Source organism: Ptiloglossa arizonensis, chromosome 1, assembly GCF_051014685.1.
Source record: "Ptiloglossa arizonensis isolate GNS036 chromosome 1, iyPtiAriz1_principal, whole genome shotgun sequence".
NCBI lineage: Eukaryota > Metazoa > Arthropoda > Insecta > Hymenoptera > Colletidae > Ptiloglossa > Ptiloglossa arizonensis.
In genome coordinates this window covers 17,969,290-18,085,042 of record NC_135048.1, presented here as the reverse complement: position 1 = coordinate 18,085,042, position 115,753 = coordinate 17,969,290, and the positions used below count along the sequence as shown (strand labels likewise).

Below are 115,753 nucleotides of genomic sequence, written 5' to 3'. Positions count from 1 at the left end.
TTAACGTTGATAAAATTTCCATTAAGACTGTCGAACCGACCGAGAACTACTCCCGTTGGAATATCACGGTAACTCTGTATCGAAAATTGTATCGAATCGAGCTACCCCCGTCTCTTAGCCGAGAGTAAAAAAAGAAAATCCATCTAAGCGCGCACGAGAGAAGGTAAGGCCGTGATCGAACACGCGGCTCGGACAGAGGTGGAGCAATTTGCGCTCATCGTCGATCGGTTCGCCTCCGAGCGGCCGAGCGGAGTGGAGCGGAGCGGCCCACTGCACCGCACGTGTCCCGATTCGCTTCCAAGGTGAACGCGACGACCGACGAGTTATCGGACTCGAAGCTCGAGCGTTTTTTCGCTTCGTTGGACGCTTTTCGCCGACGTATCAGCCGCGCGAGCTCGTTCCGCGAACCGCGGACACCACGTTATCGTGGCTCGCGCGTACGCGAAAACGATCGAGTCGACGAGGCGAGTACGCGCGACTTGGGGGGAAAAATAAAAGAGAAGAAAAAACACGCTCGCTCGCGCTTATCGCTGAACGTACTCGTTCCACGATCCAGAAATCGAGGAGCATACGTAAACAGTTCGTGTTTATTTATTCGTTTGTATATTTATTTATTTATTTTTGTATTTATTAACGGATCAAAGTTTTCGGTTAGGAAAATTCCAGGAAAATTGTACGTTTTTCTTTGGATTTCGATTTTTCAGGTTCGAGACACGATCGTGTTCGGGAATTGGGAAGAAAACTCGTGGAATGTTCATCGAAGTTTTTACTCGTGGAAAATTCAGCTTTGGTGTGGAAAATTCCAGGAAAATTGTACGTTTCTCTTTGGATTTCGATCTTTCGGCTTCGAGAAACGATCGTGTTTGGAAATCGGGAAGAAAACTCGTCGAACGTTGTTCAAAGTTTTTACTCGTGGAAAATTCAGCTTCGGTGTGGAAAATTCCTCTTTGGATTTCGATCTTTCGGCTTCGAGGAATGATCGTGTTTAGAAATTGGGAAGAAAACTCGTCGAACGTTCTTCGAAGTTTTTACTCGTGGAAAATTCAGCTTCGATGTGGAAAATTCCAGGAAAATTGTACGTTTTTTCTTGGATTTCGATCTTTCAGCTTCGTGAAACGATCGTGTTTGGAAATCGGGAAGAAAACTCGTCGAACGTTGTTCGAAGTTTTTACTCGTGGAAAATTCAGCTTCGGTGTGGAAAATTTCAGGAAAATTGAACGTTTCTCTTTGGATTTCGATTTTTCAGCTTCGAGAAACAATCGTGTTCGGGAATCGGAAAGAAAACTCGTGGAATGTTCATCGAAGTTTTTACTAGTGGAAAATTCAGCTTCGATGTGGAAAATTCCAGGAAAATTGTACGTTTTTTCTTGGATTTCGATCTTTCAGCTTCGTGAAACGATCGTGTTCGAGAATCGGGAAGAAAACTCGTCGAACCTTCTTCGGAGCTTCTACTCGTGGAAAATTCAGCTTCGGTGAGGAAAATTCCTCTTTGGATTTCGATCTTTCAGCTTCGAGAAACGATCGTGTTCAGGAATCGGAAAGAAAACTCGACAAACCTTCCTCAAAGCTTCTACTCGTGGAAAAGTCAGCTTCGGTGAGGAAAATTCCAGGAAAATTGTACGTTTCTCTTTGAATTTCGATCTTTCGGTTTCGAGATACGATCGTGTTTCGAAATCGGGAAGAAAACTCGTCGAACGTTCTTCGAAGCTTCTACTCGTGGAAAATTCAGCTTCGTGTCCAGGGAGACGCGAGGTAGACGTAAGAAATTATCGACCCGTTTCCGTGTTTCGCGCGTAACCCGATTCGTAACACGGTTTTGGTACAGGAAGGAACGACGTCCTGTAATTTCGTTTCGTCCCTCGACGATGGTCGGCGAGCAACGTTCGCGAGCTTGGAGAACCGTTGTTTCTCGAATCTGGTACCACGAAATCCAACGAGGAACGTGTAATCTTTCCTTACTTTTTCTTACCGAAGGAAACTTGGAAAATAAACAAACAAGTAAACCGCGATCGAAGAAACTCTTCCAAGATTTTACGAAAATTTTACTGAAATTTTACGGAAATTTTTTGCGAACGACTCGACTTCATTCATCGAAATGTAAGTTAAGTCACATGACCGATGTATCTTGCAGTACCAAATGGTGCAATTTCGAATATTGTATCTCGTTTTACCTTGAAGCATCGCGGGTAGGCACCGCCCTCTTTTACACCGAGAAAGCCATAGAACGCTTCGTAGGCAATCTTTATTCCTCGAACTGTGTTCTCGACAATGTTAACAAGTAAGATTCTCTCGTCCTCTTGGGGAAAATTCGAGCGAAATCTCGTTTATACGTCACAGTCCAACTAGGTCTTAAGTAACAAATTCTAACCGCATTGCATACCAAGGGTCTCGTCCGTTAATCGTTATTATTATTGTTACTTTATTTACAGAGGTCTTAAGTAACAAATTGTAACCGCATTGTATACCAAGAGCCTCGCTCGTTAATCATTATTATTGCTACTTTATTTACAGAGGTCTTGAGTAACCAATTGTAACCACATTGTATACCAAGAGCCCCGCCCCTTAATCATTATTATTGCTACTTTATTTACAGAGGTCTTGAGTAACAAATTGTAACCACATTGTATACCAAGAGCCTCGTCCGTTAATTATTATTATTACTTTATTTACAGAGGTCTTGAGTAACAAATTGTAACCACATTGTATACCAAGAGCCTCGTCCGTTAATTATTATTATTACTTTATTTACAGAGGTCTTGAGTAACAAATTGTAACCACATTGTATACCAAGAGCCTCGCTCATTAATAATTATTATTGTTACTTTATTTACAGAGGTCTTGAGTAATATACCGTAACCGCATTGTACACCAGGGGTCTCGTCCGTTAATTATTATTATTGTTACTTTATTTACAGAAAGGCGAGCCCCTCGAAGTCTCACAAGAACAATACACAACACATAAGGAAAATTAGAGAAACCGTTTACATTTTTTTCTCTACCACTTGCACCGACTGTTGACTCCATTCAAAAAACCAAATATATATATATACATTATTATTATCAAATCGTATATATATACAACAAAATTCCCTTTTCTTAGAACCTTCAAATTTCACGATTCTCTGCACGGTACACCTATCTCGTCCCGATACGCGCAAATTTGTAAACGAAGCGTCGATAAAGAAACGATCCTCGTTAGAAATGTTCACCGACGAAAAGAGAGCAAAGCGCGACCGGAGTTTACGCGAGAGAACCATCGTCGTGTGCAAATTCGCGAAACTCCGACCGTGGACCGGGGAAAATTCGTATCATCGCGTAAAGGACGATCGAAAAATAAACAACCGTCCGTTTGGCCGCGAAAAGCTTTCGACTCGGTCGCGAAACTCCGTTCGAACGAACGTGCACGTATAGAGGGTCTCGAGTTTCCAAAATTTTCATCAACGACCTCGACCCGTTCGCCACAACGCGGACGATCTTTCGTTTATTTTTTCAAACGAACCGTGTCGTGCGAGCTAATACGCTCCGAACTGGTCTCGATAGACTTTCGAGGTGGCGTGTAACAAGGTCGACGAGAGCTATCGCTTCCCGACACGTTAATACTTACATATTATATTACCGAGTAATCTCTCCGACAAACGCTCTACGTTTTATTGTACGTTCTATTTTCCTACACGCGACGGGGTTAATCCCGTAAATCGAATTCGACGAATCGATGGGAACGCACGCGCGCAGCTCGGGCGATTTGCGCGACGTTCGCTCGTAACCCTTTTTGCCGATTTCGCGCGATTCCGCGCACGACCTTCAATTTCCTCGCGAGATATCGGCGATCGTTCGCGGACTTATCGCGCGGCTTCGCGTTAATTCTTTTCTTCGAGGAAAGAACGCGTTTGGAAGTAAATTAGAGTCCGAAAATGACGTTGAAACAATGTCGAGTTGTCGTGGAACCGGTTCTTTTTCGAACGATCGACGATGGATCGATCGTCGAAACTTCGAATTCCTTCTTTCGGGGATAGAATGCGTTTGGTAGTAAATTATTTACAGAGATCTTGAGTAACGAATTGTAACCACATTGTATACCGTGTTACAACGACTCCACGTTAATTCCTTCCTTCGAGAAAAGGAAAATTACAGAATTGTTTGGAAGTAAATTAGAGTCCGAAAATGACGTTGAAATAATGTCGAGTTGACGTGGAACCGCTTCTTTTTCGAACGATCGACGATGGATCGATCATCGAAACCTTGAACGGATTCGAAATTTGTGTATTTGTGCGAACTGATACGAAATTTGTATTTTTGTGCGAACTGATACGAAATTTGTATATTTGTGCGAACAGATACGAAAGATAATGTATAAGTGCATACAGAAGTATTTGAAAAGAAGCTTTTCTAATCGATCGATTCTACTTTATTTTTACGAGCTTGAGAATCAATTTTTGTGAACAGATGCGAAAAAAAATATGTACAAGTGTATTCAGAAGTATTTAAAAAGATGCTTTTCTAATCAATTGATTCTAGTTTGCCTTCACGAGCTTGAGAGCCCATTATTTGAGAACAGATACGAAAAAGAAAATATACAAGTGCATATAGAAGTATTTGAAAAGATACTTTTCTAATCGATCCATTCTACTTTACTTTTACGAGCTTGAGAACCAATTTTTTTGAACAGATAGGAAAAAAAATATATACAAGTGGTTTCAAAAGTATTTAAAAAGACACTTTTCTAATCGATCCATTCTACTTTACTTTTACGAGCTTGAGAACCAATTTTTTTGAACAGATAGGAAAAAAAATATATATAAGTTCATTTAGAAGTATTTAAAAAGATACTTTTTTAATCGATCGATTCTAGTTTACTTTTACGAGCTTGAGAACCAATTTGTGAACCAATTGTTGTGAACAGACACGAGAAAAAAAATCCAAGTATATACGAAAAGATTCAAAAGAAACGATTTTACATAAAAAAAGGGACACAAGAGGAATGTTGTCTACTTATTGAATACTTCAATAAACATTTCAGAGCGGTACAATTACGAAAAAAATTATCCCTAATTTTGATAAATCAGAACGCAAACGAATCGTGGAAACGTGTTTCGAACAACTTTCAAGCATTATTGAAAAATATCGAAATCATCGATAAGATTCCGATTATACAATTTCGAGCTTCAAGGTTAGTCCTAAGTAGATACGGAACAACTCCGAATTTCACGACTATGTAGAAGGAACATTGCTCGAACGAGACTCGAGAGATCTGTAAACTGGTTCGAGACTTTAAACGATAGATTGCTCGATAAGTTTCGTCGTTCGATAAGAAACAAAGCTATTAGATTCGTCTGTAATCGATTATTTTTTATTTCTCCAAAAATAGTACTACCGTTTAATTAACAGCCTAAAGTTTCGAATCTACAGCCCAAAGTTTCGAATCTACATGCCTAAAGTTTCGAATCTACATGCCTAAAGTTTCATATAGATCCATCGAACAACTATTTACAGTTGTTCAAACGTTCAAATATCATAGTATTTTTCTTAAATAGAAAAAACTGACAAAACTGATCGAACAACCTAATAAAGACCCAATACGATTCTTCTTCGTTGTATTCGCAGTCGTTTTACGATAAAGTTTCTAATAAGTGTATTTAATCGTTCGTGGACGTCGCGCAACGAAACGCGTGCCGGAAGTAACGAGCTCGAAAACGACACGCTCGAAATCGTATTTCAGCTACGTCGACTGCGTCGAATGAACCGTTTGTTTTCCGACTAATTGCTCGTCCACGTAGCGCGATCGATTCGACGTTAAGGTTGGCGACGTCGATAAACCCGCCTAGCGTTCGAAACGTCTTCGCGAAACTTCTGGACGCGCACGCGCGAGCGAGTGAACGAGCTAGCGAACACGCAGCGATAAAGACGATCGAGCAAAAACATATATATATATATATATCGCGCTTTGCATCTACGAATCGATAACTCTGCTTTCCCGTATCGGCTTTCGAGGAACGAGGTATCCCGACGATAAATTTTCCATCGTTGACGAACAAATTCGTCGCGAAACGTTCGATACTTTCTCATCCTTTAATGGCATCGAGCGTCGATCGAAACGCTTTGTCCAACCGTGGTTGAATTTTGTAAAAAGTGTATAAAAAATTCCCCGCGATGAAGATTCTCCCGATATACCGAACAATGAGAACGATGATAATAACAACGATAATAACAGTACTAAATCTAATAACGATTCTTTATTTATCCTCGTACACGTTCGTAAATTTTCAAAGACGACTCAATGGTGGTGTATAGACTCGTTTTGAGAATAAATAAAAGAAGAATCACGCGATCGATGCGAGTTCGACGATTCGATTTCCCTTGTATCGGGTAGAAAATTCCCCGAGCTGAGGTTCTCCAGAACGAGCAACGATAATACCGAACAATGAGTACGATGATAACAACAACGACGATAACAACGATAATAATAGTAGTAACTCTAGTAACGATTCTTATTTACCGGTTGAATCTTCGTACAAATTTGTAAGTTTTCAAAGACGACTCGACAGTGGTGTATCGATTCGTTTTGGGAATAAATGAAACAAGAATCTCGCGATCGATGCGAGTTCGACGATTCGATTCCCCTTGTATCGGTATCGGTGACAATCGCGCTCCTCGAGGACGATCGCGCGGAAAAAAACGAGGCGTCGATCACGCGGCGATCTCGTCGACGAGCTTGTGGCACGATAACGCGACGAATCCGTGGCCAATCGTTGTCGCGCGTTACTATTCCACGGTTAGAAAAATGGAAAATAAACGCGACGATTCCTGTTTGCACGCGCGATACGCCGTGTAACCGGTTGGAAGTGGATGCGCAAAGGGCGCGGAGCAACGCGGAGCAACGAAATCCGGCGTTTCTCTCGGACAGTATGCAGGTCTATTTTCGACAAGTGGTTAAAATAGCTGGGCTTAAACGTCCGCTAGACACTGTTAGAGCCGCGCGTAGGAAAGGAATTGGGTCAGACATCGGTGGCAAAATAAGTATCGGAAAAGCTCGCGACTCATCGCGATACGGAACCGAGGTGAGGCGAGTCTCCCGATCCTCGATCGATCTCCATTTTACATTGTCGTTTCGACGAAAAAATTCCAACAACGTTTCGATGCACCTCGTTGCAATTGTTTAGCGTAATCGTACTACGAGTGTATTTCGATGTACCTCGTTTTAATTATTTAGCGTTTTTACGAGTCGTATCGTAAAAATAAAGAAATAAATAAATATCCACAATAGTTTTCTACTTGATGCTAATTGTAAGTACAGCGATCGATCTTGATTTTCTGTCCTTTCGACGAAAAAATTCCACCAACGACTCGATGCACCTCGTTGCAACTATTTAGCGTAATCGTACTACGAGTGTATTTCAATTTACCTCGTTTTAATTATTTAGCGTAATTGTACAACGAGGCGTATCGTATAAATAAAGAAAGAAAGAAAGAAATATCCACGATAGTTTTATACTTGATGGTGATTGTAAATACCGCGATCGATCTCGATTTTTTGTTGTCCTTTCGACGAAAAAATTCCACCAACGACTCGATGCACCTCGTTGCAATTATTCAGCGTAATCGTACTACGAATGTATTTCGATGTACCTCGTTGACATTATTATTTAGCAGAATCGTGCTACGAGTCGTATCGTACAAATAAATAAATAAATAAATAAATATCTACGATAGTTTTATACTTGATCGTGATTTTAAGTACCGCGATCGATCTCGATTTTCTGTTGTCCTTTCGACGAAAAAATTCCACCAACGTCTCGATGCACCTCGTTGCAATCACGTTCGTGTAATTTTACAAAGATTTCTACCGTACGAATAAAAGACTAAATAAATATCCACGATAATTTCGTTTCTCGCTCCTACTTGTACGATCGATCTCGATTTCTCGCTATCATTCAACGAAAAAATTCCACGTCTCGATATCCCTGGTCGCGATAATTTTCGCGCAATTCTCCGACGAACCGTCCCGTACGATCAAATAAACATCAAATAGAGACTCTTTCCCGATCGTACTCGCGACTCGATCGTTCTTGATTTCTCGGTGTCGTGAAAAAAAATTCTCGGGGTGAAAAAAATTCCACGGACGTCTCGAGGACCACGATAACTCGTTTCACGATTCACGAGTCGCAAAACGCAACTACGAGCTTCCTCGTGGAACGGTAATCGCGGTCCCGTTGCGCGGCGCGAAGCGTACGCAGCGTTTACGTTTTCGGGCGGTGCGTTTCGGCGTTGAACTTATCGTGAAAAAGTCGAGAAACGATCCCAAAAACGGAGAACTCATGAGACGTGACAGTTCACGGATCGATCTTTATCCTGGATCGAATCTGTCCGAGTGCTCTGCCCTCTCGAGTTTCGACGTACCGTTTAAAAAGGCCCGTGTCGCGCCGTATAGCGGAGCGACTGTTGAAACAGCCGTTGTACCGTCTAAATTTAAATGCAAGTCTCGAAGCGGTTGCATAACCTGGCATCGAGTGCGTGCACCGTACGAAACTGCGGAAGTCGGTGGCTCTCTACCGGTGTGTAGAACTTTTTCGACCGCGCGATTAATCGTCGTGGCTTTTATTCCCCGCGCGTAAACGCGGCTGGTCGACCGATCGATAAACGGAGAACTGGCGCCGTTAGTAAAAACCGACGAAAACCGTGTCCCCCCTCCCTCCCTCCCACCCCCTAACCACTGATTTTCTCGAGAAAATGACGTCCGTGGCTCGTGTCTTCCCCCCACCGCACAAATTTCCTCGAGAAAACGACCTTGTTTTCCCCCCGCCCTGAATTTCCACGGGGAAACGACGACCCTGTTTCCACAAGGAAACGACAACTGCATTTCCCCCTCCCCCAAGCTCCTCCCAAATTTCCTCGAGCAAACGATGACTGCGTTTTCTTCCCTCTTCAAATTTCCGCAAGAAAACGCGTCTTCTTCTCATTGTAGAATTTTCACAAGAAAACGACGACCGTGTTTTCGATTCCAAATTTCCACAAGAAAACCACCATCGTGTTTTTCCCACTCCCCGAATTTCCACGAGAGAACGACGAGCGTGTTCTCTCTTTCCCTAAATTGACTTGAGAAAGCTACGGTTGTGTTTTCCCCGCTTGTATTTCCACGAGAAAATGACGACCGTGTTCTTCCTTTCCCCATATTTTCTCGAGGAAACGACAACCGTTTCCCTCTTTCTCGAATTTCTACGAGAAAACGATGACCGTGTCACCTTCCTCTATGTTTCCATAAGGAAACGACGACTGTGATTTTTCACCTTCTCAAATTTCAACAGGAAAATCACAATCGTCTTTTCCCTACTCACAAAATTTCCACAAGGAAATTACAACCTTGCTTTCGCCTTTTCCAAATTTTCTCGAGGAAACTATGTTTTCCCTCTTCTCCAAATTTTCTCGAGAAAACTACGACCGTGACTTTTCCCCTTCCCCAAATTTCCATAGGAAAATCACAATCGTCTTTTCCCCACTCACAAAATTTCCACAAGGAAATTATAACCTTGCTTTTGCCTTTTCCAAATTTTCTCGAGGAAACTATGTTTTCCCCCTTCTCCAAATTTTCTCGAGAAAACTACGACCGTGATTTTTCCCCCTCCTTAAATTTCCTCGTGAAAATTACAACCGTACGCTTCCCTTTTCTAAATTTCCTCGAGAAAACTACAACCGTGGATTTTCCCCGAGAAAATTACAACCGTGACTTTTCCCTCTCCCTAAAGTTCCTTGAGAAAACTACAACCGTGGATTTTCCTCTTCCAAATTTTCTCCTTACCCTAAATTTCCTCGAGAAAACTACAACAGCTTCTTCACCATTTCCGAATTTCCCCGAGAAAACCACAACCGTGGCTTTCCCCCTCTCCTAAAGTTCCTCGAGAAAACTGCAACGATGGTTTATCATTTTCCCCGAGAAAACTACAACCGTGACTTTTCCTCCGCCCTACATTTCCCCGAGAAAACTACAACTGTTTCTTCACAATTTCCGAATTTCCCCGATAAAACTACAACCGTGACTTTTCCCTCTCTTTAAAGTTCCTCCAGAAAACTACCACAGTGAATTTCCATTTTCCCCCAGAAAACTACAACAGTGACTTTTCCCCTGCCCTACATTTCCTCGAGAAAACTACAACAGCTTGTTCACCATTTCCGAATTTCCCCGAGAAAACTACAATCGTGGCTTTTCCCCTCTCTAAAGTTCCTCCAGAAAACTATCACAATGAATTTCCATTTTCCTCTCCCAAATTTTCCCCGAGAAAATTACAACCGCGACTTTTCCTCCTCTCTAAATTTCCTCGAGAAAACTACAACAGCTTCTTCACAATTTCCGAATTTCCCCGAGAAAACAACAACCGTGACTTTTTCCCCGGCCTGAATTTCCTCGCAAAAACTATTACACAACCGCGTGTTCACAATTTCCGAATTTCCTCGGTAGAACCCCGACCGAGTTTTCCCTCCCCAGAAATTTCCTCGAGAGAGCTGTGAGCGTGCCCCTCCCCGAGTTTCCACGCGAAAACGATGACCGAGTTTCCCCCTCCCGATATCCACAGGAAAACAACAACCGTTACTCTCCCTCCCGAAACGTCCCCAACAAGAACAAAAAAAAAAAAAAAAAAAGCCCCCCCCCCCACACACACACACACAAATCCACCCGGAGAACGATGAAAGGTTTACCTACCTGCTGAAACGGTGGCAACTGGAGCAAGTCCCTGTCCTCGGCGGCTGTGACCTCGAACGTGGGCGCGGGTTGGGGCGCGTATATGTTCCCCTTACCCGGATACGAGGTACTCCTACGAAACTTCACCGGACTGATGCAAGACGGATGAGCCGGTGGTCCCGGATGACCGGGAAACGTGGGACTCGGTTTCCTCCCTTGGAGGCCAGCAGCGACCGCCGCGGCGGTAGCCGCGTGCAACGACGAGTGCAGTGGCGGAAGATTCGGTACCGATCTGCCACGGCTCCACGGTGACAGACCCGGATTCGCGACAGCGGTCGCCTGGGGACCGGCAGCCCATTGTTGGGGCGCTTGGGGCCCGCCGGACCAGGCCGCGTAACCTTTCCCCGGTAAGTAAACACCGGGATGCGACGTCGCCGGTGGTTGTTGCTGCTGTTGCTGGTGTTGCTGTTGCTGTTGCTGTTGCTGCTGTTGCTGCTGTTGCTGTTGCTGCTGTTGCTGTTGCTGCTGTTGTTGGTGCTGTTGCTGTTGCTGCTGTTGCTGTTGCTGCTGTTGCTGAGTGGAGGCGACCTGGAGACCGTGTCTGTTGGTCGGCGCGCCGGCGTTCCCGTGCTGTTGCGGGAAATTATGGCTGGCCGTGATCGCGCGACGCGTGCCCGTCGATACGGTCGGCCCGGTACCGGCGAACAAACCGGCCGGGCCACCGCTCGGAAAGTTCTGAAACGCCGCGATGGATCCGTTTACCGGTAACGCGTGAAGCCCGGTGTCCTCGGGCGCCGACCAGAGACTCGGTACGCGCGACGGATCGGTGAACGCCTGTAGACCGGTACCGGCCGGGTTGCAACCGATCTCCTTCTCGACGACGGAGGGCGTCGTCGAGGCGATAGCGATACTCTCGACCTCGACCGCGTCCTTCTGCTTCTCTTGACCGGGTACCGTTTCCAGGGCGCCGCTCGGCGAGAGCGGCGCGGGTTTCCCGGCGGTTTGTTTCTCGATCAAGAGGTCGTCCTGCATCGTCGAGGTCGTCACGGTTACGGCGTTGTTGGCGCTGACGGCGGTCGGGTTACCACCGGCACCGATCGACGATTTCGTCGTCGTCGCGGACAACACGTTCGAGAAGAGGCTCGCCGCGGCGCTATAGTCACCCATAAATCGCCGGGCTCCTACTCGCCGATCGAACCGCCCAACCGTTCGTCGCTAACGCGATACAGAGATACGATACCCGTGCACGGCGTCCACGCTACGCGCGACGAACGCGAAACGTCTTCGACCAGCCGCGAACCGAGCTCGCGAGACACCTATCGATCCACGCCGTAACGCGTAAAAACACCCACGAATCCCGGAAGCTGCGGCGGTCGACTACTCCCGATGCGTTCGATCCTTCCCGACAGTTACGACGACGACGACGACGACGACGACGATGATGATGATGATGGTGCAGCGATCGCGATGCTGACGGTGCCTGTTCTATTTTCCTCTTCCCTTTCCTCCAGTCGTATTTCTTCTTCTTCTTCTTCTGCTTCTTCTTCTTGCTTCTCTTGTTCCGTTTGTTTCACCACCGATCGCTAGGTTCGGGATGGGACGGCTCGGTGACGATGCTCGGAATCGATTAAATTACGCTAACGACGCGTCGCCCCCGGGTAATTCGGCAGCGACTTTGTTCTTCCCGTAGCATTCTCCCCCGTTATCGGGTATTATCAACCGCTCCGTCGAGGACGTTCATCGCCCGGGGAGAACTCTGGTACGCGCGAGGCCTCCTTGCTTCCTCGGGTGTTCTCACTCGTGGAATACGACGAACATAATTTACCTTCCGGTCTCTTCTCTACTCCCGTTCCGGGTTCCTACGAGGTACGGTTACTCGCGGAAATTCTCCCGTGAAAGCGCTCTCTCACTCTCTCTCTCTCTCCCTTTCTCTCTCTCTCTCTTTCTCTCTCTTCGCTCGCTCCCTCTCTCTCTCTCTCTCTCTCCTCGGTGTGGTTCGCGCACTCCGCGAAAACTGGCTTCGAATCGACTCTCGAAACCCCCAACGGTGGTTCGTTCCTCGTCGCGACACTACGAGTACATCACTGGACACAGACTCCCGACGTAGAGGGCCGCGAACGTTTCGGGCACCATCGGATCTTACCGCGTACGTCGATCGCGACCGTTTCCCGGCCCCGGTGGTCGGCGACGATCGGTGGGCTGCTTTTCTCGCTCGATCACCGCGAAGCCGACGAAGCGCGTCGACGCGCACACACGGACCACCGTACGGACACTGCTGTGCGCGACGAACGCGCCAGTTGGGCTGGCACGGATTCTCCTGGCCGAGTCGCGAGACCCGTGCGACCGCGAGCCAAAAATTTCTTCACCGCCGAGAACCCTCGCGCGGCTCGAGCGATCGGAGTTCTCCTCGTCCACGGTGCTCGGTGACTACTACCGCCGCGTCTTATCGGCGGTCTCTCGCATATTTTACGCACTGGTTACGTCGCGTACTGGTCTGCTTCCGCGGCACTGCTCTACGCGTAACGACGTTCCGCGCGCCACGACTCCGTCGCGGACTACCCGTGACCGTGGGTGCTCGGACAGGCTCGCGAATCGGACGACCGGCTGGCGACGGCGGCTGCCCGCGTTCCCTGACTAAGCTCGATCGGTGACCACCGACGAGACGCGGCTTCGTGGCTCTGCGTCGCGGCGCGTAACGCGGTTCGTGCGTCGTGCCGACTTTTGGAACACTGTGCCCGTGCTGCGGCCCACACCATACCAGCCGAAGTCTCTCCGCGTAGCCGTGCACTCGGCGATCTTCGGCCCGCCGCTTCGTCCTCGTCCACGTCCTCGTCCTCGTCGCTAACGTCGCTGCTGCGTCGCGCGGCGACGTCGGTCACGCACGCGCGTCCGACACCACCGCCACCGCCACCGCCACCGCCACCACCGCCGCCGCCGCCACCGCCGCCACCGCCGCTGGCCGTCGGATACCAGCGAAAACCACCACCACCGCCCACCACCGCCCCCTCGAACGCCCAGCTACAGTTACGCCGAGCGCTAGCCGCGAGCGACGCAATTTTCAATCGCCGCGCTCACGCGGTAGCGTTACTCGCTAACGCCGCGAATTTAAACCGACACACCCCCCACCCCCCTCCCATTGGTTACCTACCGACGAACGCGCACTGGAAATAAGACGTAGCCGTCCGAGCACCGAAGAATCGAATACGAGAGAATGGATTGTTCTCGATACGGTGTCGCGCGATCTGAAGTACCGGCGCAACGACGTGTCGTCGACGAGAGACCTCCGCGTTCGAGAACGGGATTTTTCGAAACTGTGTTCGATCGAGGTGGCACGGTCGACAAAGGCGGAGCGGAGAACTCGTTCCCTCGAAGCTTTCGGTAGCGGAAAGTATTATCCGCGTTAAGTTTCGTTCGTTACGACGTCACGAGCGTTGGAACATTTCGACTGACCCGAAACTGAGAATATTTTCCACTCGGGAGTACCGACATCGTTGAAAAACTTACGAGCCGAGTCCAACGAGGGCGCCACCGTTCGTGGATACAGAGGCGAACTCTATCGAGTGTGCATTTTTTTAAGCACTCGTTTAGGAAATACAAACGACGAGAGAGACGATCGAACCGATTCGTCGCGTATCGACGAGTTTGATAAAAATGGAGAAAATATTGATTCGCGATACCACGCCCGTACGCAAGTATCGCGTTCCAGCGGTGAAACGTTACCGACCGTGCACGCACCATCGGTAACGTCGCTGATTACCGTAACGATTCCTGTTATTATTACCGTAATAGAGTTATCGTTGCCAACGCGTACATTATTACGGCGAACGTGGTCGGGATCGATGTGGCCAGATTTCATTCCCTAAATCGCCGACTGGGAAGAGTGGGAGAAGATAACACGGTGAGAACTACTTCTTGGCGCATCGTGCGTTGAAGACTGTGGAGTGGGAAAGCTCGCGCTCTACGGCGCGTACGAAATTAATCGATCGAAGTTAATTATTTGTAACGCGACTGAATTTCTAAATGTACAAAAAACACAACGAAAGACCAATTCGATTATTAACTCGCGTTATTTTGGTACTTTATTTCTCTTTTCATAAACCGTGTGTAATAATAATTGTTACTTGCAAAAGTATATTGAAAAATCAATTATTTATAAATCGTTATTTATTATTCATAAAAAATAGGTTTCCTTGTATACGTTTGTAAGTAACAATTTCCTATTCGTGCACAATTTGTAAATATTCTTCAATCTGACCACACTGCTCGTGATTTGTAACTCCGAATGAATATTTCATGGAAAATTTTGGGCATTCGGATAGACCGCAATACTAATTTAAAACGCGATCAATAACACTATCCAACAAATAGAAACTTCCTTTCTGCCTTCCAATAATCAAAAATATTATTTAATTTATTCATTCTTTTTTCTGCTAAATATTTATAAATTAACTAGGGATGATACAACAATTCAGCTTCCGAATTCTTGTTCGGGAGTATATATATATATATATTAATTTTTCAAACTATGGCCCTACGACAGTTAATAATTATCATACCTAAACATCAATATATTGCGGAAATCTGTGGTAATCGATGCTTTCCATGAATTTTTGCGAGGGAACTCGATTCTAATTAATATTTTCGCTTTTTCCCAATATTAATCTTTCAATATATTCTCATTGTTGTGTTGCGAATGATTAATTATCCTACAGCCAGTAATTTTGTCGAGATTAAAAGTAAAAGGACCCACGCAGTAGTTTTAGCAATGAAATAGGATCGAGTTCAGGTAATGGAAGTAAACAAAGAAAAAGACGATAACTTCTGGTGTTACTGCAAATGAATTCATCGAAATACATCGGTACATCGGAGATACAATCGCTTCGTTTCATTTCGTTAACATATTCAAACTACCATACACGTTAGAAAGTTGTTTTACTTTACAATTCTCTACTTACTCTAATATCTCAAAAAACTGGATACAGATTATCCTTTTGACTTCCCGGTGCAAATGGACGACATCTCGCGGTCCGCAACGTCAAGTATCCGAATCGGATTCTACCAGGAAGAATTAAACGTTATTAAAAACGTATCTCGATCAACATTCCAGACACGCTCCTCGATTATCAAAGATCACTTAGGTACAGAGTGCGTAGAATAAAAGCACAAAGATATCAGAACCACGGATATTTTACGATGTCGGTATTTCAGATCGTGTAACACTGACCCCCATAAAATAAAACGTCCAATCTATTCTGTAACTATTGTATTATATTTACTAAAACAAAACTAATCCTAGCTTCACACTTTCAATCCATAAATCAAATCAAAAATAAATACTTAAACTAAATTGAAATTACGCGTTAAATACATTAATGAGTCTTAAACATTTTGATTTGTTACTTTACTAACATACTAAGATAGTACATTTAAATATACTGGTACAAACGTTTTATACTTAACTTATAGATGTAACTAATTAATTAGGGAGAATTAAACAGAGATATTGCAGGTTTTTAAGAATTTCCTACCATCGTGTACCCAACGCTCAATGATACACATGTATCGTTGATGTACAGTCATCTAGCGGCCATTCGCGTGAATTAGGACAACTTCCGGAGTATACGGAGCAAGCGCAGAAACTGCTATATAATTGCATACAATATTATTGCTGAATATCGCTCACTGTGTCTCAAATCGCTTTGAATACGGTATTAAGAAATATTCCCATTCTTCTGCGAAAAAAGATTTAACATTGATCGATAACATTGAGGAGACAACAACCCATTGTGTGTCGTAGTTCTTTATTTTTAATGTAACAAGTTATGGGAGTGTCGCCACTGTGAAGTAATGAATCAGTACGTTTGACATTTTAAGCAAAAATAACAATTACAAGTATCGTATTCTGCATCATTATTTCCTGATTCAACAAAATGAATAGGCTTTTCGGACGGGCTAAGCCTAAAGAACCGCCTACAAGTATTACAGATTGTATTGCTGGGGTAAGAGTTATTTTCTACTATAATACCAAAGAGGTTACATTACGATTTATATCGTTTAAAGAGTACTTGATTATTATCGATGTTTCTTGAAGGTTGACAGTAGAGCGGATTCTGCGGAAAAGAAGATTGCAAAGTTGGATCTAGAATTAAAGAAATACAAAGATCAAATGGTTAAAATGAGAGAAGGTCCTGCGAAGAATGCCATTAAGGCTAAAGCGTTACGTGTTTTGAAACAACGGAAAATGTATGAAGCGCAAGTAGATAATTTGCGTCAGCAGGCATTTAACATGGAACAAGCAAACTATGCTACTCAAACATTAAAAGATACTCAGACAACTGTAATCACTATGAAAGAAGGAGTTAAACAAATGCAGAAGGAATTTAAAAACATTAATATAGATCAAATCGAGGTATCGACAGAGAAATTATTTTTTTTCTACAGTGTTTCTTTACTTTCGATTCTTTATCGATCGATAATACATTGTGTAGGATCTTCAAGATGATCTGGCAGACATGTTGGAACAAGCGGACGAAGTACAAGAAGCAATGGGTCGTAGTTACGGTATGCCAGATATAGATGAGGATGAATTGGCTGCTGAATTAGAAGCTCTTGGAGATGATTTAGGTATAGACGAGGATACAAGTTATTTGGATGATGCGATAAAAGCACCTAGTGCTCCTAATAAAGAACCCGGTGCTGCTTCTGTGAGAAATAAGGTTCGTACTTAAAAATATATTTCATCGATACGTGTAATTTTATTTCAAAGTTTATTTTTTTAATGACAATATGAAATTACATTTTTAAAATTTCTTTCAGGACGGTGTTTTAGTTGATGAATTTGGCTTACCGCAGATACCAGCCAGTTAAAATAATATTGAATAGAATTCTAAATGGAGACGAATTTAAGATATTTACAAATACGCCCAAAGATGTTAGGTCCTTAAAGGACTTTGGAATGCTTTTCACAAAATGCATAAATAACCAGTCTCTAAACTATTCAAAATGTTCAAATTTATTGGCAAGAACTTGCGCAAATTATAAATCTTTATGAATCGATACAATTATTTTATTGTCAATGGACAAACTATTTTTATCAAATTATGTTTTCCGTTGTAAATATATATAAATCGAATTAACAAAATAAATTTGTATTATTAACAGTTTAGTAATGCATCGCTAAAACATAATTAAATAATCTGCAGCCGAGAAATATCTATTTGCTTTCCTCTTTCTAGTTCTGCATACTGTGTAATTAAATTTGTAATCGTCTCCTTGCTGTCGGCAAAATATGCTTCGTCGAAACCATGAACTTGCGTGTAGTGATATACGTGTGCCTGTAATATATAATCCTATGATTTTGTCTTTAGAAAGTGTGGATATTATATACCTTTCTCCTATACAATGTAGTAAACTGCTTTATGATATTTTTAAATAATGACGACATCGCGGATGAATTCAAAAGACATAATAGAGAGGCTGAATGTCCAGCTGGAGGTACGGAACACAAGCCAACTTTCATAGCTTCTCTACTCCATTCTGTGAATTTAACTTTACCTTGAAACCTAATAATGTAAATGTTATTGTTTGCGCAACGGTGATGATTGAATTTACGACATAAAAGCAAATTGCTGTAACACAAATACCTTTTGATATTTCGTTGTAAATCGGTCATAGAACAATTCCCCCTTGCAATATGTGCAGCGCTTAAAATTATAGAACCCGACTGTTGTGGATCTACTTTGATCAACTGATTGTTTCGTGACCATGCATTGGTAAACAATTCATCTTGCAACCTTAAAATCATAAATATGGATATTTTTTATTAAATGTAATAAGATTTAAAGTTTACACATACTTTTTTCCTTGCATATTATATATTCTTGGCGCGGTTAAAGCCACTGGACTAACGCTGCTAAATATGTAGTGTAGTTTTGGATATACAACAAGATTTGTCGCTATTTCATTCATATCCATATTTAAAACACCAGGAAATCGAGATCCGCTAAAAAGAAATTTTATTATATACAATTACGAATTAATATTCTTCGAGTCATTAATTACCTAGTTAAATGAAGAAGCATATTTGCAACAATACTATTCATATCTTGAAACGGTTTGCACGATAAATTGTAATTTATCTGATCCATGTTCTCTTTCTTGTTCAATTGTGAGGCACATATATCTAAAAGTGATGTATTTTCAACAGGAAATACACATGTTGCATATTCTATAAGCTCTTGTGTTGCTAATAATGCATTGTATGGTGCCGTAACAACATCTTGTATAACTGTTGGATATATGCAAGATACAAATCTAAAAGAGTAACTACTAACATTGAATGTCTAATTGTAGAATCAAATTCTTGTAATTATAATTAATGTATTGTTAAAAAAAGCATGTACATTTTTATATTGCGAAAGTACCTGTCTATTCTAGGATACATATCAGCCAATAACTTCAAAGTGGCTGTTCCTAATCCAGAACCAGTACCTCCTCCAAGGGAATGCATAATTAAAAAACCATGTAGGTGACAACATTTTTCTACAGTATGCCTTATACTCTCTTCTAATTTATCATGATATTCACTACCATGAGTACAATAACCAACAGCCCTGAAAATTACATTTGTAATTATTTTTGTTTTTTCTTTCATTTAAAAGTTGCAAAAGTAAGGAAAAATTCTACAAAATTAAATCTAAACAAATAATTACCAGTTGTTTGCAGATCCTGGATAATTTGTCACCATACAAGTTTCATCGAATAAATTGTGTAAGGGACCATTTTTCAATCCTGCTATGACACTATCTTCCATATCTATTAAGACTGCCTAGATGACAAGAAATTTATGCAATCTATTAGTCTATACACCACAGATAATTTCCGTGTAATAGAATTATTGTAATTTAAATAATATACCCTAGCTTTAACTTTTGCTTTTCTTAAATCAGCTATAGTCTTGAAAGATATATCGTGTGAGTTATCAGGTATTGAAAAGAAACTATGAAATGCATCATATAGATCATTTGCATTCTTGGCATAATTATGTTGCGTTTTTAGTAAATTGACAGCAGTATTTGTTGTTTGTACACCATACTCGTGTAATGCCAAAGGCCAAAATGCCGAACCAATTTGATTTCCACATTGCCCAACTATAATTTATAGAAATAGATATAATTCGTATTAAAAATTCATATTCGTAACATAACATTTTTTTAATCGTAATTGTAATCGTATATAATAATAAATTAACTTAAAACTAATTTTTAAGGTAACTGGTTAAAAAATATTTATGCAATAAGATTATTCTAAATATGATACCAACATACCTTGTATTGTGATAAATTGACTCATAAGCAGAAGACTACAATATTACAGTTAACCCAACGAAACGAGACAAAAAATATAAACAAAATGTTCACGTGATAATCACTTAATTCACATTGAAGATGCATTGATCACCTACGTGCATTTGTTTGCATCTGCTGATTTTTTCGTTGAACGGACTATATACATATTTAATATTTTAAATAATGTTTTAATTTTTGGGACCTAAGCCCTAGGTGAATAAAATTTTTTTTGAACTAAAATTCAATGTAGTCTTAATTATATAAAATAATAAATTGTATAAAATATAATTTAAATTATCGCTTATGAATGGTCATATTGAATTTTAGTTCGCGACAAATTTTATTTACCTAGATGGCAGTTAAAACATTGTTTTAAAATTTAGGTGTAGAGTTGTAGTTCTCCCTCATAAGTATTTATAATCCGGGGTAAAACCTAGTTTTAAACCACTGTTAGGTTCCCGCTACTTTTAAGTTGTCTGAAGTTTGGAAATATCAAGTTCGACGAATATCGTATATTCTCTGACGTACTTGTATCTCGATACTCGAATTTCAAATAACGAAACGCTAAATTCACAATGTCCTAGTCGTGTACGTAAATTCTTAAATTAAATAGAAAATTAGAGTGATCGTAACTTATGTGACCAATAAAATGGATCGTAGAATAACTCATTCGTTAAGTGTAATTATATGTTTACTCATGTGTAATTATTTTTGTGCATCGACGGCATCAAGTAAGTAATACTAACCTATACACTTTGCATTCGTGAATTTACCGACTTTATTATTATCAGAAATTTTAGAACTAATAGGAAAAAAATCACTATTTATGTCATATCGTAATATTTCTAGATTCATAATATGATGTTTTTAAAACAATTAAGTTCAATGTATTTTCAGAAATACGAACGATTATTTCTACTTAATATTTTTTATTTTTATAGAATGCATTTATCCAATAATATATAAGTATTTATTATAAAATTTAATATAAAAATTGGTCCGATACAAATATTGTAAATACACGTATTTTTCATGTTCGTGCAATTCAATTATTTTTCTTGGCACTTTCCAGTACATTTTTTAAAACCGGAAGATGTTTTTGAAAACGACAAACCTGGATTACAAATATTTTGTCACAATGCCAACACAAAATATTTGATACACATGTGGAAAAGTTTAACCGTAAGAAGCAATGCTCTAGATTAATTCATAACACATAGATAAAATTCGTATAGTGTCGCAGTGATAGTATTTTGTTAAATTGTAGATACACTTAAATACAATTATAGATAATTATGATCTTTACGATGGAAAAACTCCACGAGAAGTTGTAGAAAAGCACGATGAAAATCAACGATCTTGGCGCTTTAATTTGTTTAATACAAAAAAGGATAATAGATTGAAAATCAATCCGTTCGAGGATATATGTATAGGCGTGTATGTATATCCTTCTAATGTGCACAAATATACGATAAATATAACGGAGACACGTGAGTGTAACGATAAACTAAATTATTACACATTTATTATAAAATTTTTAAACGGATTGCATTCCCACATTCATAGGTGTCGACGCATTCAAATTAATGTTAATGGTGCTAGGTGCTACGGTATATTGGAGCGCGCGCAAATTAAGTGGAAATCCATTATTTTACTACTTATGCGGTGTCGTGCTTGGTATTACTACCTCGATTATAATATTAGTATATTTTGCTAGCAAACTATTACCAAGGGTAAACTATCTTCTTAAACATTTTGTGGATACCTGGTTTGAAAAATTTATTTTCATAAGGTTAATACATGCATATAATTGAAGGGTAAAGTTATGTATTTGATGGTTGCCACTGGTTGGACAATGAGTTTTTATCTTCTACAAGCATTATGGGAAAACATGCACCTGATTGCGGTACAATACAAAGAATGCGTCTTGTGGTATATCTTAGGAACATCTGTTATCAGCTGCGCCGTTTGCTATCGTTTCGGTCCAGTCACAAATGCAAGAACTAAAAAGCTTATCGAATGGTTTTTACAGGTCTGTACAGCTTATATATCAGTTAAGGCTAACAATGCGATGTTTCCAAAATGTGATTTAATCTATGGCTAATTTTGTTTATTTAGATAGGGGGATTAATTACAATGTATTATAGCAGTTACTTTCGCGAAGCAACATTTTTCTGTTGTATCGTAATTATTCTCCTTCATAATTTTCCCGTTGGTTTACTTCTAAAAGGAAGGAATTATTGGTAAGTTTGGTTCGTCTGCAGTAATAACGTTGTTAAGTATCGAAAAACGTTTCATAAGAGAGTTAATAGCTAGTATAATGAAGTTTTGTACGAATAAAAGTAACACTGTATTACTTTTTATTTAAAGCTTGTAAAACTTATTAAATGTTACATACTTCGAACGGTTCGGTCGTTACTGCACAAAGGTGTCTTAAATATTATAATTTTGTTTAATTTATCAAGAATAACTGTAATTATATTTTATTTGTTTGAATAAACTACAATTCGATTATTTCTAGAAGCACTTTTTTATTTTATTGTAAATTCGATAGAAATATTATGTAAAATAAGTGTAACGTTGCCTTGTTTTTGTCCAAGTTTTGCATATATTTTATCGAAATGTCTTTGTTATGAGTGCAATATACGTATGTCTTTGATACTTGGTTTCATTTTCAAATGGTTTAATTTGTTTCGAATAGGATATCGATGGTTTTAATATTTAAACGAAAGTAGTAGTAATTGCGATAGTAATGATAATGATAGTAGCAGCAGCAGCAGTAGTAGTAGTAGTAGTAGTAGTAGTAATAGTAGTAGTAGTAGTAGTAAAAATTTAATTTAAAAACCCGAGCGCGTACGTTATATGTATACCTGTTTCAAATCAGGAAGAATATGTTTCCTGAAAGAAGAAAGTTATTAACCGAGGACGAATATCGTAAAGACGGTATAAGGGAAACTCATAAAGCGTTAAACGAGCTGAAAGGATACTGCGCTAGCCCCAAATGTAATTCGTGGAAGACAATACTAAAATTAAAGGATCCCATAAGGTTATTGTACAGAAACATTTTGGCGGTGTGAACGACAAGTATAAACGATTATGCCCGTTATACGTGTATCGTAATTGAAGTACACGTATTTTTAGGTTTGCCAAGTTTATGGAAGGTGATTCGCATTTGTCGGATGACGAATTACAAGAACACGACGACGAGATCACAAGAATTATAGAGGAAAGCGAGTATACGGACGATGAGGATGAGTTCTGACGAAATTTCCATAAAGCACGTTCGTTCGAAAAGTCTGTCCACAAGTACAAATCCATAAATGTTAACGTATCGCGCGTTTTCGTAATACGTGCATACGTATTTCGCGCGATGTTCGTTTCGAGTTTTTCGAGGAGGTGGTTTGTAACGATGTGTATCGTATTTTGAATTTTTTACTGTAAACAATGATTGTGTCTGTAATAAGTGTAATTTTTCCTATGTTATCACATTGGTGAGTGATTTTTGCAAAATAAAAGTGTTGAATATACGATTCTCGTTGAAAACGCTGTACAGCTACGTGAGCGTCCTGCGTTCGCGTTGATCTAAGACATATTTCGACGTACGAATTTCGATCGATAAATGGAAAGTAGAACAGACCGCGGAGCACCAAGTAGTCCTTAGTTTGGAATCTATGCCGTGACCTCGTAAAATTTGTCACACTCCTTCGCGATCTTGTTCTTATCGTGTTCGCGTGACTGCAGTTCCCCGCATGCGTTACACCCGTGCTCGCGAACACGTCTTTATTGTTCGCTCCAATTACATTACCAGGAGTAAGATTATTTTCCACCTCGATGGATCTACCATAGATAGGAAATGAACGAAGAAAAGGTGACTCGGTTCCCATTAATCGAATGCCTTTACGGAAACGCGAAACGTGGCAATTCACCGAATCGTCATTGTTCACGGATTGAAATACACCGCGTTCTCGTTCTCTTCTCGTTCGAGTATACACACACCGCGCACCCTAAACGACACGTTTTCGTGCCAACGAGTAGAAAAGCCACGAAGACGCGGTTTTTTCCCCTTCCTTTTCTTCTCTTTTCTTTCTTTCTTTTCTTTTTTTTTTTTCTCGCAAACTTTCCACCGCGAGATAACCGAGAAAAAGCGAAAGCATTGTTCAAGGAACAGGATGTGGGTCAGCAGTAATCATCGGAGTCCCTTTTACCCTTTTTCCCCCCACCTGATGGGTAGATGTACAGAATAGAAGCAGGACAGTGTTTGTCGCACGAGCAACGACCGTTCGTTTGTTTTCCTTCGAGCTTTCCGTTTCCCCGTTTTCCGCTTTCTTTCCATTTTTTGGTCGGGTTGCTTTGCGCGAGCACACCGTCAGGGTTATTACTTCCCTCGTGGAGAACTTGGTCGTTCTGAAAAATCACGGGACCGGGTTGCGATTCCACGCTTTGGTTCGCGCGTTGTACACACCACCATCGTTCGTTTCCCTCGTTCGTTTCGTTCCCTTCGCGTCCGTCTGTCCATTTCTCGAATTGTTCCGTTACGCGTTGCAACGGGAGAAACAATATCTTCGATGTTTGTCGCTCGTTACCGGAACGCGAATCGATGGAATCGCGCGGTTGATGAAAATGTAGAGGGGAACGGTTTCGGTCGGATACGTACCGCGTCGATGGGAGAAACTTTCGTAGGGACACGTGCACGTACACGTCGTTACGTGTAGGTACACGTCGGCTCGGTCCCTAGCGGATAAGCGGTTCGCATACCTGGCGTATCGTTACGCGAGTAGGCGCGCCTCGAATCGCTATTAACGGTCGCGCGCAGACTCTCGAGCCAGCCAGTGCGTGCGTACGGGTTTGCTTTCTCCGATGTTCGGCAAATTGTCATCAGCCGGCAAACAACACCGACAGGTGGTCCTCAATCGGACACCTTGCAAAAAGCTTCGAGTTCGGTATCGACGATCGACGCGTATGCACGCGGCGGCTTCGGTGCATTCGCTCGATTGATCATATTGGATTACAAATTGCCGAGGAACGCCCACGGATTACGAGCTACGATCACACGTAGCGAAAACTAACGAAAGATCTGGCTTTCCTTCGCGCAGCTGATGCAGCTTAACACGATCTCGTTCCTTCGTACGGAGTTTAATTTAACGTTACCGTGCGTTCAATTTAACTAGCGTTTCAACCTTCTCGAAAAACTATCGAACTCTGTGTACACGATCGATACTCTGGAACGATGGATGATCCTTTTTTACTTTCTGAAGACGAACGCTACAATCACGCGAGGTTGACACGCGCAGTTGATGCTACTTAACACAATCTCGTTCCTTCGTACGGAGTTTAATTTAACGTTACCGTGCGTTTAATTTATATAGCGTTTCAACCTTCTCGAAAGACTATCGAACTCTGTGTACACGATCGATACTCTGAAACGATGGATGATACTCTTTTTCTTTCAGAAGACGAACGCTCGTTACGACGAGGACAACCACGCAAGGTTGACACGCATAGTTGATGCTCTTTAACACGATCTCGTTCGTACGAAGTTTAATTTAACATTACTTTGCGTTCAATTTAGATAGCGTTTCAACCTTCTCGAAAAACTATCGAACTCTGTGTACACGATGGATGATCCTTTTTTACTTTCAGAAGACGAACGCTACAACCACGCAAGGTTGACACGCCTAGTTGATGCTACTTAACACGATCTCGTTCGTACGGAGTTTAATTTAACGTTGCTTTGCGTTCAATTTCACTAGCGTTTCAACCTTCTCGAAAAACTATCGAACTCTGTGTACACGATCGATACCCTGGAACGATGGATGATTCTCTTTTTCTTTCAGAAGACAAACGCTACAACTACGCGAGGTTGACGCGCGCAGTTGATGCTACTTAACACGATCTCGTTCGTTCGTACGGAGTTTAATTTAACTAGCGTTTCAACCTTCTCGAAAAACTATCGAACTCTGTGTACACGATCGATACCCCGGAACGATGGATGATCCTCTTTTACTTTCAGAAGACGAACCCTCGTTACGAAGCGAGGACAACCACGCGACGTTGACACGCGCTTTCATCGATGCACCGTTTAAACCGTGAAAGATCGATGGTACCTGTTGACGAATTTTAAACGGCGGTTGTTCCACGGGAACAAATTGTCCTCGTTTAGCAACCGGTAGAGCGCGTTCGAACGAAAACTTTTGATCGATTCGACGGATCGGACGCTACTTAAGAAAAGAGAGAGAGAGAGAAAAGAATCATCGAAGCTCACAGTCGATACTCTGTAATAATACACGCAGTCGATATCGACGAGATAATTTCGAACGAGTGTACAACCTACAGGAGAAACAATCGAAATTTCGTTCTCACGAGAAACAACTCGTTTGGATTTTCGGGATTCGACTGTGTACGAATGAAGATTCACGTGTGCCTGAGCGAACCAGGTACGCTATTTGCGTTTAGAAATACCCGCGTCCATAACGAATCTCTAGCCATTTCATTTTTTTCCAATTTTTTTTTTCTTCGCCGTCACGGCGACTTACCCGTCGAAAATTGTATAAGATGTTTTGTAAGAGCGTGGTATATCGAGAGGTAAATTGTGTGCTCGGCAGAGTGGCTCGAGGAAACCACGTGATCGGCAGGTGGGATTGGTGGCGGTCCAAAGGGCAGAAGCAAGATCAATAAGAAAAAGACTGGTTTTCCGTGATGCATGGCGCACCTGCTCTTCGAAGCGACAGAAGCGAGGAGAGTGGATCCGATCTCGTTCGCGATTCTTTGCCAGAAAATCTCCTCCTCCTCCTCCTCCTCCTCCGTGGTGGTGGTTCGCCGGCTCGACGAGGCCCGGGATTATTTTTCTACCGTGTACGAGGAACCGTCCGACATTTTATCTTTACGGCGGTAAAGTTTCCAACGTATATATATACATACATAGATATATATATATATATATATATATATATATATATATATATATATATATATATATATATATGTATCACGGTATGCAAAACCGATTACGTTTAACGTTGTTACCTTACCCGGTTATCGTGGGACCATTAACGTCGACGTTACTTTATACGCGAAATCTTCGCCTTTAATCTCGAGAGAAAGGGAAGACAGGAAGAACGAAGCCGGAGAGGTTGCCGTACGAACGAAGGGAAGAGTCGAAGCGCGTTCCTTTGCTGAAATGAAAAGACGGTGATTCACAGCCGACGAGAGAGAATAAGAAATGGAAAATTGGCTGACCAGCGGCGAAACGACCTAGGTACCTCTGCCCGAGTTTATTCTTCGCTTGGTACGCGTTTCGAACGAATTACCGCCGGCGTTGTGCATCCAATTACACGGACGAGCGCATCAACAGGCTCGGTGAACCGCCTTGTAGACCGAGCCACAACCTTCCTTTCTGATCGTTGTTGCTACGGTCAGTTGTCTCTCGGTTCCTTAATTGATAACGATTATTTTCTTCCGAGATTCTTTATCGAGTGGCTAACATTCTTTTCCATATTTTCGACACGCGTTCGTACCATTCCGATCGCCATGGTTGCAGACCGAGCCATAACCTTTCTTTCTGATCGTTGTTGTTACGGTCAGTTGTCTCTCGGTTCCTTAATTGATAACGATTATTTTCTTCCGAGATTCTTTATCGAGTGGCTAACATTCTTTTCCATATTTTCAACATGGAAAGCACGGTGTTCCAACATGGTGTTCCTACCACCACGATCGCCACAACTTTCGTTTCTGATCGTTGTTGCTAAGGTCAGTTGTCTCTCGGTTTCTTAATGAATAAAAATTATTTTCTTCCCAGATTCTCCATCGACCAGCTGGCATTCTTTTCCATATTTTCAACATGGAAAGTATGATGTTCCAACATGGTGTTCGTACCACCACAATCGCCGCAACCTTCGTTTCTGATCGTTGTTGCTACGGTCAGTTGTCTCTCGGTTCCTTAATATAGATATATATTATATATAATATAGATAACAGTTATTTTCTTCCAAGATTCTCCATCGAGCGGTTAATATTCTTTTCCATATTCTCAACACGCATTCGTACCACCACGATCGCCACAACCTTCGTTTCTGATCGTTGTTGCTACGGTCAGTTGTCTCTCGGTCCCTTAATTGATAACGATTATTTTCTTCCGAGATTCTCCATCGACCAGCTGGCATTCTTTTCCATATTTTCGACACGCGTTCGTACCACCCCGATCGCCACGGTTGCAGACCGAGCCACAACCTTCCTTTCTGATAGTTGTTGCTACGGTCATTTGCCTCGGTCCCTTAATCCATTTGCATCATCGGTCTGCTTAAGCTGCCGCGTTCAAATATCAGCGACGTTCAACCGACTGACCCGTATCACCGCGAGCGATTGATCGTACGTGCAGTAACGAGCATCAAAATTATTTATGAAGTTTATTAACAATATACCGTTTGAAACGATCAATACACAATATTATATAGCAAATATCGCATTTTACATTTTTCTTTTTTTTACAAAGAAGTAAGAACAAATATTTTTTTATACATAGAATAAATTTATTCAAATTGAAATGAATTAATTTTCGTGGAATTATTTAAAGTGGTCGATACATAATTATTCCACGCTTGGATGCAAATGGGTTAATTGACAACGATCATTCTTTTTCGAAATTTTTTATCGAGAGACTAACATTCTTTTCCATATTTTCGACACGCGTTCGTAACACCATGATCGTCACAACCTTCGTTTTTGATCGTTGTTGCTCCGGTCAGTTGTCTCTCGGTCCCTTAATTAATAACGATCATTCTCTTCCGAGATTCTTTATCGAGCGGTTAACATTCTTTTCCATATTTTCAACACACATTCGTACCACCACGATCGCCACAACCTTCGTTTTTGATCGTTGTTGCTACGGTCAGTTGTCTCTCGGTCCCTTAATTAATAACGATCATTCTCTTCCGAGATTCTTTATCGAGCGGTTAATATTCTTTTCCATATTTTCAACACACATTCGTACCACCACGATCGCCACAACCTTCGTTTCTGATCGTTGTAGCTACGGTCAGTTGTCTCTCGGTCCCTTAATCGATAACGATCATTCTCATCCGAGATTCTTCATCGAGCGGTTAACATTCTTTTCCATATTTTCCACTCGCGTTCGTACCACCCGTCTCGCCACGGTTCTCTCCGATTGGCGATCGAAGCGACCCACTCTCTCGTTTCGAGTCTTTGTACACCGTTCGTTTCGCGCGAGAGCTCTTCCAATTCCGTGTATAAATCAAGATTCACGCCTCGTTTACGTCCGTGGTTATCGTTTTTCATCGATGGATGGTGTCTTTCCGCTCGTATCTGGATCGAGTTATCCTCACCGTCGTCGTTCGCGGAACGATTCCCAATGCAAACGCCCCGAACCGCGAACGAGAATCGAGTTGCGAAAAATAGGATTTCACGGGACACGGGAAATAAACGCTCGAACGGTCTCGTGTTCCCGTAGTTTCACAGGGATCTCGATCAAGTCGGTGGTAGCGTGGCTTTACCGACGATAATCGCGCGCGACCCCCCGAAGAAAGAAGGCTGGGCCCTCGAGAGACCTCTCGAGGGACCGGAAGGGTCTGGTTCGAGGCCCCAGCGCGTGCCATCTGCCGACTATATAGTTCTTCGGGTACCTACCGGTCGCTCTTTGCTCTTTAGCTCCAAAACGCGCAAGAAATAGCCACCGGCAGCCTTTTAAATCGACTACTTCGCCGATCTCGTTGTCAGTCAGCTGCGTAGCAGTCGGCGTCCTTTTTCCAGGACGAACTTCTCTCTTTCTCTCTCTCTCTTTCTCTTTCTCTCTTACTTACCTTTTCCTTTTTTCGTTTCCTCCGTACAGGGTGATTCGTAAATGCGCGTAGGGGTGAATTGTTCAAGGGTGGCAAGACAAGCTTCTACGTACGAGGTGTTCCAGAAATACGTGTTCATACTTCGTGGGAGAAATTTGCATTGTGTGCAAAAAATGTTGCAGTGGTGATGAGAAGCTTTTGCACGAGATGCTTTGGAAATACGTGTTCATACTTCGGGGGAGGAATTTGCGTCGTATGCAAAAAATGTTGCAGTGGTGATGAGAAGCTTTTGCACGAGATGCTTTGGAAATACGTGTTCATATTTTGGGGGAGAAATTTACCCTAAGATAAGTACACCATTTTTTATGAATTTTGTACGTTCTATGTGTTGGGTTGTTTGGAAAGTTATTTTGTTGTTTTTTTTTTTAGTTTTTTTTTGGTGAAAATGAAACACGATTTTTTTCGTACGCAAAATACAAAGTGTACCGATTAACTATCGAGTATTTTTCACGCTACATTTTGAACAAATATCGAGGTATCCTTAAATATCGAAAACCGACATGACGGTCAATTTTTAACTAACGTTACCAATGTGAGCAATGTTATAAAATACAAAGTGTACCGATAAACTATTGAGTATTTTTCACGCCGCAATTTGAACAAATATCGAGGTATTCTTAAATATCGAAAACTGATATAGTGGTCAACTTTTAACCAACATTACCAATGTGGGCGATGCTGCAAAATACAAAGTGTACCGATAAACTATCGAGTATTTTTCATGCTACAATTTGAACAAATATCAAGGTATCCTTAAATATCGAAAACCGATATAGTGGTCAATTTTTAACCAACGTTACCAATTTGAGCGATGCTACAAAATACAAAGTGTATTAATAAACTATCGAGTATTTTTCACGCCACAATTTGAACAAATATCGAAAACCGACATGATGGTCAACTTTTAACCAACGTTACCAATGTGAGCGATGCTGCAAAATACAAAGTGTACCGATAAACTATCGAGTATTTTTCATGCTACAATTTGAACAAATATCAAGGTATCCTTAAATATCGAAAACCGATATAGTGGTCAATTTTTAACCAACGTTACCAATGTGAGCGATGCTACAAAATACAAAGTGTATTAATAAACTATCGAGTATTTTTCACGCCACAATTTGAACAAATATCGAAAACCGACATGATGGTCAACTTTTAACCAACGTTACCAATGTGAGCGATGCTGCAAAATACAAAGTGTACCGATAAACTATCGAGTATTTTTAACGCCACAATTTGAACAAATATCGACGCGTCCTGAAATACGAGAAATCGACATGGTTAATTGTTTACCGACGAACTCGTCGCGCTGTTACCGCCCGTGGATTTCGCATTTATAGCGCCACTCGTAATAATTCGCGCAAGCGCGATCGACTCTACCCGGTCTATTGTTGCCCGGGAAGAAGAGAACTCTCGGCTCTCCGAATACATTTTCCATCGTGGAAATTCTATTAACGTCGCAGGAAGTCCTGGAAACGAGAATAACGAAGAAGACGGGACGGACGTAGTACCGTATTCGTGTAAATGTGTTTGCGTCCAAGTATTTCAGTTGCATTTCACCGTCCTCCCGCGTCAAGGCGAAACGTGTTTCGCGAAATACCCTCGAAATCTCATTGTCGTCGATTCGTTTCTCGATTTACCTTTCGCGAGTGATTTTAATCGTCGAAAAATAGACACGGAATCTCTCATCGGTAGACATCGGCCGTAAATAGCTTTGTACACGGTGAACGGGCTCGTGTTCGTCTATGTCAATTAGACACGCTCTAACCGTGGATCACACCCGCCATTGACATCGCTGGGAGACGGTTGGCACGGTATTACCATTAAAAAGGAGCTTTGCACCAAATGCGCCCGATTCGATTTAGCGCGGCGAGCGACGTACTTTGTGCCAATCAACTGACCGCCCTCCCTTCGGGACCAACGACGATTGCGCTGCACTATGAAACATTAATAGCCAGAAAAGTAAATAATCCAGCACTTTGACCGGGTGTGTCCCCCCTTTGCCGACTCTCGTCGTATTGCACACGGACGAAAATCTCTCTAGCGAAGGAACCAACGGTCGATGGGAATGTCTCGCAAATTTTTCGACCCTCCGAATCGAGAATCGTCGCTGAATAAAAGAAAAAAAAAATAATATCCACGCTTCGGGGGAAAACCCACCGACCAGTCACCGTTGGTTGACTTTTATTCTCGGTTCACGGTTATGCGGCGGAACGAGCGATTTCGAAAGTAAACAGACGCGCTCTTTCTTCGTTTTCCGGAGTTAACCGGGCAGAAGCGAGGGAAATCGACGAACGAAACACGATGCTTCGCCGGGACAACGTTATTGCCATCCGATTTGATGTATCCACGTTCCGTGTACACTTCCGAAACAAACGGAGGTCGTTGCACCCGAGTGTCGATAGAAAGGGCAGCTCCTCGTAGCCATCGTGTTAATATATTTTCTATGGCTCTCTCTCTCTCTCTCTCTCTCTCTCTCTCTCTCTCTCTCTCTCTCTCTCTCTCTCTCTTACTCTCTCTCTCTTACTCACTCACTCACTTAGTTTGTCTCTTTGCTTCTCTCTCTCACTCACTCACTCACTTAGTCTATCTCTCTGCTTCTCTCTCTCACTCACTCTTTTTCTTTCTCTTTCTCTCTCTCTCTCGGTATCACGAGGCAGCCAGGCAGCGTGAATAAGGATCACGCTTTCTCGGATCGTGACCCACGGAAATTCGATTCATGCAAATCCATATCGCGTCGGATAATCGCCGTTAGAGATAAAGCGGTCGGGGACCGATGCAATTTGTCATCGTGAGAGGAGTCGAGTTCGATCGAGGTCTCCTCGATCCGCTCGACTCGATACGATGGGAACGATCGGTTCGGAGCTACCGCATTTAGGGCAGCGTGAAAGCAAAAGGAGAGACGGTCGAAGAAGATGAATAAAGAGAGAGAGAGAGAGAGAGAGGAGAGGAGAGGGTAAAGGTCACCGATCTTGCCACGGACTCGCAACCAAGAGTCTCTCACGACTCTGACCCTCATTACCACACAATTACTTCCTTTCCTCCGAGTAATGGCGTTCGGCCGTGATCCTGGAATTTTCAGAGGTCCTCTGAAATTCCGAGTCAACAGACTGTGCCTTCGCTCCTCTTCCTTAGCTACGAGCTTCCCCTACCCGATCCGATTTTAGTCCTTTCTACCTTTTCACTTTGAGATACAACGTTTACAACGAGAATCAACCCGACTCTTTCGATAGTGTATTATCACGATACACGAATTATCGCAATACTTGTTACTTGTACTCTATTCGATTAATTAATTTATTCACTTTGAAGGGTATATTCCATTGGTACGATGCAATGAGATGATTAACCCTTTGAGCTCGAAGCTTCTCTGCTACTAGAAACCAACACCTCAATGAAATCCTTCGAATCGTGTAATTCATTTAAAATGGAATATTTTTATTTCAACGTTTCGTATACATATGTTTATTTATCTTACAAGAAAGGTGTAATTGAATTTTAATTTCAATTTCAAAACACAATGGGTTTCCCAATTGGAGAAAGTACACCGAATTAAGTGGCGATCGAGGATCGTCTCTCGAGTGGAAAGGGTTAAATACAATGTTTACGCAACAACTACCAAAGGGGTTACAATTTTTATTTTAAATTACTCGATTATTAACGGTGCCCTCAATATTCGGTGACAATTATCGAAGAAGTGGTGTAACTATATTCGTAGATCAATTCAAAGATACCTGGACCGGTACAAATGAGAATAGTCGAAGGAAATTATGTTTGATATTTACACTAAAAATTGAAGGGAGAAAGAAAGTACAACATAGCAACGAGAAGACGAGCATAAAGTAATTACAATAATTTGAAAATACGTGTGTTAGAAACAGTAGCCTGTACCGTTATAGAAATTCAAGTGCAGTATGCATCGGCTGTTTTACATAAACAAGCGATACGATCGGGAAACGTCGAATCTGAATATATAAATTACCGGATGGAAAATGCATAGATTTTTCATTTTATTTATTTCAAGTAGCTACAGAACCCTCGATCGCGACGTTAATCAAACAGGAACGTATACAACGTTCCGTGATATCCGAAGAGCAAGAGTGGTTCGAGCGTGGACGATTTTACAACGATTTTACAACGATTTTACAACGAATCCCGTGTAACGACTCATCCGAGTCTCTTTTTACGATCGGGGTGGCTCGTCGACCTTTCGCGAGACCAGAGAGTTTCTGCGAAATTTGCACGTTTACTTACAATTTCTCACGCTTTGGGTAGAATTCTACTTTCGTTTATTTTCACGAAACGTTACCCTCGATATTGGCCAAGATTTCGCGAAAGAACGAACGGAACGCAATACCGTACCGTGGAAACATTTCCATTGGTGAAAATTCGTCCCGAAACGTTCGAGACTGTCGGTGAAAGGAAATGGGGCTGGTTGGCAAAGTAAGCCAGAGTAAACGTTATTAGAAATAGATACCCTAGGGGTGAATGCGCGCTTTCGGGGTGATTTAATAACAGGTTGGTCGAACCACCGTTGGAAAGCTTCCATGGTAGTGGAAAAGGGTGTAGTGTTTCCAAGAATTTAATCGATTCTCGATAGTTAAATCCTGGAACACACGTCCGCGTGGTACCGTTTCGTATCTTTGATAAGGTTCGACGAATAATTGGATTTTTCGTTTGGAAAACGTTTCAAGTGGGAATCTCCACGCGGAGTCGATTTTTCCGCAACGCGAACGACAGAGTCGCACAGAGGGACGAATATTCACGAGGAACGGTTAACTTTGTATCGCGTGGCAAAGTTATCGCTTCGAGTGTCGTCAACCCCGAATAGAAATTCCAAATGTCGCGTCGAAACGATAAATGCGCGTATCCTGCATCCTGTTCAACGAGTACGCAAATTTCCTCGCTCGCGATACTCCTCGTGCATATTTCGCTACCGGTGCGACTCTACGTTCGTGTTAAAAACACACAGACACTCGCGTGGAAATAAGTCTATTACGATTTCCATAGAGATCGGTACATTTCCAATTCCACGTCCTGCCCGACGGTGCATGTATCTTATCGGATCGGGTATCTGACCTTGCTTCTCTCCTGTCTGGGTGTTAATGAACGAAATAGCTGGGTAGACGCGCGTTGCGCAGCAGAGCACACCGATGTAATTCCGTCCGATTTTGGACAGGAACGTGACTGCCGGGTACGGTTGTCCGTGCATTCGATTAACGAAAGATAACGAGCGGTTTCGTTGGTAGACGTTAACCGTAATAGAACGGTGGAATCATCGATAAACGTAAGGATAACGCGAAATAAAGCGACAACGATACCAAACGGTTCGAGAATTAAGGGTATAACCCGTTCCCCATTACCATCGAACGAGTGTATTTGCGGAACGAAACCTCTCCCGGACATTAGTCGGTGGCTGGGCGAATGTTAACAGGACCATCAAGAACCGTTGAATAGGGAAGAAGACAGCGGGAGAAACGGGCGCGCGCAAAAGGGAGGGAAACAGGAATAAAGAAGAGCACGAGAAGTCATTTATCCATCGACCACTACGGGCGTACCATTTTTCCTCTTGCCTCGTTCCACCAAGCGCAGCGAGTCTTGATGACAAGTGGCGGCACTTTATACCCAACCGCGTACTACTTGCGGGTTGCATCGTTCCGAGCAGCGACGACCGAGCGTAATTTCGCTAAAACGTTCGCAGAAAGTAACCGAGGTCGATGTATCCGCGACGAATCGGGTCACACCGTACGAGAGCTCGACACACCCGAAGAATAAATAACAAACGCGAACGGTTGGACGTTTACACGAATCAACGTCGCTGCGTTTACGTCCACGCGTTCACCGGTTTCCCTTATCGCTCGAAAGATTCGTTTAGGTTAAGGCGAACGAGATCTCGAGTACGCTGCATTCGAGAGAAAGAGGTGAACGCGTCGAACGAACCGAACGTACGTTTGTCTCGGTGCCACAATGTCAGAACTCGTAAATTGAAAAAGTTTAACGATGCTCCGCCGTCTAGTCGAGTGGTTCGCTGACGCGATTACGCCGTTTTCCAGCTGCGCGCGTACGCCGCTTATTTCCCGTTCCAACGGTATATTAAACGTTTACGTAGTTCGCGAACCGGCCCGTAAAGTCCACCAACGTTCCAAAGAAACCAATTTCCCGGCGGGAGGAATTTTCGAAACGAACCGCGACCGCGGCACAGTTCGCCTCGCCGTGACGCGCCGGAACCGTTTAACCGGAATGGCGGTTATCGACGAACACCGAGCGGTAACGACCGATTCCTTTTTCTCCCGGGCCGACTTCGATCCCACGAGGTGCGAAAGTTACAGCGTTAACGCAACAACGTATCCGACCGTTCGTTTTTATTCGCGGATACGGGATTACGGCAATATCCCACCTGTATCGCTCAATGAACGTAAACACTGTAAAACCGGCCCCATATCCATGGCAATTGTAGCTACGCGTTTATACGGTATACGGGCAACACTTTTCTACAGCCATTATGTAGTTGCTGAAATTGCTTCTCGGAACTTAATTGCTCGCGCTTTCGTGAAGTATATAATTGCCGCGAAAAGAATTTGTACTCACCGTCGGGATAAACGGAACAGGAACAGCTCGAGCTTTTCAAAAACAGATTCCTCCGTTTAATTCGATAACGGCTTAGTGCAGTCGCGCAACGAATGGACGAATCTCGTAAAATCGATATTTGAATTTTTTTCACGGGTGATGTGTTTCGGGTAAATCGAAACGGCGACAGGATACGTTTGTTCGGGAACTGTCGCTTCGAAATATCGTGACTCGTATCGCGCACCGTTCTGTATAATTGCTACGAGCGTGCACGTTCGTCGAAAGTTTGAGTCAGCATCGAGAATGGACCACGATCGAGAACGTCTCTCACGAATTCGCGTTAGGCGTAATCGAAGAATCGATTTCTTTCCACGACCGAGTAATCGCTGTGGCGCTCGGAACACTATTTAGTCACAGACGTAGAGCGTAATCGCAATTTCGCACAATTAGAGTTCCGACGCGTGGGTACTATTAGCGTTAACGTGGTACAACGAAAGGCGTCGCGAACGACTGGAACTCTAATAAATTGAAAACAGCCCGGAAACCAGCGACCGGAGGGATTCTAAGCAATTCGATTATACGTAGATCCCCTTGTTATCTGTGAAATAAAAACTAAAGAAAAGAAAGTCGATAAGATAGTTGCAGCGGTGGTTGTCAGGGCGCGAGGAGAACCCCTGTAGCTCGGCAAGTGGTGGTGGAGATGTAGCGGCGGCGGGCCAATGAGAGACGCGAGTGCGCGGCGCAGATGCGCGCTAGATTCGAGTCGCCGGGTTGCTCAGAGCGAGCGTGGACGTTTACAGCGTTGTGTCGCGTCGCGTCGTATTGCATCCTTCGGCCTTTTCGTTCGATTCCTCTTCCTTCTCGGTCCTTTTCGCTCGCAACGTGCTCGTCGGTCGCTCGATCCCCGCGATTGGTTCGTATCGTCGGGAGTGTACCGCGAATGCTTGCCTCGTAGAAACAGTTCCATTGTTGCGCGAATCTCGATCAAAGGCATCCAGGACACGTACCGTGTTGCACCGAATTGCGACAGCTTCCGGGATAGAACGCGATTGACAGTGCATGCCAGTGAAACGTGCAGCAATCGTTCTGGACGTTGAAAGGTTTGCCGGAATTTTTCGGCATTGTTCGTCAACAAGGTCGAACATGATAAATCACATCGCGCGTCAAGGACATAGGAAATCTGTGTCGCGTTTACCAGTCATTGGTGGTGCCGATGTACAAGTGCGAATTCGGGCAATGTAAATAGTTAGCGTTGTACCTCGTTGTGTACCTTCTAATTGTGTCATGTCGTGCCGTGCCGTGTCGAATCCAGTTGCTGGTAATTCGTTTCTGTAAATAGACTGAAACCAGCCGGCGAGAATGTAAAGCTCTTGTATAAGTTATTGAGAGTGTGTTAGCATGCTGTAGTTCCGCGAATTTGACTTTACTCAAGGCACCTATGCGCACTGGAAGCCGTCAACCCTGAGCACAGGATTGGGTGCAGAGAGGTGAGTGTGAATTTCAGTACGACGCTTTCATCGTGGCTGTTCTCGCGTACTTAATATTTAAATCTATATAGAGTTTATTAGAGACGAATTTATCGTTGTACCACCAAAGGTACTCGTAGAGTACCTTCTAATATCGTGGTAATTTCAATATCAAAGGATACACGAAAACGGAACAATCTTTCGCATCGAATTTCCAATATACGCGAATGGTAAGATACGCGCGTCGAATATCGAGATCGATGTGCACTCGAACCGAAAGAAATGCATCTAGAGAGTAGATGTATAATCGGTGAAGGGGCAAGGTTGGCGACAGCGGTTATAAACCGCTTTATTTTTCACGAAACAAAATGCCACGAGCGTGACTCTTGAACGCGGCTTAAGTAGGACTGGGTGCGTAATTAAGATCGATAGCTCGAGATTAGATCCCGTGGAAGGTTGCGGGTGTAAAGCGAGGAGGAGTCGATAAATGCTGCGTAAGAGGAACGTTTTGTTCGACGATGGATCGAATAGCGATCTCGCTTTCGTATCGAGCCGAGGTCGATCGGTAGTGTAGGGATAACGCGGAGTTTGGAAATCGTGAACCACAACATCCATTGTCCTCTTCTCCGAATTTAGGTTAGGTGTCGGCGATAGGACGAATATACGCTCGGCCCGGCCCGGCCCGTCGGTAAACAATTTAGCATAGCGTAACGAATCTACGACGACCGTTATCCACGAATAAGATAAACACTAAAGTAAAGGAAATTGCTCGAGTCTGGCTTCGGAGAATTATCGAGAAAAGATATATTAGAACAACACGATGAATCGGCACACGACCGTGGACGATTCAATCGTAATCCGTCAGCTCTAACTTCCCCGTCGTATTTGCAGTCTGTATTAGATTAAGGTATATTGTAAGTTCTCCTTGTAAAGTGGATTAGTTTGAGGTTACATACGAAAACCGTTTACTAAAATTCCGTATTACGTAACCGACACCTGCGTGCAGGAGAATCGAAAGCGCACGGTGTCGGTTCTCTCTTTCTCTCTCTCTCATTTTTTATGCGAATTCTTTCGTTCGAGGGTAAACAGATTTTCGTAGCCTCTATTAGCCATCGCGCGGCATTACACGATCAATTAGTTTCTCTCGAATCGCGTACGGTTTAGTCGGTTGACTTTACGCGTTAACGGACGACGTAACGCAGCACGCATCGAAGACTGATAATTACCGTCGTTTGCTCCCGTGAAAGTCACCATACCGTAAAGTCCTCTTCGTTCATTCATCGTTACCGGGTTGCGTAATAATTGCTGCTTCTGCTGGCACGTGCCACATGCGTATATTACCCGTTGCCGGTTCACAGAGAATTCGTTCGCGTTCGACCAAACGAGCAAGAATCGCGCGTCTACACGCGAACCGAACTGATTAACGACGGTTTGCCGTGACGCGTTCTCATAATGTCGCATTAATTTATCTACGTCGAGGAATTTCTTTTGTCCGGGCACCGTGGTTTCCGTGCACCGTGAACGACGCTGGAACGTACGATTTGTCCTCCGTTTTGACAATCACTTAACCGCTTAATAATACGGATTCAATTTGCCACGTAAGAATCGTTCCACTCTGCGGTTCTCGGACGGAAAAATCAAAAATTGTTTACGAAAGAAGCGTGAGAATTCGCGAAAGCGGATTACCAGAAGGTTGTTAACCGGACGGGAATGAACGAACGAACGATTTCCTAGCATGCGTGCTCACGTCCTGATATTGGAGGGTGGTATCGAGTTGAATGAAGGCTAGGCGATGGAAAGAGTGGAGTGTCGTCAACGCCTTCCCTCTTGAAGGAAATATTTACCACCCTTGCCCTATCTCGGAGAATACAGCTATGCAGGTCGCGTATATTAAAGAAACTCGTGGGAGAGGCTCGTTGATAGGTTACGCCGTTACTTACGAAAAGTCGCCTCTTGGTCTCCTTTCACGTTTCCCCTTGGCTTTCTTCGTGGGATACTGCCTCCTTGGCGTTGAAGATGATAAAACTTGTTCGTCGCGCGGGACGACGAAATCGAAACGCCGATAATTAAAATTGTGTACGTTTTTCCGAAAAGCCCCAATGGCCAATCGACGTCCAATTTGGAGGAGGGCGGCGGGAGGGGTAATAAATACTGAATATAAAATTTTAACTTGAAAATATTTAATAGTTTCCAAAATATTAATGACAAAATTCCGTTGGAATATTTAATAGTTTTCGAAATATTAATAATAGAATCCCGTACGATACATTGTATGTATTCTGCCTGTACGTTCGTTTCACAGGCGTCACCGAGTCAATTGTTCTCCGTATCCCTGTCGTGTCGTCAACTGTTTGGCAGTCGACTATACAGCAACAATCTAGGCCTCGGTATCTATACGGTGCTCGCGTAAATCTAGCCCAATTTTAACACGTTTCACGAAAATCGATACTGGATTACAAGAACAATAAACGACGATTATTTCTACAACGGAGGTGGTCGCATTAATAATGTTAGTGTAGACTGATGTCAATGTATCGCGCGTAAAGTTTTTTTTATTATTATCTCGGAAAGTGGTAAATATTCGAAGCTAAAATTTTATATTTAGAACCTAAAAGTTTTTTTTATTATTATCTCGGAAAGTAGTAAATATTCGAAGCTAGGATTTTATATTTAGGACCTAAAAGTTTTTTTTATTATTATCTCGGAAAGTAGTAAATATTCGAAGCTAAGATTTTATATTTAGGATCTACATCTCCTACCCTTCTTTTTCTCAAAATTTGACGCCGGTCACTTTCCGGAAGTATAGCCAAAATTATTGAGTTATTCGGAAAGTCATTTCGTTTTTTTTTTTATGAAAATGAAACACGATTTTTTCAGAGTGTATAAACATTTTATTAAATTATATATTCTCTTCGAACAACCCAATATTTCGTTCGATCCGCGTGACTTTGACCGTGCATCGTCAACGGATGCAGTTTTCGAAATTGTGCATTCATCCGGACAAGGGGTACGTACGGGCCATTGTGACCATTCGACGGTTCTGTGAAAAACTCGCGGTTATTTCTAATAACAAACGAGACAATTTGACCGTGTATATCGGTGACACGGTACAATATACAGATCCTTCTTCGAAGGAAGCTCGTTGTCGATAATTAATCCCATTACGAATTCACGGCGTCTGTCGCGTCGATTAACTCTCTCGAAATTGAACGTAATAGAATTTGTATCGGCTCGATAGTCTCTCGATGTATCTGTTGTGTTGCGTACACGGTTTGGCACGTTTGCTCTTTTCACCGGCAATCTACGATTCACCGTTTCGCTATTGAGCACGCGTGAAATTAATCGAACGCTCGAAAGCTCCCCTTCTTGTTGCAACGATTAACGTTGCTCTCTTTTTTTTTCCACCTTTGTTCTCAAAATCGATCGATCGCACTGTCGGGACAGAATACACCGGTAATGGAATCCAGAACGCGATCGATCGTATCTTGGCCGGTACGAGGATATCCAGAACTGTTATTTTTTTTCTTTTTCATTTCTTTTTTTTTCTTCGTTTTACCTCCGACGAGATTAACGAGAAAACGAATCATTCGCGAGACAGTCATCGAAAACGAACGAACTCCCTCTCCGCAGAATGAATTTCGAGAGTGTCCGATCACCTTGGACGTGACGCGAAATTAAATTTGATTTAGGGCCATTTCGAGCGGATGATTCCGCGGAAGCTTCCGCCTTTTGTTAACGCGTATCCTGTAGCGGATGTAGGTTACGACCTCGTAACTCTTTCACGATGTCTTCGGGCTCGCGAGGAATTCCGCTGCCCGGATCCTGGTAGCGCGATCACGATTCACCGATCCCGGATATTGGTTTTCGCGTCGATTCTCGATTCTCGAATTTATGCACGCGGATGTCTCGAACGGTAAGAAATTTCCTGAAACCGTATCGGTCGTTTCGTAATGGTAAAAAGTTGTTTGCTGAGCTATTAATTCGATAGAGCGGATGAATTACAAGCGGATCGTTCCTCGGTAGGCAGAAGGTGGGAACGATTCTTTTTCGTGGTTAAGTGCGCAGTCAGCCGGTCGCGAATCCGATATTAAATGGGTCGAGGATTCTTGAAGAAACACCGCGTTTTACGAGGCCTTTCGATAGATCATTCAACGGCCTCGCGGAAGCCACCGTGTCCGAATGCTTCCGCGTGCTAAGCTTGGTGAACGACGGTCGTACTTGTCGTTAAATTCTTCAAAGGTAACCTTATCGAATATCGAAGTATATATTGGGTTCTTCCGGAAAGTGATTTCGTTCTCCAAAATGGAGAATATATAATTTGGTAAAATGTTTGTACGCTCTGTTCATACGAATGTTCATATAATAGAAGGTTTACAAAGCGGAATGTTCATGTAGTAGAAGATTCGCAAAGTAGAAGGTTCATATAATAGAAGATTTACAAAGCAGAATGTTCATATAATATAAGGTTCACAAAGCAGAATGTTCATCTAATGGAACGTTCACAAAGCAGAATGTTCATCTAATTGCAACGTTCCCAAGGCAGAATGTTCATTTAACAGAACGTTTACAAAGCAGTGTTCATGTAGTAGAAGGTTCATATAATAGAAGGTTTACAAAGCAGAATGTTCATCTAATGGAACGTTCGCAAGGCAGAATGTTCATTTAACAGAACGTTTACAAAGCAGTGTCCATATAGTAGAAAGTTCGCAAAGCAGAATATTCATATAATAGAAGATTTACAAAGCAGAATGTTCTTCTGAAAAATCGTGTTTCATTTTCACCAAGAAAAACGAAATTACGTTCCGGACAACCTAATAGAAAAATAATGTCACGAATACGTTCTATTTAGATTCTTTAATTTTCGAGTTAAGAATTAAAGAAAATGTTCTACGCGTTGAAATTAAGTATTGGGTTGTTTTGGAAAGTGATTTTGTTTTCCAAAATGGAGAATATATAATTTGTCCGCGCGAGAGAATTTTTACACATGGAACAACAAGTGGTCGGCGCTGAATTTTATTCAACACTCGAGACAAAATAAAATAAAACTTTCGTTCGTAGATAATTTTTTACATGAAATATAAAATCGAAGAGAAACGATATTATTCGATAAAATTAAAAACAATTGTTTTGGCTTTTTTGACTCGTAGAAGTATTCGTTATTGGCATTTGCTCCAAATAGTTCTCTATAGCGAGTTTTTATTTTTTGCGTCGGCAGTGGTTGATTTTGCGATACGGTATTTTCGCGTTAAATTTGTTGCACGTTCCGTGTATTTAAATTTACTAATAAGTTTCATCCTGTAGGATAAAATAAATATTTTGTACGTTCATACATGGTATTTTAATAGGAGATATACTGGTCGTTTGATTGAATGTTTACAAAACGGAATATTCATCTAATGGAATGTTCGCAAAGTAAAATGTTTATTTAACGGAACATTTACGAAGCAGAATGTTCGCATAGTAAAATGTTCGCAAAGTAGAATGTTCGTGAAGTAGGAGCTTTACAAAGCAGAATATTCATGTAATAGAAGGTTCACTAAGCAGAATATTCATATAATAGAAGGTTTACAAAGCAGAATGTTCATATAACACAAGATTTACAAAGTACAATGTTCATCTAATGGAATGTTCGCAAAGCAGAATATTCATATAATAGAAAGTTCACAAAGCAGATGTTCATCTAATGGAAGGTTCACAAAGCAGAATATTAATATAATAGAAGGTTCACAAAGCAGAATGTTTATCCAATGGAATGTTCGCAAAGTAGAAGGTTTACAAAACAGAATGTTCATATAGTAGAAGGTTCGCAAAGCAGAATGTTCATATAGTAGAAAGTTTACAAAGCAGAATGTTCATATAATAGAAGGTTCACAAAGCAGAATGTTCATATAACACAAGATTTACAAAGTACAATGTTCATCTAATGGAATGTTCGCAAAGCAGAGTATTCATATAATAGAAAGTTCACAAAGCAGATGTTCATCTAATAGAAGGTTCACAAAGCAGAATATTCATATAATAGAAGGTTCACAAAGCAGAATGTTTATCCAATGGAATGTTCGCAAAGTAGAAGGTTTACAAAGCAGAATGTTCATATAGTAGAAGATTCGCAAAGTAGAATGTTCATATAACAGAAGATTTACAAAGTACAATGTTCATCTAATGGAATGTTCGCAAAGCAGAATATTCATATAATAGAAGGTTCACAAAGCAGAATATTCATATAATAGAAGGTTCACAAAGCAGAATGTTCATCAAATGTAACGTTCACAAAGCAGAATATTCATCCAATGTAACGTTCACAAAGCAGAACATTCATCCAATGGAATGTTCGCAAAGCCGAATGTTCATATAACGTAGGTTCTATGGTAGAAAGAATAATAAGAAACATTTTTTCAAAAAGCAAAGATTTGCTCTCGACGAGTGCATCGGCAGCGTTTCTATTTCGACGCAGTTGGTGCTCGGAGGAGTAGTCGCTTATCGGACGCTCCGCTCCGCGCCGCGCCGCATCGGTAAGGATTCCATCGGTGCAAACAGAGAAAGGAGTACGCTCGAGGTGTGAAGCGCGACGCAAAGATAGGAGAGACTCGGAGATGTGTGCGCGAATGCATCCAGCGCACAGTTCTCGTGCACCGACAATGATTCTCCACTCGATCGCAATGGTGCAGCGAGCGCCTGCACCACAATTGTCGTTCGGCGGCGTTGTTGCCCTCGGTACCCGATCCTCGATCCTCGCTCGTTCTTCCACGTACCCGGTACGATTTATCTCGATCCTTTTCAAATTTTTTTTACCGCGAGTCTTCTTCCCGTCTTTTCGCGAAATTACGAATTTTTTTCGGGACGAAGGGAGGGGAACAAATTTTGTCGTTAATTTCTCCTCTTTTATTTCTCATTTACAGAATTTGTTCCAGAATGAGAGAAGGGATCAAATTTTGTCGTTAAATTCTCCTTTTTGGTTTCTCATTTATAAAATTTGTTCCAGGATGAGAGACGGGATCAAATTTTGTCGTTAACTTCTTTTTTTTAGTTTCTCATTTATAGAATTTGTTCCAGGATGAGAAAAAGGAACAAATTTGTCGTTAAATTCTCCTATTTGGTTTCACATTTACAGAATTTGTTCCAGGATGAGAGTAGGGGTCGATTTTTAATTTATTAACGCTTCCACGAGATTTTCCTTTTTCTCTGGATTTTTTATTTACGGAATTTGTTTCGCGACGGGAAGGGGACGATTTTATTATTAACGCTACCGCGAGATTTTCTTTTTTCTCTGGATTTTTTATTTACGGAATTTGTTTCGCGACGAGAAGGGGACGATTTTTGTTATTAATAGTTCCGCGAGTTTTTCTCTTTTACAGAATTTTTTATTCGCGAATTTACTCCGCGAGAACAAGGGGGCGATTTTATTATTAATAGTTCCGCGAGTTTTTTTTTTTTCTTCTTTTTTTTTCTTTATTCTTCCGTCATTCATATTTACGAATTTGTTTCGCGACGAGAAGGGAACGGTTTTATTATTAACAGTTCCGCGAGTTTGTATTACTTTTTTCGTCCGTCATTCATATTTACGAATTTGTTTCGTAACGAGAACGGGACAGTTTTATTATTAACAGTTCCGCGAGTTTGTTTCTTTTCTCGTCCGTCGTTCGTATTTACTGAATTTGTTTCGCTACGAAAAGAGGACGATTATGTTATTAATAGTTTCAATTTACTTTTATTTTTCAAAGTCCATATTTACAAAATTTCCTTCGCGACGAGAAAGGGGGTAATTTCTTTATTAACAATTTTAATTTCCATTTGTTGTTCCTGAGTTCTTATTTACTGCATTTGTTTCGCTACGAGAAGAAGACAATTATGTTATTAATAGTTTCAATTTATTTTTTTTTCAAAGCCCATATTTACAAAATTTCCTTTTTCTCTTTTTTTGTAAAATTCTTATTCACGGAATATGTTTCGCTACGAATAGAGGACAATTTTTATTATTAATAGTTTCAACTTCCTTTCTTTCCAAAGTCCATATTTACAAAATTTCCTTTTTTTTTCTGTAAAATTCTTATTCACGAAATATGTTTTGCTACGAGAAGAAGACAATTATGATATTAATAGTTTCAATTTCCTTTTTTTTTTTCAAAGTCCATATTTACAAAATTTCCTTTTTCTTTTCTTTTTTTTTTGTAAAATTCATATTCACAGAATATATTCCGCTACAAGAAGGTGACGATTTCTATTATTAATAGTTTCTCGATCGAGATTGACCAGAACACCACGATAGTTCGTCCACATTGCGTACAATAAATTAAACGCTACGTAATTTACGTAGCCCCGGTCGGAACAAGTTTGCGTGGTTGGCCGGGAACAACCGGTATTTCGTCTTCCGGTTCTTCTTCGAGGGCGGTCGAAGGAATACGCGCGCTTTCGCCGAGCCACGGATTCGGCGGCATCGTCTTAAAATAATCGCGCGGCGTGGCGTACGCAATGTGGAACTTTCTTCGGTAGCGAACAATCGAAGAGCACCGCGCAGCATCTCTTCCGCGCTTGGAAAGCTCTCCACGCGATGGAACGCAGCACAGCCAACCAGCCGAGGTCTGTTGTGCGCGCACGGTGCGTTCGATTCGCCACGGCAACTAAGCGCCTTGTCTCGGTGGATGCAATTATTTCGCGGCCGCGATATAAGCTAACGCGAGACCGTGCTCTCGGTACACGACCGCGAGCACAATCTACGCGGAACGCGAAACAACGTTCGACGATACGTATCTTCGGTTCACGGGGAGAGTAGTTTCGCGAATTTATCGACATTGATCGTTCTCGCAACGCTCACCTCCGTATAAGTACAATTTCGACCCCGGTATCGCGTTCCCAACGAACGAAGACACCTCCTACGACCTTCGAACGAGTTCGTCTCTCTTTTTTCCATGGAATTTCAGGGACCGATAGCCTTGCAACGTTGCATTCCAGCTCGCGTGCCAACTCGTATTTCATTTTTTTTTTTTTTTTTTTTAATTTTTTTTTCTCTGCGTTTGCATCGAGAGCCACGATGCGCGTGTACGCGTCTCCCTTCTATCTTCGGGGACGTTGGTGTGTTCTGTTGGGAACATTTTTCGCACGAGTTTAGCTTTTCGCACGTTGGTAGTCGAATCGATGCGAGTAGTTTACATCGGAGGGCATAATTCTTTTGCGTTGGTTCGAACCGTGTAATTTTCACGCGACTTTCCCCTAAGAAGGGGTGGATCGAAACGACGATCGTTCGTCGTTGCATCGTTCCTCGTGGAACGAGCGTATATCCCACCCATGGTTATGCATTCGTTGGACTGGCGAAGAGAAACAACCTTCGGGGTTATTTTTGTCGTTTCGTCCACCCTCGTTGAAACGAGAAAGCGAGACAGGGAAAGGAAGGAAGGAAGGAAGGAGAGACCCTCCCGGATAAATTTATCGCTCGACGACTCGCTACCGTGGCCAATTCCAAGAAAGGCGAGACTTTGGCGGAAAAACGCGCGCTCCGCTCGCCGTCCATTCGGTTAGCGACGTTATCGCCGAACGAAACGAGACGATCGTTTCTCGGCTCGCGATCTCCGCGAATTCGCGCAATGAAACCCGCCTGTGCACGGGCCACTGTCTTCTACCACGCTCGGGACGTCTATTCGATGCTATCGAGTTTTCCGTTGCGTTCCAGAGTTGTTCGAGGGAAAGAAAAACCGAGCCGAGATATATCCGATTCGAACGACCGCATCGATCCGATCGCGGAACTCGAAACAACGGAACGGATGGGAAGAGTAGCTCGGACGCACCGAGAGGTTTGAATATCTTTTCAAGAGATCGAAACGTCCGAGATACTCGAACGTACCGAAAGGCTCGACTATCTTTTCAAAAGATCGAAACTTTTGAGATACTTGACTATCTTTTCAGAAGATTGAAACTTCTGAGATTGTTGACTATTTTTTTAAAAGATCGAAACGTCCGAGATACTCGAACGTACCGAGTGGTTCGACTATCTTTTCAAAAGATCGAGACTTCTGAGATACTTGACTATCTTTTCAGAAGATTGAATCTTCTGAGATTGTTGACTATTTTTTTAAAAGATCGAAACGTCCGAGATACTCGAACGTACCGAGTGACTCGACTATCTTTTCAAAAGATCGAAACGTCCGAGATACTTAACTATCTTTTTAAAAGATCGAAACATTCGAGATATTCGACTATCTTTTCAAGAGATCGAAACGTCCGAGATACTCGAACGTACCGAACGACTCCACCATCTTTTCAAAAGATCGAAACGTCCGAGATACTCGAACGTACCGAGCGACTCGACTATCTTTTCAAAACATCGAAATGTCCGAGATACTCGACCATCTTTCGAAGAGATCGAAACATCCGAGATACTCGATCGTATTGAGTACGATTACTTCAGGAGTTCTTACCGTAGCGCACCCGTATTGAAAAAAAGTACATTGAATATTTATCAATTTTGAAAATCGATTCAGAGGTAATTAAAACGAGAGAAAAACGAGATTTGCGCCAAGTTATAAATTACATAGATTTTTTATATATAGGTCGATAAAAGAGAAATTTGATCTTTTCAAACGATAAACAACTTCTTTCGGCTGTACGCTTTTACGTGATTGTAATTCCAAAAAAGTTTTATCATCCTGTTACTCTTCATTGAAATTAATTTTTCCGTAGGTTACCGATAAACAAACGTTAAAAAAAAAATAATTAAATGTCAAAATCAACGCGAGACATATTTTTTATTTACCAGAGTGTAAACAATTTCTTTTCAGTAGGTAATCAAAAATGCTGCAGAACATCGCGTTGGGTTAGTTGCGTTTCTAAAGTGCGGTGAAATCGTTAGATTTTATCGTAGCTCTGCTGTTACGTATTCGTACAGTTTAGAAGATACAATTAATCTCGTTTCTCCTCGTTTGTCTCTCGTATCTTTGAATCGATTTACGAAAATAATAAATATTTAATACACTTTTCTTTCGTTCGGTACGTTCGAGCTACTAAATTCTTTTGAGACGCGTGATACATTCGAATTACTCGATTATTTCTAACTACTCGATACATTCGAGTTACTGAATTCTGTCGAGAAATTCGGTACATTCGAATTACTCGATTCCTTCGAACTATTCAATACATTCGAGTTATTGAGTTCTTTCCAGATGCTCGGTACATTCGAATTACTCGATTCATTCGAACTACTCAATACATTTGAGTTACCGAGTTCTGTCGAGAGATTCGGATCATTCGAATTACTCGATTCTCCCAAACTATTCGGTACATTCGAGCTACTGAGTTCTTTTGAAACGCTCGGCACATTCGAGTTACTAAGTTCTTTAGAGGCGCTCGGTACATTCGAATTACTCGATTTTTTCGAACTATTCGGTACATTCGAGTTACTGAGCTCTGTCGAGAGATTCGATATATTCGAATTACTCGATTCTCCCAAACTATTCGTTACATTCGAGTTACTGAATTATTTTGAAACGCTCGGTACATTCGAGTTACTAAGTTCTTTAGAAGCGCTCGATACATTCGAATTACTCGATTCTTTCGAACTACTCAATACATTTGAGTTACTGAGTTCTGTCGAGAAGTTCGGTACATTCGAATTACTCGATTCTTTCGAACTACTCAATACATTTGAGTTACTGAATTCTGTCGAGAAATCGGTACATTCGAATTACTCGATTCTTTCGAACTACTCAATACATTCGAGTTACTGAGTTCTGTCGAGAGGTTCGGTACATTTGAATTACTCGATTCTTTCGAACTACTCAATACATTCGAGTTACTGAGTTCTGTCGAGAAGTTCGGTACATTCGAATTACTCGATTCTTTCGAACTACTCAATACATTTGAGTTACTGAGTTCTGTCGAGAAGTTCGGTACATTCGAATTACTCGATTCTTTCGAACTACTCAATACATTTGAGTTACTGAGTTCTGTCGAGAGGTTCGGTACATTTGAATTACTCGATTCTTTCGAACTACTCAAAACATTCGAGTTACTGAGTTCTGTTCAGAAGCTCTGTACATTCGAATTACTCGAATCTTCCGAATTATTCGGTACATTCGAGCTACCGAATTCTTTCGAAACTTACAGTACATTCGATCTGCTCGATCCATCGTTTCCCTCTTTCGAGTTCTTGTGTCGGATCTGAAATCGAGTCTCCCCTTAATTTAGATTTCAAATTTCTCGAATAATCGAGTATCGTGCCGATACTAGTTGCATCGTTGGTTCGGTCCGAAGAAAACGAGTGAGTGAAAAAGAGAGAGAGAGAGAGAGAGAGAGAGAGAGAGAGAGAGAGAGAGAGAGAGAGAGAGACCCGCTAGCAAACTGCGCTGTTCCACGCACGGTAACCGTGCGGCGGCTGTGCGTAACTGGAAATCGATTCTACTTAAATTTCACGGCAATTAATTGCGACGAGTAAGAGCGAATGCACTCGCGAGCTCCATTATCCGGAGCGAAAGCGGAATAGAACGGGTTCGGGCCGCGTAATTAAAACACGGTAAATTTTGGCGGGCATCGGGCCAAGCACGCTCGAACTCTCGTACGTATCGAACGAATCGCTCGAGAGAATCATCGACGGGGACTCTTCTCTTTCTCTCTTAGGGTCGATACCTGATTGCGCGCGGCGGGACCACCGTGTTCGTGTACGCGCGCCATTCGTGGGATTCAATCAGCGAATTCGTCACGCGCCTGCTTCTCTCGTTATTACAACGATCGAGGCCATTTTTGTCTTTCTTTTTTCTTCCTTTTTCATTTTTTTTTTTTTCCTCCACTTGGACGATCTCCCGCCGCCGTTAGAAGTGCGCGTCGATCTTGAACTTTGAATTTCTCGAAAGATTTCCTTCCACCGAAATATCAACCCAAATTTACAATATTTGTTACAATCATTTTTACGATATCATCCCGACAGATCAATTCATTCTTACATCGATCAGTTGACCAATCGATCTTGGTCTACGAAATCAATTCTATGGCACGAAATCAGCTCGCTTTCGAAACCAAAGGTACAATTATCTCTTTTACCAGAAACGTTCGTACTTGTAACAAGACGGGCCAAGTGTACCGATCATGATTCGATTTTTGTACGCTCGATTTTTCCAGCAAGTCGATCTTCCAACTTTCGATCCGATGTCTACTTTTTCAACGATAATCGGCGTATCCCTGGTTACCGCAGTCCTCTTGCCTCGTGTCGGTGCGAGCGTAACGGTGCAATTTTCGTCGTTTGTTATTTATTTGGTCGCACCGAATATCGAGAACCGAACACCATCGTAGCCGTGTGTAGTGTCGTACACTCTGTAAGAGATACGCGAGTCGAAAGGAGAGAAAGAGCATCGTAGCCGTGTTAAATCGTCGCGAGTCGTCTTATCGCGAGGTGAGCGCGAGTCGTGTACCGAGGTGACGAATCGAACAATTCTCCCATCTCGAAGCTCGCACGCGTTCCGCTCTCGCTACGGTTCGACGTATCCGGTACAACGGCGAGTCGAATCTGATTTTCCGGCGTTACGTACCGAGCGAACGTTTCTTCGCGCGTGGAACGACCAAGGGAGATCGTGCGCGCACGCGAGTCCGCGCATCTCGTCGCCGTTGAGAAAATCTGTATGCGAGAGTTGCGCTCGTAGGCAAATATACGAGCGGTGGGAGCGTGGCGCGAGGAGGTGTGCATCGTCGTCGGTAGGTGTAAGAGCGAAGGGAAAGAGAACGAACGAACGAAAAGCCGGTCTTGGATGGAACACCTGCTCCACAGGTATGCGATCCTTTCCACTCTTCTTCGCGCAAGGCTTCTCCGATGCTCGCTTGGATTTCTCCCCTGTGCGCGCTTTGTTATCGTTTGAAAATCGCGCCGCCGCGCACGCGGTACGCGTAACTCGCGCGAAAAAAGGATTTTTTTTTTTGTTTCTTTGTAACGTTCGTCGTTCACTTTTCGTTTGTCTTTTTTTTTTTTTGTTTCCTTTTTTTCTTTTATCTTCCGGCTCGTTCGATACAAAATGTCCCCGGTGGTTCATTGTCCGTAAAATTGCACGATTCGACGACGTCGAGTTTATTGGACTCCACTTTTAACGAACGCGAAAACGTTCTGCGACCTACATTCGCGAATCTACTCGTCTCCCCCCTCGTCCCTCCCCGGGGACATTTTCCGCGGACGCGACGCGTTAACAGCGCGCCATTTAAATCGGTGCACAATGGAGGAGAATGACATTACAAGAAGTCTGTTTGCCAGTGTGCCGCGTCCGTTCGTTCGGATTCAGTACGGTTCCATTCCGTTCCACTGGCTATACAATCCTCTCTATCGTTTTGCTCTTAATGCGAGAGCGGTGGCACAATCATCCGCGCGCGCGTATTTTCCGCTTCCATCCGGCATTGTGCATTTCGTCGAATCGTTTACCGAGCCTCCCATCCATTCCGGTCGTGTCTCCATCCGATGCCGGGCTTCGTAATTCTTGTTTGCTTTACACGTCGCGCCGTCCCATTCTCGCCCCCGAAGCGTCACAGATCGAGCAAACGTCGAACCACTCGAGCACGAAAGCTCCGGTTGTTTCGCTCTTGAGGCGCAAACTCCACGGTGAATCGATTCTACGGAGAAACGAAAAAATCTCTCGCGCGCGAGAGAGAGCACTTTCTTTTTAAAGGAGGGAGGGAGGGAGAGAGAGAAGGGAAGAGAGAGAGAGAGAGAAAGGGGAAGAGAGAGAGAATTTTTTTTAGAGGGTGAAAGAGAGGAAAACTCTTAAAAGAGAGAGGGGGAGAGAGAGAGATAGAGAGAAGGAAGGAAAAACTCTCTTGAAGGAAAAGGGATAGAGAGAAAATTCTTGAAAGAGAGAGGGGGGAGAGAAACTTGAGAAAAAGGGAGAGAGGAGAGAGAGAGAGAGAGAGAAGAAAAGAAAAGAATGAAAAACTCTCTTGAAAGAGAGGGGGGAGAGAAACTTGAGAAAAAGGGAGAGAGAAAAACTCTGGAGAGAGGAGAGAGAGAGAGAGAAAAGAAAAGACTGAAAAACTCTCTTGAAAGAGAGGGGGGAGAGAAACTTGAGAAAAAGGGAGAGAGGAGAGAGAGAGAGAAGAAAAGAAAAGAATGAAAAACTCTCTTGAAGGAAAGGGGAAAGAGAGAAAATTCTTGAAAGAGAGGGGGGAGAGAAACTTGAGAAAAAGGGAGAGAGAAAAACTCTGGAGAGAGGAGAGAGAGAGAGAGAAAAGAAAAGAATGAAAAACTCTCTTGAAAGAGAGGGGGGAGAGAAACTTGAGAAAAAGGGAGAGAAAAACTCTGGAAAGAGGAGAAAGAGAGAAAAAAATCTCTTGAGAGAGAGGGGGGGGAATGAAAAATTCTCTTCAAGGAAAGAGGAAAAAGAAAAACTCTTGAAAGAGATTGAAGAAAGAGAAAAAAGTCTCTCTCTCGAGAGGGAAAGAACAAAAAAATTCTCTTGAAGGAAAGGGGAGAGAGAAAAGCTCTTAAAAGAAAGAGAAGAAAGAGAGAAAAAGTCTCTCTCCGTCGAGAGAAGAGAGAAAAGAAAAGAGTTCGCCGATTTCTTGTTAACAATTATTTTTGTTCGATCCCGCTTAATACGAATCGGACGATAATCGTCGTAGTCTCGGACGGTCCTCGATCGCATCGCGGACCCAAACTCACCGACAAATGTAAATCCCCTTGTTCCGCTTTAACCGGCTGACCATTATTCCGCGGGCCCCGGTTGACTTTCACGGCACGGGCATATTCGAGGAATCGTCGAAACCAAGAGGCAAATCGTGAAACATCTGCTCGTTTCGATACCCGCCTCGAACGGGTTCGCGTATTTATCTGCCGACTTCTCTCCTCGTACGCTGCCCGTTCGATACGCTCCGCGTGCGAGCGAGCGCGCGCGAGCGAGCGCGCGCGTTAACGTAGCTATGTATCTCTCCCTTCGAATATTCATCGAACGCGCGCACCGCGAATTACACACACCTTGTTTTTCTTTTTCTTTTTTTTTTCGCCCGATAAAAGGCGTATCGCGATTAGCCAAATAGCGGTTCTATTTCCGCGAACGTCGACCGAGTGGGTTCATTTTTAACGAGAGGACGCGTATAACTGGTCGGCCGGTTGCTCGATGCCAGTTCGTTCGCGATGCATTCTTTATTTGCCTATAAATGGACCGCGCTGCTCTACCGATGACAAACGGCCCTCGTGCAAATAAAGTCGCGACGCCTCGACTCGATTTTCGCCCGGTCGTTGCTCAAACTGTGTGCACGTACCCGTAGATACATGGGGACGGTATCCTCGTGATTGTTACGAGCTAAAAAATGTTCGAATATTCGAGTAGTTCGAAATTCGAACCGAACCGCGACTCGAAAGGAACCGAATAATTCGGTAGAAATCGGACGGTTCGGGAGAATCGGGACCCAATGAATTTTGTATTTATTTTTGTATTTTTGTATTTATTTTTATATTTTTGTATTTATTTTTGTATTTATTTTTGTATTTTTGTATTTATTTTTGTATTTTTGTATTTATTTTTGTATTTTTGTATTTATTTTTGTATTTTTGTATTTATTTTTGTATTTTTGTATTTATTTATTTATTTTTTTCTTTGTTTATTAAATTTCAACGGGACGAACCCTTTACGCTGCGAAGAAAATAAAAATAACCTAACACTTATCTCAAAGTAAACAAGTGTCTCTCAAGAGTGGCCAAGCCCCTTGTTTGGTCTACATTCGCTTTCACAACAAATACTTGACAGAGGCAAGGTATCGTTGTGGACAAATAAAAATTATAAATCGCCAACGGTCTACTTTCTTGTTTAGACGATAATGTTAAGGTAAAGAATCGTATTTTCAAAAATTGGTATCTTAACCGCGAGTCTATATATAATAGAAAAATCCAAATTTTTAATCGCAATAATCATCGACTTTCGAGTCGAATGTACGCGCGATATGTAATCTACTCGGATCGTTCGAGACGCTCGATCGTTGGTTCGCTACGTTCGAACCGCTCGGCTTTCTCGAGTTCTCGGATCGATTCGGTTATTCGAACCAAGTTCTTGAATCGATTCGGTTATTCAAACCGAGTTCTCGAATCGATTTTGCTATTCGTACCGAGTTCTCGAATCGGTTTGACTATTCGAACCAAATACAACTTCATTTTTTTTTTTGTTTTTTTTTTTTAATACTTTTTCGACTAAGTACACGCAATCAATTATTCGTAATCAAGAGGTTCGAGCATCGGTTTTATCGAGTTCTCGAAACGGTTTGGCTATTCGAATTAAATACAACTTCGTTTCTCGACACTTTTTCGCCACCTCCGCTAAGTACGCGCGATCAATTATTCGTAATCAAGGGGTTCGAGCATCCCGGTGTAAGACCACAGGGGGACGAAGCAACGTACGAGCGACACGCTCTTCTCGGGTGGTCTTTGTTTCGGGTGCTCGACTCCGCGAGAAGATTCTATTGACACCGGATCGTACCGTACACCTCATGGTATTACACACCCTCGAGGTATCGTCGGGTTTGATCGAAAGGAGACACGCGCAACGTGTAATCCGATATGCAGATTAGCGGTAGCGTTTCTAGTTCGTTAGAATGCACATAAGGTAGAGAGCACTACGGAGCAGAGATTACATAGACGCGATCCGTTTCATCGCACCGTTCCGTCTCGACAACTCGCATTATCAGCGGATGACTTGCGCCTGGACAAGCGCCAGAATATCCTTCTTTCGGCCGGCTGCGACGTGAATCGTCGACGATGCTTACAAAATTTATCGACAACCGCGAATCGCGGTTACAGTTATCGTTTTACGTGTCGGTAATTTCCATTTAGTTCCCCCCTCCCAACCACCGTCACCCGCCTTCCGTTTTTGCGGGTTCGAGCTAACGAAGCGACGATCGTCTCCTTCGATATCGTATCGAGAACAATTCAACGGGAACGACCCCTTTCACCGTGTCGCGTTATTATTGCCTTCGTTAAAGTAAAATACCAACCTCGATTGTATTTTTTCCAATAACCTTCCTGAAGGTATCGTCCGAATAATAAAATTGAAAATGTGGCGATCTTTGTGTTTACGGTAGCTCGAAAGGTTATCAGCTTTTGCTCGTTATCAAGAACACACGGGTATCTATGTTTTTTATACTTTCGTATCTACATTTTCGTCCGAACTGTTTAAAGAGCACTCTTCGGAATCGAGTAAGTTTCTACTGCGAACCCTCGATCTCGTGCGAAATAAAATCGCGCGGGAAATCTTACCGGAATTCTTTCGACGCGAAATCGCTACTTTGTTTCCCATACGTTTCAGGCACGGTTTTATTCGCGCGAGCGGCGACGGCACGTTGATGGAAATCTACGATTTAGAGCCGTTATTGTCTCGAGCGAAAAGCTGTGTCTGCCGTGCGCGAACAAATCGTATTATCGCGAAAGCCAGCGGCGTATACTTACACACGGGCTACGCGCCGATAGGGTAGGTAGGTACGGTTCGCTTTGTATCGGACTTTCCGGCAGAAATTTACAACGGTGCGTGCGCACCGTTATCGATTATCGACTTTCGAAATCTACGATACACGTCGGATGGCACGATCGCGTGCGAAAGCAATCGTATCGCGGAAGCGATGCCGGTAAACGACGAACGAAACTTTTGAAGCGACACGCTAGCTTCGCGATACGCGTGCGTCCTATTGGTCCGTATTCTCGCGAGATACGTGAGTCGAATCGACCCGAAATCGATCGTTCGAAGTCCTTCCATTCCTAACCTTCCGTTCCGTAGAAAATTGTACGGGCGCGTACCATGAACGTCGAAAAGATCGACTCGTTCGATCGAATGAGAAAAAGTCGATACAAAAGATCGATCTAACGGTGTAAAGATACCTTTGACGAATCGTAGTCAAGACCTAAATCCCGAGTATCGTCGGTTAATCGTCGCGAGAACGCAGAAATGAAACACTTCCTATCTCTCGTCGGTGGCATTGTAAACGCGCGGTCGTAAATCGAAAGATGCGTCTCGGCGCTTGGTATCGTGTTTCACCCGACGTTCCCGAGATCGAGAGAAACGCGACGTTGGCACGAGATGAGCTTTACGCGTGCACGACTTAATTATTCCGTAGAAGGTCTGCACCGAGACCTCGGCTCGCGTAGACATACTCGGCACGAATCGTGGAACGGGCGATGCTCGAAGAATGCGGAGAATCTTGATGCGTGCGAAAGTTGCGCGCAGCACTACGTATTACACACTCTTTGTAACGAGCGTGTACGATCACTGTTCGATGGCTCTCGACGTTAGCGTATTTCCGTTGTATAATCTCGCCGCCGATGTCGCTTTTGTCGGCCGGTGTGGCGAGGCACGTAAAATACGTTACGCGCGAGTCCGAGCGATCCTCTCCTCCTCCTCTTTTTCCATCGGGTTCCCTTCGCCCTTCGTCCTTTCGTTTCTCCTCGTTTCTTCTCGCCAGCTCTCGACTCTCCTCGTCTCTTCTCGTTTCTCCTCGCCTCTCCTTGTCTCACCTCGTCTCTCCTTGTCTGGATTTCCTCGGAACGATCGTTTCTAGGGTGGTGCGCACGCTCGCGCGCGGAATACCACGCCTACGTTCTGTGTATCGTACGATCCACGGAAACGGCAATAAGCGTGGCGCGTCAAAACAAGCAAAACCATTCTGCTTCGGTCGAAATTGAACCGGCCAGTTGGCCAGCCGGTCGGTCGGCCGGCCGGCCGCCATGGGACTTTGTTCTTGGTCCTTCGGGCCGCCTTCTCGCTCCGTGACCGTCGTAACTCGGCCGGTATATGCCCGTAACCCGATAGTTGAAGCTCGGCTGCACAGTTTGGAGCACATTGCTCCGGCAAGCTCCATTGTTTCTAACCAGTTTATCGTAACCCAACACTTATTGTGCATCCTGCGCCACGCTGGGTTTGCACTCTTGGTAGCCGGACGGGACGACCTGTTCGCTCGCCTACCTGCCTGCCTACCGGTCCGCTTCGTCTATTATTTTGCGTCTCGTCTTAACTCGCGTTCGCGACCGAATTCGCCGAACAAATATCCACGGTTCGAGACAGACGGCCGGCCAGTCGTTCGTTGTCATTTTTTTTCTTTGCGTTCAAAATGTGTATCGCGCGGGTTCGAGAGTTCGAACGCGGAGAAAAATGGGTAGGCGTTGTTCACGAGTCGGTCACGATACGTAGTCGAACTTTCAACGCGGAGGGTCGATAGCGGTTAACGCGAAAAGTTGCGTGTTGACCTGCAAGGCTATTTCTAACCGGTCGATAGGTATACATACTGCGAGTCTCCTGTTCTACACCGCACGAGGCATAGTCGGTCGACGGTAGTGCTCGTGGGGGCCACTGACACGAATTATGCTCCTCTCGATTCGACACGGTCGCGGCGAACGAGCTCGAACTACTTTGTTCGAATTTTATTACGAAGCGGGCTACTCCTTTCTTTACGATCGCGGTTATCGTCGTTTTCGCGGCACCGTGCATGCACGCCACCTTTCCACGCTCGCGCGATTCGTTCCCTCGAACAGGGAACCGCGCCGGCAGCGTCGCACATCGTGCATTCGTGAATCGTAAATTGCATCCACGCTTGCGACGAGACGCCGTTCACTGTCGCGTAATCTCCGTCACTGTAACGCGATCTACGCGTAAAAATTCAACGACAGGAACTCGGTTGCGTCGTTCGGCACGTCGTCGAGATACGGTCCTCGGTCTCTTATCGCGCGAAGAGACCGGTTAATTTCGGTGAAACGACCGATCGGTGTCCGGTTCGCTTTCTCGGGTATCTAATAACGCCGCGGAGGATTGCAGAATACGAGGGGAGACCGGAATCGTCGGGAACTTGTCGCTTCCTAGCTCGCGCGAGATTTTACAAACACCGAACCCAGCAATCGGTAGCAAAGCGGGTTTCAGTCGCGTTCCTTCGTGCCCGTTCTCTGCGCGGAATTCGCATTCCGGCTCGTGAAACGAATCGAGCCTTCTTCGCACCGTGTGCAAACCGAAGGGTTGTCTCGTTACGGTCGTAGCCCGAGTCCGTAAAAAGTGCAACGCGAAGCGATCGCGACCGTATCCAGAGGGCGTTGTTCGCGCACCACGCGCGATAAAACGATCCTTCGGACGATTTTCTAATCGCGAAACAAGAGGAGTGGGGGGAAACGTTTCAGCTTCCGCGTGGTCGTGCAATTAACCCGGCGCGCTATAATCGCGCAAGAACTTGACAGTGACGTAAGAATGTGGGTCAAGGGGCGAGGTGCCCTCGATGTTTACCGTCGTCTCGCTCAAAGGAACTAATTTCCTGCAAATTACACGCCAATTCTCCCTGTCTCCTCTCGGTTTTCTGGAGACGCTCAACCGCGGAGAGCCTGTAATCTCTCTGTGACGTCGCAAGAACCACCTCTTCTACCCCTTTTGCTCTCTTTGGTGCTTGTTTTTTTTTTCTTTTTTCTCTTTCTTTCTACCCTCGTCGCCTTCACGGTTTCTCGCTGCCGCGATGTTTACACGTTCGATGCTTTTGCATACTCGGTGAACAACCACGCGAGTAACGATTATCGGTAAGCACGCGAGCCGCGTCGAAATTGTAACGAGACTGGTTTTGGGAAATTTTGTAACATTTCGCTCGTTAACACTTTCGCATTATACGACGGGTTTTGTCCCGTCGCGAGGTTCGGGGATCGAACCGGTTTATGACGAGCAACGTTGCGCGATTTTCGAGTTGTTTGCGTTGTAATTTTTATCCGCGCGTAATAAACGGTTCGTTGAATTTGAATCGAAGTAAAAAAAATGGAGCCATTTCGTTTTATTCGGGTACACGAATATTATTGTATCGTTCGGAAAGTGATTTTGTTTTCCAAAATGGAGGATATATAATTTAATAAAACGTTTTTACGCTCTAAAAAAATCGTGTTTCATTTTCACCAAAAAAAAAAAAACGAAATTACTTCCCAAACAACCTAATAGAAAAACAATGTTACGAATACATTTTATTTACATTCTTTAATTTTCGAGTTAAGAATTAAAGAAAATGTTCTACGCGTTGAAATTAAATATTGGGTTGTTTTGGAAAGTCATTTCGTTTTCCAAAATGGGGAATGTATAATTTAATAAATTCTTATGAAATCGTGTTTCATTTTCACCGAAAAAAAAACGAAATAACTTTCCGTGCAACCCAATGTAATTTTTCACGGGTACCCGGCTGTCGCAAACTTTCCGAACTCGACTCGAACCCGAGAAAATACCCGACCCGACTCGAACCCGAAACGTCAGCTATTCGCCCAACCGTAACGAAGCACAATAAAGTGTACCGAATTAGCTCGAATTTAAAATGCAAATTTCGGGATTCGATTAACCGGAACTCTATTCCCTGCGGAGATAGGTTACTCTCGGGATGGTGCAAAGGGGGGCTCGTCATTGGCCAAGTGTCGTCGGTTTCAGACACCCGTGTTAACTTTGTTCTCTTGCAATTTGGAAAATGAGGAACGCGTTTCGCGTATACCACATCGCGTCGCGCAAACTTTCCAAATAAAGCGCTTTAAGTAGCGCAAACACACTGAGTGATTCGCAAAGGCATCCAGTACTTTAGAGGGTGAGTCTACACGTTAAAGAGATAAAAAAACATTGTACGAACATATGTTTTATATATCGTAATTTTCGAGTTACAAATTATTAAAGAAAATTTCCAAAGTGTCCTCATTGTTCTTCGATACCTTTATTCCGGAACCAATCAAAGTCCATCGTGTGCTCGATCGAAACCAATAATGTACTGCGCCGGACCGAGAAGTTGACCTCTGGAAGAAATTCAGTCATCTTTCCAGCTGCCAACTGTACACGATCTATTATACGAGAATGGACGCAGTAAATAAATAGAACGTATTTGTAACATTGTTTTATTAGGTCGGGAAGTAATTTCGTTTTTCTTGGTGAAAATAAAACACGATTTTTTTAGAACGTATAAACATTTTATTAAATTAATTTCTTACTTAATTAATACTTAATTTCAACGCGTAGATTCGTCCCCTGAGGTGTACGAACATTTACAAATCACCCGCTGTATTATTATCTGGTTCGAAACCCTCGTTTCAATTCGGTGACACGTAACGTCGAAGTTCAACGAAGATCGAATCGATGTTCCGCGACTCTTTGAACTTTATTTATCACGCGTTTCGAACGCAGTATAGACCGAGCGAGAACCTATTCGAGTCTTCGTTACGCCAATTTTTTCCCGTCGACGTTTTATCGTCGCGGTCGCGATTCCGGTTTAATTGAATGGCTTTCCTCGTAATTTTTTTATCCAATCTCTCCGGCCGGTCGTGAGATTAATCGATGGATCATTTGTCTGCGCGCACTTTGGTCCGTTTCACGGACCGGTGGTGGTTGTTCGTTCGACGTTGACGCATAGCGGGCCGACGAAAATTTTCGCGCGAACAATGTCAGCTGTTGCGCGGTTACGTTTACACGGGACATTCTATTGGTCGATGAGAAACGATCTCGTCGAACGCGCATGCGCCGCGGCTCTACGTTAGCGCGCAGCGGAACGTTAACGACAACACGGTGTTCCGAGAATATTTCGTAGGTGTATAACCACGCTTTGGAAAAGTTTGCAACCGGGTCAGAAGTTGATCGAGACCGTGACACAAACCATACACACTCGCGACCAGTCGTTCGTCGATGGCTAGTGACTCAAAGTCACGCAGCTATCGGGTGTCACGGAATTGATTGTTCAGAGTGGGCTCGAATGTTTCGAGAGGCAAGCAGTTCGATATTGCATCGCGCCAAGTAACGAACATCGTTCCGAAGAATTTTGCCGAGTGGAATAAGGGAGTAGACGTCTTGATAATTATCCGTGTTCCTATAACTGCCAGTTAAATTATTTTATTGAGCAATGAAACGAAGAATCGCGAATAAAACAATTTTAATACTAAATTTTAACTTTGTTCTTACGTAACGATCTACAGACCATTATACTTAACAATGAATATTAGAATGTGCCGCTCGAATATAGAAAGAGCATTTCTTTTACGAGACTTTAAGATTATTGATATTTTTTAAAACGATACGGAATATACAGGGTATATATTGGTGTACGTATGCAAGTAACGGTCTTTCGTTTATGTAAAAGTAGGTTTTCAGAATATTAAAGTTTGTGAAATGTCCAGCTTAACCGAATTATTGAAATGTCGGGAATAAAATTAATAGAAAAACCATCCATAACGCTACATAAAAACTCCCCTCGCCATGGTCGTTTCTAAAAGAAGTAGTCTATGCGGCGTAGAATCTAAAAATGATATAAAACCATTAGTAATATCGTATCCAATCAACGATCGATATTTCTCTCTTCCGCGGGTAGAGCCGAATTCCTTCTGCGGTGACAAACCTTCTTGTCGTCGCGCTGCATCAGTCGCAGAAAAGTCGCAGCCGAAGACTTAGTAAATGCAAACGTCTGTCAGAGGGAAGCAGCGCGCAGAACACAGACCACGCGAAGCGATGAGAAATTTTCTTTAACCTTCCGACGGACAGTTGGACAGTTTCCTCCGTTTCTTATCCTCTTTTCTCGGTTCTGTGTCGACTAGTTTGCTCTTTGGCGGTCTTCGAGTAAATTCGAGACAAGTGTACGCGAACGACCAGTTAATAAACCACAATGCAGTCTACTAATCGAGTGTTGGCAGTTGAGAGGCCTCGACTAGCCTCAGTTTGTCGCGATACCTAACCTCTCCCGCCACTCGACGTTAATCGGGTCGGTACGGAATTCAACTCGCAAATCGTTTCGCTCGAAAGAACGGTTCGGAACACAGCTCTCTTTCCATCGATGTGAACCCGCGATCGAAGATCCACCGTTTACGAAATTAGTCAACTAGAAAATCGTCGTTAACGCGTAGGCGAAAATTAGGGGAGTTTCGCATGGGTAGACGATAACGCGTGCTCGCGATAGAACGAGTCACGCGTACGCTCGCAATCAGTGCTCTTTGCGCGTCTCTAATTGGAAGACGTGCTCGAACGTCGAAGTTTTGTTCCAAGTTAGCCGGAAGTTTCGCGAGTGGATTCCTCGTCCGAGGGCAGGTCGATCGATGCGTTTCGTCTGCGAACCCACAGAATTCCGGTTATCGAGAGCATCGTGGAATTTTCTCCTACGCTCGGATCGATTGTTCGTCCATTGACAAGTATTCCGGTTGGGGAGAAAACGGGGAATGGTATTGTCACGCGATGCTCCCATCCGTATTATCGTACACGGTTGTTGTACGCGCCAGATGGTGTAGAACGCTCCCATTTTTTTCGGTCACGCAGATCGTCGGTCGATTAATTTGTCGCGCTCGTACCGAAAGGAAAATGGGTTCTGTGGCTGGAAAGCGATACGCGTTTAATAACCTGTTGTCGCGTAACATTTCCCCGATTATCGTCGATCCGCCGGCTATCGTCGACGTTCGTTAAACCAGTAACCGATAAGGTGTGGTCTTTTGTTATTGTCAAACATTCTACTTATTCGTTTTTTCTTCGATAAATTAATAAGAGTAGTTTACGATATTAGATTTTTTCTTAAAAATGCCTGGAAATATTTTAACAATAATACGAGTCACTACAGACTCTCGACAGACGAAACAATCACCGTATTGGGCAATGGTTAAAGCGTGTTTCCACCTAAGCAACGTTTAGGTGCCACGTGGCACGCCACAGTGACTCACGAAACAAAGCACAATCCTACGCGTTGACGACGATTTTCTAGTCGATTAATTTCATAAACGATGGATCTTCGATCGAGCTGGAACGAGAGAACTGTGTTTCGAATCGTTCTTTCGAACGAAATGATTTGCGAGTTGAATTCCGTACCGACCCGACGAACGTCGAGTGGCGGGAGAGGTTAGGTATCGCGATAAACTGGGGACAGTCGAGGCCTCTCAACTGCCAACACTCGTTTAGTAGACTGCACTGTGATTTATTAACCGGTCTAATATTTAAACAACGTGTCTGAACACTTCTCCGCCGTGTTAGTTTTCTTTCTCTGTTTCTCTTATTATTCGAAGCTGTCGCCGAATATGCAGCCACCGTTATTGCTTCCAAAGGCACGATGCGCGCTACCGATGTTGCCACGGTGAAATTGGTTTCGTCGCAGACCGCGTGAAAACAAGATACGTGGAATATCACGAATCGTCCAAGTGGAAACCCATCTTTGCGCTCGTATCGCAAGCGCGAAATCGACGTTTCGGAAATTTCTTTCCAAGGTGTACCGTAATAGACGTCGGCTTAGCTTTTCCACCGAATTGTACTTCGCGATCAAGTTTTAATAGGATCGACTGTTACGTTTAACTGCTAATTAAGCAATCAAGCCCCGTCAGGGTGCGCCGGTGCCGACGCGAGCACCGGACGACCAACGTTTAATTATGACGGCAACTTGAATTTGATATTAAAGCCAACGCGGTAGAAATAATTGCGAAACTCTGAAGACATTCCGGCGTTCTGTTTCGATAATTAGCTCGGTGCATTTAATTTGTGCAACGTGGTGGTACTTGGTAGTCGGTTTTTCTATTTTGGAACGAGAAGTGGTTGCTCGCCGAGGGTCGAATAAACCAAACGGACACGTATCGCGGCATTCTGCGCGACGGAACATTGTTCATCGGGTTGATGAATATATAATAGAAACAACGATCCGCGCTCGCTTTAAAAAGGCTTTGAAAAATGTACGATACGAAAATTGGAAATAAAACAGCCGTTTAAGTGGTTGGCGATTTGCGTACAGTTCGCGACAAAAATATCATACGGTCGGTGTTCCGATTGATCGCGTTCCGTCTCGTGTCTTTACGAATAAATTTTTCCCTCTTCTCGTTTCGCTCTATCGCTTCAACGGCGTTTAATATCCCGAGGCACGTACAACCAAATGAGAAAACTCTCGAGGGCGTATACAGTTTCGTTCCAGAAACGATATTTCGGCCGTAGACCCAGTTACGTTCCACGGTTCGAATTCTTTTTTCTATTCTACTTTTCCAATAGTGATCATTCGAACATTTCCACGTTTCGATAACGGATTACGATCCACCGTTTGTAAAAAATACGAATTGGTTAATTTCACCCGTAGGTACATCGGCCTCGAGCGATCTCACGAGCCAGGTTAGGAAACTTTGACACCGATAGGGAAGATACTTGAACTTGATTCACGATGGTCGTAGACTCTTCGAAGAATGTCGATTAGATCTACTTTAATCGCTTATTCGATGTGCCGTGAAACGACGATCGACCCTCGCGAGGGTTCGATTAAACTTTCGGAGGTTCGGAGAGTTCCGAGATTCTCTCTCTCTCGATGAAGACTACTCGAAGTATACTATTGCCTCGTTATAGGTCGTCTAGTTGGGGGACAGGCACGACTTACAATCTTTAAGAATTTACTGTATCAATTTTTGTTATTAACTGTAACACGTCCCGTCAAATTTTTTGTATTATTCTTTCGTATTGGGTTGTTCGGAAAGTCATTTCGTTTTCCAAGATGGAGAATATATAATTTAATAAAATTATAAAATCTAAAAAAATCGTGTTTTATTTTCACCAAAAAAAAAACGAAATGACTTTTCGAACAACCCAATATATTTTTAATTAGTGTCTATGTACACTAATGGAACTTGTTCCCGTGTGTAATAAGTAAATAAATAAATATAAGATTAATTATCAACTAATAATTATAACTTTACGGTTTGTTGTCGTCGTGTGCCCTTTCGTTCCCTCGCCCTTGCAACTACGAAAGCAATGGAGGGAATAGAGAGACTACTTACAATGAAACAAGAGTAAAGATCTATAACGAGACAATAGGATAATTTCAATCGCCCTGTGTATACGCATCTATCGTAGTCGTGCATCCCCATACGCGCGAAGAACGCATCTCGTGTGCGATCGGTCGCCTCGAGTCGAAATCGAGAACCGAAGAGTACCGAGGAACACCGAGGAACACCGAGTACAATTTCCATAGAATGCACGAAAGACGAAGCCGCGCGAACCTTCGAGCGTAAAATTCCCGCGACGAGAAATTCCAGCTTGGGGCTGGACGTCGAAAACAGAAAACCGTGTCAACCCTCCTACACCGTGCCCCCCCCCCCACACACACACACACGTATACACACCGTGTTCGAAACATCCCCGATTTTCACGGGTATACGTTGCACGTGTACACGTGGACGCATTTTACTTGCGTGCGTTTACAGCCGACTTGCTCGCAACTCGATACACCCGTATTTGATTACTCGCAACTGACACATGCACCCACCCGTATATCGAGTGACTCATTATTATTGTTTGGCCCCGCAGAGGCTAGTCAAAGCATCCGGTGAGATGTACTCGGGCCGCTGACCGGCTGCCTCAAAGAGAATTTCCAACGACCGTGTCGTCGTTGCGGAAATGGAAACTTCGGAGTGGGATATCTGGGGAGTGGGGAGGGGGTTAAGATACGGAATTTCCTCGTGCATGTGCCCCCAACGGGAGGTATCCGAACCTATAACCACGGAATCGATACCCCGAAACTTTCACTCTGTTTGAGAAAATAATTATCGGCTCTTTCGACGATAGTTTCTCATCGTTCGACGACCGGTACCCGGTGGAAACTCGCGGCTGAATCGGGATAGGTTTTCTACTGAAAAATTGAAACGATGGAAACAATCGGAAAGCGAGAGAGGATATCGACGAGAGAACAGTAGCAGGTGTATATCAGTCTGAAAGTAGTAATCAACGGAGGAAAAGTTGGGAAACTATTGGCGAACGTCGATTCTATTTCCACCCATTGTTGTAACATCGTAGCGCGGCTTATGATGGTTTTGTTCTTTTTTTTTTATTTTTTCGGTCGCGATTGTTCCGATTACTTCGATGCGCTTGCAATTTTTCTGTTTGTTTCGATACGACGTTCCGCGAGACGAAACGTACGCCGGGAGTCTCATCGCGTGCGTCGTACGTCTATGTAACGAGGAAAACAATGACAACACGTACTATATCGCAACCACGTACGACGGACGGATACTTTGTCGATGCTCATAGTACGTACATTATCCGCGCGATTCTCGTTAGCCAGGGACCTTGTTCCTCGGGTAATACCGTATTCGGATTTATCGAACGTACATACGAATACGCTACCAAGCTGTCGACGTGTACACACAGGTACTTGTTGAGTTTACCTAATGAGATTTATCAGTATCCAATTACCTAAAGTGCTTTTCTGATGGTCGCTTCACCTCCTATCAATCAAATTTCCCTTCGACCAACGGCCCGCGCGCGCTACTGCTCGGTTTTGATGCTTTGCGTATTTAGTTTCGAGAATTAATTTACCGCGAATGCACGCAACCCGGGGTGCGGTGGTGGTGGCTCCACCGCTCGATGTATTGCGACAGCGTCAATCGAATCCCCACGTATACTTTTATCGCGTAAACGAATAATATCGTGGACGTTTTAGCGAAATTATTCACACTCGTCGCGATGGTCGATAGAGAAACGAGAAGATGTGCGCTGGTTTCGTGGAACAAACGAAAAAAGTTTGAATTTTTTGACAGAAATTTAAAATTCCGATTTGGTGGTCCTAAAAGTGTTGAATGTGAGAAAGTGAAGGTAAGAGAACGTTTTACAACCCGGGTTTGTTAAGTAGACTCATCGGTAAGGCATCCTAGCAGGCCCTGCTTTATACGTCGAGATATTGGGAGATCGGTAAGAGATCGTATATATACCGATCAGAGCAGGTACGGGAACTTGTGGGAAACGGTCGATGATCGGTTCCCCTCTGGTGGCGAGTATGGGAAGCGCCACCACATCTGAAAAGTCCTGCCTCAGCGCGTACAGAGTATTCGTAAAATTATAAATTTTGCACGTTCACCCGCAGACATTTTCGCAAGATTGCTCTCGGGGTTTGTCCGCGTGCATGTGATTCCACGAGGAACGAGAATAGTGTTTTACGATCGACGACACGGGTAGAAGAATTATGTATTCCGGAGATCGTCGTGTCCGCGGTTAATCTCATTTTCGATTCCATCCTCCGTGAAATAAGGTAATAAAGAAGTCACGCGATCTAAAATTTTCGAGCATTTTTTTTTTTCATCTCATTTGGTCCACTTCAACGAAGCTCGAAACTTTGCAATACGATGTACCTGCGATACTAAAGTCGATGAATTTAGGATTTCTTGTAATTTTTAAATATTTATTCGTTTATTTTATATACGAACGGGATATATACTTCCATCTTTCGATCGACGGTGGTATTCGCAAGGAAGATGTAATAATTTCTAGTCGGCGATTGATCAGAACGCCAATTTAAATTTAAGCTCATTTCGCGCATTTTTAATGGGATTGACGGTTGTCCGCTAGACGCCGTGACAATCGATCTGTTGCGTAAGAGATCCGCGTCTAATGGCCGTCGTGATGCGCCAATTATCTTGTTCCGCTCGTAATCGTGATTTTCTTTTGTTTCGTTCTTTTCCGTTTTCGTTGTTAGAAGGTTTACGCGCGAGGAGAATCGTGGTTAATTATCTGTTCGTAATAGCGTAATAGAGCAATTGTACGGGATTCATTTTTTTTCGTTTGGGACCACTTGTTCGTTGCGTAGGACCTCGTGTTCGTTCTCGTCCTGCGTGTGCCACGCCATCTTGGACGCGTGCTCGGTGATTCGTGTTTTCCGTACCGCGTCGTTCGTCGAACATCAATCGCGAGCGTTACACGTATTAATTACATATTTGTCACGGTGATTAAATTTTGAAGTTTTTCGATAAAGAGGCCCGCGATGCAGCCTGCTCGAACGTACGTTTGCCTTGTGTTCGCGTAAGACGCAGGGAAAGCCAAATCAACTTTATCGTCCGTAAAAATTGGCGTCGCACCGTTGATAACATCATGCATCGTTCATTGGCGAAAATTGTAGCTCAACGGTTAATGGACGCGACAAAATCGCCCGGACACGAAGACCAAACAAGGGACCCATGGGTACGTAATGTTCACGTGTCATTAAGTAAACGTTTTACACCATCTCGCTCGGAATAATTTCCTCAACGAGGCTATTTATACGGCATTACCCGCTTCTCTTTGACGAAATTTCACACGAATTTTTTTCCCCCATCGAATCGCACTCGAAACGAAACGCAAACGAATCCTATATAATAGTTGTATTCGTACAAAGTGCGAACACAATGAACATTATGCCGCTACGACGGACCGGGATTCGCATTTGCAATGCGTTTAACCGGAATATTACATATCTAAAAAGCGTGAAGATTGAAACGAAGGCCACGCAATGATAATGAAATTTCCGGTAGAATTGGTTAATGCCGTAAACGGTGCATTAAATACGCAGCGTAATTACGTGTCGGTTTCGTTAAACTTTAACAGCTAATAGACCGTTTCAATTACGTCGAGGTGATTTTTTAAAACGGGAAATACCTGTAATGGTTCGAGCGACGAGAAACACACGCCAATGGAGATTCGTGTACGCGGTTTGTGCATGCACACGATTAATGACGCGCTCGTGCATTACGTCTCCATCGATAACGTTACATTACCCCTGCATCGATAACGTTACGTTATCTCTTCCCGCATCGGTAACGCGGTTACACGTTCGGTTCGCTTTTTAAAATGCGAAAGATGTCGTAACGGCGTGGCACAATGGATTTGCAAACCTATTATGCCATTTAGACGCGCAGAGAAGATAGATGAAAGATATCTACGTGTAACGTTGTTAGTCTCTTCCGTTTTTCTTCTTCTTCTTCTTTTTCCTTTTTGTTTTCCTTAGCGCAAGCCTGTATTCGAAACGGGTGTTTCGCGGTTTTCATGCAGCAGCACGCTTTCAGTTTAATACGTGCGCTTTGTCGGGCGAGAGTAGACTAGATAAAGATCGATGCGAGACGATGCGTCTCCGAGTTCGTCGTTAATATTCCACGAACCTTTTCAACTGCGCCTTTTCAACCGCCGCTTCCACAGCCTTGCTGTGTACACCGTGCGAGAAATATATCGGCGAATGTAACAAAACTCGTGATTGCGAATCGAATTAAAGTCGACGAAAGGCGTCGAAAGTTGACTTCGTCGCTGGTGAGAAATACGCGAAAAGAAAAAAAAGAACGGGAAAAGAAGCGGACGAGCTTCGGTCGCTTTTATCCTTGCTTCTTCTTACTCGTTGCGAAAATGCACCGGCTGCGTTTACTATTCGAAAGAATACGAAGAATCCCTGGATGGCGAAAGTGCAATTTGCGCGGACGATAGAGTTTATCGAATAGAAGGATCGTGTCCAGCAACTCGACACGAACGGTCACTTGGACTGTTTTTCCCCGGTGCAGTCGTAATTAAATTCCGAGGATCGAAGCGGTCGAGGGCTACGCGTGATTGCACGCACTTCGCCGTCAGGCATCCAGGAATTTTCTCGTCCTTTCGTTAGCCCGCGGAGGACATTCGCCCCTCCGGGACCTTTATTCGACCCTACGGTACTACATACATCCCATCCCCGTGCGGACAATTCGGTGTCCCTCGACTCGCTTTTTCCACGCACGGGCAGATTCGATTTTCGCTCCCGTTAAATCGAACCTCGGAATTTTTGCTTCTTAATTTTTTATCTTTTTATTCTTGAAGATATTTATTCTATTTCTTTTTACGACGATTTTCGGAACGAATCGCGCGCTATACTTTCGTCGAACGCTCCCAAGGGTCGCTTTAACGAATACAAGTGATTAATATTTTTTTCGACGAACAGCAGCGTTCCCCCTTCGCGACTCGGACAATTCGCGTAATTTTTCTCGGGTAAATTCACGATTTCAATGGAAAATTCGAGCAAGTCGGCGTGTATATACTGAAAAAAGATAAGTTTCCGGAAGTATTGTACGGTTGCAACGCAGTCCGTCGAATGTACCGAGAGAAAGGAAGAACAATGGTCGGAAACGAAACGAACGAAAATTACAAAAGCGCTCGCATTTGGTGAGTTTCAATCTCTGGCGACGTAGAGAGGAACGACGCGATGCGTACACGACTCGTGCACAGTAATGCAACGTTTAGCGAAATTACTGTCTGTCCGCAATTTGATTGGCGATTTTCTAATCCGCCGCGCCATTTTGCTCTATTCCGTACCCCACCTCTTCGAGATCTATGCTCCCTGTGTGCATTAACTGATTACGAGTCCAGGGAAACGTGATCGATGAGAAACTCGTTGCTAAGCGTGCAAAGACTTTATTCGTCACGGACGAGGGGAGCAGCGAGTGTCGTTAATCAAACCTCGTCGTAACACGCGTGGGTCTCTTCGGACCCCGAGAGATTTACATCACTCGAATATTGTACACACTTTTTCTTGAAGAGTAAGAAAGATACGATCAATATAATTCTTACTCGTTGCCTCTTCAAGGCGTTGACCCTCGTCGTGCCACGCGTGGGTCTTTTCAGACCCGGAGAGACTTTTACATAGTTCGATCGTAACGTTGGCACAATTTTCCTTAGAGGTTAATCAAGGTACGTTAAAGTAACAAAATTTGTTTCACTGCCGGTTCGACGTGTGAACCCTCGTATCACGCGTGGGTCTTTTCAGACCCGGAGAGACATTTACATCGCTCGAATATTGCTGGTACACACATTTCCTTAAAGGATAAGAAAGATACAACCAAACAATATAATTCTTACTCGTTGCTTCTTCGACGTGTGAACCCTCGCCGTGTCAGGCGTGGGTCTTTTCAGACCCGAAGAGACATTTACATCACTCGAATATTGCTGGTACACACATTTCCTTAAAGGATAAGAAAGATACGATCAAACAATATAATTCGTACTCGTTGCTTCCTCGACGTGTGAACCCTCGCCGTATCACGCGTGGGTCTTTTCAGACCCGGCGAGACATTTACATCACTCGAATATTGCTGGTACACACTTTTCCTTAAAGGATAAGAAATATACGATCGAACAATATAATTCTCACTCGTTGCTTCCTCGCCGTATCCCGCGTGGGTCTTTTCGGACCCACAGAAACCTACACAGCTCAATGGTAACATCGGTACGACTTTCCTTAGAAACTAACAAACGTACCACCAGGTAATAGAATCTTGGTTCGAGGTGCGCGCGCAACGGGTCCGTTCGGACCCACGCGCGGCCTCCCCCTCGAGGAGCCCAGGCCGCCGTTACGCGAAACTTTCGCCTCGTAATTGCTCCGGTGTAAAAGCTCGTTGGGTAAATTATAATAAACTTATCGCGGGTCACACGTAAGCGTAGTAGGAACGTTCACGCGTTAAGGCGCGTATCGGAGGGCGGTGGTTCGTGTTTCCTCAATTAGGAGGGAAGCGTCGGACGCCAACCGCGGGCTAATTGAATTCTTCTCGTTATCCCTCGCGTAAGATGCCCGGTCCTGATTCTTCCTAGGGGTCTGAGCGTCCAACCGACACGGTCCGACGCGATTCTTCGTATTACACGCCCAAAGGGCACGAATACGAGGGCCCGATAACGATAATCGAAACCCATGAAACTTACTTGGTGAATTTTGAACGCCGACAAGATCTCGCACGGTCGATCGTACGCTCGACGATTTCCATCGGAACGATCGGGTCCTTAAACAAAATTGCACGCCGATCCGCATAAATTTGCATGGGGAAGTCTGGGTTAGGATCCCTGAATTACAACGTATACTGTTTCTGGCGGTTCTTTTTTTTCTTTTTTTTTTTCTTTCGCTTCAACTTCCCCGTTTTGTCTCGCACTTCGTAGCCGGTTCTTCGAAATACAAAGTGAACACGATCCGCTTACTCGCTCAATAAAGGACAGGAAAAAAAATTGTCTATAGACTTTCGCTGCCACTGCGATCGAAAGGCGGCGGTAGAATGTTTAAATACTCTTTCGCTATCGGATACGTGGGGCAATCGCGCGTAATATGGAACGTCCGGTTTTAAAAGCTTGTCAAACGTAGGGAATTTGTTCTTTTTTTTTTTAACGAAACCCACGAGAATATTTGTAGGTATTGATGTACAAATAGTCCATGTGCGAACAAATGTTTCAAAGTTATATTTAGAAAGATAAAAAATATCGCGATTGACGATTTGGAAGTAAAGCTGTTCAGTGTGGAGCGTGTGGAGCGTGTGGAGCGAATTTGTGGAGAAAACTCGAGAAATGTAGATTTTGTTAAGAAGAAGATATTTATCGAAGCAATAGAGACGAGTAAATAAGTATCTTTCGTTTTCTTTAAACAGGACTACTTTCGAACAAATTGCAAATTTTTGTAACTCGATCAAAAATAAGGAAGATCTTTGCACTGCGTGTAACAATATTTATTTATTCTAATAAAATAGAAACTTTAATAATAATAATACTATTGTAATACTTTCTTTACGCTTCTGTAAGTCTTTGTTCTGCAACGTTGTCTATTCGGTTGCAATCTATTCTACAATTTTATTTTCCGATACGTAACGGTATATGAATCTTTACAATAAGTTTAAATATTTAATCGAAAACCGAAACCGCTACGATTGTCGTCGGCGAGTTCAAAGATCGTGAAAATTACCTCGTTAAACCAGATCCGTGTTGTTCGAGGGTCAACTATATATACTTCTTGATTGCAGCAGGGGTCGGCACGCTTGCACCGCGGTACAATGGAAACGTACCTATAAATCTCGCTCGTCCGACAGTGTAAACGCGTAAATCAATATCGTAATTGTTTTCCATCGGGTCCCTTGAGCGCGCCGCTGGGAATCGACCGTGAAGATTTTTTTCGCGCGCCTCATCTTTCGCAGGGTGTTACTTAACACGTTAAACGTCACGGTGGTCCATGGGGACCGGTGCTCCAAAGTCACGATTCTCCAAAGCGCTTACAACAAGCGAACTGTGATGCTTGTAAACTTATAAATGTTATTAGCAATACTATAAAGTAACAAGTACATCGAGAAATTATTGAATATTTTTTACATTAGGGTTTCAGCGAATATCGTGGACATTCGTAATATTTGTAAACTTTCAAATATTATTAGTAATATTATAAAGTAACAAGTACGTCGAGAAATTATTGAATATTTTTTACACTAGGGTGCGAACGAATATCATAGACATTCGTAATACTTGTAAATTTTCAAGTACTTTGTTATTAGCAATAGTATAAAGTAACAAGTACATCGAGAAATTATTGAATATTTTTTACATTAGGATTTGAACGAATATCGTGGACATCCGTAATACTTGTAAACCTTAAAATACTATATCATTAGTAATATTATAAAGTAACAAGTACATCGACAAATTATTGAATATTTTTTACGCTTGGGTTTGAATGAATATCGTTGACATCCGTAATACTTGTAAACTTTCAAATATTATTAGTAATACTATAAAGTACATCGAGAAATTATCGAATATTTTTTACACTAGGGTTCGAATAAACATCGTGGACATCCTTAATACTTGTAAATTCTTCAATAGCGTTACTCTCGTTAGTAACAATACAAAATAACAAGTACATCGACAAATTATCAAATGTGTCAATTTTTTACACTACGGTTTGAATAAATATCCTTATTACTTGTAAACTTTAAAAAATCATTACTCTCGTTAGTTGATGTCTCGAATATCGTTGAAATCGGTAATACTTGTAAACTTTCAAATACTATATCATTAATAATATTATAAAGTAACAAGTACATTAACAAATTGTAAAATATTTTTTACACTAGGGTTCGAATAAACATCGTGGACAACCTTAATACTTGTATACTTTCAAGTATCATTAGTAACGTTATAAAGTAACAAGTACACCGACAAATGATCGAATATTTCAACTTTTAGCACCACGTTTCGAACGAATATCGTGTACGTTCTTAATTACAAAAAACCGTCGTGGCGTTTATGTTAATCGCGTCTTTGTCTGTAACGAATCACCGCGTCAAGGTGGATAACAGGTAACGAGAGACGAGGTTGAGAAGGGGGCGGAGGGGTGGGGGTGGGGGGTGGAAATATCGCGTAGACCTCCGCAACCCGTTCCCTGGTTCGCGTTTACCGCTCATTTACTCTCCTGGCAACTACCCCCGTGAACATGCTCCGCGAATTAGCTTTGTTCGCGAGTTCAACGAAGACCCGATTACTTTTGCTGACGCTCGCGCGGTGCATCGGCGCACCCTGGCTGCGCTGCATCCGCCCGTAACGTAGTCGATACAACGAAAGAGGACGGAGTAATTAATGAAAATAAACCGAACCGTTTCATCGCGAGGAACCAAAAGAAAAAACGAAAAAAAAGAAAAGAAACGAAAATATTATAACGACGTCCCTTCGTTACCGTGGGATCTGCGCTGATTTAAGAACCGCGAAACGCGTGTTCTCTCCGCGCTGATTAAACGTATCTTCGAAATGCACCGATATAATGGGAGAGGGGGGTACGTCGAAAGTGCACAGTTGATTGTACGGACGGTCAACGAAGGAAATACATACTTCGTGTGCCGTTTTTTACAATTCTATAATACTATAATAATTATCTATACAGTGTGTATGTATATAAAATATATTATAATAATTATACATATAATATAGATATATATAATAGACTATAATAATTATCTATATAATATATATAATATACTATAATAATTATATATATATAATATACTGTAATAATTATCTATATAATATACTACAATAATTATATATGTAATATATATATATAATATACTATAAAAATTATCTATATAATATACTACAATAATTATACATGTAATATATATATATAATATACTATAATAATTATATATATATAATATACTACAATAATTATACATGTAATATATATATATAATATACTATAATAATTATCTATATAATATACTACAATAATTATACATGTAATATATATATAATATACTATAATAATTATCTATATAATGTACTACAATAATTATACATGTAATATATATATAATATACTATAATAATTATATATATAATATACTACAATAATTATTAATATAATATATATATATATATAATATACTACGATAATTTTATATGTATATATATATAATAACAGTTGTATAATAATAATAGAGAGATAGAGAGATGCATGATCCAAGAGGGTTCATCGAATCGTAAAAGCCGATAGAAGCTGTCGTTCGGTTGTCACCAACTGGGGCAAAAGAAGCGGAAACGAATCACGTGGCCGCGATAAAATTGAATTCGTGGGACTCGAGGGTGTACGCGAGACGCTTCCGAAGAATGTACACGGTGTAACGTAATAAGTGGGCGACACTCGAGGGGCTTACAAGGCATCCGAAAACAACGAGAATTGTATACAAATTGTATATTCTTGATTCGCTCGCGATACAGAGCGTTTCGCGTTTTATTCGTGTACGATTTTATCTTCTTGCGACGCGTTCGTAAATTGTCGAGTCTCGATGCCTGCACAGAGACGTTTAATCCACGCGATGAAAACTTTTTCGACGATCCTGTTGGGATACTTGGTTAGTACAATAACGGGAGAGGAACACAGTTATTTAACCGTTTTATTATCGTAAGGAGTAAAAAAAATACAAACCACTCGTTGCACACACTCTCCATCTTTTAATCGTTCGACTAGATCCTCTACTACTACTCTACGTTTTAGAAAATGGAGGATATATAATTTAATAAAATGTTTATACACTCTAAAAATATCATGTTTCATTTTCACCAAAAAAAAAAAAAAAACTATATGATTTTCCAAACAACCCAATATATCAATCTCACATGTTTCATATTGTAGGTATCTCAATCTCACGTGTTCCATACTGAGATAAATATCGGTTTGATTGGGTGTGAAGGAAAAATGTTTGGGAACGGTACCGAGCGGATGTTTATAGTTCATAGCGTGATATCGGTTTCGAGAGCGTGAATGGATCCTGGGAACGCGTCTGGAGTTTTTAGGAGACCCACGAGACGGGAAGAAGAAAGGACTTCGTCAAGTGTGGATCTGGTCGGAAAGTCGAGGCGCGTTGAGCGGAGAACGAAGAGTTTCATTTTCAAATATATTTCGTGTCTTTTTCACAAAAGGAGCGTATCGTCGCAATCTGCCCGAATGTCTAACATTCTTCCACAATACTTTATTGCAAAATTTACAACCTAATTTATACCTAAAACTACTCAAGATAGTTTGATAATGATCGACATCCACAATACTCTATTGCCAAATCTATTACCTAATCTATACCTAAAACTACTCAAAATAGTTTGACAATGATAGACAATACTCTATTGACAAGTCTACTACCTAATCTATACTTAAAACTACTCACGATCGTTTGACAACGATCGACATCCACAATACTCTATTGCCAAATCTACTACCTAATCTATATCTAAAACTACTCACGATCGTTTGACAATGATCGACATCCACAATACTCTACTGCCAAATCTACAATTTCAAATCTACTGTCAAACTACTCACGATCGTTTGACAATTATTGACATCCACAATACTCTATTGCCAAATCTACAACTTAATCTATACTTAAAACTACTCACGATCGTTTGACAATGATCGATATCCACAATACTCTATTGCCAAATCTAGGACCTAATCTATACTTAAAACTACTCACGATTGTTTGACAATGATTGACATCCACAATATTCTATTGTCAAATCTAGAACCTAATTTATACTTAAAAATACTCAAGATAGCTTCACAATGATTGACATCCACAATACTCTACTGCCAAATCTACAATTTAATCTACAGCTAAAACTACTCACGATCGTTTGACAATTATTGACATCCACAATACTCTATTGCCAAATCTACTACCTAATCTATACTTAAAACTACTCACGATCGTTTGACAATGATTGACATCCACAATACTCTATTGACAAGTCTACTACCTAATCTATACTTAAAACTACTCACGATCGTTTGACAATGATTGACATCCACAATACTCTATTGTCAAATCTACATACTTTAAACTACTCACGATCGTCTGACAATGATCGACATCCACAATACTCTATTGACAAGTCTACAATTTAATCTATACTTGAAACTACTCACGATCGTTTGACAATGACCGACATCCACAATATTCTATTGACAAATCTACTACCTAATCTATACCTAAAACTACTCATAATCGTTTGTCAATGATCGACGTCCATAATACTCTATTGCCAAATCTACAACTTAATTTATACTTAAAAATACTCACGATCGTTTGACAACGATTGACATCCACAATACTCTATTGCTAAATCTACCACCTAATCTATACTTAAAACTACTCACGATGGTTTGACAATAATGGACATCCACAATACTCTATTGCCAAATCTACTACCTAATCTATACCTAAAACTACTCACGATCGTTTGACAATGATCGACATCCACAATACTGTATTGTCAAATCTACATACTTAAAACTACTCACGATCGTTTGACAATGATCGACATCCACAATACTCTACTGCTAAGTCTACGACCTAATTTATACCTAAAACTACTCACGATCTTTTGACAACGATCGACATTCACGACACAATTGACAAAAACGAACTCGTCGCAGTCCTCGATGTTCGAATTTGTCGAAACTCTCGTTCGATTTCGAGCAAGAGTCGCGACACAGTATTCCGAGCGACGTATCGTTCTTATCGAAAAGACGAAACTGATTCACAGAGGATATGAATCATTCGAGAGATATCGTGCATTGTTCGCGAACTGACGAACGAAATACGTTGTACCGGTTTCGTCGAGTTGCTATTACTCACGTATCTCGCGAAAAAAGAAAAACAAGGTAAAATAGAATGTACGTTCGTACGAATATATATATATATATATATATGCATATATATAGTTTTTTATTGTTGTCCAATCAGACACCGAGTATTGGTCATTCGTTACACTACGCTCTGTAATTACCCGTCGAAAACGTAGCTGTCGGATAAATGTCAGTTTTTCGCGCCGGTTATCGTTACGCGTTTGTTATTAACGTTGGTACGCTTTTCCATCGGGAGAGGTGCAGCCACGTGTGTTTGAAACTTTGCTCGTTGCTTGTGCGTTTGTTCGCCCCGTTCTGCTTTTGCGCTGGTAATGCAATTTCCCGTCTAGAGATTAATCTGGTTTCCGCGCGATACCTCGCACCTTTGCGGCAACGTTAAACACGCTTCCACCTCGTTCACGGAAAATAAGCTACGTTATTCCGGTGTTGTAATTGGGAGGAATGTCGCAGGAAAAGAACATTACGCTTACAAGTTTACCGAGTTCCTTTCCGCGACAACGGGGGAGAAATTGAGACTTTCTTGGATAATTTTCAAGTTTTCGCGTCAACGATTGAAAAGAAAAGAAAAAAGAAAAAAAAAAAACATTTCTTCCGTTGTATTTAACCCTTTCGCTTCGTCGGGCGTATATATACGTCCTTCAAGGACGACCATTTGTATACGAAGAGCGTGTATATACGCTTTGGAAAAGTGGTCGGTGTAGTAGGAAGAGCGTATATGTACGCTTTGGAAAAGTGGTCCCTGAGGTACGAAGACCGTATATATACGTTCTGGAAAAGTGGTCGCCGGGGTACGAAGATCGTATATATACGCCGTCGAAGAATGACCACTCGTATACGAAGAGCGTATATACACGTCTTCAAAGAATGGCCGTTCCTATACGAAGAGCGTATATACACGACCTCGAAGAATGACCATTCGTATACGAAGAGCGTATATATACGCTCTGGAAAAGTGGTCGCTTAGGTATGAAGAGCGTATATATACGCCCTCGAAGAATGACCATTCGTACAGAAAGAGCGTATATATACGCCATCGAAGAATGATCCTTCGTATACAAAGAACGTATATATACGCCCTCCAAGAATGACCCTTCGTATACGAAGAGCGTATATATACGTTCTGGAAAAGTGATCGCGAGGTACAAAGAACGTATATATACGGCCTCATCAAATGACCATTTATATACGAAGACCGTATATATATGCTCTCGAAAAGTGGTCGCTGAAGTACAAGGAGCGTATATATACGTTCGTACAATATATACTTTTATTTTATACTTTACATGAGATACTTTTGTTAATCGAGTATCTGGCATCGAAAATGTCTTGAATAAAGCATAAAAAAAAAAATATCAAGTTCGAAAATGTGTCGTCTGTAGTAAACGCGGAAAAAAACACGAGTCGAGTACTATTGTTCACAATGTGACGTTGACTCATTCGTGGTTCCATGCTTTGAACTTTATCGTACCAAACTTGATCATTAATATTGCGTTCAGCTTTAAATACTTTAGTAATTTCTTTAAATACTCAATAAAAGGTATAACGGTATTTATTTTTAATTATCAAGTACAAACAAACGTGCAACGTTTATTGTGACGTTGCGTAAAAACGAAGTCGAAATATAACATCAAGATTCTTCTATTCCCTGTTCGTCGTACATCGAATAAAACGATTTAAACAGTTATTGCTACAAGTACTCTATCCGCGGTGATCCTCGTGGGAATTGAAACGTTCTTTCGTCGATTACGTTCCGCGACGATTCCATTGGAGAGTACTCGCTCCAAAAAATCGAGAACTAAGATTCTTCTCAATATACATAAATCTCGATCTCGGTACTCAGGAATCTTCATCTCTCGACTCTCAAACATCATTCGATTTATCGCATAACCCAGTAAGTAGATGTGACCAACTCCAAAGAGAAAAAAAAATTCAACTAGGGATTATTAAAGAGACGAAGAAAAGATTCTTTTCTCATGTGAATCTACTCGACTTCAACGTTTCGTTCAACCGTAGTAAAAGAAGGTTTAGCCAAGTATTCAATCTAAAGATTAGACTCGGATTATTATACACAGATTGGTAAAACATACTCTACATTTATTCGTTCGTTGCATACGTCGCAGACATTAGAATTTATTATAGTAATAACGTACTCAATTCTAAGTCTTGTCACTGATAACCCAGTAAGTATATGTGACAAACTCCAAAGAAGAAAAAAAAAATTCCAACTAAGGATTATCAAAGAAACGAACCTATTCGACTAAGAAAAGATTCTTTTCTAACGTGAATCTACTCGACTTCAACATTTTATTCAACCTTAGTAAAAGAAGGTTTAGCCAAGTATTCAATCAAAAGATTAGACTCGGATTATTATACACAGACTTTGACTCTGTCGAGTCAAGTGTCTCGACACTGTCTTATCCTGTTGGACAGCTTCGAGAAACTTTTTATTCGACTGTTAAAAAGAGTCTCCAAGTTCGCGTGGACAATCAACACAGAATGTTTCCATAGCTCCTCTGGTTCTCGAAGAATTTATTTTCGAGCCAAACTAGTTCATCAAAGACTCTCATGCGAAGAATCGAACGAAACAATCGTTTAGAAATAATCTAAACATCTTCAGCAACCCTATTAATCGCACTCCAACGCATCGGTGACTATCGCGCGTCACTATGTAAGTTCATCCTCGTATATCGGTCTGTTCGGTTCGCCTTTCGACACGGATCGTCAGCTACGTGTCTTCTGGCACCCTCTATTTCAATATATACCCCTCTCTCTGCATAGACGTGTGTTCGTGTACGTCTTCCTTTCAGAGCACAGATTTTCGCGCAGTCGACGCGAATGCTCCGCGACTTTGCAATTCCAGCAGACCTCCTTGCGTATCGGCCGGAAGCTGGTGTGTCTCGTCTCTCCTCTTGCTCGCTGGAGCAGCCGGCTCGTTGGAAAAGGGAAGGCAATCGCTTTGGGATTTTATCCCGGATTACCGTGAACGCGAGAGAGACGGAACGGTAGGAAAAAGGTAGTAATAGGAAATACTCGGTCGGTTGGTGGTGAAACTCTTCGATTGCAACGGATTAAATGGAGACTTTCGGGCAGAGCAAACACTCACCGTCACGAGGAGAACGTGAATCGTTCGTCCTCTCGTTTCTTCGTGCGATTGGTACGCGATCGTCCCACGTATCACCGTATCGGTTATTCGAAAAGTAGCCTACGTGTTCGCGGGCTTGGATAACTGGTCGCAGTGGACCGAGTCTCGAATACGAAGAATCATTCTTGGACATCGAGACGGACTTCTTCTCCACTCCAACGTCTTATCCGGAAGCTCGATCGATCGAGATTAAAAGATGTGTGCAGAGCCCACGGGCATCCGGGGACATCGACCTTGTCGAGACGTTGCGTCCAAGGACTCGATCGCACGAGTCTTTTTTTTTTTGACTTTGTTTGTCTATTTTTTGAAAATCAAAATGTGGGTTCGTTTCCAGGCTAAGAAATGAAATTCCTCTCGCGACGAGTCTTTTTTTTTGAAAGTCAAAATGTGGGTTCGTTTCCAGGGTAAAAAATGAAATTCCTCTTGCGACGAGTGTTTTCTTTTTATTTTTTTTTGAAAGTCAAAATGTGGGTTCGTTTCCAGGGTAAGAATTCCTCTCGCGACGAGTGTTTTTTTTTTTGTATTTTTTTTTTGAAAGTCAAAATGTAGGTTCGTTTTCAGGGTAAGAAATGAAATTCCTCTCGCGACGAGTCTTTTTTGTCTTTCTTTTTTGAAAGTCAAAATGTGGGTTCGTTTTCAGGGTAAGAAATGAAATTCCTCTCGCGACGAGTGTTCTTTTTGTCTTTCTTTTTTGAAAGTCAAAATGTGGGTTCGTTTTCAGGGTAAGAAATGAAATTCCTCTCGCGACGAGTCTTTTTTGTCTTTCTTTTTTGAAAGTCAAAATGTGGGTTCGTTTTCAGGGTAAGAAATGAAATTCCTCTCGCGACGAGTCTTTTTTTTTATTTTTTTTTTTTGAAAGCCAAAATGTGGGTTCGTTTCCAGGGTAAGAAATGAAATTCCTCTCGCGACTTCTCAGAGGAGTGTCGCGAGAAACACCACATCCGTGGCTGGGTAAACCGTTAGAGGATAAAGTTCTCGGTTCGAGCATCGGCTTCCCGAAATCAGATTCTCGTAACTTTGTTTCCACGGTTAGAGGAGCAACGAACTTTTTGTCCGACCGTTGAAAAGAGTCTCCGAGTTCGCGCGGGGACAATCAACGCGGAATGTTTCCGTGGATCCTCTGGTTCTCGAAGAATTTCTTTTCGAGTCGAAGAGGTTCGTTGAAGAGTCTCTTGCGAAGCATCGAACGAAATAATTGTGTAGAAATAATGTGAAATGATTTAGAAAGAAGGAACCTTGTCCTTGCGATTTACCAAAAATAATTCGTAGACTAAGAACGATAGTAGTTGGGTGATGTTGGTTGAACTTTGTCCTAGTTCTCATCTACTGTACTCTGAAGCTATCCAACAGGATAAGACAGTGTCCAGACACTTGATTTGACAGAGTCAAAGTCTGTGTATAATAATCCGAGTCTAATCTTTAGATTGAATACTTGGCTAAACCTTCTTTTACTACTGTTGAACGAAACGTTGAAGTCGAGTAGATTCACGTGAGAAAAGAATCTTTTCTTAGTCGAAAAGGTTCGTCTCTTTGATAATCCTTAGTTGGAATTTTTTTTTTTCTCTTTGGAGTTTGTCACATCTACTTACTGGGTTATCAGTAACAAAACTAAGAATTGAATACCTTATTACTACAACAAATTCTAATGTCTGCGACGTATGCAACGAACAAATAACTGTAGAGCATATTTGACCAATTATCTGTGTTATGGTCTCTGACAGTACTCCTACGATCGATGAGTCGTGTTAATATTGTTTGTCTATAACTGATACTGTCGCGTTTTGTCTGCTGGTGGTTCTCGAAGAATTTATTTTTGATGAAGAATTTTATTTTTTAACCCAATATATCGGGTCTTCTCACATTTTGGCATCGCAGGAAACGAAGAGACTGACCTAGCAGCGAACCAACGCTTGTAAACTTTCTAAGTGCAAACAACTCGTATCCGAAATAACAGAAAATAAATCCACCGAGTGTTTTCTGTCTCCAATTTCAACAATTCTACATTCAATCTACAACACTCTGTTTCACTGGTCAGTCTCTTCGTTTCCTGCGATGCCAAAATGTGAGAAGACTCCATATATTATTATTGTTTGAAAAGTCGTTTCATTTTCTTTGGTGAAAATAAAACACGATTTTTTCAGAGCGTACAAACATTTTATTAAATTGTATTATATATTCTCCATTTTGGAAAACAAAGTGACTTTCCGAACGATCGAATAAAATATCAGGGTTGGAATTATTTCTATTTGGAATATTTTCTTTCGCCAGGTGAGACGTAAAAGTCTCGTCACACTCGAAACGACGAAGCTCGTCGTTGGATGCTCGATCTCGTCATTCCTCGTAAAACATCACGAACGATCCTGAGGACGAGTCTTCGCACAGCCCCCGTTACCGTTTTGGTGTTACAGCCTCGAAACTGTAGTTCATCCGTCTCCGAGGTGTCCTCGAGATTTCATTTCGGAGCAATCTTCCCGTAGAATTTCCTACGAATGAATTTCCACGCGCACCTACATCGCCACGAGAAGGTAATCCACGGCTTTGCTCCCGGTAGCTACCGGAGCGTAAAGTCTAGACGACAATCAGTCAACTCTAGAACAAAGCCTAGGAACGAGAACATCTGCTCGAGAACGATATCTCTGATACTTCTGTAATTAGGTCTCGCGAGAGACCGAAGGAAAAGGATTCGTTTCTCCTCGTCTACGTCGAGAAGACGTTATTCGAGTTCGTTTGGTTCATTTCTGGTCGTACGATTGGTGTTTCGATAACTCGTGTTCTGATGGACATTGAGGTCGTAACATCTAGTGTCCTCGTGAAGGTTAAATTTTCTTTTCGAGGATGTTACACGAGGGTTTCTTTCTGTCGGTGGTCGCGGAGTAATTTTTTAAATTCTTCACGGTGGCTTGAACAATAGTCCACCGCGCGTATCAAGATATTAAAGGAATGGGATACTTCTCAACGCCCTATGCTCCAAAGAATTAACCCTTTGCGGTCGTATTAAATTTGGGCACGGGTGTCGTACTGGTAGGAATTAATTTCCCTTGACAAAGCAGTGATATTATAGCTTTGGGGGAGGGAGAAGGAGAAGGAGATTTGGAGAAGAATGAAGGAGGAGATTTTAGAGAGAAAAATGAGGAGGAGGAGATTTGGGAGAGAAAAAAGAGAAGGAGTAGATTTGGGAGAAAAAAAGGAGGAGAGGGGGAAGGAGGAGATTTGGGAGAGAAAAAGTTGGAGGAGGAGAAGATTTGAAAGAGAAAATAATTAGAGAAGATTTGGGAGAGAAAAAGTTGGTGGAGGAGAAGATTTGAAAGAGAAAATAATTAGAGAAGGAGATTTGGGAGAGAAAAAGGGGAAGGAGGAGATTTGAGAGAGAAAAAATTGGAGGAGTAGATTTGAGAGAGAAAAAAATTAGAGGAGGAGATTTGAGAGGGAAAAAGGAGGAGGGCAGAAGAAGGAGATTTGGGAGAGAAAAAGTTGGTGGAGGAGAAGATTTGAAAGAGAAAATAATTAGAGGAGGAGATTTTGGAGATAAAAAGGAGAGGGAGGAGATTTGAGAGACAAAAAGTTGGAGGAGGAGATTTGGGAAAGAGAGAAAGTGAAGGAGGAGATTTGAAAGAGAGAGAAAAAGAAGGAGATTTGGAAAAGAAAGAAGGGGGAGATTTAAAAGAGAAAAGTAGGAGGAGGAGATTTGGAGAAAAAAAAGAGGAGAGGAGAAGGAAGAGATTTGGGACAGAAAAAGTTGGTGGAGGAGAAGATTTGAAAGAGAAAATAATCAGAAGAGGAGATTTGGGAGAGAAAAAGAGGAAGGAGGAGATTTGAGAGAGAAAAAGTTGGAGGAGGAGATTTGGGAAAGAAAGAAAGTGAAGGAGGAGATTTGAGAGAGAGAGAAAAAGAAGGAGATTTGGAAAAGAAAGAAGGAGGAGATTTGAGAGAGAAAAGTAGGAGGAGGAGATTTGGGAGAGAAAAAGGAGAAGGACATTTGAGAGAGAAAAAGTTGAAGTAGATTTGAGAGAAAGAGAAAGAATATGGAGGAGAAGATTTAGAAAGAGTACACGTATCGCAAAAATAATCAGTTTGGTGTCTTCCGCCCTTAATCTTTCTCTCTGAACATACTTAACAATCTTTACTTTTTACATCTTCATAGTGCCGCAATATATGCAGTTTTCCATCAAGAAAAATCATTAAGCCTTTCCCCTTTACTTGATATCGTTATCTCAAATAGGAGCGTCATATTGGTTATGCACAGATTCTTTAAACATTCAGGTTCGTTCAGAGAAAGTGTAAACTATAATTGAATAAAGTATAAGATTAGTATGATTCCTTGCTGTGGTGGCTGAGAGCGACATACGACCATGAATGGTTAATAATCTTCGATATCGTTTTTACGCACACTTTGAACGTTTAATACTTTAATGTACAATCAATGTACATACGTAAGAATTATCTTTGCTGCTTATTACGAAATGAAAAAGGGTGAATACAATTATAGGATACGCGTATATCGAACGAGGCAGTGGTAGAAATAAAACATTAACAAAACACACAAATTGTAATCACGATGACCACGCTATTCTTATTTCACGCGACACGACACGCTTCGATTATTTCCCAACAATGATTGTTCCCGAACACGCTCCACCCAAACCCTATATTCTCACACGCGTTCCATTCCCTTTCATTCTAATCCTTAACCTTTCTCACTCCATGCATCTGGTCACGTTCGTCCAAACTTTCCCAGTCTGGCGCCATCTCAATTGCTCGTCCTTCGCGCCTCGAAAACACTTCGCACGCTCGTCTTTTTTCCCCAAACACTTCACATTTTCTCCGGACCACACGCAATTCCTTTCATTCCCACGCATTACCACATACACGATTCACAAAAATGATTCTCAGCACGTGTTTACAATCCTCACCTCGTACTAGGCACACGCACATACAAACACCATAGTACACGTCAAGAAGCTTCCAAAAAGTACGAGTACGTTATATTGGGTCGTTCGGAGGGTCATTTCGTTTTTTCTGGTGAAAATGAAACACGAGTTTTTCAGAGTGTACAGATATTTTATTAAATTATATATTTCCCATTTTGGAAAACGAAATTACTTTGGAAAGTAACAACTTAATACAAATAGTTAATACCTACAATCAGAGTTGTCGCAGTTGGCGGCTCTTGAATACTCTTCTAACACTTTTTAATACTCTAACCCTTTTTAATACTCTAGCACTTTTTAATACTCTAACACTTTTGAATACCCTAATACTTCTAAATACTCTAACACTTTTTAATACTCTAAGACTTTTTAATACTCTAACACTCTTTAATACTCTAACACTCTTTAATACTCTAACACTCTTTAATACTCTAACACTCTTTAAAACTCTAACACTCTTTAAAACTCTAACACTCTTTAAAACTCTAACACTCTTTAAAACTCTAACACTTTTGAATACTCTAACACTTTTTAATACTCTAACACTTTTTAATACTCTAACACCCTTTAATACTCAAACATTATTTAATAATTCTAACACTTTCGAATATTTCCACGAAAATATATCCGAACATACGAACATGGACAAGATTCGTCCCCGGTACTCACGTTCGTCCCGATTTTCCAACAACGAGTCTCCCACGACACCGTAAACGATAGGGTAATCGAGAAATCCGAAGTCTTCACTAGCCACGTGCTCGATTACTCGATCGTTCGAACAAGCGCGAGGACACTCGATAAATCGATGCACATCGTTCCCGTACGGTAACGCGCTCGGATAAAGGCACCGACGACGTTGAAATGTAAATTGCAGGGATCGCTCTTCAGCGATGTCCTCGGTGAAATCGAAACGCGGGATAAAAGGTCCGTTCCGAAAAAAAAAGAGAAAAAAAATCGGTAATTTAAGCACCGTTACCTTTCTCGTCGAGTCGCGCGCGGGTAGATTTCGTCCAACTGCCTGGCTTTTCTTTTTCGTCAGTGTTTCATTGTTTCGGGCTTTCCAGTTCTTATGAATATTTATAACAAACCGCGGTACGGGTTAATTTCGTTTGGAAAACTCTCGTATTCGTCGTCTGCGCGAAGACTTATTGCACGAAGAGCGATAGAAGCCATGATTTCCGTTTTCGACGACCACTGGAGAAACACTGTCGATTTCGTCGAGTCCTCGGGTAGACGTGTATCTCTCCGCGCGGATTTTAATGCACGATGTTTAAAACCGCGTACAAGTTTAAAAAAAAAAAAAATAAAAGTAAAAGAGAACTGCACCTCGCTCTCGAATGCAATCCTCGGCGAAGCGTCGGCGTAAAGTTGCAACCGAGTAACCTTATCGCGGTCGAAACCGGTTGGATCGTTGCCAAAAATACGCGAGTTAGCTACCGGTGTATCCGGTAACGAGTTAGGTTCACGCGCGCGTGAATATCTCGCTGATGGCCCGCCGGGGCGTGTAGCGCGAACTCGCTTTAATTTTGGAAAATTTGCCAATTGCATCGCGGATCGAACTAATCGGTGACTTCGCGTCCGTGGATATGAACGTGTTTCGAGGTCAAGATATATTTCGTTATGTCGTCGAGTTCCGATTGTTAGCGTGTCTCTCGAGACGTGTATCGCGTATGTACTGTGCCTAGCTGAGAAGTTGACCTCTGGAAGAAACTGTGAATCGTATCCGGTGTGAACGTTGTTAATTTATAAGAATGGTGTTCAGGGGTTTAGAGATAAAGAAAAATTGTTACACGATATATATTATAAAAATAACCGAAATTTCCAGGTCTTCCTTGTAAACGATAGTACTGTTCCTCCGCGAGAAAAAGGCAAACGAGCGCTTCGAATTAAACTCGTGCTATTTTTTACTGTGAAACGTATCGTAGACTATGGACGATTTAATTCTACGATATATTGTCAATGCGAACAAATACAATTAATTCTTTAGCTCTTGTGTTATTTTTAGACGTTGTCGAGTGTATTGTGTACCTACTGTGCATTTGTGACAAAAAGGCAAATATTTAGGTCTTCCTTGTAAACGGTAGTACTGTTTGTTCTCGAGAAAATGGCAAACTTTACTGTGGAACGTATCGCAGACTATAGACGATTTAATTCTACGATATATACCCATTGTGAACAAATACAATTAATTCTTTAGTTCTCGTGCTATTTTTAGACGTTGTCGAGTGTATTGTGTACCTACTGTGCATTTGCGACAAAAAGGCAAATGAGTGTTTATCTCCATTTTAGTTTACGGTGTACTAAAGGTGAGATACATGCATTGGCCTTTTTCTATGCGATAGACAGTAGTATGCAGAGATCCTCGTCAGGATCCTAGACCAATAGAGCAATACTCGTGATGGTGGGAGAGTCATGATCCTCGACCAATAGGTGCAATACTCGTGATGGTGGGAGAGTCATGATCCTCGACCAATAGGTGCAATACACGCGATAGTGGGAGAGCTAGAAGATCGTAATCTAGAGGAATGTGGACACTTGTGAGTCTCCTCGTGGATGAACAGTACAATGGAGAGATCTTCAGTACTGTCCTCGACCAATAGCGACAATGTACGAAGTAGTGGGGGAACTAGAGACCGTAACCTAAATTAAGGAAACACTCGCTGTTTGCTTTCTTGTCGCGGACGGACAGTACATTGTCCTTAACCCTACAATGGCACGCTGGGATCCTTTATAGCGAAATTTGTCAAATAAATAAAAGCTGGTTTTTTTCACAAAATCATCACCGTTGTTTAGAAAAAAAAGAAACTTGGCACCGGTGTGCGTGACTTAGGTAAATACAGTGACAAAATGTGAGCCATTGGGTTGTTTGGAAAATGATTTCGTTTTCCAAAGTAAACGATAAAAATTTCTTTTCTAAAAAAATCGTGCTTCATTTTCATCAAAAAGAACGAAATGACTTTCCGAACAACCTAATAGAAAAACAATGTTACGAATACGTTCTATTTACATTCTTTAATTTCCGAGTTAAGAATTAAAGAAAACGTTCTACTCGTTGAAATTAAGTATTGGGTTGTATTGGAAAGTAATTTCGTTTTCGAAAATGGAGAATATATAATTCAATAAAATGTTTATACACTCTAAAAAAAAATCGTGCTTCATTTTCACCAAAAAGAAAAACAAAATGACTTTTCAAACAACCCAACAAATTCTACGAGTTGGAATCTAGATTCCAAATTTTCGAACAAAAGTGCCATCTTTTCATCGGCCAACAGTACATAATCAATATTCGTCATACCTCGATCGAGAGAGGTTCTGAAAAGAATTGATTCCTTTTCGTTGAAATCTCCCCCAAAATCGCGAGTAGGATGCACAGTGAAAAGTTTGCACACTTTCATATAAATCCGACAATGTAAATTAAATTGTAATTATCCGCTCGTCCAACGACTATTATTGCCCCGCCCTCGAATGAAACACAATTATCACGAGCCCGGATCTCCTTCCGGTCGCGTTTCCCGCTCGTCTTTCCTGTTCGATCATCTACAACGGATAACGGTCGACAATGCGTGCTCGTGAACGCCATAGACCCCATAAGAGCTGCGCAATGCGTCGCGGTGAAAACTCCTCGCCGTTGGTACGAATCCACGCGTTTACCTTCCGCTTCGCTCTGCTTCGATCCGCTCCGCTCCGCGTATCGTCGTCGAGTTTTCTTCGGAGAAGAGCCAGAGACGAGAGATGATCCTCTCTCGCTCGATTCCGTGGCTAGGTTGCGATCGATAACCGACAGACTACGCGAGCTGGAGCATCGCGACCAAATTGATTGTCCCGATACACTTTGCTATGTAAATAGCCGTCGGCGGAGCACACTTTAAATTTACATTCGGAACGGATTACGGTTACGTGCCTTTGACAAAAATATCAAGACCCTCGCGTCGTCCGACCAGTCCCCCCTCCCTCGTTCATCTTGCTCCGAAAACGATTCGACGATTCGAAGACGATGGAAGTTCGATCCATGAGTTATAGGCGCTGTTGGAACGAATGCAACAATGATCTTAACCCTTTGCGGACGAGCGCCGCATATATGCGTTTTACGCAAATCATCGAATTGGCCGAAGAACTTGTGGCGGCACTACCCACGCTTGCCACCAGAGGGAAAACTCGCCACCAACCGTTTCCCGCAAGTTCCCGTACCTGCTCCGATCACTATATATACGACCTCTTACCGATCTCCCAATGTCCCGGCGTATAAGGCAGGGCCTGCTAGGATGCCTTACTGACGAGTCCACTAGCAGGCCCGGGATGAAACGCTTCTCCCTTTTCCTATTTTCCGTTCTCTCCTTCCTCACATACTTTAATTTAGCGCCGCCAAAAACTCATATATGCGTTTGGCGAAAACAGTTGATACAGCCGAGAAACGCATATATGTGTCCCACCTAAATGCATGTCGATGGCCGAGGTTAAGCAGAAATATGCGCTGGCAATTTTAAATGACTATCGCGGCAGGAGCTCGGCACCACGGTACGGTTCACTTTCAACCGTCCCGTTCGCAAAGGGTTAAGGGTGCCAGATGTCGATGTCAGTTTTAAGAACTGTCTCTCTATTGGCGCGGAAGGGTCGTCCGCCAAGTGGTCAACGGTTTGGCCGTTTTCCTTTTGGTTTTTCTTTTTAGTCGAGTTCCAAGTCCAGAGTCAGAAAGACCATACGACACTGTCGTCGTTCACATCGAGACGTATCACTGTATACGCATTTCTTCGAACTTTATATTCTTATATGTACAATTACTATGCTATTAGATACGCGAGATACCTGCATATTATAAGAAACTAGATATTATAATCTGAACTTTACAACAGGCGTGTCGACGATATCGAGTCAAGTTTGGGAGGGTGGTTTGGATGGACGTCCAGTTTGCGAGGAGACCGAGCAAGCGTGTCTTAGCGAGGAAGATTAACGATATCGGGCCGCAATCCTTGTCGATTGTTCCTGTTTGTTCGACGTGTGAGTAAATAGTTCGTTTTTTTTTGTGTTTCAGTACCCTGGATGCGACAACTGCAGGCTCGAGAAACCGACGGTAAGTTCGATATTGAATTTATGATCGACCGAATTTGAAATTGATCGAAGTTTAGGTCGATTGAATTTGAGATCGATTGAACTTCAGATGGACGGAATTTCAGATCGATTGAATTTTAGATGGACGGAATTTCAGATCGATAGAATTTTAGATGGACGGAATTTCAGATTGATTGAATTTTAGATGAACGGAATTTCAGATCGATCGAATTTGAGGTAAATCGAATTTGAGATGGACGAAATTTCAGGTCGATTAAAATTGAGATGAATGAAATTTCAAGTCGATTAAATTTGAGATGAATGAAATTTCAAGTCGATTAAATTTGAGATGGATGAAATTTCAGGTCGACCAAATTTGAGATGGACGAAATTTTAGGTCGATCAAATTTGAGAGGAATGAAATTTCAGGTCGACCAAATATGAGATGGATGGAATTTCAGATCAATCGAATTTCAAATCGATCGAATTTGAGATGAACGGAATTTCAGATCGATCGAATTTTAGATGAACGGAATTTCAGATCGATCGAATTTGAGATAAATCTAATTTGAAATAAATTGAATTTGAGATAAATTGAATTTGAGATAAATCGAATTTCAGATCGATCAAATTTGAGATAGATCAAATTTCGATATACATACAAAGTATTCACGAAAAAAATTCCCTTACCCCATTCAGCGATGCTTCAGTTATTCTGCGCTTCGCGTGGACCAACCGTGTCACTGACTCGTGGTTCTTCGAGAATTATTTAAAAGTTTGACCTGCTCACCGATTTCGATGATTTTTGGATACGTTATAGAGGACAAAATTTGGAATAACTTTCTCCTCTGCGTGTACACGGCGGTCGGTCTTAGTTTCCAAGTTATTTGCAAAATTCTGTGTCTATTGTGCGTCGAATTGCGACTATACGTGCACATTCATGGCAGAGTCAATAAACGAAACCAAGCAACCACCATCGTACGATAATTCAGCCTCTCGTCAATCTTGCGTCCAAAATTGCCATAATTTGTCACCTATATTCATAATTTAAAATCGTAATCTAAAAATGAAACATTTCCTAGCTATTTTCGCTTCTGTCATGGACAATCAATAATAAAAAAAAAAAAAAAAATATTTCTACGAATATCTCCCTCGGAAAAAGAATCGGGACCCAAGAAGGTTAACATCCTTTTCGAGGTTCACCGTGTACCTGTCTGTTCGATGCCTCCAACACCACGCTAAATTGTGCATCGAAATCACCGGATGGAGTACGGTTCGGACAGAGTTCACGTTTCTCAGCTCGTTGTCGTCGATGACGAGACGACTCGTTCGCTATTATTAGATCGAAAATCCTACGGAAGTGGAAGAAACACTTGCACGAGAATTCATAACGCGTTACGCGATCGACGTACATTGACCGGCGTGATGCGTATAAACGCTCGTGCAACCGGTACGTAGGTTCGATGCTCGTCTACGTGACGTCCGGACGTCCGACATTGGACATCCGTTGCACGTTACCGGGAATGGCAGTCGTTGTGAACCACATAATCGTTACGCGAGCGCGTTGTTGCGTAGACGGTGCGTGTCTGCCTCACGGCGAGAAAGACATCCGCGAACCAGTCCGTCAGCTGGCAACGAGTTTTCACTTTGCTCTCTCATCGGCCGGTAACCGAATTCGACCACCGATCGCGCGTGTTACGCCATTCACGGTAAAAACGATTATTCCACGCCTACCTGGTAATTGCGTACCCCGATCCTCGATGCGCGGTGTGTCGTTTAACCCTTTAAGGTTGTATGTGGTGGTTTTAATATCTTGATACGCACGGTGGACTATTTTTTAAGCCACCGTGAAGAATTTAAAAACTTGATGTCAATTCGTTGAGTTTCGTATTCTTAATTTTTCCAAATACATTGAGTGTGTTTCCAGAGCACATATCTCTCTCGAATCTTCTCCTCCACCTTCTCTTTCTCTCTCAAATCTACTTCTTCAACACTTTTTCTCTCAAATCTTCTCCTTCTCCCTTTTCTCCCTCAAATCTCCTTCTTCTTTCTTTTCCAAATCTCCTTCTCCTTTTCTGTCTCCCAAATCTCCTCTTACACCTTCTCTCTTTCCCAAATCTACTCCTCCAACTTTCTCTCTCTCCCAAATCTCCTCCTTTCTCTCTCCCAAATCTCCTCCTCCTTTCTCTCTCCCAAATCTCTTCTAATTTTTTTCTCTCCTAAATCTCCTCCTTCTTTCTTTTCCAAATCTCCTTCTCCTCTCTTCACCAAAGCTTTTTCAACCCACTGCAAAAAAATTAAAACAACTTCGTGCAAGTTGCTCGATGAAACTGTTAATATTCCATCCCGTAATGAAACATCTAATTAATCTATTTTTCAGCATTAGTTATTTTCCATCGTTTCACACATTTGGCAACTGTGTCTCAAAAAGCCACAACGATTCATTTTCGAAAGTTTCCACTCGTGGTTTACTGGTCTGCGTGTTACAATTTTTTCCGGATCTCCTATTCGAATATCGAATTCCAAACGGTTACACCACAGTATCGAAATCGAGACTCGATGATGATCACAACGAAGATAATTCCAAGTTTCACGATATTATGTCTCGAACATACAGAATGTTAGCTACTGATACTGATACAAGTCGAAAGAGAATGAATAATTTAATATTCCACGGGAAGAAATAATTCGGAAACTTTAAATATTTCTAATATTTCACGCTTTAAATATTTTCGATCGTTCGTAACTCAAAAAATTATAAACACACAATTTATAGAAAATTTTTGATCCGTTTCTGCGAGGATTCATCTCAAGTATAAACACGTGTTTCTGAATCACCCTGTAATTTCAACGCGTACTCCGTAAATACATCCCGCACCGTATCGTGTACCAAGAGTCTTACCCGTCTAATAAAATTGAAAAAAAAAAATAAAAAATAAAAAAGAAAAGAAACTCACAAGTATCCACTCGAGACATCCAGCGTTACCTACTCGTCTCTTCCACGAAATCGTCTTTCGTCGCGGCGACGCTGAAAATTCGACTGCGGCCGAGCGACTCGACTCGACTCGACTCGACTCGACTCGACTCGACTCGACTCGACTCGACTCGACTAAACTCGACTCGACTAAACTCGACTCGACTCGACTAAACTCGACTCGACTCGACTAAACTCGACTCGACTCGACTAAACTCGACTCGACTCGACTAAACTCGACTAAACTCGACTCGACTCGACTAAACTCGACTAAACTCGACTAAACTCGACTCGACTCGACTCGACTCGACTCGACTCGACTCGACTCGACTAAACTCGACTAAACTCGACTCGACTCGACTAAACTCGACTCGACTAAACTCGACTCGACTAAACTCGACTCGACTAAACTCAACTCGACTCGACTCAACGCGACGCGACGCGACGCGACGTGACGTGACGCGGAGTTTATTTTCCCTGGGCGCAGAGATCCGCCGAGCGCGGCGGGAACCCGGCGTAACCAAATATAACACCCTCCTGACGGGATTCGTAAGCGCGTCAAGTTTCGTAGAGTCTCTGCTAATCGTATTTGGGACCTGTTCGACACGGCCGGGAACCGAGTTAAGCGAGAGAACAGAGACAACGCGTACACAGAGCAACGCGTTCGATAATCCACCCTTTTCGAGGAACGGTGCCGACTGTCCTTGTCCTGGTCGTCTTTCGTCCTTCGCGGGGCGGATAACGCTCCAATAGAACCGATCGGACTCGATCCAGCGTTCCCTCCGCCGCAAAACTAATTGCGTTAGTAAAGGCATTAATATTCCCGACTGAATTGATCCGAAGAGGAAGGAAACTTGGGCGTTCTCGTCGGGATTATCGGGGTTAGGTATGGATCTCTTCGATGTAATCCGTCGAAAGGCGGAGAACTTAACTCGCTGAAAGAGAGAACTTATATATCCAATTGGTTCGAGTTAGACGCGGGACGATTATTCGTTGGAACGAACGCAACGATCGTGTCCGGCGCGTCGAACGTTATTGGATGATGGTTAGTTTTAACCCTTTCGCTACGGGGTACTTGTGATAGAATGTGATAACTGTGAACGAATCGTATTACCGAGTAGTCGACACTAAGCTATAGAATGCTACGAAGTGAGTAGAAGTCGTTTCTCGTTCTCGAAATTTCACAATGATATTTATCATATTTGGTAATATCGTTTTACTTTATAAAATATGAAACTTTGTAATCGTAATTTATTTTTTTGCATATTATATTATAACGCTCGTATAATATTTTTTAATACAATATAACGAAATTACTAAAGTATTTAAAGTCGAATACGATATTAATAATCGAGTTTGGTACGGTAAAGTTCAAAGGATTGGAACACGCGTAAGTCAACGTCACATTGTGAACAATAGTACCTCGACTCGCGTCTTTTTCCGTGTTTACTACAGACGACAGATTTTCGAACTGGATTTTTTTTTTATGCCTCATTCGAGGCATTTTTCATGCCAGATACACGATTAAGAAAAGTATTTCGTGTAAAGTATGAAATAAAAGTATTCTTCGTATACGTTTTCAAGGACGTATATATACGCTCTTGGTACCTCAACGACCACTTTTCGAGAGTGTGTACATACGCTCTTCGTATATGAATGGTCATTCTTCGAGGACGTGTATATACGCTCTTGGGACCTCAACGACCACTTTCCCAGAGCGTATATATACGTTCTTCGTATATGAATGGTCATTCTTCGAGGACGTATAGATACGCTCTTCGTATATCAATGGTCATTCTTCAAGGCCGTATATATACGCTCTTGGTACCTCAATGACCACTTTTCCAGAGCGTATATACACGCTCTTCTTATATGAATGGTCATTCTTCGAGGACATATATATACGCTCTTCCTATATGAATGGTCATTGTTCGAGAACGTATATATACGCTCTTGGTACCTCAACGACCACTTTTCGACATACATTGCGTAGCAGAGATCCGCAGAAAGCTTCCATGACAAATTTCTCAATGATTGTTAACACCATTCATTAATCACACGCAATCTACTCAAGCATTCGTCACGTTGACGATCGCTTACTTATTCGTAATCGATACTTTTCTCGATTTTCCGCTCCAAATGTTGCACAATTTAGACGAATTTTCCTCCTCGAAGAATCCACTCGCTGCAAATTGTCAACGACGCGTATTTGCATCGACAGCAGCGTACGCGTGTCGATCGATACTTTTTGGCGGGAAAACGAGCGAATACCTCTCGCTCGGCTCGGTCTTTGAAAATCAATTTTCTCTCGATTTAGGGAAGGGAGGAACGATCGGGTAGGTCCCGATGCGAATTTATTTTCGCGCCAGCGGGAAGAAAAGCTCGTGTACCGTAATATATTTTCGCGCGTGGAGCACCAGCCGCGGCCAAGATGGATCGCCTCGAGATTGTAATCCAGGACCGCGTTTTCCGAGTCGTAACTTTATTTCGATCGTTCTCCTAATATACGGTGTTGTACCGTGCGCGTCACGCAAGATCCGCGGTTAACTGGCGCGATCGTTGGTAATTTATTTTCGCATTTGGAAAGAATATCACGGTGTGTTGCGGTGAAAGTGTAACCATACCAAAAACCGATAACATTCCTTTTCGCGCACGTTCCCATAACAACGCACGAGACTCTTTCCGCTCCCGTAACAACGCATGACACTCCGTACGACTGACCGCTGACAACCGAAATTCCTTTTGCATACGTTCCCATAACAACGCACGACACTCCGTACGACAGATCGCTGATAACCGAAATTCCTTTTGCATACGTTCCCGTAACAACTCACGAGACTCTTTCCGTTCCCATAATGACGCACTCCTTGCGTAACGCAGGACACTCGGGACAGGAACAGATATAAAAACCCGACACATAAGAGACGGGTCAGTCTTGACCCGTGATTAGATACGCACGAATCTGTGACCAAAGGTACCGCGATTAAGGTGTGATACAGAAGGAAATAACAAAGAGTTCGATCTCACGTTGGAGATCAACATTTTTTCTATCAAATCCTTAATTATTACGCGACAGAAGCTTGCAATACTGCTCGGGAATAAGAGTGGCGAGTGTACCGTCCTCGAGACAAAATGTTCGAAGTCACTGGCGGCCAACGAGGGATGTTCTTTGTAGCCATGGTGACAAGCTGACTCATGGGGCAGAAAGTTGACGCCGGAAAGAAGAGATTGCAGCCTGCGTATCGAGGGACCACGAATACCGGGAACGATATACTTTCTTCGCGAACCATTGTTCCGATCGAGGAGCTCGCCTCTACGATTGGTGGACTGGTAGCACGAACGAAAATGGAACCGAGAGAGAAAAAGAGAAAGATATAGAGAATTCCGTTCGCGTAAATGGAAAAGTTAACCGTAACTCGATTTAGCGAATTTTTCTATCGTTTAATTTTTAGAAGTTTCGTCGTTCGATAAAACTTGTCGGAGAACTTATTACTCTTGTAAGGTTGCTCTTTGTTATATTTATTTTCGAGAATGTTATTTTCTTGAAAAATTCCACATCGAGGGAGAAAAGTCGAAACTTTGATAAAAATTTATTTTCTTTAAGTAATTTGTAGTGAGTGGTTTTTTTAATGTTCTTGTTAAACGATCGAAAAACGAACGAAGAATTCCCTTCTGGTCTTTGCCTACCCTTATTGAATCTTAAAACGATTACACGAGCAAATTATGTTTAATTGTATTTCGACTATCTTTATTGAATTTTGAAACGATTGCACAAGCAAAGTATGTTTAATTGTATTTCGACTATCTTTATTGAATTTTGAAACAATTGCACGAGCAAAATATGTTTAACTGTACGATTTAATACAGTATTTGGAAACTGAACTATGACTTTCGACGATCGTCATTCGTATTGTATTGTCTCGTTATAAGTCTTTGCGGTTAGTATTGTCTCGTTATAAGTCGTCGCGGTTAGTATTGTCTCGTTATAAGTCGTAGCGGTTAGTATTGTCTCTTTACAACTCGTCGATCGGTTAGTATTGTCTCGTTATAAGTCGTCGATCGGTAGTATTGTCTCGTTATAAGTCGTCGATCGGTTAGTATTGTCTCGTTATAAGTCGTCGATCGGTTACTATTGTCTCGTTATAAGTTATCGTTCCTAACTCGATATAAGTAGCCTTCCTATCCATTGCTTTTGCAATTGAACGAGTTAGGAGATCAAACGAAGATGAACCATAAAGTTCGTTAAAGTATTCGATGACTTTAATATTCTATTTCGAAAAAGAGAAAATTTTGTCACCAGACAATGCACCCAATTGTTCGTTATTTCGAAATTTTCCCGACATTTTCAACATTAGTTTACGTAGGTTCCACTCGTGCAAGAACATTCGTAAATTTTAAAAATGACCCTGGACGTTTAAGATATGCCGACACTAAAGGACTTTATACAGACTATAAAAATTATACCGAATTAACTTCGTTTTTTTTTCTTGAAGAACGTATGAGGATTTAAAGTTGAAAAAATTACAATCACTGTATTTTCTTCACCGAAATACAAAAATGATACGATTAAAGATACCGGAAAATAATATCGGTTTCTGTTTTTCTTTTTTTTTTTTTGTAAATAAAACTGTCACGCTTCGTCTCGTTTCCTCGCAACAGCAAATAACTAAAGGACTGCACGATAAACTCTTTATATATTCTAATGTAAACAAATAGATTATCCCGTCGATAGGTAAAGAAATAAATAAACTAGAGGACTGTTTCGTTACAAGTTGCGTTCGTTCCAAGCGCACGACTTGCAACAAATACCGTACTCCGCTCCGGAGAATATTCTCTCTTTTCTTTTTCATTTTTTTTTTTTTTTTATTTATTTCTCTTCCTTTTGCACAGCTCACGAGCCATTAACCCATTGCTAATGCTTTGGTTTCAGTTTTTCCAAGTTCCTTTTAATTTCAGAACGCAGAGAAATTTTCGCAAACTGTGAAAAGAATTTATGTTCTTCCAAAATTTTATAATCTTCTACGGGGACAGATAAACCCAACGTTCCCGTCCCAGTCACGAGATGGAAATATTCCCCATTGCAAAAAAAAATCGTAATACGAACGAAACTATCTTGTGCCTTAGTTTCAGTTTTCAAAAGTTCCTTTTAATTTCGAAACTCAGAGAAATTTCCGCAAACTGTGAAAAGAATTTATTTATTTTCAAAATTTTCTAATCTTTTACAAGTTACTCAGTCGTCAGATAAACTCAACATACTCGTCTCACAATCAGTCACGAAATGGAAATAGTAAATTATTCGATAAGTTTTGTCGTTTTTTCCACTGTAAAAAAAAAACAATACTGACACATCGTGTAGTCAAGTTATTTACATGAAACTTCACACACGTTCACCAAACGTTAGTATCTTACCATCTTTATAAAAATAAAACGACGAATCTAACATTCTTATTTTCTATCGAAAACTTATTTCCAAGGACGAAAAAAAACTTCTCGAGCAACCTATTATTCCCCGTTGCAAGAAAAATCGCAATACGAACGAAACGAAACGAAACGAAACGAAACGAAACGAAATGAAACGAAACGAAACGGACGACTCGATTTCAACTTCAGTGAATATCTCGGTGATGGAGGATATATAGGGCACCCACCGCGGGATTATCCTCGCGACATCAAAAACGATTGTGCTCTTTGAAAATGGAGCCTCGACTCCGTCTTACGCTATCGATCTCGATGTTCGACGCGAATGCCAAACGAAAAGGAACGAAAGGATTCTTGGGTGTACGTCATCTCTGGTACGGGTCAGTATGCGTGTAGTCGGTCCCCGGGTCTCCACGGTACCGTTCTCCTTCTTTCGGATCCTCTAGCACCGTGCAAGACCCGAGCAACGTCTGCCGAGATAAGAAATTCCGTCGCGGTAATCATCTCTCGGAAAACCAGCATCTGGTGGTCGTCGAACGAGCCAAAGAAACGAGAAAGAAACAGTCTTTGCGGTGCCAACGGTGAAAAGGAAATGTTTCGTTGGCTACCGAATCGGTACTGGCCAAAGAAGACCGCGACCATTGTTATTCGATGGACAAAGAGCGTAAGCGTGGACGAGAGATACTTCAACGACTCGTTATCGATCGAGAGGCTACCGGTTCCTTCGTTTCGAACACGTTCGTTGAACAATTATTCACACTCGCGATGGACGAATCGTGAACATTAGTTGGGACGATATTGGCGGGCATAGGTGTTTATTTGATACAGATTTTAGTAGTTAACGCGACATTTATTTAGTTCGGAGTAACGTGGAGAAATGAAGATATTTTTTCACGAATTTTTTGGGGTTTTCTCTCTTAGGTCAGGTACTTTTGGGAAATGTTTCGATACATTCGTAGGGTGCGAGAGAAGCAAATAGTCATTTGTCGTTCGAAATTAAGCGAAACGTGTCAGAGATTATTGAAAATAATTTATTAGTTAAATTAAAAATGAGTTATTGAAAATTTGTCGAAGTCATGTGAAGACTTTTTACAAAACTTGTGCCTTTATTAGGCACCTTGGACGGTTACGGGTGGAACGTTTCTTAACCCTTTCGATTCGGCGGGCGTATATACACGCCCTCGAAGAATGATCATTCATATATTAAGAACGTATATATGCGCCCTAGAAAAATGACCATTCATATACGAAGAACGTATATATACGCCCTCGAAGAATGACCATTCATATAGGAAGAGCGTATATATACGCCATCGAAGAATGACTATTCATATACGAAGAATGTGTATATACGTCCTCGAAGAATGACTATTCATATACGAAGAGCGTATATATACGCCCTCGAAGAATGACCACTCATATACGTAGAGCGTATATATACGCCCTCGAAGAATGACCATTCATATATGAAGAACGTATATATGCGCTGATGAAGAATGACCATTCATATATTGAGAACGTATATATACGTCCTCGAAGAATGACCATTCATATACGAAGAGCGTATATATACGCTCTCGAAGAATGACTATTCATATATGAAGAACATATATATAATGAATAAATATCATTGTGAAATTTCGAGAACGAGAAACGACTTCTACTTCGTAGCATTTCGTAGCTCAGTGTCAACTACTCGGTAGCGAAAAGGTTAACCCTTTGTAAGTTAACCCCCAACTGGCGCCTCGACGAAATCTTTTAAATCGTAAAATTAATATGGAATGAAATATTTTTATTTCAATACTCGACATAGATACGTTTACATCTTAAAAGAGTGTAATACCTAATTTTCAATTTGAATTTCAAGTCACAAAATTTTCCCAAATTGAAAGAAGTACACTGAATCGAGTGGTGATCGAGGGTCTCCTCTCGAGTTCAAGGGGTTAACACTAGATGTACCAACCAGCAAAAATGACCGATTTACAGCTACTCTAGCAAAGAAATTCACTTCAAATTCCCTAGTATATTCTCAAAAGACCTTTCCACTTCTTCTATTTTCTACGTGTAATCAATTTGATAAGCCTCTTTTTTCTCTCCAATCGTCGATTTTCCCGAGACACGTACGAGGAACACCTCGATGCACCGGAATCTATCGGTAATTCTAGCGTTAAAAACCGACCCGGCGAACGAGAGAAAAATCGAAGAAACAACATCGGTGCGGAGGTCGGTCGTTAAATTTGATTAATGCGGTGTCGCGTGCACGAAGGTATTTGCACCGAGCGAAGAAGCGCGGCGAAATTACGCGTGGTCGCGCGCCTCGAACGCGCCAAGGTGGCGCTATCGACTTTTCTTCTTCCGGGCAGAGACGAAGACCTAACCGTGGATCCTCTCGTCTCTCCACGGCCGCTGCGGAGAGACCAAGGTTGCTCGATACTTCTCGCGACGACGAAACTACCGCAACAACTTGGCCGACGTTCGCGAACAACGCTAGACAAGAATGTTGTTAATTTGTTTAAGCCCGATACACTTTATACGGGACGTCGAGGACCACCAGAATTAATTAGGAAGACCGCCGACTCGGGAAAGTGGTTCGTTACCGGTGCATAAAGAATCAACGCTGCCGCGAATTTGGTTGGCACGTTTGGCTGCAAACGAGATACAAACGTACGAGCTGAACGTATGTACCGAAATAGTTTTCGTACACCGGTGTGATCGAAACTGCAGAGAAGTCGTCGGAGAGACGGCGAAGGTCGTCGAACGGATTGAAACGAACGTTCAAACAGAGTGCGACTAATAAAATTGAGAGTACGTCTAATGTCCGGAACAAGTGTGGAAAAATCAATGTTTGAGATAAGAAACGTCAAACAAATTCAAACAAACGTTTGAACAGAGTATGACTAATAAAATTGGGAATACGTCTAATGTCCAGACCATATGTGGAAAAATCAATGTTCGAGACGACAAACGTCAAACAAATTCAAACAAACGTTTGAACAGAGTATGACTACTAAAATGGTGTAATGTCCAGACCAACTGCAGAAAAATCAATGTTCGAGATGACAAATGTCAAGCAGACATCGTCAAACAAATATTCAAACAGAATACATTCACCAAAATGGTCTAATGTCCAGACCAACTGCAGACAAATGTTTGAGATGACAAATGTCAAGCAGACATAGTCAAACAAACATTCGAACAGAATACGTTCACCAAAATGGTCTAATGTCCAGACCAACTGCAGACAAATGTTTGAGATGACAAATGTCAAGCAGACATAGTCAAACAAACATTCGAACAGAATACATTCAGTAAAATGGTATAATGTCTGGACCAACTGCAGAAAAATCAATGTTCGATGTAGCAAACATCAAACAAACAGATTCAAACAGAACACATCCACTAGTCTCTTCTTTAATTACAAATACAAGTATACCAGGTACTGGTCCATCCTGTCAGTTTCACTCGCATAAATTTAAGTAGGCGTGGAAGAACCCGCGGCACTACGATATCGATTCAAAGATTACGTGTCGCAATACATGACGTGAAACATGCATGGAGTCAACGACGAGTAACGAAACTTTATTCTCGACAAACGTACACAATAATTAAAAGTTTCGGACGAAATGTCTTTCAACGGTATTGGATTTACGATTAATTGACATGTCACGTGTAGCGTGACGCGATCGAAGAAACAAAGTAACGAAGAAAGGTCTGGCGAGCACACGAGGTACGTTTTCACGTGTGACAGTAACAATCGTGACTTTAGTCATGACATTGCGATGGCGCAGTGTACAATGCGACACTCTCGTTTTCACGCCAAGACTCTCGTGACTTTTATCGTTGTTGGCAATCTGAAAATTTCGATTTTCTGTCGACAAGTTTTATCGTTTCGAGAACGATACGAGCACGTGCTGAAATTAATTCATTACAAGACGTTCCAAAAGTAACGACCATAACACGCGATTGGGTAGAAATAGTACACTCTCGTGAAAGTAAATGCTACTCGAAAACGTACTTTTAACGAAGCGATGAATCTCAAAAAAAAAAAAAAAAAAAAAATTCTTCGAATTTCGTGGTCTAGATGTTTCCAAACAGAGCAAGTCTCTTACTCTCTTTCCTCCAAATCTTCTCTTTCTTTTGACTCTCTCAAATATTGTCTTTCTCTTTCTCTCTCTCTTCCAAATCTCCTCCCTCTTCTTTTTTTCTTCCAAATCTCTCCTCTTTTTTCTTTCCCAAATCTCCCCTCTTCTTTCTCTCTCTTCTAAATCTCCTCTTTTTTTTCTCCCAAATCTTCTCCAACTTTTTCTCTCCTAAATCTCTCCACTTTCTTTTTTCTCTCCCAAATCTCCTTTTCTTTCTTTCAAATCTCCTACTCCTTTTTTTCCCCCAAATCGTCTCCAATTTTTTCTCTCCTAAATCTTTCCTCTTCCTCTTCCTTCTTTCTGTTTCAAATCTCCTCCTCCAACTTTTTCTCTTCTAAATTTCTTCCTCTTTTTTCTTTCCTAAACATCTCCTTCTCTTTCTCTCTCTTCTAAATCTCCTCCTCCTTTTTTTCTCCTTCAAATCTCCCCTCTTCTTTTTTTCTCTCTCCCAAATCTCCTCCTCCTTCTTTTTCTTTCCCAAATCTCTCCTTTTCATTTCCTCTCTTCCAAATCTTGTCCTTTTTCTCCCCCAAATCTTCCCCAACTTTTTCTCTCCTAAATCTCTCCTCTTATTTTTTTCTCTCCCAAATCTCCTCCTCCTCCTCTTTCTCCCAAATCTTCTCCTTTTCTTTCTCCCAAATCTACTCCATCTCCTTCTCCTTCTCTTTCTCCCAAATCTCCTCCTCCTCTTCTTTCTTTCCCAAATCTCCTCCTCCTCCTCTTTCTCCCAAATCTTCCCCTTCTCTTTCTCCCAAATCTACTCCATCTCCTTCTCCTTCTCTTTCTCCCAAATCTACCCATCTCCTTCTCCTTCTCTTTTTCCCAAATCTCCTCCTTCTCCTTTTCTCTCTACCAAATCACCTCCATCTCCTTCTTTCTTTTCCAAATCTCCTCCTCCTTCTCTTTCTCTCAAATCACTCTCTTTAAAAGCAATTTTCATCAACGTACATCAAAGAAAAGACCGTCCTCGTCCAGAACGAGAAACGAGCGTACATCGAGAAGGATCGACCGTTTCGCGCGAATTCCCACTCGTAGAGAGTTCGCGTTTAAGTACGTGTAACGCGATCGGTCGCAGCCGGGGAGTCATTTATCGAGCGAAGAGTGCCGGTTAAAGGGGTTAAAAGTGTAATTACAAAGCGGTTGCCCGCGTAATTTACATAATACGGGCATTACGCGTGGCTGTGCCGGGATTTGGCGCGGTAACGCGATAGACCTTGCGCCGCGCTGTTGTTATCAACGCGAGCGAACGAAAAATGGACGCGCGATGGTAATTGATCCGGTGCGGTAACACCGAGTCGAACCTGATCCGATAGCGGATAAACAGTCCCTGTTCTTTTAGAAACGATACACAATCGAGAGAGAGAAAGAGAGAAAGAGAACAGAAGAACGTAAAGTGTATTTATTTCAACGACCTTTCGTCTTTCTGGAATCTGAAAGCAACGCGTATCGGTCTCAGTCGGAAGCTTTCGTGAAAATTAGATACACGTTCCAAAACAAAGAAGACAGAAAAATCTCCAAAGACGAAGAGTACACATTGAACATTTTCGTTTCGCTCGTAACTCGAGAACTGAGTCACGTGGAAAGTTCGTAAGACACTTTCTATTCGTCTTGGTTACACTCTCCCTCAATATGGACACGTGCACCTAAATCACCGGGAGTCTTCGTTATAACGGAGATGATCCGAGGTTAGCCAAGGATCCGGAAGTACCGAGGGGTTAGGAATCATCGTTTCGGACTTTCTCGTCCCTCCAGACTCGGTGGGGGACTGCTCGCGTTTTCGTTTCGCGTTCCCGAAAAGATTCGTCGAAAACCAGAGACCGAGGATAACGGGTCACGGTGAAATATAGCGTAACGACGGTACATAAATCAATGGCTGTCGCGGGGAATTTCCGAGGGTGTTCGTCGCGCGTCCTGGCGGGACATCCTTCGTTCTCGACCGATGTTTCCCATTCCAGATTCTGGTCCACGCAGAAATTACGCAGAACCGAATACCTAGACGATGTTGGTTTCACGGCTGTCGAGGGACGCGGCACCGATGGGTTAACGTCGCCTTTCAAATTATCCTGGCTGCCAGTCCCCCACCCGAAACGGAGAAATTCGCGATAGGTAATTACCGCGTCGGTGTCAGTGACGATGGTACGCGAGACAGACGCGGAGACTGACATCGGCCCGTACACTCGTTAGCAGCGACGCTCTCGCGATCGTTACCCCCACCCCTCCGCGGTGACTGCCCGGGCGCCCGTGCTCCCGCTAGCCCGCCTGCCCGCGCCCGTATGCCCGCGGCAACGCCGCACCGCGACTTTTGCCCTTCGCGCGGCCGACGGCGGTTCTCAGAATTTGCCCTCGATCGAAACCACCCTATCGTTGTTCCGAGTTAGGTCGCTTTTCGCGTCGAGGGGAGACGATGGAATTTCCTGGTTCAACGGTACTCGCGTGGGCGTGCCTGCGAGTGGATCGGGAGAGAAAATAAAGGAATGTATTGGGATGTTTGGAAAGTCATTTGGTTTTCTAGAATTCTTTCGGGACGAGTGGAATCTTTTGGGAATCTTTTCGTTTCCCAAAATTCAGAATATATGATTTAACGAGTACATTAACGAATAGTTGACACTGAGGTACGGAATATTACGAAGTGAGTAGAAGTCGTTTCTCGTTCTCGAAATTTCACAATGATATTTATCATATTTGGTAATATCGTTTTACTTTATAAAATATAAAACTTTGTAATCGAAATTTATTTTTTTATATATTATATTATAACGCTCGTGTAATATTTTGTAATACATTGTAAAGAAATTACTAAAGTATTTAAAGCCAAACACGATATTAGTAATCGAGTTTGGTACGATAAAGTTCAAAGTATGGAACCACGCGTAAGCTAACATCACATTGTGAACAATAGTACCTCGACTCGCCTCTTTTTTCGTGTTTACTACAGACAACACATTTTCGAACTGGATTTTTTTTTTTGATGCCTCTTTCGAGGTATTTTTCATGCCAGATACACGATTAACAAAAGTATTTCATGTAAATTATGAAATAAAACTATATATATTGTGTGAACGTATATATACGCTCTTCGTATATGAATGGTCATTCTTCGAGGACGTATATATACGCTCTTCGTATATGAATGGTTATTCTTCGAGGACATATACATACGCTCTTCGTATATGAATGGGCATTCTTTCAGGACGTATATATACGCTCTTCGTATATGAATGGTTATTCTTCGAGGGTGTATATGTACACTTTTCGTATATGAATGGCCATTCTACGAGGACGTATATATACGCTCTTCGTATATGAATGGTCATTCTTCGAGGCCGTATATATACGCTCTTGGTATATGAATGGTCATTCTTCGAGGACGCATATATACGCCCGCCGGAGCAAAAGGGTTAATAAAATGTTTATACACTCTAAAAGAATTGTATTTCATTTTCACCAAAGAAAAAAAAAAGAAACTAAATGACTTTCCGCACAATTCAATATTTGACCGAAAGAAATACGATACGATGATTGCTCTAGATAAACTCTCTCGAGTCTCTTCACTGTGGATACGCGTCGTCGAGTTTCACGCAGAGAATTAACACTAGAACTACCGGCGGTGAACGTAATAGGTTGCTCGATAAATTTTATCGTGCGGTAAGAAATGGAGCTATCAAGTTTGTCGTTTTATTTTTCTAAAAATAGTACCACCGTTTAATGAACATATGTGAAGTTTCGTGTAAATCTGTTGTTCAAACATTGAACTGTCACAGTATTTCTTTACAATGGAAAAAACGACAAATCTTATCGTACAACCTACTACGTTACTTCTACGTAAAGTTGACACTAGAAATTAGAAATTTCTAATTTTAACAGAAATTTAAAATAGTGAATAAATTAGATTCCAATTTTAAAGTTGACTTAATCGACTATTTGTATTTTTTAAATCCACGTATTTGCGTAATTTTGCTTATTATTTTCTTACAAACAAAACAAAAAACAATTTCTTCTATCACCCTTGATAGAAGTCACAACAAAACTTATCGTACAACCCACTACATTACTTCTAACGTTACGTAAAGTTGACACTAGAAATTAGAAATTTCTAATCTTAACAGAAATTTAAAATACATAATAAATTTAAAATAGAGAATAAATATAAATTCTAATTATAAAGTTGACTTAACCGAATATTATTTTTCAAATCCACGTATTCCCGTAAATTTGCTTATTATTTTCTTACAAATAAAAAAAAAAAAACAAATTTTTCTATCACCCTTGATAGAAGTCTCTACAAAATTTATCGTACAACCCACTACGTTACTTCTACATAAAGTTGACACTAGAAATTAGAAATTTCTAATTTTAACAGAAATTTAAAATAGAGAATAAATATAAATTCTATTTTTAAAGTTGACTTAACCGAGTATTATTTTTTAAATCCACCTATTTCCGTAATTTTGCTTATTATTTTCTTACAAACAAAAAAAAAACAAATTTTTCTATCACCCTTGATAGAAGTCTCTACAAAACTTATCGTACAACCCACTACGTCACCTCAACGTAAAGTCGACACGTGAAAATCTCGTTTGGCGCACGCGTTGCCGAATACACGGTTCGGTCTAGGGGATCGCGAGAATCTAGCGCGAATGGACGACGAATTCCAATGGCCGTTTACCGCATCGATCGCCATTTGATCCCGGTAGCTTTGGCGCTCGGTGTGCACGCGTTTGAATCCGCCGTCGAAATGGGGGCTTTGTACGTAGTCCGGGGTCGCGTCGGTAATTGTATCCCGAAGGAGGAACGCCCGACGATACAGCTTTTAGACGGTTGTGTATCGGGTCACCGCATAATGGAATGCTTTCTCCTTTCAGAGGACTAACGCGTAACGCGACAAAACGGATTGCTCGGCCCGTTCGAAGCTTACCCCCCCCCCCCCCCATCGACCATTCAAATTCAACGTACACGTACAATACAGTTTCTCGAACTCCCCGACCCGCCAAATTTTTACCCGATAAACCATAATCGGGTGAAATTTCACTATCGTCGGATTAGCTCGAGTCTTCCCCTGATACACTTTTTTCACTTACGCTCGAACACGTCTTTGCGCGCTTCTGAGATTTTTTGGATAGTTTTTTTTATTTTTATACATATTGGATTGTTCTGGAAGTGATTTCGTTCTCCAAAATGGAGAATATATAATTGAATAAAATGTTTACACACTCTACAAAAATCGTGTTTCATTTTCACCAAAATATAAAAAAAATGAAATGACTCTCCGAACAACCTAATATTTTTAAGTAGCGATGTCACGTAATTATCGAACAATCTACTACGTTACTTCTACGTAAAGTTAACCCTAACGAGTCGTAAACTGTCTCGATCGATCGATATGTTTATCATATACAAATGCAAATTGCGGTGTGATATAAAATATTTATATAAATTCTTTTCCTTTTATCATAAATACTTCAAAACAGTTGCAAAACATTGTTACAGATGTAACGATACATTTTTAAGAAAAGTATCGTTCCAAGGGAATTTTCAATTCTCGATCGAGTTTCGTGTAACTGATTTCACAGTATTGGTAATAATTCGATCGTTCACCGTAATGTATAATGTCTAAAATATACATATAAATAATATATGTCTAATGTAATAAATAGTCTCAAAAATATGCACGCGCTCTGTTTGGACAGATCCTATACGTTTCTATGTGTACGCACAGTGGTACACGTGTGTACAGTCGTGTATATATATATATATACACACACGTAGGGAGATAGTAGGTTCTGGGAATTCGGCGAAGCATTAAGAGGCGCGATCGTTTCGCGATTCGTTTCGTTGTCCCGGGCGGGCGAGAGATTTACAACGCGGCTCGATAAGAAAATCGGTCGTGGCGCATCGCGTTCGCGCACGATCGCTCTTATCTCTCGTCATCGATCCGACGTCGTTCGAGGATTACGTGGATTACGAGCATCGGGACGTGGTGCGGCCCACAGAAGGGATGATTCGCCACGCGGAAGATAAGTGACCGAGCAGTTTTATCAGCGTCGCTTTAATCATCCACGGTGAGCGCGGCGTTCGTGTTCTTCTTTAGATCGCACGATTGCGACCACGGAGGGCTATTATTTCGCGTCCGCGTATCCGCGAAAGAAGAAGAAGAAGAAAAATCGCTCGGCCGTGAAAGATCGCGGGTGCACGAAGCGGGGAGAGACACGAATCGTGGGAGCTCGAATTACGAAAGCGCACGAAGCGACGCGATTCGCGAAAGCACCAATCGTGGAGACACGCGAATTAAGAAAGCACGAATCGTGGAGACACTCGAATTAAGAGAGCACGATTCGTAGATGTATTTAAATAGCGAGAGCGCGAAGCGAGAATAGACACGTTGTGCGAAAGCTTGAATTACGAAAGCACACGAAGCGCGGAGGGACGACGCGATTCGCGAAAGCACGAATCGTAGAGACACGCGAATTACGAAAGCACGAATCGTAGATATAGTCGAATTAAGAAAGTACAAATTGTAGATGTATTCAAATAGCGAGAGCGCGAAGCGTGGAGAGACACGAATCGCGAAAGCTCGAATTACGAAAGCACAGGATGCACACGAAGCACAGAGGGACGCGAATCGCGAAAGCACAAATCGTGGAGACACTCGAATTACGAAAGCACGAATCGTAGGTATTTTTAAATAGCGAGAGCGCGGGGAGACACGAATCGCGAAAGCTCGAATTATGAAAGCGCGGAGGGACGACGTGATTCGCGAAAGCACGAATCGTAGAGACGCGCGAATCGCGAAAGCACGAATCGTAAAGACACTCGAATTAAGAAAGCACGAATCGTAGATATATTTAAATAGCGAGAGCGAAAAGCGTGAAGAGACACGAATACCGAAAGTTCGAATTACGAAAGCACACGAAGCGCGGAGGGACGCGAATCGCGAAATTCCAAATCGTAAATATATTTAAATAGAGAGAGCACGAAGCATGGAGAGACACGAATCGCGAAAACTCGAATTACGAAAGCACAGGATGCACACGAAGCACAGAAGGACGCGAATCGCGAAAGCACATATCGTGGAGACACTCGAATTACGAAAGCACGAATCGTAGAGACACTCGAATTACGAAAGCACGAATCGTAGATATATTTAAATAGCGAGAGCGCAAAGCGTGGAGACACTCGAATTACGAAAGCACGAATCGTGGATGTATTTAAATCGCGAAAGCACGAGACGCAGACATATTCGAATTACAAAAGCTCGAATGGTAGAGATACTCGAATTGCGAAAGCTCGAGTTGCGAATGTAGAAAACGCAAAGAGACTCGAATTGCGAAAGCACAAAGCGCGCAAAAGCCCGGATCGCGAAAGGACAAATTGTAAAAGCACGAAATTGTGTACAGACGCGAATCGCGAAAGCACGATTCGCGCGGGCATACTCGACTCGCGAAAGCTCGAATTGCGAACACGTGATACCTAGAGAGATTGGAATCGCGAAAGCTGGAATTACAAAAACACGAAACGCAGAGGGACGCGATTCGCGAAAGCACGAATCGCGGATGAACTTAAATCACGAAAGCTCGAATTGCGAGAGCAGCGGTCGCAAAAGTTCTAATTATGAAAGTACGAAATGTAAAAAGACGCGAATCGCGAAAGCACGAATTGTGGTTAAACTTAAACCATCAAAGCTCGAATTGCAAGAGTACGAATCGCGGAAGCTTTAACTACAAAAATACGAAACGTAGAGAGACGCGAATCGGGGATAAACTTAAATCTTGAAAGCTCGAATTGGAAGAGTACCAATCGCCGAAGCTTTAATTACAAGAATACAAAACCGTAGAGAGACGCGAATCGCGAAAGCACGAATCACGGTTAAATCATGAAAGCTCAAATTGCGAGAGTACTAATCGCCAAAGCTTTAATTACAAAAATACGAAACATAGAGAGACGCGAATCGCGGATAAACTTAAACCATGAAAGCTCGAATTGCAAATATACTAATCGCGAAAGCTCTAATTAGAAAAATACAAAACGTAGAGAGACATAAATCGCGAAATCACTAATCACGGTTAAACTTGAACCATGAAAGCTCGAATTGCAAGAACACTAATCGCGAAAGTTCTACTTACAAAAATACAAAACGTAGAGAGACGCAAATCGCGAAAGCACGAATCATTGTTAAACTTGAACCATGAAAGCTCGAATTGCAAAAACACTAATCACAAAGGCTCTAATTACAAAAATACGAAACGCAAATCGCGAAAGCACGAATCGCGGTTGAACTTAAACCATGAAAGCTCGAATTACAAAAACACTAATCGCAAAAGCTCTGATTACAAAAGTACAAAACGTAGACAGACGCAAATCACGGTTAAACTTACACCATGAAAGCTCGAATTACAAAAACACTAATCGCAAAAGCTCTAATTACAAAAGTACGAAACGTAGTAAGACGCGAATCGTAAAAGTTCTCAGCACCGCGACGCATCGAAAGCTCGTTGTACCATTACCAACTCAAAATCGTAACCATTATGTGAACCTAATGTGTTCCATAAAGCACACCGTGTTCCGAACTCGCGCGTCGAAAGTCACGAGCGTTTAAGCACTCCGCGTACGAAGCTCTCGCGAACAACCGGTTCTCGTCGCACTCGTTTTACGCTGTCGGACACGATACGATACATCGCGTCACGGTAAAAGGCTTTACCGTATCTTGCGCGATTTCGTGTCGCTCGACTTTCAACGTCTATCACTGTCGGCTTCGTTCGACGTTCGCTCTTGGAACGGCTATCGGCCGGACGACCACGAGAAGTCGTTTTAAGTCGCTCCGCGACCCTCTTACGCACCACGTGGCTGATTCTCGACGAATAAATTCGACCCGCGTTCAGAAACACGGTTTCGCGGCGCGAAATTCGTTTCGAGCTTTTGTCTTAAAGTTGAATAGTTTCAACAAAATTTGTCGATAAAAGATCGCTTTAAAAATCCTTCTACGTGTAAAAAAAAAAAGAAATCCATTCAAGATTGATTTTTCTGTTGCAAAGTTTCTTAAGAAAGGAGAGAATTTTTTGTTTCTCAAATCGATCCGATTTTGCGATGAACGATTTCTATAGGAATCCTTCTACCTGTGTGAAAAAAATTCATTTAAAGATCGATGTCCCCAAATTGTTTTATTTACACGTGCGTGGAAATTTTCTTACGAAAAGGGAACATTGTTTTTTAAATCGATTCGATTTTGCGCCAAAAGAATCGGTTCGAGACAAAATTTGTCGATGAAAGATCGCTTTAAAAATCCTTCTACGTGTAAAAAAAAAGAAATCCATTCAAGATTGATTTTTCTGTTGCAAAGTTTCTTAAGAAAGGAGAGAATTTTTTGTTTCTCAAATCGATCCGATTTTGCGATGAACGATTTCTATAGGAATCCTTCTACCTGTGTGAAAAAAATTCATTTAAAGATCGATGTCCCCAAATTGTTTTATTTACACGTGCGTGGAAATTTTCTTACGAAAAGGGAACATTGTTTTTTAAATCGATTCGATTTTGCGCCAAAAGAATCGGTTCGAGACAAAATTTGTCGATGAAAGATCGCTTTAAAAATCCTTCTACGTGTAAAAAAAAAGAAATCCATTCAAGATTGATTTTTCTGTTGCAAAGTTTCTTAAGAAAGGAGAGAATTTTTTGTTTCTCAAATCGATCCGATTTTGCGATGAACGATTTCTATAGGAATCCTTCTACCTGTGTGAAAAAAATTCATTTAAAGATCGATGTCCCCAAATTGTTTTATTTACACGTGCGTGGAAATTTTCTTACGAAAAGGGAACATTGTTTTTTAAATCGATTCGATTTTGCGCCAAAAGAATCGGTTCGAGACAAAATTTGTCGATAAAAGATCGCTTTAAAAATCCTTCTACGTGTAAAAAAAAAGAAATCCATTCAAGATTGACATCTATAGCTTCATGCGTGCAAATTTTTTTACGAATCGAGAAGATTGTTTTAAATCGAGAAGATATGTTTTAAATCGATCCGATTTTGGGCCAAAAGAATCGGCTTGAGACAAAATCTGTCGATGAAAGATCTGTTGATGGAAGATTGCTATAAAAATCCTTCTAAAGAAAAAATCCATTCAAGATCGATATCCCTACCACGAAAGAAAAGCCTACAGGTACAAGCTCGTTCGTCGAGCAAGAATCGAGCGTGAATCGTTCCGCATCTGCAAAAGGATGAACTCCGTCGAAATCCGCGATGGTATTGGCGGGGTACTCTGTAGCAGAGTTAAATCTAAGTTAGATCGCTATAAAAATCCTTCTACCCCTGTAAAAAAAAAAAAAATCCATTCAAAGATCGACATTCCTAGTTCCATTTGTGCAAAGTTTCCTAAGAAACGAGAAAATTGTTTAGTCTTCAAATCGATCCGATTTTGCGATGAAAGATCGCTATAGAAATCCTTCTACCTGTTTAAAAAAAATCCATTCAAGATCGATATCTCTAACTGATCTTATTTAGACATGTGTAAACATTTTCTTACCGAAAGAAAAAATTGTTTCTTAAATCGATTCGATTTTGCGCCTAAAGAATCGACTCGAGACAAAAGAAACGATCTCGAGACGATCGATGAAAGATCGCTATAAAAATCCTTCTAAAAAAAAAAATTCCATTCAAGATCGATATCCCTACCACGAAAGAAAAGCTTACAGGTACAACGTACGCGGACACAGAGGTCGTTCGTTGAGCGAGAATCGAGCGAGTATCGAGCCAGAATCGCACGTGAATCGTTCCGCGTCTGCAAAAGGATGAACTCGGTCGAAATCCACGATGGTGTTGGCGGGTTATCCTGTACCGTGTTTTAGATTCCCGGCGTTTAGCAGTGTGCGGCATCGGGTATTGATTGAATGGAAGGGCACGGGCGCGAGAACAGGGCCGATGACGAGGACGAGGACACTGCCGATGGATAGAGAGGGAAATGAGGGTCGGTGGCTGTCGGAAGGGACTGCGGTAAAAGGGACGAAGGAAGGAAGGAAGGAAGGGCGAGAATGACTATTACTTCGCTCGGTGTCCGCTAACCATTGTCCCCGTTCCTATCGAAGAATAGAAGACGACAGAGTCCTGGATAGTTCCAGTCGGGAATGGATCTTTGAAGATGCGAAACCAATACTCCTGTCACCGGATAGCTACCGATCCGATTGCGTTTTTTCCGATCCAGTCGTTCATTTTTTTCTCTTTCTCTCCCTCCCCATTTTTCTCCCTTTTCGCGCCTTTTTCCAACTCGTCGAAACGCGTCGAAATTGACAGCGCCGTCTTTCGACTCGAATCAACGCGAGCAAAGCTTTATCGGGACACGGTCTGTGGCGCGATACACCGTGCACGTTGGAACGAACGCAACGATGTCGCAATGAGTGTCCCGGGTGTCGTTTGCGAATGATCGATGGTAGTTTTAACGACCGTCTTCGTATCGGTAACGAGACGAAGAGAGAAGCTCGAAGAGGAAAGGCTAGAATAGAATATATGTATAATGAATGTAAATAGAAAATAGAAAGAAAGTACAAGCTGAAGAATATTTACCTTTGAAAAATGGGTTTGTTTCTTTGTGACTAGAGATAAGGAAAGTCTAGAATAA

General features: G+C 42.1%; 4 protein-coding genes and 3 long non-coding RNA genes across 12 annotated transcripts in view; 5 read left to right on the top strand and 2 right to left on the bottom strand.

Annotated features, from left to right (window-relative positions):
- The window catches only part of Orb2 (cytoplasmic polyadenylation element-binding protein orb2), a 183,531-nt gene extending 170,113 nt beyond the window's left edge, over positions 1 to 13,418 (bottom strand). Inside the window, exon 1 of the mRNA XM_076309508.1 lies at positions 10,691 to 13,418. Within this exon, the coding sequence (XP_076165623.1) occupies positions 10,691 to 11,836 (1,146 nt within the window). The 5' untranslated portion in view covers positions 11,837 to 13,418. The remainder of the gene's footprint in view (positions 1 to 10,690) is intronic.
- Positions 13,419 to 16,291: 2,873 nt separating this feature from the next.
- On the top strand, positions 16,292 to 18,039 carry Vps60 (vacuolar protein sorting 60). Its single transcript, XM_076315077.1, has 4 exons — positions 16,292 to 16,668; positions 16,761 to 17,078; positions 17,158 to 17,385; positions 17,486 to 18,039. Exons 1-4 carry the CDS (start codon positions 16,600 to 16,602, stop codon positions 17,534 to 17,536), a joined length of 666 nt encoding a protein of 221 aa, XP_076171192.1. The 5' UTR covers positions 16,292 to 16,599; the 3' UTR covers positions 17,537 to 18,039.
- On the bottom strand, positions 17,434 to 20,131 carry LOC143148570 (tubulin epsilon chain). 6 transcript variants are annotated; one of them, XM_076315047.1, is made up of 9 exons: positions 19,996 to 20,131; positions 19,586 to 19,818; positions 19,381 to 19,496; positions 19,072 to 19,281; positions 18,731 to 18,982; positions 18,525 to 18,671; positions 18,313 to 18,462; positions 18,057 to 18,231; positions 17,434 to 18,003 (listed from the first exon to the last, which is right to left on the bottom strand). In XM_076315047.1, the coding sequence occupies exons 1-9, from the start codon at positions 20,018 to 20,020 to the stop codon at positions 17,857 to 17,859; spliced, it is 1,455 nt and encodes a 484-aa protein (XP_076171162.1). In that variant the 5' UTR covers positions 20,021 to 20,131; the 3' UTR covers positions 17,434 to 17,856. The 6 variants fall into 6 exon arrangements, with proteins under 6 accessions (XP_076171162.1, XP_076171171.1, XP_076171134.1 ...); XM_076315056.1 differs by having other exon boundaries at positions 19,093 to 19,281; XM_076315019.1 differs by having other exon boundaries at positions 18,057 to 18,462.
- Positions 20,132 to 20,584: 453 nt separating this feature from the next.
- Nemp (Nuclear envelope integral membrane protein) lies at positions 20,585 to 23,808 on the top strand. Its single transcript, XM_076309809.1, has 8 exons — positions 20,585 to 20,747; positions 21,089 to 21,198; positions 21,284 to 21,506; positions 21,583 to 21,749; positions 21,833 to 22,048; positions 22,135 to 22,259; positions 22,901 to 23,062; positions 23,158 to 23,808. Exons 1-8 carry the CDS (start codon positions 20,666 to 20,668, stop codon positions 23,276 to 23,278), a joined length of 1,206 nt encoding a protein of 401 aa, XP_076165924.1. The 5' UTR covers positions 20,585 to 20,665; the 3' UTR covers positions 23,279 to 23,808.
- A 2,050-nt stretch (positions 23,809 to 25,858) lies between these two features.
- Positions 25,859 to 30,718, top strand: LOC143146300 (uncharacterized). The gene is made up of 3 exons (XR_012991889.1): positions 25,859 to 26,450; positions 26,619 to 26,904; positions 29,858 to 30,718. It is a non-coding gene; the product is annotated as an uncharacterized LOC143146300 (long non-coding RNA).
- Positions 30,719 to 37,446: 6,728 nt separating this feature from the next.
- On the top strand, positions 37,447 to 91,652 carry LOC143151026 (uncharacterized). The gene is made up of 2 exons (XR_012993221.1): positions 37,447 to 37,924; positions 91,604 to 91,652. It is a non-coding gene; the product is annotated as an uncharacterized LOC143151026 (long non-coding RNA).
- Positions 68,223 to 84,053, top strand: LOC143151022 (uncharacterized). The gene is made up of 2 exons (XR_012993220.1): positions 68,223 to 68,754; positions 83,915 to 84,053. It is a non-coding gene; the product is annotated as an uncharacterized LOC143151022 (long non-coding RNA).
- Positions 91,653 to 115,753: the final 24,101 nt, after the last annotated feature.

What these genes read in the sequence shown, in the direction of transcription:
- Vps60 (XM_076315077.1), top strand. Translation starts at nt 16,600, where the DNA reads ATGAATAGGCTTTTCGGACGGGCTAAGCCTAAAGAACCGCCTACAAGT. An exon ending in TTAATATAGATCAAATCGAG is followed by an intron (nt 17,079 to 17,157) that starts GTATCGACAGAG and finishes TACATTGTGTAG; the next exon opens with GATCTTCAAGATGATCTGGC. An exon ending in CTGCTTCTGTGAGAAATAAG is followed by an intron (nt 17,386 to 17,485) that starts GTTCGTACTTAA and finishes AATTTCTTTCAG; the next exon opens with GACGGTGTTTTAGTTGATGA.
- LOC143148570 (XM_076315019.1), bottom strand. Translation starts at nt 20,020, where the DNA reads ATGAGTCAATTTATCACAATACAAG. An exon ending in TCAATTTATCACAATACAAG is followed by an intron (nt 19,819 to 19,995) that starts GTATGTTGGTAT and finishes TATAAATTATAG; the next exon opens with TTGGGCAATGTGGAAATCAA. An exon ending in AAGCAAAAGTTAAAGCTAGG is followed by an intron (nt 19,497 to 19,585) that starts GTATATTATTTA and finishes CTTGTCATCTAG; the next exon opens with GCAGTCTTAATAGATATGGA.
- Nemp (XM_076309809.1), top strand. Translation starts at nt 20,666, where the DNA reads ATGGATCGTAGAATAACTCATTCGTTAAGTGTAATTATATGTTTACTC. An exon ending in ACATGTGGAAAAGTTTAACC is followed by an intron (nt 21,199 to 21,283) that starts GTAAGAAGCAAT and finishes GTTAAATTGTAG; the next exon opens with ATACACTTAAATACAATTAT. An exon ending in CTAGCAAACTATTACCAAGG is followed by an intron (nt 21,750 to 21,832) that starts GTAAACTATCTT and finishes ATATAATTGAAG; the next exon opens with GGTAAAGTTATGTATTTGAT.